The 144179-nt window shown below is 46.3% G+C and overlaps 1 protein-coding gene across 1 annotated transcript; it reads left to right on the top strand.

Annotated features, from left to right (window-relative positions):
- The first annotated feature begins 84031 nt into the window (after window positions 1-84031).
- Window positions 84032-136289, top strand: GUCY2F (guanylate cyclase 2F, retinal). Its single transcript, XM_062020335.1, has 18 exons — window positions 84032-84770; window positions 87495-87796; window positions 90719-91073; window positions 94536-94620; window positions 97860-97956; window positions 99062-99196; window positions 100823-100903; window positions 102389-102565; window positions 103449-103605; window positions 105363-105512; window positions 107910-108058; window positions 109681-109844; window positions 110125-110317; window positions 110436-110610; window positions 116658-116756; window positions 119188-119282; window positions 120369-120454; window positions 136151-136289. Exons 1-18 carry the CDS (start codon window positions 84032-84034, stop codon window positions 136287-136289), a joined length of 3378 nt encoding a protein of 1125 aa, XP_061876319.1.
- The last annotated feature ends 7890 nt before the right edge of the window (window positions 136290-144179 follow it).

Raw genomic sequence — 144179 nt, 5'->3', positions numbered from 1 at the left:
TAACACTAAGTTTGCCAGCACTGTGTTGAGACTTTAGAAAGACCAGAGCGAGACCTCTATGCTGTCCCTCAGCCCAACTTCTTTCCTGTCCTGCTGTCTCCAGGAATGAGGGCTTGGTCTGCATTTATGGCCCATTTCTCCAGCTGAGCTCCTCATTATCACAGATTGATCTTCATTTTCCTTCTGACTCTGCGACCCTGAACAACATCACTCCAAATAGCCCTCAGAGACCCTTAACAGATCTTAAGACATATTCTGCCAGCTCAGTTCTTCCAGGGCCATGCTGAGTCTTCCTCTGACCTTCTCTTCTCAGAAGACATGAGCTCAGTTCCTTGTTTCTCAATATGTGATAACATCACGCCTGGTTTGACAACTAAAGAAAGATATCTGAGTCACTCTGAGTTTCTCTTGAATAAATCCTAATAGAGACACACCAGGCAAAAGGAGTTAAAGAGTGAATGAGGATGACATAATCTGGATTAGTTAGAAGAGCTAGTGGTGGAGTTTTGCTCCATGATGTCTGAGTCCCTCCCTGAGATCTCATTTCCCTTCCTCTTCTTATGCAATCCCAGGAAAGGCGGTTTCTCATGCACCAAACTGTCAGAAAAAGCCACAAAGCCAGATTATTTGCAATCCCCAACTCTGATCTTCACCACCACATACCCCCCTCCTGGTTACTCCTGCAGAGGAGGAAGCCTTCCCTTCCTGCTGTGCAAGGGGTTGCTCGTGAACTCTGTCCTTTGTGGCTGAGAGAGAGCAGATGTCTTAGGAAGTTGTCCAAACTTGATTGTGTTTGGTGATGTTTGTCAGGAGGAATCACCCACAGCAGCAGCCAGCACGATTGCTTGTGGAAAAGTTTAGCTGTTGCAAGAAGTTAGAAACAAGGGCTGCCCACAACAATATCAATCAACAACTACCAGTTCCCACTGGGAAAATGTGAAAGATCTACCTGTTCACTCTGGGAATGCTTCTCATGCTTGTGGGAGTCCTCTAGTAAGTCAGAACTAGAAGTAGAGATATTGTTGTACTCCAGTAACAAGCAAGACTTAAAAAAACCCTCACTTGCATCTATTCCCATGTCATGGTTTAACCCCAGAGAGCAACTAAGCACCACACAGCTGCTTATTCCCCCCTTCCCTTCCCAGTAAGTAAAGCCTGTGAGTTGAGACAGAAACAGTCCAATCAGTAAAATGAAAGAGAATAAGAACATAATTAAACATAAAGAAGAAAAATTACTGGAATAATAGTGATGAAAAGGAATATAACAAAAAAGAGAGACAAGGGAAACCCAAGGGAAAAAAACTCAATGCAATTGCTCACCACCCATGACATCCATGGTATGGAATAGCCCCTGGGCTAGTTGGGGTCAGCTCTCCTCGCTATGCTCCCAGGTCCTTGTGCATCTCCTTGTCAGCAGTCTGAGAAACTGAAAGAAAACTTTCACTTAGTGCTAGCAGCAGCTAAAACATCAGTGTGTTATCATTGTCCTCACACTAAATCCAAAACATAGTGCTGTCCCAGCAGCTAAGAGGGAAAAACTAACTCCATCCCAGGCAAAATTAGGATACTATGGCATTCAGGGGAGCTTGGCAATCTTGGACACACATTGCATTCCACTGTACATGGCCTTGGTCAACAACACAGGTTGTTCTGTAGGTTCATCCTCACCCTTTGTCACTGGACTTATGGATGTCACTGTCTCACGGATGGAAGCCCACTCATCAGTGGCTGGCTGCAACCAACTCACTTGGTCTGTGATGAACAATGGACTTGTATGGAAAATTCTGTCACCTCTTTGCTCACTGTGTTGATGACACCATTCTTGAATGAAGACCAGTAAGAAAAGACCAGAGTAGAATCATAGAATGGTGGGGGTTGGAAGGGACCTTTAGAGATCATCCAGTCTAACCCCCCCCCTGCAGAAAGAAGCAGGGTCACCTAGTATTTTGTAAAGGAGACAGAATCCAACTCCTGGTGGAAGCCCCATGGTTGTTGATAAGGGTTAAAGTTCCTCTTGCTGGTTCTTCCTGCCTAACCACATGAATTTTACCCTCCTTAGTGCCTGGTGACCCAGCTTGAGAACAAGAGTCCGAGCTGAGCCTCTTCCTCTCTGTCTCTGCTGTCCTCCCACCCCAGTTGCTTCGTAGCCTGGTGGATTTGATTCTGTTTTGGCTAGTGAGATCTATGGATTTTGGCTCCCTGGGGCTGATCAAGTCTTTTTTTCTGCATGTTGCCCAAATTTCAGCAGCAGGAAGAGAGGACAGGTCCCTCCTCTTGCTATTCAGTAGCCTGACCCACCGAATCATAGAATCATAGAATCACAGAATGGTGGGGGTTGGAAGGGACCTTTAGAGATCATCCAGTCCAACCCCCCTGCAGAAGCAGGTCCCACCCAGATCAGGTCACAATGTCCTGTGGAATCTCTTTGGTCCCATCCACTGAGGGACAAAAGAAGCGTCTCGTTCAGCTCCACTGAATCACCCTGAGATTTCTTCTCTCCAAGGACCACGGAAGAGAGCAGGGTACTTATGATAGTTTTATCTCCACACTGGGGCCAAGCCTCTACTTTTCATGTGTTTTGGAGCCTAAACAGCCTGCCCAAAGGAAGTGTGGGCTTTTCTCCCTCTGGCTGTACTAGCTGCTCTTGGCAAGTGGGTGGTTGTTTCTCAGCGAGCTGCTCTCTGGACTGTTTCTTTCCTTTCTATATACATTGAATCTCTCTCATTGCAGATATTGATTTCCCTCTGACATCAGTCAATACTTAGCTTTTGAGTTAATAAATATTTAGATTTGCTTGGATGAAATCAATGTGTCCTAAGCTCTTTCTGCTGTAACTCATGGTTAAGCCCCGGGGCCAATGGGTGGGAAAACCCTGTCATGTTTGCAAGACCCACTTCTTCCATGGTATTTGTAGATGGAGTTCATTCTGTTCACAAAAGGTCACATCCTCAGCCGTGTTGAACACTACCTGCACTCATCATGGTTCATAGGATCATACAAGGAAGGAAGCAAAGCACAGGGATTGATGTGGGGTTTTCTCCTTCTCTGTTTTGTTTGAACAGCTCCACGTTGGCATCAGCAGATCAATCTGTTGGCATCTTTCTAACACCATGTTGGTGACTCCACTCAGTTCCATGTCTTTGGATCCTCAGATCCTCAGAGGTTTCTTCATCTCTGTTGCCTATATAAAGTGGATGGGAGCAGTTTGGAAGTCAAAGCCAGCCTGTGTGTCCCAGCTTTAGCCATCAACCTAGACTTGAAAGCATCTGTGTGACTCATTCAGGGAACCAGCACCCTACTTGGATGCTGCAAGCTGCTTTGGTCATCGCATCCCACAAAAGGACATTGAAGCATGGATTGAGGCCCTTTATCCAGGGACTTAAAAATCCTGTCTGAGGACAACAAGACCTGTTTTCCTGTCTGGAAAACAGGACCAATTTATACTGAACCAAGGAGGAATAAACTAAGAGCTGTGTACTGTGAATGTAGAACAGAGAGAACTCTCAACACTGAAACTCAATGAACAATTTTGGCTGAAAGGGACCTCTGGAGCTCTTTGGTCCAAAACTCCAAAGTGATGTCCAACTGTCATCCCAGAAAGCTCTTAAACACTCACTTAACACTTTGCATTTGCCTCATTGACTTCACATCTGCAGAGGACTGTGAGTGTCACTAAACAGCTGTGGCCTTTGTTAAACCTGTTGCTGACTCAACCCCTGCAGCAACATGTGTTGTGGGGGGAAAAAAAAGGAAACAATGGATGATTTTAATGTATTTTTAATGTGCTGTTGTGGAGAAAGCTGTTGACACCCTTTTGTTGCTCCCTAAGCAATGAAACCTGGTTTCCTTACCCCCTGCACCCTGCATTACTCCCAGGTCTTCCCCTTCTATCATTTTGGTCAGGAAAGGGCAATCTACAATATTGCTGGTAGGGCCCTGAGGCACCAGCTGGTGCACCAGTAGGCATTTGCTGACTGATCAGTTGGTTGCTGCCTTGCAGGATGAGTAAGGAATTGCCTTTCCCTCTGTGTGCCCATTAACAGAGATTAATTTGCATTTAATTCTCTTTTAATTTGCCATTAATTCTCCTCTCCCTGGTTGCTCATATTAATGAGACTTGTAGGAACTTTGCCACAGAGTGGCAAAGACCCTTTTCTGAATGGGGAGTGGTACTGGATTAAAGGTGTCGATGCTTAATGGCCAGACAAAAGTCCTCACAGGCTTCACTTTGTTCAGGATCCAAGCTAGGAGACCAAAACTCCAGTCCCAAGAAATGGCAGCATTTTTCCCCCATTCTTCTGCTTTTCTCAGCCCAAGATAAAATGGTTATGAAAGATTTTCTTTCCCTCTTTTAATTTGAAAGATGAAATTCACCTGTGCACTGAAGCCTTGGAAACAAGTCTTTTAGCCCAAAGCACAAATCGTATCTCGATGAAGTTGGCCTTTGAGCAGCCAGATTTCAAAAGAAAACATTGACTTGGGGTGCTTTGGCTTGTCACTGGAGAAGATTAAGCACCATATAGAGGGAAATAATGACCACAGGAGGCCAAATAGAGGGAAAATCTTTCATCTGGTGGAATTGACTGCTGAGAGAAGCAAGGGATGCCCTTGCTGCTGATACTCTTAAAGTTAGATTAGGACAAGAATGAGAACACCTACTGGCTAATATCTAGATCCCAATTCTTGTAATCTTAACGAAAATACTTTGACTGCAGAGGGTACAGCACAGTCTTCCCCCTTATCTGGCTGCTAATCACTCTCTCCTTCCTCTGAAGCTACCTATAATGTCCATTGCTATGGTAACCGAGCATGGTATGTATCACAGGCTAGATGACACGTGCATCTTTTCCTGCTTTCATAGCTCCTCTGTTTAGGCTTCAGTCTTCCCTCATTGCTGAGTTCCCCAAAGGATGTTCCACGCTGGCTTCACAGGTTTGCACCTCCTTGCTGGCAGCTCACCCGCTGAACCACGAAGCCTGGTGGGTTGTCACTCAAACCAGCTTTGCACAGGCTGTAGATTTGTGATGCCTTCCTCTGAGGCTTAATTATGGGTGTTTTTAAGTGAGTGGCAAGAAAATATTTTGGAAGAAATAGCATCCATTGAGCTTAAAGTGTAATTAGCCAACAGCTAAACATGCCATAAGAAACAGGAGTCACTGCATCCTTCCTTGGCTTTATCAGGCAGGTCAGTCATTAAAGTTTAACAAATGAAGCCAATATTTTATCTCAGCAAGTTTGCACCAGCGAACATTGATCCGTTGGCTGTTTGTTCATGCACTAAAATACATACCCATCAATACCCAGAAGCCTTGTGACCACGAGGAAGGGGTCACGATGAAACGAGCAGGCAGCTGTCATCCCTGCTGAGAAGATATACATCATCTTACAAAGAGTTAGCTCTGCAGAGAAAGCTCAGGGTTTAATGGTAAAGGCAGAAGGTGGTCGTCTGTATCACAGAGAGGTGTGTGGGGTGGTGTTTCTCACACAGCCTGTCTCCACCCTTAGTGCCCTCAGCAACATGTAGACTCTACTGCAAGAGATAAGAGCACCAAGAGCCTTTGCTGAGATGATAGCTGGATTAATAAGAGGTAGTACCTTCTGCAAAGAGCTTACATCACAGCTGGGACAGGCACACACAGCTTTAGATGGAAAGAAGACACAGAGAGGGGCTTGTTGAAGCCTTTGATGTCAATCTGACTTCACATCAACCTTGGCCAGAGTGACCTGAAGAAATGCAGCAATAAGATGCTGGTTCCATAATGCTGAGCAGCAAGCAAAGACCCTCACGTTTCCCTCTCTGAGCACTGAGCTTGCTGTGTTGCCTTCCTTTCATTCATCCCCCTCATGAAGTCAAGCTGAAGATTGAATGGATGAGCTTTGCTTGGCCTTGTCTTGCCAAACAGAAGCTGAATGAAGATGCAGTTGTTTCAGTTAATGCGTGGGGATGCAACTATAGGGGATGGAAAAGAGCTAGCTGAAAGCTGTCCCTGGAACACCAACAACTGGATATGATGGGGAAGGAATGTATTATAGCTGGAAATGTGATGTTTTCTGTCTTGAGTTGTGAGGCAGAGATGTAACAGCCCAGGAGATTTTGCTAATTCTTTGAGGCATATCATATTTAATATGTGTGAGCAAAAGCATTTCTGTTTAGTGGGTTTCATCTCCCTCCTTTACCTCCTTTTATTCCACTCTCCTGCCTTCAGCAAAGCTGAAGGGTGAGGGGAGGGGTTGGACTTGATGATCTTAAAGGTCTTTTGTAACTGAACTGATTCTATGATTCTATACAAAGATTTTCTTCTTGCTCTGACTGTAACCTCCTCCCACTGAATGTTTTGGTGAGGCTGCTGGACTCTATTGTCCAAATTGTTTCTTGTATTAGACACTATTATGGATGAATGAGTGAAGAACTGAGACCTAGGCTTCCCAGGGGAAGCTTGCTTTTTCCAAGCCAAAGGAAATGTAATTACCCTCGAGGACCCTGTTGGTCAACAGCACATGGAGGTGAGAAAGTAGAGAGAAGTGATACATGAACCTCATTTCATTAGAAAACCTGGCTAAGCACACAGACCTTTTAGGAGCAAAGAAAACCTCTGATTTATGAGGTGAAGAGACTTTCAGTAGAAGGGACTTTCATAGAACCATAGAATGGTGGGGGTTGGAAGGGACCTTTAGAGATCATCCAGTGCAACCCCTCTGCAGAAGCAGGTCAACCTAGATCAGGTCACACAGGAACGTGTCCATGTGGTTATGAATTCCCTGTTCTTTTGCTGTTTTGAAGAGTGTGATCAGGTTGAAAGGCCTCAGACAAATGCTGTCCATGAGCAGCTTCCTCATGGCCAATTTCCTCATCATTTCCTGATTGTGAGTTGCAATTTTCTTATGTTAAATGGAGATAGCCTGTGCTATCACAGGAGGCAGCTCCCAAGTCTAGTGTCAAAGGGTTCTATCTCACTCTTCATCCTGTCGTAAGTCAGTCATATCTGGGACAGTCTGGGCTTTCTTCCCACCCTTGTGTCACTTCCTGGTGTCAGGAATAAGAAAAAACCTCTGTGAAAGTTTGTGTTAACAAAGGGTTTTTATGATATGTCAAGACCATCATCATCAGTCCTGATGTCTGACAACTTTGTATATGATGACAGAATCACAGCATGGTGGGGGTTGGAAGGGTCGTGCAGGGCTGCTCCAGCCCAAGCCCCTGCTATAGCAGGTTCCCCTCACTTAGTGGACACAGGAACATGTTCAGGTGGGTTTGGAAACCTCCTGAGAAGGAGCCTCCACACCCTCCCTGGGCAGCCTGGGCCAGGGCTCCCTCACCTCAGCACCAAAGGAGTTTCTTCCCCCGTTCCAGTGGAACTTCTGTGTTCCAGCTTGTGCCTGTTACCCCCGGTCCTGGTACTGGCCACCACAGAAAAAAGACTGGCCCCATCCACTCATACCTACACTTTAGAGATTTCTCAGCATTGATAATGTCTTCTCAGCCTTCTCAAGGCTGAACAGCCCCAGGGGCCACAGCCTTTCCTCCTCACACAGATGCTCCAGTCCTCTCAGCACCTTGGCAGCACTTCCCTGTCTCTCTGGAACTGGGGAGCCCAGAACTGAACACAGGACTCTTGATGTGACCTCCCCAGCTGGGGCAGAGCACAGGGGCAGCAGAACCTCCCTGGCCCTGCTGCCCACACTCTCTTCATGCCCCCAGGCTGCCATTGGCTTCTTGCCCACCAGCCCACGCTGCTGTTCATGGGCAGTTGCTGCCCCCAGCACTGCCAGGTCCCTGTCCCAGAGCTGCTCTCCAGCAGCTCACCCCCAGCCTGTGCTGCTGCAGGGGCTGGTTCCTCCCCAGCTGCAGGACTCTGCCCTTGCCCTTGGGGAATCTCAGCAGGTTCCTCTCTGCCCACCTCTCAGCCTGCCCACCTCTCACTCGATGGCACCACAGATGGCACAGCAATCAGCCAGTGCTCCCAGTTTGGTGCCATCAGGGAACTTGCTGAGGGTCCCTCTGTGCCCTCACCCAGGTGGTTGATGAAGATGTTGAACAAGACTGGCCCCAGAACCCATCCCTGTGGAACTCCACTGGCCACAGGCCTCCAAATAGACTTGGCCACTGTTGTGATATGATCAGGTCAATTAATAGTCACGGGGTTCGTCTCTGTTGGAGCTGTTACTCCACTGTATGGGAAGATGATGAAACGTTAACTGTTAGTCTGTGCAGCCTTCTGACTTGTTGCCACTGTTTAACTTCCTCCCTGCTCTCACTGCTGCACAGAGCAATTGTAGTTACAGTTCTTTTAGCTGGAACATCTCTGATTTTGCCACTTTCTATAGCATTTCTCTCAAAAAAGGAGGAAATCCTCATAAGCACTTTTAGCTGCCATCCTCACTCTTTCTCTGCTCAGCCAGGGCACAGACATTGGATCTAACTCACTCCCACACTTTAGCATTTTTAACCCATTGTTTCCCATACCATTTATTCATTTATTACTTGCACTGTGATTTCCCCCACTGCCCTGTGCTGTCTGTCTCTATAGTGTTACTGGAGGCAGTAACATGTACATTATTTTTGACCAATCATTTGATACCCCCTTTTTTCCTTAGGCACGAGGTGATCTCTAACAGATCAGCCACAGAAGGGACTGTTGCTGCCCTATAGTTTTGTTTCATCATCTGACATTGGCTCAGAGTCCACAGTCTTGCAAGCCAGGCTCTTGATCTTAGTCTGGTGATTGTAGGCAGTTGATGAGAGTGTTCAGCCAAATACTCTTTCCACGACTTCACTTTCTCATCCACTTTTGCCTTCAGGCCATCAGGGCTCCTCTGGGTGCTCCAGCACTTGCACATTGTCATTCCCATGGAGCAACAATCTTTTTTTCCATCACTATTTCACACCTTGTTGTCCTGGTGCTTCTCTCTACCCTGAAAGGTTTACTTGCCTTTGGAAATCTTTCCTCTGCTTTGTTTTGTGCTTTTATTTCCACTCTCCCATAATCCTTGGCTCTGTTTGCATTTTCTCCTCTAATGCTCTTGTTTTGATGTTTGTCCAGCTCCTCCTTGTTTGCTTAGGCCTCCCAATAAGTTCCCTACTGTGTTCTCTATTGCTTCCTTAAATATTTCCCATCTGGTCTCTACTGAGATTCCTTTATCACTCCAGATTTAATGGCCTGTAACGCTCTCCAGGCATTACCTTCTCTGTCTCTCTGAAAGACTTGCCTTTTAAACTTTGCAGGATGGAATTTATCTCCAGTGTCACCCATCCTTCCCTTGGGCTTCAGTGTGATCCTCATCTTCCCACTAAGTAATTCATGATCGCTGCTGCCCTTCAGCATCCCTCTAGACTTTCACAGCCAGCAGTGACTCTGTTGTGCCTTTTTGCAGATCATCATGTGGTCCATCTGGTTTTGTGTCTGACCAGCTGGTGACCCCTTGTAAATCCAGAGGGAGCCAAATGCCACCGGTGATCAGACCAGACACCTCACAGCAAATACTTATCAACTCCTCCCAGTCCCCCATGGCCCAGCATATTGTTTTGCTTGTCATTTCTGCTTCCATCCTCTATATCCTCAGCTTCCACCTCCAGCCTCATAAGCTGGGGCCTCGTTTCAGGCACTGTACCAATAACTTTTCTCTTTTCCCTTCTCTGTTTTGGTGCAATAGCTGCAAATCACAGCTAGGCAGAGATTACTGCAGCCTGTAGTAAATATTGCTGTGGTGATGCTCTCGGGCAGTAGTTTCCTGTTGTTCACATAAGTCCTTATTCCTTTTGCACACAGAAGCACTATTACTCATCTGGGGGATAAAAAAGGAACAAATTATAACATCCAAATCACCTGTGCCTCCAGGGTGTCTCCAGTTTGGCAGCTCTGGGGGTTGGACTAGATGATCTCTAAAGGTCCCTTCCAACTCCTACCATTCTATGATTGTATGATTCTATGATGTGAGCTGTGGATGTGTTGCTCAGCTGTGTTGCTCACTGATCTGGGGTGACAGGGAGATCCAGGAGTCCATCTCAGAAGCTGTGTGGTGTGTGCAGCCATTCCTCAACCTCCATGACCCATTCCTTGTGTTTGGGTCACCAGTCAGATTGAACTGTAAAACTCTTCCTGTCTGGTTGATGTGAAATCCTCTCCATCCTTTGCAGGACTCCATGGCATTAGTATCACAGAATCACAGAATGGCAGGGGTTGGAAGGGACCTTTAGAGATCATCTGGTCCAATCCCCCTGCAGAAGCAGCTCCCACCTAGATCAGATCACACAGGAATGTGTCCAGGGGGGTCTTGAAGCCCTCCAAGGAAGGAGCCTCCACACCCTCCCTGGGCAGCCTGGGCCAGGGCTCCCTCACTCAAACACTGAAACAGTTTTTCCTTATGTTTAAATGGAACTGTTTGTGTTCCAGCTTCATCCCATTGCCCTTTGTCCTGTTACTGGATACAACAGAAAAAAAAGGGGATGCCTCAACCTCCTGACACCCACCATTTAGATATTTGTATATATTAAAGAGTATCAGTGTCATCTTCATACCTTGCCTTCCACAACTGAAGTTTGGGCTTAAAACCTGAGGTTTTCTCTGCCTGTGTAGACTCCCCAGACAAGGTGAAGTGAATGTCTTCAAGTAGAAGATGCATCTTTTCTTTTTTCTTACCTTAGACAAATCCATGGCATTTTATTCAGTGATATTTGATGTGACATTTCTGGGTCATTCCTATCCATCACCTAAGTATGGAGCTGCCAAACACCTGTGTCCTGTCATAGAAGCAATCTATCTGCCTTTAATTTTGGGACTACATGGTAAGATGTTTATTAAAATATTCTGAAGACTAAACCTGAGTGAACAGAGGAGACACAAAAGGATTCAGGTTGAAATTAAGGTACCTACATTTAGCTATCTGCATCAAGTGTCTGAGTGTGAGACACGAAACCAAGGACCCACAGAAGTGAAAGGAAATGCAGTTGCTGCCTAAATGCAACCATCTGGTGCTATGTGAGATGCTGGCTGGGCTTTCCTGCTGGCCTACAGCTGTCAGTCCCTAAGGGCACAGGAGAGAACAGGTCTTGTGTCACATCATCCGGCACCACGTTGACGTGTCAGACACACGACGCCACTTCAAAAGGCAGTTGGTGTTTTCATTTGCATGTGCTGAGCCTCTGTTCAACACCATCAGTCTAATCCAGATTCAGCTAAACAAACACAGGAGTTGGGTTTCAGAAGCAACTGAATCCCTTTGCAGCCCCATCAGTTGTGCAGAGGGGTCTCAGATACCCACACAGACATTTATGTGTGCAACAAGGAAATCGATTCCCCCAAGGAGTGATGCCATCAGCTTAAATTTACCCCCTTCTGTCACCACTTCAAAGCATCCAGAGTTTGGTTTAGCAGTGGACACTCAATGCTGGTTTTTAGCAGTTCATTGTTCCCATCCCAGATAATTCTCTCCCAGAAAGAGCCAAGCTCAGATCACCCTTGTGCTGCTCTCAGTTATGTCACTTAAACCACTGCAAAGAAAATAACATGAGATATGGCTAGAGGGGTGATCTTTGAGATCTTTTAATAAGTCCAGGGCAATTCCCAGGGAGTTTCACTGGGAATTTCCTGCTTGCCACAACCAGTATCCCACAGGTATTCCTTGTGATCACAGAAAGTAGGGCTGAGAATGGAGACAGTAATGATCCCTAATGGCATTTCTGAACAACTGGAGCACGCCTGAAAACACTGAATGGAAGGAAGAACTGAAATGGGATGAGCAGGGCAGCTTGGCCCATGTTGCATCACGTTCAGTGCAGACAAAGAAACATGCAACTGGCATTTCTCAGGAGAACTACATCTGAGGTGAGTGGTGCAAATGTGTATCAGCTGTGATCTTCCTGTGATCACAAGGTTTGCTCCCTTCTGTGAGCCATTAATGCTGCTGTGTATATTGATTGCATATCACCTTCCCTGCCTTAACAGCTAAAATACACAGCACAGCCAGGCCTAACCAGGCTGGAATAGGACAATGAAGGACAAAACCATCTGTAACTGATATTTTTTCTTACCCAGCCATAGCCAAGGTCACAACCATGACTCAGAGATCCCAGGGCTGGAAGGAACCAGCATGATCACTTAAGCTGACCCGCTGCATCATTAAAGCAACAAGGTTTTACTCATTATGAAGACCACTGATACGGGCCTGGCTATGGCAGAGCACATCTCCTCAGTAGACCTCCACTCCTGACCCACAGCCTCTTACAGGAATGGTCAATCCCTAAATAGAAACACACAGTTATGACAGAAACTGTGAGACAGTTCTGAAAAATACAGAGCTCAGAGTTTGCATTTAGGAACATCAATGGGGTTTATCAAACTCTCCAAGCTACTCTGCAGGACACAATGATCAGTGAAGCCATGGTCAGACCAGAGAGCTACCAACACACCATTTCCTCTCCTGGTGATTTTCTTGATTGTTCTTTTCTGCTTATGCCTTTAGAGGTGGCTTGAGCTCCTGAGTCTTGCACAGCCAAGATACAGATGCATTCATTGCCTTAGACTGCAAGATGGTACAGACCAGACCATGACTTGCTTAGACTTGCTGTTCCCCAGCCCAAGTCTTCCCTTTCTTTCAGGTAGATTCCCACCTTGCGACAGTGATTTAAGCAGAGACTTCTTTTCTCCTGATCTGCAGGTCACAGACCTTAAAACTGAACCATCCCAACAGATGTGGATAAGAGCTGAAGATGGTGATGGCATCTAGACCATCTCGTACTAAAAGCATTGGCCCACACACTTCAGTATCCAGAGGATGTCTAATGAAACCACATTACTGAGAGCCAGAGTTACTGAGAGCCAAAGTTCAGCATTACTTGGTGCTCTGCTGTGACATATGTGATGGTAAGTAGAGGGAGCTTCACGATTTCCACTAGAAGAGACTTCAGTGACACTTTCCACTTCCTTTTTCCATTGAAACACATAAAAAGTGTTAAAGAACACTCACAGGAGAGGTTTTTCAAGCTGCCTGTAAGCATCTGGATGCACATTTCCTATTAAGACAAACCTCCAAACACAAAGGCTGCTTGGAAAATCCCAGCTCTTTGCAAAGGTGCAGAGATGCAAGCAGTCTGAGCCACTTTTCCCTCTGGAATCTGAGCATTTAATTCTCCTATCTCAGTATCTAAGCCCCTAGAACTGGCCCACACTTTTATACATCAAACCACTGGGCTAACTCCTACTAGCTGTTACAGGACTCGAATCATCAAATAACTGTGAAGACATGGACCTGCTTCTACAGGGGATGGTTGGACTGGATAATCTCTAAAGGTCCCTTCCAACCTTTACCATTCTGTGATTCTGTGCTGTAACAGAGATGCTCTCCCTAAGCTGTTCCCACTATGTCTATGTGATGCCACTCCCAGAACAATATGGAGAGGATCTCCAGGTGGTACAAGATGAGAGGAGACTATGACATGAAAAGTCTGAGAGAGCAAGATCTTGCCTTTCCATGTGACCTACTGCAGTCAGAATTGTTAATCTGCACAAATTGCAGCCCCTGCTCTAATCCTCTCCAGCCTTAGGGGTAGAGGTGGAGCGAGGAAGATGGATTACAGACTTAGAAACAGGATATCAGCTTTCTCTTAGTCACAGGGAAAGGCATTCAATATCACCCCTCTTGACTTCCCCTGAGGCTCAGAACTTCCCTTGCTTCCAGGGGAGCTTATTACCAGCACCTAGGATGCTGTTGAGCTTCCAAACAAGTAGATGTGTCAAGAGCATTTTGGAAACAGGCATAAAACCTCAGCAGCGACTGAACAAGCACTTCCTTTGTCTCTCAATCTCCCCCTAAATGCTTATACAATTGAAAATGAAATTGCACCTCTGGGCTGAGCTTGCAGCCGTGCTCCTCAGAGGCCCCTTCAATCCAATTGGCAAAGGATGGGGTCTGGCAAGGTTTAGTCAGCTCATGTTTGCAAAATGCTTTGGAAACGAAAACTGCTGCTCAGCACTGAGTCATGCAGCTGGGACTGTGGAAAAGTGGAGCCTGTGGGGCTTGGGGATACATCTGGATCCTTTGTGGAGAGCAACTGGGATCTGTGGGTTAGGTGTAGAGTTCACATGAGCCAAATAACTCCGGGTCAAGCACTGGAGACTTCAGCACTACAGAGTGCTCTGGGAAAAGTGGAGCCTCGGGTGATTGTGCAGGCAGAGTAGGGACTGACAGGGACTGGCAAGCCTTGCACTTTAGACATGTATTTTGATCCCCAGTCCAGTGGCAGATCACAGAATCATAGAATGGTAGGGTTGGAAGGGACCTTTAGAGATCATCCAGTCCAACCCCCCTGCAGAAGCAGCTCCCACCTAGATCAGGTCACACAGGAACGTGTCCAGGTGGGTCTTGAAGAGCTCCAAGGAAGGAGCCTCCACACCCTCCCTGGGCAGCCTGGGCCAGGGCTCCCTCACCCTCACAGATGTCTGGCTGTGCACCATGGAAGGAAGCACTGCAGCTCTGGATTACTGCTAGCCTTCCACTGAGAAAGGAATGAACCTGCTCAGCAAAACTGGGCATTTAGCCAAAGAGGAACAAGAACAAATCATCTGGGACAGCTCTTATTGTCAGTCCTGGGCACCTGTATCACCTGTCAGCCATAACTGGTGCCCTCCTTACCTTCTGTGCCCATTGCTATGTTGGTGCTGGCTCCCATCTGATAGGTGTGGAATTAGGACAGAAGTAACATTTTTAGACCCCCTTTTCTGCTGTCTCATTTCAAGGGGTGAGGAGCCATTCAGCCATTCCAGGACTCTCAGCAACCCATGGGTGCAACTCTCTTTGAGATCTTTTCCATTTCTTCCAAAGGACTTGACCCAAATATGCTCCAAACCACTGGATTTGAACCTGCCTTTTAGGGCACCTGGAGGTCTGTCACTGCTGCTTTTCTTCCAGTTATCTACTTATGTTTCTTTTCTTTCAGTTATCTTTTTGAGAGAGGGGGAGAAAGAAAGGCCAGCTGAGGGGAAGAAAAGTAGATGCTTGTGTTAAAAAAACAAACCCCTTGCTTTCTTTATTTGACTTTGATATTGTGAGCAGATCCAAGTGAATCTCCATCTGCAAAATCAATTTGGGTCATTCCTTCCCTCTGTCTGCAGGGTGAGGTCTGTGTTAGACAAATGATTATTCTTGGAATAATAAAAACTTGCAGCTGGAACCAAGGGTCTGGCTGATGCAGACAATGAAACCATGGGAAGGCATACAGATAGAAGAGATGGCTTTGGCTTGCCAGCCTCAGAAATCTCCCTGTTTGTGTGGCAACTCACTCTCATAGAATCATTTCAATTGGGAGAGACTTTTAAGTTCACAAACTCACAGAACCACAAGGGTTGGAAGGGATCTCCAAAGCTCATCCAGTGCAACCCCCCTGCCAGAGCAGCACCACCTAGAGCAGGGCACACAGGAACTCATCCAGCTGGGGTTGGGATGGCTCCAGAGAAGGAGACTCCACAGCCCATCTGGGCAGCCCCTGCCAGTGCTCCCTCACCTCAACAGGGAACAAATTCTGCCTTGTGTTGCTTTGGAACCTCCTCTGTTCCAGCTTGTCCCCGTTGTCCCTTGTCCTATCATTGGCCATCACTGAGCACAGCCTGGCTCCAGCCTCCTCACACCCACCCTTGTGGGTGATTTGTGAATATGACTGAGGTCACCCCTCAGGCTCCTTCAAGCTGCAGAGCCCAGCTCCCTCAGCCTTTCATCACAAGGCAGATGCTCCACTCCATCATCTCTGTGACCCTGCACTGAACTCTCTCCAGCAGCTCCCTGTCCTTCTGCAACTGAGGGGCCCAGAACTGGACACAATATCCAGATGTGGTCTCAGGAGGGCAGAGTAGAGGGGGAGCAGAACCTCTCTGCACCTACTGCCCACAGCCCTTCTGACCCACCCCAGGATGCCATTGGCCAGGAAGAAAATCCCACCCTGTATTACTCTGCACATATGGGGATCTCTTAAGTTTGGGGTGAATAATGCTGATAATAGTTAATATAATGTAACTAATAGTACAGCAGGTGCTGTCATAGCAGAACTGCATAAATATAACAAGCTGGGATGACTCCAGGATGCATTTAAGCCTTGAATTCCCTTAAATGTGGGCTTAAGTCCTTTCCCTGCTCAGCAAATCAGCACATGCAATGTGTGCAATCACTTGATCCTAAATTCTTTTTACTCCTAATTGTCTCCAGGGCTTTAGAAGCATTAACATGAGAAAACATGACACATACACACCTACATAAAGTACAACAAAGGGGCTACCAGCTAAAATAAACTAATAACCTGTGATCTCATGATGTGCTGTCATCTCAGCTCCCCTCTGAAGCTGATGGAGGTGAGAGCTCATGAATCACATGGCAGAAGGTCTCCTGCAGCTCTGGAGCATCAGGATGTGGCCAGAAGACACTGACTGGTGTCTAGAGAATGATGTAAGAGCCTCGAAGAATTAGGTATCTGATGTGTCTGATTGCACTTAGGCTTTGACCTTTGTCAAGAGAGCAGAGAAAGAGTCTTCTCTGACATATCATATTTAATAAATAATCTGAACTATAATAGTTACAAATATCTCACTGGTGGGTGTCAGGAGGTTGGGGCAGCACTTTTTTCCATGGTAGCTAGCAACAGGACAAGGGGTGATGGGATCAAGCTGGAACACAAAACTTCCCTTTAAACAGAAGGAAAAACTATTTGAGTGTTTGAGTGAGGGAGCCCTGGCCCAGGCTGCCCAGGGAGGGTGTGGAGGCTCCTTCCTTGGAGGGCTTCAAGACCCCCCTGGACACGTTCCTGTGTGACCTGATCTAGGTGGGAGCTGCTTCTGCAGGGGATTGGACTGGATGATCTCTAAAGGTCCCTTCCAACCCCCACCATTCTGTGATTCTATGACCTGTATATATCTATACATACAAATAAAATATGTCATGGTATGTGGAAAACAGCTGCTCTGGTTTGGCTCTCAGGTTGTCTGCTGCCCTAAACAGCTTGAGCTATTCTTTGGAAGCAAATCCCTTACAGAAAGCAAGTTGATGGAGATAGTTTGGGTAGCACAAGTCAGGTTTGTCCAGCATGCTGCACACAGAGGAAGGAATTTGGGTTTGCATCTCTAGCCCTTGGGGAATGTGCAGATGCCTGTCCTGGACCCCTATGAACCATGCTTTCCCTGCAGTAGTTTCCTTGCTATTTTCTCAGCCACACAGTGCACTGACTCAGGCTGCCCAGGGAGGGTGTGGAGGCTCCTTCCTTGGAGCTCTTCAAGACCCACCTGGACACGTTCCTGTGTGACCTGATCTAGGTGGGAGCTGCTTCTGCAGGGGGGTTGGACTGGATGAGCTCTAAAGGTCCCTTCCAACCCCCATCATTCTGTGATTCTGTGATAATGAGCCCAAAGATTAAGATGTTGATGAGAAGGTGACATGAATCCTCATCATGAAAATGTCTCCATCTCACCAGGAAAATGCTCCTTTTTTTTTTCCCCAGCTGCTCTTCACCATTTTCCACGTTGGCAGGGGCAAAGCTGTCCCTTCCCTCTTCTCCCTCTCCTTGCAGCCAGATGCCCTCAGAGGCTGCCTGATGGTGAAGTGCTTTGAGCTGCAGGGTTCCTCGCTGCTGTGCTGTGTGTCCAAGGCAGTCAGCCTGCTGCAGGGCTTGGCAGAGGAGGCAGATTCCTTGGCTTGGCCCTCGACCACAAGTTCATCTTTGCATACCAGGAGTAGTAAGACTGCTCCCGGCTTTTCACAGAGCCAGAGCTGCCACTGGGCACCAAATCAGGAATCAGGGAGAAACAGTCACATAAGACAAATGCAAACAAAGATGTTTTGGTTTCGAAACCACAAAATTCTGCAGTTTACAAAGAATTCCTTGCATGTCCCCTAACATTCACTGTCCTCTTCTCTTCTTGCCTCCTCTCTGGCTCATCACATGCCTGCCTGTCCTGCCAGCCTTCCCTCATCATGCCTCAGAGAAAAAAACAGGAGCAAAACATGTCCCCACCAAAGCCTTGGCACCCTGTAAACAAGCCAGATGTGTACATTGGCTTCTTTGAGGACATGCATGGAGAAAAGCCCAGATGGACAGGGGTTATGTGTTATTCAATCCAGACTTCTCCTGCCTTGGATCCAGAAATACCAGTGATGTAAAGCATCTCTGGAACCACTGTGTGCTAGGAGAGGGCTGAAAGAGATTTAGCTCTTCAACTCCCCTCCCTTCCTTCTCCATCCCAGGACTGGCACCATTGCCATCATTCTCCTCCACTTTCTCTGTCCTTTGCTCCAGATTTAGGAAGAGATGAGAAGATGTGAGACGGGAACAGCTGCAGTGCCAACAGGATGGCAGAAGAGAGGAGAGGGAGATTAGCTGGGATGGGAGAATATCTGCTAGGAGGTATCTCTGTTGGTTCCCATCCCTCTGTGCAGCTTTAACTGGTGACTAAGTGAGGACTAAGAAGAGCTGGAGGATGAGGTCTTTGCATGAAAAAAGCAAAGCAAGGTGCAGCCTGGAGTCTGTGGTTATGGAGCTGCAAAGCCTGCCTGTTCTCAAGTCCCAAGGACACAGTCCTTGAAGCCACAGATGAGAAGCATGCTCACTCTAGAACAATGTAGTTGAGAGTGGGTCAATGTTTGTGCTCCTGTTTAACACCAACAGAACCAGACTGGTCTGCTGAGGGAGATAGGTGCCTCCTCCAACCAAACCAGCCTCTTGGCATGAGCACCTCTGGAAAGTCTGGGGCTCTCCAAACCATAGCAGGCACCTTAGCAGGGATGCACAGGCTGCTCTGCAGTGGTAGAGGGACACTATTCCTTCAGCTTGGGTGGGGAACGTGGCTCTGAGTTGAAGAAGCAAAGACACATTCAACTTGGTGGTTTTGTCTCAAGCAGAGAGTGTTTCTCTCATGCCAATAGCCTTTCAGAGATGACTTTAGCAGAAGCCCCCTGGCCGTATCTTGACAGGAACTTCATCTCTGGGAAGGAATCTCTAGAGGAATGAAGGAGGTAGTGGGTAAATGGGAACCTGGGTATCTAATTGTGGTTTGAGGATCCTTGCACCTTCTTTTTGTGCTTCTCTGCATAAGACAAACCTCACTGTATGCAGACCTCACTGGATGCCCTGCAAAGCATGTCACAAAAAACCTGTCTGCCTCTTTCCTCGAATGACACCCATGGGAGGAGAGCTTTGGCTTCTATTTGGATCAGAGAGGAGCAGGACAAGTAAAGTCCAGGCTTAGAGTCAAGGTCAGAAAATACAGCTTTGTTTTTATAAGCCTGATAGTTTCTCTTTGTCCTCCCTGCTCCTTCCCACCCTTCCTAGGACAGTTCAATATTACTGTTAATTATTCATCACAGCCTGTATTTGCATAGGTAGCAGTTCACATCATGAACTCCCCTAACCTGCTGGATCTAACCTTCTTGGGTTATAAATTATCAAGAGCCAGGACAGGGCTGGTGAAGGGTGGCCACGATGAACCAGCACTTCTGGCTTCCCTTTGTAAGCAGTTTCAGGATGACTTTGCAGTGTTTCGCAACACCCATGATCTTTGCTTCTCATTGTTGCCTCTGTAGTGCCTGGCTGAGGCATCACCATGACCCAGGAGAGTACATAAGGGTTAGACTTAGATTGTGGCTGTTATGTAAGTGAAATCAAACACAGGTTTGTGAGGTAATGATTAAAGAACAACCTCAAGTCTCGTAAAGTCCTTTTCTTCCAAGGAGGATGATGGGTTGAGTGGTGAGATGGGGCACAGGGGAAATAGAGAAGCTACAGAAAGGAAGAGAGTGGGGAGGCCCTTTGGACCTTTCATATGTCCCTCTCTTGGGTACCCTGGGCAGAAGATGGAAGGGCCATGGGCAGGAGGGAAGCACAAGGGCTGATTAGCATGTAGACGAGATTCAGTGTGGGTTTGGATGGGCTGTGAGCTGAGCTCCAATTATCCTGGCACTTTTCACAGGTCTGTTCAACCTGATGTAACTCCCTAGGAGTCACATACCCTGAACTTTTTCAACTGTTTGAAGAGAAGCCAAAGTCACTGGTTTGAAGATAAGTACATCAGCAGAAACTGAATGAATCCAGCCCCTGAAACAGCAGGGACTAAAGCACTTGAGAGGGAAACATCTGCTTTACAGGAAGAAGGTCAAGAGTGGGCTACTATCCAGGAAAAGAATTTGGGATCATGGTAAAAATATCTCTGAAATGTCTGAACAAACCATCGTTAGGAGCAGAAGAGACAGCAGCGATTGGATTGCATTCCTAGGGCAACACTGAACATTAAATGCCTGGTGCAAGCTGCTCTGGACAGCTCTGATAAGATCCTGCTTGGAGAAGCCATTCTACATCCCAGGAACTTCGGTGTTACTGCACCATAGGTGATGTCTGGAGTCCTCCATCTTTTTCTGAGCTTCAGGCTGAGGATAAAGGGGTGTCAGGACCATGAGAGAGAGCATCCTCTGGAGTTAGACACAGTCAGCAGCCTGTTGCTGCTCTAACCAGCACTGCCAGGGGTGGGGGAGATGAGCCTCCTGCAAACTAAACAGCAGGTTGCCCAAATACAGCTCCAGTCCACAGAGTGGATATTACCCATGGGCAAATCTTCACATGCTACTGCACAAAAAGCTTAGCAGAGCAGTGTTTCAGTCTGGTTCCTTAGCTGACTCTCCTTCAAAGAAATCAATGCAAAAGCATGCCACAACATGTCAGTGGAGAAACTTCTCTGATGAGTAGGTCTCCCTGGTTCACACCAGAGCAGAGTGGGGCAGGTATGATCTCTGTCTTTCTGCTAGAGCTGGAAGCCAAGGAAGGTCCTGCAGGTGGGAAGTCCCTGCTGAGACAAGGAGCCAAACTGTACTTGATAGGTGTCACTTGGGTGACTTCAGGACATATAGGGTGCTTCTCAGAGGATTTTTACCTGTCTTCTCTGTATGGTTCCTGTAGAAGAACCTGATGGAGAGCAGGAGCAGGTAGAAGCAAGGTCTCTGCTGACCACCAGAGACTGGCATGGGCAATGGTAGCTCTGTTACTCCTCAATCTGCATGCAAAGTCCAACCTGTCCAGCAACATTTTCCTTTACTCTCTGTGACTTTCCTTCACTCTCTGTGACTGACCTGCTGTGCAAAGCAGGCTGGGGTAGCTGAGGGGCAGGAGGAAGAGCCAAGGCACAGCACAGTGCTGCAACAGGGAGGGGAGAGGGGAGGAGAAGGGAGGAGAGGAGGCTCCTTGGGGAGGCATGGTCCTCTGCCTCTCTAGGGGAAAACCCCATGGGCCAGCTGAGCTGAAACCTCCCCAGACACCACTCCAGCCACATCTTCTGAGCTTCAGCTCCTCTGCTCACTGACTTAAACAGAGAAGGACAAAGGCAAGAGTGGTATTAGGCTGACTGCCTGCCTCCTGGCCTGCTCAGCATCCTTTGTTGTGTTTGCTCAGGTGTGGCTTTTTCCACTTTGGAGGAGTTTCCCTAAAAACAACAGTGTCCCCTCCCTGAAAAGGGTTGCACCTATTTAAAGAGGCAGGTAAATAAACACAGGTGGTTTCCTAGATATAGTGTGTAAATACCCCACTATAAAAACCTTTGGACAATGCAACAGTTTGATTAAGTGGCCTAATTTCCAGTGCAAAGCACCTGAGAACATGTTGCATTAAAGACAAAGCCCGGGAGATAAAACCTAGGGCTGAGACTGAGCATTGTTCTGCTCCCATCCTTTCTGTCCTATACCTTTGTGGTCTCCCATCTTTCATAGCCCCTAACACAGCCAGTTCTTTGAGGTGGGACAACCTCTGACTGTGTTAAATCAGGGATGCTCCACTAATAGAGCAGCAGGAGTCTCTGCTGACCTCCTGAGACTCAGGGACACTTGAGAGAGAGCTCAGCCCTAGGGTTTGGTTACCCTGTGTGGTACCAAAATGAATTACAGAATCACACTATCTTAAGGGCTGGAAGGGACTTTGAAAGCTCATCCAGTGCAACCCCCCTGCCAGAGCAGCACCACCTAGAGTAAGGCACACAGGAACCCATCCAGCTGGGTTTGGAATGTCTCCAGAAAAGAAGATTCAACAACCCATCTGGGCAGCCCCTTCCAGTGCTCCACAGTTCTCCCAGAGCATCACTCTGTGCCTCTATGATGTTCTAGTTGCATCCCAAAGCGACTCACTTGCATCTTTCTCCAGGCTGCCTTTTTCTGCCTGACTTCAGCTATGGAACAAGGTCATGTTTAAAGTTTTCTGCTGAGGTGAAGCCTTGTCTGTCAATTGGGATCCTTCTCCCATATCCTCACTCTATTTACAGGAGGAGTGTGTTGTCATAGCTGAGAAAAGCATATTTTGGAGAGCACTTTAGACTTAATGGTTCAGGGTTGGGAATCAGTATCAGTGATACTTCTCCAGCAGACAGTTTTCCTCATGCAGTGGAGTTGTCCCCCATTCCATGAGTTACTGGAAAAGGTGAGCATGGAGATATTAAAGGCAGCCCTGCCCTGCCAGGAAATCCCTCTAATAGAATGTTCCTATGGATATTTTCAGTTTGACATAGAAAAACATCTATTACACAGGCAAAGCACTGCTCAAACAGATGGGGGGAGCTGTAGGCTGGGGGGAGTGGACAGTGCTGGTGGTGTTGTCACAGGCAGATAGGCTCTGTGGTGACTGGGAATATGATTTTAAGGTCTCTATCCCTTATATGTTAGTGCTTACATCACTGCAGGGAAAAGCACTCAGATATCCATGATGTGGATTAGCCCTGCTTTCTCCTTTTGGGACGTGCTGGAGCAGTCCAGATTTGCAAGAGCTCAGCTGTCAGCTCTGTGACCTCTTCTGAAAACTTGTCCTTTGCTCTAGGAGCTCTCCTGGCTCCAGACTGCAAACACTCCTCATGCCAGGGAACACAGAAAAAAGAAAAAACCAAGAAACTAACAACTGCAGAAGCACCCAAGCCCCATATGGAAGCAAAAGAGGCTTAAAGAAACCTGAATAAGAGTTGTCAGCTCCAAATGTGGCTATTTAGGGTCTTTTTTTTGCTTCTACTTTCAGTTCCTAATTGGCTGAAATCTTTGCAGGCTCTTCTGGCACAGAGGTTTGATGCTTTGCTCCCTGCTCTGGTGCTGGCAGTCCCTGCCTCAGCAAACCTTTTGTTGTCTAGAGAACTTTGTAGAGAAAGTTTCCTCCAAGTGCTCCTCTGGGCAGGCTGCCAGCAAAGCCAGCCCCTCTGGGCTCATCAGAAGGGACCTTGTACTACATTTTCCACTATACTTATCTAATCTTGGCTTGCTTCCATCTAGTGTTTGTGCAGTAATTACCTCACTAAGCAAAACAGTTCCAGTGCCTAATTGTCTTCACTCTCAGGAAATTGTTCCTAATAGCCAGCTAAATTTAATCTCCCCTTCCTTGCTCTGTCCTGGGCAGCCCTTCTCCCTCCTCTCAGGGTCTTAAAGGTGAGGAGATTGCATGGTGGAGTGGAGGCTCCTTCCTTGGAGCTCTTCAAGAGCCACCTGGACACGTTCCTGTGTGACCTGATCTAGGTGGGACCTGCTTCTGCAGGGGGGTTGGACTCGATGATCCCTAAGGGTCTCTTCCAACCCCTTCCATTCTATGATTCTGTGATTATTTGCTCTTATTTCTCTAGGTCATACATGGGAAAATGACTTTCTAGGACTCATGTGAGTCACAGTCATCACCCTTAACTCCTTTTCCTTGGGCTTGTTTGGACTCCTTTCTACAATCTTGCAGAGCCTGTCCAAAACTGAGGCATGCTCAGCTCACAAGTGCATTTGACTCACGAGTCAGGATACCACAAAACAGCTTTTTCCCCCCAAAAAACAGGAATGTAAAAAGAAGACTGGGGTTTTTATTCAAAAATTCACCTAGATCTTGAGCCTCAAGAGTTTCCTTTAAGCATTGTGGCTTTGAATGTTTGATATATCCTTCACCTTCTAAATGAAACTCTGCAGATGAACAAGAAGATGGATCTTTAAAAGTCACATAGCAATGGGTCATAATACAAACTGGGAGGGTCTTCCTCCTTCCCTCTGGTCTCCCACCAGCTTGAATTTACAAACATTTTTGGTGGGGTATCTTGTCTCAAAGAGTCTGTAGACATCAGGGATGTTTCCATGTAGCTTCTCAACTTGAAGGCTTTCCCACAAGCCTGGAGAGCAGCAGTAGAGAAAATCCAAGATGACTAAGTGCATATTTTGGGCTGTAGAAGATGCAAGGATCAGATGGGGCTCTCCTATGGCGTGTGCTGTGAAGGGATTTAGAAGGTGTTTGCCAGGAGAGGTTAACTGGGACATCAGGATGAACTCATATCTGACAGCCATTGAATGAGGAGAGAATGGTGCATGGGGCTTGATGAAGAACTGCCACAGCAGGAGCTCTGCTCCCAGCCCCTGCTCCCTGAGAGAGATGAGTTTTCCCTGTCCTTCCACTAAGGAGGACAGCAAAAAATGCAATGGGTTTTCACACTGTCTAATAGAATCTTTCCCTCACTCAGTCCCTTCCAGCCTCTGCACCCTAATCCTCAGCCATGACCAGTCCTGGGTACACTGTGACTGTACAGGGACCACATAGGTTGCTCACAAAGTCTGCCCTTGAGCTTTGCTTCTCAACACCATGTCCTTTAGGAATACTTCCTTGAATTATGTCTCCATCTTCTACTCAACACAGCAGAAGAGTCAGGCTGTAGGGGCCAAGCATCTCAGTGGGCTTGGGACAGGCTGAGACACCAGTCTGTGTTGCCTGTCCATCCTGCCTGATCCAGTGTGTCCTCCCAATTGTTTCCTTTGCCACGACTCCGAAATGCAGAGCCCACTTACCTGCATTTAGCTGCCTCACCTTCACTCCATTGATTTCTCCACCAGCTCCTTTCCAAGAGGTTTCTAATTACTATTTTCCAGCTGACAGCCATATGTGACTGGCCCAGCAGAGTCTCATGGTAGGAGTGGGTGGGAGCACAATGGGTTGTGTTTGAGCTTGGATGATTACACCATCCTGGTAGAACCAGTTTCCCCAGTGAGTGGCATGCTGCTGGGCTTTTAACACCTCTATGTTAACCCATCCTCATGTCTCTCACATCTGTGCTATCCCCAAGTCCTGTTGGGAAAGGAGTTTGTCTTCTCCCTGAGAAAGCTTGTAGCTGATGGGACAGCTGGGATCTTCCAGTGCACCTCCTCCTTCTGCCTGAGCCATCACAAGTCCTGTGTCTGCTTTAGCACAGGGAGTACTTAACCCTGACCCTTATCACCAAGGGCTGTTGCAGACACAGCTGATGTGTCCCAAGCCCTGAGCTAAGGGATGTTTGCTCCCACCTTGCTTTACAGATTGCCCATAAGTCTCCAAGCATTTGCCTCATGGATCTCACCTGTGTTTGTGCAGGACAACACCAACAGTTTGTGCTGAGACTCATGCCCTGCTACAACAAACACACTCCATGTCAATAAAGAAGAACATTAAGGCCATGAGAGGGGTTTTGGGTGAACAGGGAGAGTGTCCATGTTAACTCCCCTGACCCATAATGAGCTTTTGGTCTGGATTGCTGATGGCAAGCCCATTTGCCCTTGCAAGAGCAAACAACATGCATGTCATATTAAAAGCAGGGGAGGCAGGAAACACAGAGCCCCATGGTGCCCTCCTTGAACAAAGCCATTTTTCAGAGGCAGGGCCTGGCTTTAAAACAGAGCCATGGCTTGTGGAAAGACTGACTCAGTGTGTTCTGGGAGCTGCAGGGTCCCAGGGAGGAAGCAAACCCTGATAGGATGGTTTTGGTTTGTATGGTAGGGACCTCTGGTTAGGTTTTTTTGTAGCAGAACTATTCACAAAAAATAATCCCCATGACTTTTCCCTGAGGGGCACAGACGTAGCGATCAACATTTTGGCCCCTTTCAAACCCCTTTGATGTCAGAGGCTAAAGTTTTGCAGTTGTTTTTTCCTAGAGCCCTCTGTAACTGCTGACATATGCTGCACATGTGGTTTCAATGTGATTAGACTTCTGATCCGGTGGGGTGGGGTTTTTTCCCTTTTGACTTGACAAAGCACCTACTCTCCATGGGGAAGGGGCTTTTAACAAGATTCCCAGAACAAAACCCACTTCTGCAGAATCATTAAACAAATAATAGTCTCTGGGTTTGATTTTTTCTCACCCCCTCCCTTTGAAATATGTGGGAATTTGCCCAAAGCAAGATAGCTTGAGGCAGGACCATGTTTTACTTCCCCAAATGCCCTCAGGAAAAAATTACTCAAGGGTAATTGCACATCTTTGCAGATGCACTGGGAATACACAGATCATTTGGTCTAGTTAGACAGCACTGGATAAAGCTGTGTTGTTACTTGTGGCATGGAGAATGTCTGCAGGCCCCAGTGGTAAATGAGATAACCCTGGGTGAGGTGCTGCTTGTGGCAGGGGGTGAGAATTCAGCCACAACTCCCAAAGAAGACAAGTGGTCTGCTGCAGTCAGGAAGGTCGCTGCAGACAGCACACATCCTCTCTGGGCTTTCTCCTTAAATACTGTTAATGGGGTTAAGGTTGTGTCTTGAGCATCTTTAAGGTACCAACAGCAGGTTGTGACTTTCAGATCTTGAACACCACTGGAGATCTGAATCACAGAATAGTGGGGGTTGGAAGGGAGCTTTAGAGATCATCTAGTCCAATACCCCTGCAGAAGCAGGTCCCACCTAGATCAGGTCACACAGGAACGTGTCCAGGCGGGTTTGGGAGACCTCCAGGGAAGGAGCCTCCACACCCTCCCTGGGCAGCCTGGGCCAGGGCTCCCTCACCACACACTGAAACAGTTTTTTCTGAACAAATCAATAGCCAGACACAAAGGTGCTCCTTGCTCTTTTGGCTCTTCTGAAGATCTCCATGTCAGAGTAAAGTTTGGCTCCATGTAGGTTGACAAAGCTGTTGCTGTGTGAGAGCAGATCATCCCTCAGTCTCACCCTGTGCCCTGGATAACACATATGCCCTGATGACTTCAGGAAAAGCAGGGGAGGTGCAGGGCTTTGATAATAGAATTACAGAATCTGTTTGGTTGGAAAGGACCTTTAAGGTCATCGAGTCCAAGCCCTCCCCTCACCCTGCCAAGCCCATCACTAACCCCTGGCCCTCAGCACCTCAGCTCCACAGCTTTGGGATCCCTCCAGGGCTGGGCACTCCCCCAGCTCCCTGGGCAGCCTGGCACAGGGGCTGACACCCCTCTCAGGGAAAAAGTTCTTCCTCAGCTCCAATCTCAACCTCCCCTGGGGCAACTTAAGCCCATTTACTCTTCTCCTATTACTTGTTACTTGGGAGAAGAGACCAACCCCCACCTCACTGCAGCCTCCTTCCAATCCATGGTGTAATGCCAGAATAGCCCACCCAGTGTGCAGATCTTGCAGCACAGGGGCAGCTACTTGTAGTCAAATCCTACTGACACCCATAGTGCTTGTGAAGTTTTCCCATCTCAGTTTGTTCCTACACACCTCTGGTCTCTCTTTGTCCTATTCTTGTAGTTCTGACATTTGTTTTATTCCCCTTAGAAATGCCTACCCCTGCTTTGAACCCCGCTGGGCTTCCCCATGAAGTACTTACTCCTGACTGATTCATAGAATCATGGGATGGTTTCAGCTGGAAGAGACCTTTAAGCTCATGGAGTGCAGCCTTTGTCCCAGCCCTATCAACCACCAGCCCATTTCCCTAAGTGCAAACTCATCAGGCAACCTTGTTCCAGGCTCATCAGTCATGAGGTAGAATGAGAGGAGCTGGGGTGGAAATGCTTCCTACCCTTTCCAATGTAACCCCAATGCAGCTAAAAATCCCAAAGGAGCCCTTCTCAGGAGTCTTGTTTGATTGCCTCTGCTGCATTTAAGCACCCAAATTTTTTGCTGGTGGTGAACTTTGCATTTACCCACATGAATGAAAACGGTTGTGAACTTTCCTGACCCATTACACAGAGATTATCAAGTTCATGAGCTCCAGGATTAACCCCAAGCTTCGAAGTTTCCAGACTGAAGTCAGCTGATAACAGCAGAATGCCAAATCACTGCTGCACTCAGTCTGCCAAGATAAAAAGTTTACTATGGGTGAGTTTGTAAACGCTAGCAAAACCCTTACATAACAGGAAAAGTAAAGGCCATGCAAGTACCTGGATAATTGTGAGAGAGGGAGGGAAAAAAGGAGGTGTGGAAATGTACAGAACATTTTGCCCAGTTTATAAAACTGTATGATAAGAAAGCACTGGCGTCACACCCTTGGCTCTTGGGGGAACAGGTGTCTATGAAGGAAATAAGTGAGCAAGATTTATTCGTGACATTGCCACTAAAAACACGTTTTGTCCATTTACCTCATTTCCAGCAACACCAGCTGCTCTCCACCAGTCCAACACACATTGTTAAACTGGGACTCAAGAATGTTCTCTGTACATATCATTTTCTTTCACAGAATCTCAAGGGCTGGAAGGGACCTGCAAAGCTCATCCAGTGCAACCCCCCTGCCAGAGCAGCACCACCTAGAGCAGGGCACACAGGGACTCATCCAGCTGGGGTTGGGATGGCTCCAGAGAAGGAGACTCCACAGCCCATCTGGGCAGCCCCTGCCAGTGCTCCCTCACCTCAACAGGGAACAAATTCTGCCTTGTGTCTCTTTAGAACCTCTTCTGTTCCAGCTTGTCCCCGTTGCCCCTTGTCCTATCATTGGCCATCACTGAGCACAGCCTGGCTCCAGCCTCCTCACACCCACCCTTGATGTATCTGTAACCATGACTGAGGTCACTCCTCAGTCTCCTCCAAGCTGCAGAGCCCCAGCTCCCTCAGCCTTTCATCACAAGGGAGATGCTCCACTCCAGCATCTCTGTGTCCCTGCACTGAACTGTTTCCAGCAGCTCCCTGTCCTTCTGGAACTGAGGGGCCCAGAACTGGACACAATATTCCAGATGTGGTCTCAGGAGGGCAGAGTAGAGGGGGAGCAGAACCTCTCTGCACCTCCTGTCCACAGCCCTTCTGACCCACCCCAGGATGCCATTGGCCTTCTTGGCCATGAGGGCACGTTGCTGGCTCATGCTCATCCTGCTGCCCACCAGCAGTTTCAGATCCCTTTCCCCTCTACTACTCTCTAACAGTTCATTCCCCAGCCTATATTGGTATATTTTCTTTCCCTGGACATAAGGACCCTTCCATTAGCATCACCTGCACCCTACAGTTACAAGGTGGTCTAATTGGTACAAGCCTAATCAAATGCAAGATGTTTATTCTCAGAGTTTTCTGCACTTCACTTTAGCCCTGGAAAACTTGGTGTATCCAACATGGTATCAGGTGATAAGATACTGCTTCTAATGCACACCTGTTTTGGCTCAGTTCTTCTGGAGTTCCATGCCCTTTTCTTTGCCTTGAACTCTGTTCAGACAAACTGGGTTAACTTCTGTCTATCTTCAGCTCTTATGACCTCAAATGGCAAGATGCCAAGTAGGATTTAGATGAAAATTTCTCAGTGTGTCCTGCTCTGGGTGAAAAGAGCAAAGACAGAGGCTTTCAAACATGAACTATGGGGCAGTGGGGCTTACTGGGAGAAGGGATACAGAGCTTGATGAAGGGTTTGCGTGGCTCTAGGAGACATCTGATCACATCTTGCCTTGGTAACCTTTGAGGACACTAAAAGCTGGTTGGGTGTTAGTCACACAGGGCAACACCTCCCTCCTCACTTGAGAAGCAGTAAAGAATCAGGGTTTGTTTGATAATAAAAGGAGCTGTCTCTGAACTAACAGCAAAAGTCAGTCCTATCAGCTGCTTGGCATGCACAGCAGCAGTTTCTCTTTGCTGGAAAGCACCCATTGCTTTCCACTCCCTGCAAGTTAATAAATTGCCAGGCCAATGACACACATCTGAGTATCAAATGATCACATTGCAAAGGTTAAGGTGACAAGATAGCCCTTGTGAATGCAGCATTTTACTCAAGGCTGCAGAGCTCCATGTGATCACAGCATGCTGGCTGTCTCCTTCTAGACAGTTCTGATGATTAAGTGGTGGGACGAGGACTTTTTCCTTTGCAAAGTTCAAGCTGGGAGGTTCTGTTTGTTTAACCAGCAACTGCTGTGTCAGGAGAGTTCACCAAAAGCCTATCATCAGAGTTCAAACTATGTTCCTCTCCTTTGGAAACTGCAGGGAAAAATTCAGACCAAGCTTCAATTTGAAGATGAATAGCACTTTTGTGATTAGAGATGCCAATGCAGAGCTCTTCATCCCCCAGCAATGAACTTGTGAACCTGCAGGAGGGTCTTTTAGTGTAAAATGCTTCTATTTTATGTAGGAAAATGAAGCACATCAGAGGGATCATATTGCAAAATAATCCTGTCCTCTTTTAAAGATCCTTCAGCCAAGATGCACCGAAATGAGATCTAAAAGAAACATCAGAGGATGTCCACACAAGTCCTGATCCTGCAGAAGCCCACCTCTAAGGACTTGGCAGACCGAGGAGCACAAAAGGGATCTACACTCAGTTGTGTACAATGCAGATGTGTAGTACAGGATCCAAAATTCCTTTGAGGAAGTGAAGTGCTGTCATCTCATGCCCTTTCTGTAGCCAGCTGCAGCAATCAGTGCCTGTACAGGCATGCTGCCTTGCCATGTAGGGTTGACTCTGGATGACACCCATCCCCTTCCTTCCTGATGTCTTCAGGACATGCCTACCTCCCAGTGACTGTCTCTGTGAAAGGGAGACACTCAACTTGAGGGTCCCACCTTTAATAGGAACACAGAATCATTTAGGCTGGAAGAGTTCAGCACAGGACCACAAAGATGATGGAGTGGAGCATCTCCCTTGTGATGAAAGGCTGAGGGAGCTGGGGCTCTGCAGCTTGGAGGAGGCTGAGGGGTGACCTCATTAATGTTCACAACTCACCCACAAGGGTGGGTGTGAGGAGGATGGAGCCAGACTGTGCTCAGTGATGGCCAATGATAGGACAAGGGGCAATGGGGACAAGCTGCAATAGAAGAGGTTCCAGAGAAACACAAGGAAGAATTTGTTCCCTGTTGAGGTGAGGGAGCACTGGCAGGGGCTGCCCAGATGGGCTGTGGAGTCTCCTTCTCTGGAGCCATCCCAACCCCAGCTGGATGAGTCCCTGTGTGCCCTGCTCTAGGTGGTGCTGCTCTGGCAGAGGGATTGCACTGGATGAGCTTTGCAGGTCCCTTCCAACCCTTGAGATTGTGTGATTCTGTGAGCAGTCTCTTGTTTTCCCTTTACTTAAGCATCGGTCATACAACAGTCGTGCTGTCTGGGGCACTCTGTGAAACTGAGAGATCCCAACCTGATTTATTACCTTGGATTTGCTCATTAAAGACCTGTAATTTCCAGGAATCCTCATGCAAGCAAAGAACAGCTTTGATAGGCTCCCAGAGGATAAATCATTATTTTCACAGCCCATGTGGCATCTCCCTTAAAATTTGCTCACAACACCTTGCAGCCCAGCAGCCAAGGTTAGAGCTGATACCTTATTTCAGCCTCAACAGCTAATTACACGCTGCAAATGCAGCTAACACCCGTGGTATAACATTGCTTTAATGAAATCTCCCCAGTGGGGACTCAGAGGGGGAAAAAAAAGGAATAAAAAGGGACAGATACACACTATCTGTCCTCACAAAGCTGTTAATTTTACACTGATGACTGCAGAGCCCTGAGGTGTCAGAGTGCTCCTTGCCTACTGCTGACAGAGACTTTATTCATGGTGTTATAACTGTGGCCTATCTTGTAGCATTCAAGGTCTCTTGGTCTTCCTACATAGAAATGCCCTTGAGGGGAGACTTTACTTTCCCATGTTTTTGGCAGGTCAGGGGCTGAGGTCTTGAAAACTGAGATGCACGTCATCGAGCCCAGGGAGGTCGAAGGATTCGTTATGTGAGAAAGCTCTGGCCAGAGGAGGATTTCCAAAATCAACCCCTAACTGACTGTGAGTTGTGCTGGCCCAGGGTACCCATGTCCCTGGGATGTGATAGATCCACTTACAAATAACACCAAGCTGGGTGGGAGTGTGGATGTGCCTGAGGGCAGGAAGGGGCTGCAGAGGGCCCTGGGCAGGCTGGAGCCATGGGCCCAGGGCAATGGGATGAGGCTGAACAAGGGCAAGGGCCAAATCCTGCCCTTGGGCCACCCCAAGGCCAGGCAGCTCCAGGCTGGGGCAGAGGGGCTGGGAAGCTGCTGCAGGGAAAGGGCCTGGGGGGGTTGGTGGCAGGGGCTGAACAGGAGGCAGCAGCGTGCCCAGGGGGGCAAGAAGGCCAAGGGCAGCCTGGCTGGGCTCAGCAGTGGGGTGGCAGCAGCCCCAGGGCAGTGCCCGGCCCCTGTGCTGGGCCCTGGGGAGGCCGCAGCTCCAGGGCTGTGTCAGTGCTGGGCCCCTCACTCACTGCCACAGGGACACTGAGGGGCTGCAGCGTGGCCAGAGCCGGGCACAGAGCTGGGGAAGGGGCTGAAGCACAAGGGGCTGGGGAGGGGCTGAGGGAATGGGGGTGTTGAGCCTGGAGCAGAGGAGCCTGAGGGGAGATGTGATCACTCTCTACAACTGTCTGAAGGGGAGCTGTAGTCAAGTGGGTTTGGTCTGTTCTCTCCAGTAATGAATGACAGGACGCGAGGAAATGGGCTCAAGTTGCAGCAGGAGAGGTTTAGATTAGACATTAGGAAGAACTTTTTCACTGAGAGGGTTATTAAACATTCAAACAGGCTGCCCAGGGAGGTGGTGGAGTCCCCATCCCTGGAGCTGTTCAAAGGACACACAGAGGAGGTGCTGAGGGACATGGGTTAGTTCAGTGACAGGCTTGGTGATGTGAGGTGAGTAGTTGGACTGGATGATTTTATGTGTCTTTTCCAACTAAACTGATCCTATGATTTGATGATTCTAAATGCAGTGGGAAGAACTTGGAGCTGTATTAGCTTTTAATCCTGATGAACATGGTCAGATGAAATTTGTGTTCAAGGATCCAGAATGTAACTTGACCTTCCCTTCTCTCTCTCAAATAAAAGCCAATCTGCATCCTGTGCTGTCTGTGAGAAGGAACTGGTGGTCTTTCCTCTTTTCTCCTCATGGCTACCTTCATTTGTGGCCATCTACATTCATTCCCATCTTCTGTCAGTTCAAGTGAGCAAGATCAGACATTTCCTTGGTTCTTTACTGTGAAACACCAGGGAAATGAAAGTAAACGAGACCCTGGATTCCTTTATGTTTCCCTCAGAGGAATTCCTTTAGGAATGATAGGTCCTGCACTTCTGAACTGAGCCCAGTAGATTGTGATTGGCCTAAGCAGAGAAAACAAAGACTTCCAGTTTCCAAAAGAAAAAGGTCCTATGTTCTAGCAGTTAGTCACTTTTCTGTTGTTTCTGTTTCAGACCAATGTACCCTTTCCTATTAGATCAGCAAACCTTTCTTGTGCAATCAAATGTCCTTCTGAAAGGATATGTCCTTGTAGCCAAGTGCACATGGAGATGCTGGATGGGCCATACACCACTTTGCTTCACAGCTAAATGCAGTTGGTTCACCAGAGTGGATTTCAACTCGAGTCTCACACCTTTAGTCTCCCAGCAAAATGCCATTGCTCTTCCAGCTTCAGTCTCCAAGGGACCTTTGTTAACTGCTAAACCTCTGTTCAAATCATTAGCTGGAAAGCTGGCCTCAAGCCCACAAACGTGTGAGCCTCCCTGTCAGTGGCTGCTAGCCCCTGAGCAAGAGATTTAATAATACTGTACTAAAAACAAGGAAAGAAGAACGTGACTGTGAGAACACTGTGGGAATGGTGGGAGCTCAGGAAGTACCATGTTCCTGCAGAGAGGAGCCTGCACTCATGAGGAAAACTGAGCACAACAAAGCATGGCCCAGCTCCAGAGAGGTGTTGAAAAAGCTTTTTTTTCAGGCTAAAAACCCTCTCATTTTATTCTCTTATTTAGAAACAGGGATCTTATAATTGCACAGCCTCTTCGTGCCTTTAAACAGAGAGTCCTTTGACATATGCCTGCTGGCAGTGAGCACTTTCCTTCTATATGAATGACTCTCATTTCCCTTCCTTTTCCTCAGCCTCACTTGTACCATCACATCATGCACAATATTTAACCCAGCCAACCTCCTCATGATACATCTATTTGCCATATTTGGAAAACATTTCCCATTTATCCTGAGGGGCCAGAGTTCCTGACTTTATCTTTATATCCAGCCTGGGGAAGGGGAAAGGGGGGATGCAAGAAAGAGTTCCTCCAGATGAGCAATGTTGGCACAACTGTCCCTGTGTGACATGGGGTAAAACACTATGGTCAGGGAAATGTCAGTCTGATTCAGCCTGAATGACTGTGGGATGGGAAATGTCCTAATTTGCTTGGTGCAGCACAGCCTTTTTGGGCCAGTGCCCTGGATGCTTATTATTGCAATATCCTTCCAAATCAAGCCCAGATATCAACAGGAGCCCATCTTCCTGTTTACTGTGTGGTTAAACAAGGCCAGGGAGCAATAGGCAAATATCTAGGGCATTTTGAAGCATTTAAGGAATGTCACAAATGCCAACTGTACTGGTGAAAGGCTCCCTTGCCTGTCATTCAGCATAGTTGTCCAAAGATGCTGCTATAGGAGTATATATCTTAGGAGTCTGGGCTCTCCAGGCTCCATTACTGACTCCTGCTGTCATCCTGAACAAGCCACGTACCAGCTGCTTTTTGGGTTGACTTCCCCAGCTGCAAAGAGGTGCTCACTCATGTGTTCACCTTCAGTGCCAACCAAGCAAACCTATGATTGGTGAGTTTTGTTTCTTAAGACCACCAAATTGAAGGGCTGCTCCATCTAACAGTCTCTGTCTATTCAGAAGATGGGCTTTGCTTTGTTTAGTCTGCAGATGTTTTTCATTGTGTTTGGGTTTCTGATTTCAATACTCATCCTAAGGTTCAGAAAATGCCTTGTTCTGGCAGTTAGGTCATGAGCATCTCTGATCTCAGGTCTTGGGAGGAAAGGCAGAATCACAGAAGAGAGTTCTTTATCAGGTGTATTTCATTTGAAGTCACTCAAGTATGACAAGAGCTTTTTTTCTGACTGGGGGCTACACTTGATCTTCCTCCTGCTCTGACTGTAAAACTATTTTCCCTGGAAATCTGGGATGTGTTGAGGGGGGCAAACCAAGCTTGACACTGGTTCCTTGTGAGGCAGAAAGCGATCTGGTTTACACACAATGATGTTTGCAGATATATTGTGCATGTATATCATTATGTTGATTTGGAAGTGCTTTGAAAGGATGAGGGCCCAAGTCTACCTTGGTGATTTTGTTGTAAACCTGGATTAATTTCATGGAAGCACTAGAATTAATTCTGATCAAGGTTGCTGTAGGGGACCAGTGTCTAAATGGTTTTCTACAGTAAATACTCCAGAGGCCCATTTCTGTGGGTTGCACAGAGGGATCCACCTTACAAACCACCTTCTCATGCCATCAATTTACAACTGTCCTGATTTTTCCCACGCTGGTGTCCTGTCAGTGGGAGATGTGGCTGCTGGCCTTCAGGGATGTCATCTGAGGAATCACAAATCATTGAATGGTAGGGGTTGAAAGAGACTTCTAGAGATCATCTAGTCCAATCCCCTGCTAAAACAGGTTCACCTCGAACTTATCAGAAACCTGAACTTATCAGACATTGATTTACCAAAAAAATCCAGTGTCACTTTTTCTTTAGAGGGGTGGAGTCCCTACAGTCTTTCATCAGCAGTTCTGGGATATTGTCAAACCATACCTCTCCTCTTCTCTTTTCCTCTCTTGTCTCCATCATCTCTGAGGGTGTCTCAGTCTTCTTACAGTCTTCTTCATCTGTGATGTGGTACTGGCACAAGCATCCAAGTCTGCAGTTCTCCCAGGGCATGTGGTTTTATCATAGCAATCTCTTCTCCCTTGGTTTCTCATCCATGTAGAGACAAAGGGGAGCTTGAGATGGTGATGTTGTCCCAGAGTCATCCTAACTGAAGACCAGACTTATTGTTCCAGTGGGAACATCTTTTGTTTAGTCTTCTTTGTCTTCTTTTCGTTTCACTGGTGTTAACTGCTGATACTGATTGAGGAGCCACTAGTCCAGAGGTAACTCTCCTGACCTCATTCCCTTGGCTGAACTGTGGCTTCAAAGGCACTCATTGTGGAGCCAAAACTGGCTTCAGCAGCTCTTATCCTGCCACTGGTGGCTATTCCCTTTCATGGGCTGCCCTACCTTCTCCTACAGCTTTAAACCCCTCTCCTTTTTTGGCAAGATTATTCTTGTTTAGACCAATTCACAGGTTTAGCATATGACCTCCTCATACTGGTGCATGGGAATGACTTGAACTGGTAGCAAGCAGTCAGCTGGGGAAAGTACATTGAGGTGGGAAAGAGGTGAAGAGAGAGTAGTTACATCTGGTTTGCCAACAAAACATGGCTGATGTTTTACCAGCATCTGGGGGAACACGACTGCTGATGAAAGAAGTCCTTCTCCCCCCTTGGAAGCAAGGGAGATGAGAAATAAGTGAGAGGGAAAGGCAGCAACCTCTTTTCAACAGTAATAAATTACAGAACCACACAGAATCACAGAATTGTTGGAAGGGACCTTGAAAGATCATCTAGTCCAACACCCCTGCCAGAGCAGGACCTCCTAGGTTACAGCCTCCTAGAGTAGGTCACAAACTGCAATATTGGCTTACTGAACAAGGTCAGCCACAGTCCAAAGGTGTTTGCAAAGCTGGCTTTGGGAACAGATGGAGTCCTGAGTAGTCATGGGCAGTGGTAACACTCTCAAGTCCTTGTCAGCCTTTCCTGAGACACCACCTCTTTGTATTCCCCCCCCACCCCCACCCCCAGCCAGGCTGCAGACCAAAAGGACCTGTAGAAGCTTGTGCTGGAAGAGTCCCTTGAGTTTTTATTTGTAGGGATGCATCATTTATCTCCTTCAGCTTTTAATTTTATGCTTCTCTTGCTGATGTTGAAAGCAATCCAGAGTGGAGGTGTCTTGGACATTTTGCATACCTTTCCTTCAGTTCATTTGATTAATCATTTGATTAATCCTGCTTGTGTTTGTTTTATTCAGTTGGTGATGGAGTGGAGGATCATGCATGTCTGAAAGGCTCTGTAATTGCATTGCCTGTCTTCTGATAGTGCAATTCATCAGGCATATTAAACACCACTGCTTTCCAATTATTGCCTCCCCTCTAGATATATGGCCCTGAAGCTTAGACCTTAATCTTTATGGACTTATTCCTATTAATAACAGTTACAGGTGACTTCTTCCATAACCTCTAGGCAAGGAGTGGCCTTTTGTGATGAGTTACTTGGGATAGCTTCATTTGATTTGAAGACCTTGGTTGTTTACATGGTTTAATTGATAGAAGTTCTTTGTCTGGAGCTTGAAGCCTTGTCTTTGATTTATTTCCCGAGAGTGACAATCTGTTTGTAGGTGCTGTGGATGGACAGTGGTTTGTGAGATTTCTGTTATTGCTTTGCTTCCTAATAGTCTGCAAAAAGGCTGTTAAAAGTGTTTAAGTTGCTTATCAGGAGGAGTCTTGAATAATATACAGCTTGACTAATGTATGACCTACATCAATAGCAATGCACGTGTGGATTATAAACCTGTCAAAAGGCACTTTGGCTTTTAGTTATGTTCTTTGGCAGGAAATAAATGCCATTCCTCTATGAGCTCTAATATCTTAAGCATACCCATGCCTCATCTGAAAGGAATAATGAAGATTTATCGCCCAGTATTTGGCCATTGTGATACCTGAAGGAATCTCCTGTTGCTGTGCCTGTGTTAAGTGGGAGAAGAGGTTCCTGAGACAAACTGCCTACAGAGTAAGGAGTTCACTGGGAATTCAGCATTGTGAAGCTGAAATTTTGCCAAATACCATTTAATGAGAGAGACTTTGGTGTCTATGACACCTTGAGGTCTGCCAGAGTGTTGTCCCAAAGCATGACAGCTCCTAACATTGCTACAAAAGACCCAGAATCCACTCTTTACTATGGTGATAAGTCTTTTGCAGTGCTGCAATGCATGGTTGGGAACTGCCTGTGGGAGCCTTTGTGTGAAGACATTGTTTTTTCCTCTGGCTTAAGTGTTATAAAGTCAGGACTGGACTTACTGGATGCTGGACTCAACTGAAGTACCATAATGTGTTTTCATAAGCAGGAGAGTTTTCAGTGCAGGGGATCTGCAAAGCACTGAGCAACTGAGTCCTGGTACATGCAAGTTGAAAGGACTGTAAATAGCTCATTGCACTAGTTATGCATTAATTGATTTACACTGAGCTCAAGGAGACCATTTGGCTGTAACTAGAAAGTGAAGCCTAGTCTGCCACTTGTTTTGGTTGAGGACCTCCACAGGCCTCCAGCAGCCCATGGCTGATCACAGATCGTGTACTAAAAGCCTGACCTCAAGAGCAGAAATGTGGTTTGAAGCTTTTACAGGGGGACATGGGCATGGATAGACCCATATTACAGCTGTCACCAGGGTACAGAAGCTTTTCCCCTCTTTGCTATCCATTTTGTTGCCAACAGTTCTTCTTTCCCTAATTTAATTAGCTAGTAAGACACCATTTACATTCATTAAACAAATCAACATTCTAGTTCATTGTGAAGCTAATGATCCAGTCTCTAATCCACACAGTTACAAGGAATTTGATAAACAAAGGTAGCTGCTGCCAGCCAGCACCTGCCCTGGTGAAACCTGGCATTGTCAGCTCTGTCCATTCAACACTGGCAAGGTGCAGAGCCCAGTGGCCCCTGTCCTGGCCCTTTCATAACCTCACACTGCAGGGTTCAAAGGAAGATGTGTGTGGTCCTCATTCCCTCCCTCTTCCAAGGGCATGGTGAGTCCTTGCTCTGTGTGGTCCATGCCTGCTTATCCACAGAGGGTAGGTGTTGTACAGGGGGCTCTACCTGGGGAAGCTTATTATTTACCTCAATATTAAGTATTTGGGTTTTGCAGCTTAGGAGGCTGTTGGTTTGATCTGCAGTACTGTAAAGATGGGAGGTCTCAGAGAGTTTCCAGGAAATGAGAAAGATCCCCAGTTCAGGATTAGCCATACAAGAGGATGAAATGAATAGGAAGTGGGCAACTAAACAGCTTCATGGTGGAGGACCCCGGGTGGAGGTCCAGGAGGGAGAAAAAGGATGCAGCTGTCTTTGCTGCACAGGGTAGAGCATGTGGTGGGCTCTGGCTCTTCATAAAGAGAAGCATGAGGGGCCTGGGAACACAGAGCTGGCTTGAAAGTGGTGGTGAACTTGTGTTGAACGTGGTGTTGAACTTTAAAGGTCACACTGGATGGGGACTCTCTTAAGGAGTGTAAATGTAATGCAAGTAGTTCCTCTTGAGGAGCTATGAAGGTCTGACCCTAGTCTCATCTCTTTTACACCAGAAATGTTGCTGTCACTGTAGTGACTCCAAGCTCAGGCCAGAAGAGTCCAAGCTAAGAGAGGTTTCTGCCTCCATCCCCTCGAGGGCTGGCATCCAGAGATGGATGAGCCTAAATAAGTCACTTCCTGCTCAAATTGTTGTCAGGCCCTGGAGAGTCACTCTTTGAAGTCTGAAATTCCAGCTTCATCCATTTGACAAGAAGACTCCCCTGGGAGTGCCAAGATGTCAGGATGGAATTTGGCTTGCCTGCTGCTGCTGGGATATTCTGCTGCCAGCTCTGTAGGCCTTGGCTGCATTGACCCCCTGCAGCCCTCTTAACCCATGTCTTTAAATTCTGTCAAGGGGAGGCATCACTTTGCAGACCAGTCTGGGGCTTTCAAACCCAGCCACATTTCCCAGCAGCTTCTTCTGATGGATTTGTGTCAAACACTTTTGAGAGGCTTTGGCCCTCAGGACTCAAGTTTATAGACTATAGGTTGGACTAGATGATTTCTAAAGGTCCCTTCCAACCCCTACCATTCTATGATTGTGATTCTATGATTCTATGATTATCCTGCCTGTCTTGGATTTCTAACTGAGCTATCTGAGGTAGGACTCTTTCCTGATTGATATAACTGCTTCAGCCTTCAGAGAAGGACTGAACTGACTATAACCTCAGGCCTTTGCTGTAGTTTGGTCACTCTACAAAGGCAAATAATTTCTTAATGAATGCCAAATGATGAACTACACAACAGAAAGCTGACAAAACCAGAAGTTGAACTGCAGCCTTGTTCCAACTATAAAAATCTATTATCTTTTCCACATTTCTAAAGAAATACCCCTGCTGTTTCCTGAAAGTCTTTCCCTTTTTGGCCCATCAGTCAAGAAAAAAAGCCTGTCTACACTTGTGCATAGGGAAATTGAAAAGGAGGATTAGATTGAGTAATGTAATAGCTTCCTAAGTGCTCACAGAAAACAAAGATCTGGGGAAACACACTGGAACAGAAAAGAACTTTGTGTTTGGAAACCACTAGTTGAAGTGTCCAAGACTGTTTTTCTACTGAGCAGAAAGAGAAAAGTACTCGTGCAGGTTGATTCAAGCTACTCTAATGTGTGTGTCCCAAGTGGATTGGCTGAATTACCCTCTGGAAATCTCTTTCCTCTGTCTATAGAAAGAATCACAGAATCAGTATGGTTGGAATAGACTTTTAAGATCATTGAGTCCAACCAGTTACTTCACACTGTGAAACCCAACACTAAAATAAACCATATGTGACCTGATCTAGGTTGACCTGCTTCTGCAGGGGGGTTGGACTAGGTCTAAAAGTCTCTTCCAACCCCTACCATTCTATGATTCTATGATATCCCTCAGCACCTCATCTATATGTCTTTTGAACCTCTCCAGGGATGGGGACTTCACCACCTCTCTGGGCAGCCCATACTTCAACTAAATGTTGATCTAATTAAACGTGTAGATTTAGGTGATATGAATCATACCCCAGCATCCATTCAAATAACCCACAGAGACTGCAGAAATCAAGGAGAAACCTCCATGTGCATTAGCCAAGCAACTATCTTTGAGTCCTGCAGGTACAGAAAACCTTCCCTGGGAACCTGTCTACTTAGTTTGTGTGCTCAGGTCATGAGCACAGTCACCTAAGCTACAGCCAGTGGAGAGAATAAGCAAGAGACCTCTTCAGAAGGCAATTCAGAGCAGGAGCATGAGCTGGCTTGGCAATAGTTGTACTGAATAGGGGTGTCATGATAGGCATTAATCTTAGCTTGTTAGGATGGGAGCAGTGTCTTCCCTCATGTCCACCCACCACCACGAATGTCAGGGCTGCTGCCAAAACCAACCAGGAATCTTGAGCAGGCAGCAACATCCCCTAAGCAAAGGTGTAATCACCTTTCAGTGATAAAGCCCAGTGCTTGTACTTGTTTCACAGCTTCAGCTTCAAAATCAGTTTATCTTAAAAACAGGAGGCGAAGGAAAATGATGGTGCCAAGACAGACTAAAAACAATGAAGGCATTTTTGAGTTACAAGATGTTAAAGCTGCTGCCATGAAACTTGATGTGTTTCTTCCCAGTATTGCCTTTGTTCTGTCTCCCCATGAGATTGCCTCACAGCAAAGCCTGCTCTTTGGGGTTTAATGGGAACAATGTGTTTCTTCTCCTGAGGTGGTAGGGAAAGACACGAAGTTATTCATACTTATCTGGATAAGTATGTTTTGTGAAGGACCTCCCAGTAAGTGCATGGATACTGCTGTTGCTTAGTGTAACAGGCTGGACTTGGAAGCAAAATGGTTTGGGTTTGAGAAAAGGGTGGTGTTGAAAGGTGGAGTAAAGTCTCAAGATCTAATTAGGGCTGTTGATAAGCTGATGTAAAGGCTGGAGGATGTTTCTCTCCTTCTAACACAGTCACAGGCTCTGTACTGGCACCCTTCACTGTGCCTAAATATGTAAGATAGCTTGGGGCACCCACTAGATAACCAGCTTATCTGGGTGGCCTTCTAGTAAGGTGGAAAGGAGTTACCAGCAGCTCAAGGGAGGGGTTTGTCCCCCTCTGCTCTGCTCTGCTCTGCTCTGCTGAGCCTTCCCTGCAGTGCTGCCTCCAGCTCTGGGCACCAACAGCACAAGGACACGGAGCTGCTGGAGTGAGTCCAGAGGAGCCACAGAGATGATGCCGAGGCTGGAGCCCCTCTGCTCTGGAGACAGGCTGAGAGAGCTGGGGGTGTTCAGCGTGGAGAAGAGAAGGCTCTGGGGAGACCTTAGAGCAGCCTCCAGCCCCTAAAGGGCCCCCAAGAAACATGGGCAGGGACTTTGTGCAAGGGCCTGGAGGGACAGGACAAGGGCTGCTGGCTCCAGAGTGCCAGAGGGGAGATTGAGGTGAGCTGTGAGGAAGAAGCTGTTCCCTGGGAGGCTGCTGAGGCCCTGGCACAGGCTGCCCAGAGAGGCTGTGGCTGCCCCATCTCTGGTAGTGCCCAAGCTGGGAGCACCCTGGGCTGGTGGAAGTTGTCTCTGCCCATGGCCAGGGTTTGGATGAGATGATCTTTAAGGTCTCTTCCAACCCAAACCATCCTATAGCTCTATGATTGTGTATTTTCCTTCCTTCTGTATTTAAGTGTATTAATTAGGGAGGTGTTAAGCACAAAACACAGTCTCATGGTAAGATATAAGAAGGCACAGACATGGTTCCTGCAATAGGTGCACAGCAGTTTCTCCCTTGCCATGCAAAGCCTCTCTCTCCTTTGAGTCCTTTGCAACTTCAGGGCTTGAGTTTGAAGTTAAGGACTAACATTCTCCTACAATTCATTATTGGGCTCAGTAACGGGACTTTGGGGACTTCCTAAGATGTGACTGTAAGATCTGCATCACATGGCAGGCTCTGGGACTGTCAGACACCCCCAGCTCACTCTCAGTGGTGAGATGTATCCACAGCTGTTGCACACACATCCCACCCAGCTTCTTTGGAGTCCAACCCTGCACAAAACATGCCCTCATGTACTCAAGCTCAGTCCTTGTTTCCAAAGTTAATTAGGTTTCCTCCCTTACAGAGAATTCCTGCCCTGATGACATTCATCATCTGTGTGTCATTCTCACTGTGAGAAGATGTATGGCACTGTGTACTCTGTGCAGAGCCAGGAATGTCCCAGTGGCCTTTTCTGAAAGTCATTTTGAGTAATCATCCCTGGAGGGTCCCTTAAGCACGTTCAGCTCTACATCAAGCAGCATCCTCTTAACCTCATCAACATTCTGCAAAGCCACGCTCCCTCCCCCTTCCAGCTCTTTCTGTTCTTCACCAAAAGTCAGATAGAAAGTCCTTCCTCTCCTCAAATAGCTCCACCACTTCCTTGTTCATCTTAACACCTGAATCAGAACTGCCTGTGTACCTGCTGTGCACTGTTACTTTTCACTCTGTCCCATCCCCTGACCCTTTGGTGCTCTTCAAAGAAGCTCGTGGTAGGAGGGTGAGAGCCTTCCCAAATTGTTTGAATAGCCCAGGCTACTTCTGCACTGACTTTAGGAGCTTGGAAACATTTCCAGAGGCTTTACAGTACCCACCTTACTATTTCCAAATACATTAGTGCAAAATGTTCCTTAGATCTTGGGCTTGGAAGTACACAGATGGGGCTTAAAGGTGCACAGGTCTCGAGCTGAGATCCACATCTCCAAGCACTCTGGTCCTTCCTCTTCTTGTGCTGGGTCCTTAAGATGGGGAAGGACTCTGCATGGATACCACAAGATGCTCCAAGTATGTCTGAGTGCTGGGGAGGTTACAGGATCTGGGATTTACTACCTTTTTCTCATGGTACAGCTGCACTAGAAGCCTCTAATTGAGTCTTTAGCATCAAGGTATGTTGTCTTGGATGGTTTTTCTGCTCTCCCTCCCTCTGCTGCCTTTGTTCCTGCCATCAGCCTGCTGCATACCATCCCTTCTCCCCTCCCAGCACAGCTGCTGTGCTGAGAGCTGGTTTGGGGAACAGATCCAACTTACCAACAGAGCCAAAATGTGGTTTTTTGGGGGTCATCTTTTGCTTAGGATGAAACTCATTTCATCCCACCCTACTCAGCCACAGCTTTGCAGCACTACACCATGTTATGACAGAAACAAACAGTGGCGAGGGGGTAAGGGACAAGGATTGGGAGGCAATTGTTTAAGATGATGTTGCTGTAGAAGAAAATCTATCAAGAAATCACAGCCTGAGGTGTAAGGCCTTCCAGGGAAAAAAACCAGAGGGGTAGTGTCATGTTCCTTTAAATCCCCCAAGGAATTTGACTTACTGGACAGAGATCCTTTCTGCAAGAAAGAACCTCAAACAAACAGCCCTTTATAAATCAGTAAATGCTTATTATCTCCTTCACCCTCTGCTCCTTTCTGTGCCTCTTCCTTTCAAAGTTAGAGTTGTGAGGATATACAGAATAATGCAATAAACAAATAAGTGCCCTGGAGCTCCAGTCTGATTGCAAATGTTTTATACCTGCTTGGCTTTGGGGAGACACAGTAAGCTGTGCAACAGAATGAAAGTCTGGCAGCATTCGTGGCTCCAGACCCCTGCTGAGAGCTGTTCAAATACATCTTTACAGAAAATCATGGCAAAGGCTTGAAAACAGCAAACCTTTCCCCCACCTCCACTCCCTGTTCCTCAGTTGAGCACGTCCCAGTGATGTTTCCTCAGGTGTTAGGAGGGGTGCTTTGAAAACCTGCCAGAATAACATTGTTCTTGATGTTAGAGCCACCAACTCCACCACCTGAAATAAACCCTTTTCACACAGGAAAAAAATGGGCCTTGCACCCTACAGCATGTGGGGAAGAAAGGCACAGAGCTGGTGTCTGTAGCTGGGAGTCTGCTATTCACATTAGATTCTGAGGCAGCTGAAAAATTTAGCACTAAGACTTGTTGGAATAGTCTCCCGTTGGCATGGTCCTCCCCAGGCTATTGGCATGGTCCTCCCCAGGCTATTTCTTCTGCCACTAAAAGCAGCTTGGATTCCTGAGGCATGTGGGTTAGGACCTCATGCTTGACTCTTTCTGGAGGTATTTAGTAGATGTGCTGACGTGGCGCTGAGGGACGTGGTTTAGTGGTGGATGTGCTAGTGTGAAGTTAATGGTTGGACTCCATGATCTTAAGTGTCTTTTCCAACCTAAATTATTCTCTGATTTGGTCATTAGTGAAGAGAAATAGGTATTTGCAGAAACTGGTTTGGCCCTGCTAAGATCCAGGTCGCTTTGCTGGAGTGTCTCTGAGTTGCCTCAGGATGTAGCTTGAGCTTGAGCAATTCAGTTCCCAACTAGGCACTTTGTTTGGATGGGCTCTCCAGACTCTGTGGTGCTACCTGTTTGAAGGCTGAGGCAGAGAAAGCATGGGTATTTCCAGTGATCACCAGGGACTGTGTGTGTCTGTCACTTCCACCTTCATTCTTAATCTCCTGCACCTGATTTCCCTGCAGTCCTTCATCTCCAGTTCCTTACCACATCCTGCAACATCTCCTGTCTCCTGTTGTGTGCTGAAATGGGAAGCTCCTGGGGATATTGGACCATCCAATTGATGTGGTTACAGTGCCACTGGTGTTTGAGCCAGAAAGCCTCATGCTTGTTCTGGTGACAACCATAGCTGCAGCTTTAGACCATAGTACAAACTCTTTGCCTGCAGGCAGGAGCTGGGCTTTCAAGTGCTGCTTGTGAAACAGCAACCAGAGAATATATTAGACATTGCAAGTCTGTGGAAAATCTGTCCAAGTGTAGCACAAAGAAAATAGCTGAGTGTCAAAAATGCAGCCTTCCTAAACGGGAAAAAAAGTACCAACAGCATGGAGATGTGTCCAAGCAGCAAGCAAGGCGGCAAGGCTCCCATTGCCATGAAGCTGTGGGCTGTGGTGAGGCTGTGAGCATGGTGCTAGGATGAGGAGATGCTGAAAGGACAAAGCCTTTTCTGTCCCTGCTCACTAACAGAAATGTGGCAAGCGAACATCTCCGGTTTCAGGGAAGGCTTAATCTAGTATCAGTCTAATTGCCTCACCCTGTGGCTTGCTGAACCAGTCTGATCTTGTTCCTTGTGGTTAATATTTCGCTGCTAAGACTTTTTGCCTTTAATTCTTCTTTTGACATCTCTTTTTGTCCTGGCTTAGGCTAAGGGGTTTAGTCTCTGAAACACACGACTTGGGTATCTCCAAAGCATCCTGAGATCTAAACCAGCAATGTTTCAGTGCATTAATTTTTATGTACCTCTTTGGTCTTCTTAATACTTTGAGGGGTATAAGCAGGATTTCTATTCTGTCCTTCTGCAGTCCTTAACCAGAGAAGTCTTAGTTCATGGCTGGGATTCCTCTGTGGTTCCCAGCTTGCCAGTGTGTTCCCTTTGTTTTTATCCAGCGTAGTTCAGCTGCAGACCTTTCATAGAGTGGGCAGGAGCTCACTCAACCTCCCTTACTTTAGAAAACACTTGCTAAATAAATGCAAATGTGTGCTGCTGCTCCACTGAGAATCCCTGCAAATCCTTCACCTCTAAGTTTCCCCAGCACAGAAACAGATCCAGAGAGTTAGTTTTGGTGCAACACAGCATCCCTGGGAACAGACCATGCTGTCAGTGTGCCATCAAAACCTCTCTCAGTGACATCTTCCGAGCATCTGCTGCACTGAGCACAAAACCCTCCCTGTGGGACAGACTGTGCGGGCTGAGAACTTCCTTCTCCCTCTTCCCCAAACCCTTCCACTTAATTAGTGTCATTTTGTTCACATGAGGCTGGAAAGAATTAAAATGTCAGCCAGGCACAATTGCCTCCATTGAGATGAAAAGCTGCTGGAAGAAACAATACTAACAAGCATGGCAGAGAGTAAAAGAGAAAGCCTGGTGATGTTTAGCTGGTAATAATTAGCCCCAGAAATGGAAGAGGCAAGATCCAGTGTGGCTCCCGTTCAGTTCAGGGGAGGTCCAGTTAGGACCAGGTCAATGAGCTCTGCTTAATTGCTTCTAATTGGTTACAGGACAGAGTCTGGTCTCCAGGATGTGCCCATCATGCAAAAGCATGTGGCAAACCAGTTGCAGAGATGAAGGGCAGGCAGAGACACTCCTAAGACTTGGCTGCTGTGGGAGGTGACCTGCTGGATGGGGTTATTTGTGACTCACAGTTGTGGGGGTGTAAAATTTAAGAGATCTTTTGGATATTCATATGTTATCCAAAATAGAGTGACTGAAAGAGCAGCAGGACCAGGAGAGTGATTTTCTCTCCGTGCTGGGCTGCAGCTTGAGGGTTGTGTTCAGTGTTGGGCCCCTCACTCACTGCCAGAGGGACACTAAAGGGCTGGAGTGTGGCCAGAGCTGGGCAGGGAAGCTGGGGAAGGGGCTGGAGCACAAGGGTGATGGGGAGGGGCTGAGGGCCCTGGGGATATTTAGTCTGGAAAAGAGAAGGCTGAGAGGAGACATGTTCGTTCTCCACAACTCTCTGAGAAGAGTTTGCAGTGAGATGGGGATTGGTTTCTTCTCCCAGGTGATAGGACAAGACAAAAATGGCCTGAAGTTGCAACAAGAGGGGTTTAGATTGGAGATGAGGAAGAACTTTTTCCCTGAGAGGGGTGTCAGCCCCTGTGCCAGGCTGCCCAGGGAGGTGGTGGAGTGCCCAGCCCTGGAGGGATCCCAAAGCCATGGAGCTGAGGTGCTGAGGGCCAGGGTTTAGTGATGGGTTTGACAGAGCTAGGTGAGGGGCTGGACTTGATGATCTTAAAGGTCTTCTCCAACCAGACCAATTCTCTGATTCTAAGGAAAAGTTTTCAACTATTTAAGACAAATGACCACATAAGTGAGGATTCATCTCACCACAGCTACTGATAAAGAATAACAGATTCAAGGAAATCACTGAAGCTCCACGTGCCTTTACTCAGAGAAGAGATCAGGGATGGAACTTTTGGAACAAGAACATGCAACAGCCCTGCCAATATTTCAGCCTACTGCTTAGCTTTGGAGAAACACAGAAAGTAGGACTAGAAAGGTCCTCAAGGACTGTAACCTCCTGTCCCTATGTCCTCAACCAGATGTTCTTATTAGGGGTGGTTTTCTACAGGCAATGTGGAAGATGATCTGGGTCCACCATTCTATCTTCCTTCCTTCTCTTCTTCCCAAATCCTCACAATCCAGATAGCTTTGTGCACATTGCACATCCAGACTCTGCAGTGGGAGCTGTAGCCAACTGCATTCTTCTTATCTTCACAGCACACATCTTATGAAGCAAGCTCCTCAGATGAGAGCCTGGGGTCAGGGCAGCATCCATACTGTGTGACTGGCTTTGTTTATACTGAGGTTGCATTGGGAATTATGGGAATAGAGAGTACTGGCAGGGCAGTGACATCCAAATCACACTGCAAGTACTTGCAAGCTGGGAATTGACTGTCTCTGGTCTACCCAGCTCTTAAAATCTGTGATGATGTCATGTTTTGTTCCAGATCTTTCTTGTTTATGTGCTCTGTTGCTGCAATGTGATGCTGGTAACTCACTTTGCATCCATCAGGTCAAATGTTTGATGTGCCTGGGAACTCCTCTGTTTTTGTCAAGCAGTGGACCTAATGGAAGGTATGTTCCTAGAAATCTTGCTTGAGCTCGGTCTTGAAGCCCTCCAGGCAATATTTATCCCATATCAACACTACATATTGCTTCTGGAAGGTGCAAGATGGGAACTGGGCAGGACATGTTAAACACCAGATAATGGGGGTGACAGGACACTGTGGAAGTTGTTTTTAAGGTGAGAGTGATGGCAGAGAAAGAAAAACAGCTTCAAGGCAAATGCAAACTGGTTGTACCTGATGGAAATCACAGGGTCATAAGAATATGTTTAAATGTTCCCCTGGCCTGAGGTCAAGGAGTTGCTCCAGAGCAATAGCCAAGGCAGAGCACTGATCTGCCTTGGTGTGTGTTTTCAAGAGGAAGGCAAGGGAAGAGAATGGGCACTCAAACAAAGCCAATTCTTACAGTCCAATAGTCCAGTCAGACCATTGTTCAAGTTAGTCCCATCTTCTCAGATAGCAACTGCATATCAGGAATCATAGAATCATAGAATGTGAGGGTTTGGAAGGGACCTTTAGAGATCATCTAGTCCAACCCCCCTGCAGAAGCAGGTCCCACCTAGATCAGGTTGCAAAAGAAGACGAGACTCTTCCCAGGAAGATGAGACTCTTCCCAGGATACAGCTGGTGAGCTCTGCAGCACCCTCAGCCCCGTGAAAAATGGATTTCTCACCCTCCCATGTAAACTTCTTACTCTCCTTGAAGCATAGCATTAGATTACCTGAATACTGTTATCTTACTCCTTCTTTTGGTTAACCCCTTTCCTTAAGCTGAGACTTCTCCAGCAAGCCATTGAAGTGAAAATCCTTCTTTGATGGCCCCTGTTGTAGTGACTTGCACAAGTCTCCCCTTGCTGCAGTAACACCACTTTTTCTGATGAAGCATCTGGAGAACCTCTCTACCAGGTCTAGGACCCTAATTAAAGATGTTGGGCTTGCCAACTGCCAACTGCTATCAGAGCTTGATTATCAGCCTCTGAGGTTCAGTGGTGGCATTACAAGTGGCTTTGTGAAAACCAATTCCGTATTGCAGGCATTTAGGTGGCTGATTTTTAGTCTGGTTCTCATTTGTACCTTTGAAAAACTCACTTCCTCAGTCCTTTCTCTGTGGGTAGATGTTCTACATCCAGAGGTGGTATGTCCCCACGTGCCTCGAGTTCAGTCAATGGTAACTGTGCCCTGCCAACCTTACAGGGCAACCTGCTAACTGTATTGACACCTCTTAATGTGGATTTTCATAGAATCATAGAATTGTGAGGGTTGGAAGTGACTTCTAAAGCTCCTCCAGCCCAACCCCCTGCCAAAACAGGGCTCCCTCAACCAGGGGACACAGGAACCTATCCAGATGGGGTTGGAAACCTCCCGAGAAGGAGCCTCCACACCCTCCCTGAGCAGCCTGGGCCAGGGCTCCCTCACCTCAGCACCAAAGCACTTGCTCCTCCTGTGCCAGGGGCACTTGCTGTGTTCCAGCTTCTGCCCATTACCCCTTGTCCTGCCACTGGCCACCATGGGAAAAAAGTGTCACCCCATCCTCCTGACATCCATCCTTTAAGTGTTGATAAGCTCCCCCCTCAGCCTTCTCTTCTCCAAACTGAACATCCCCAGGTCTCACAGCCTTTCCTCATCAGAGAGATGTTCCAGTCCCCTCATCATCTTAGTAGCCCTCCACTGGACTCTCTCTAAAAGTTCCCTGATGCTGTTGAGCTGGAGAGCCCAGAACTGGACAAAAACACTGGACAAAAGTTTTGTCCTGGTTTTAGACACTGATTAAAACAGTTTGTGTCTTGGTCCAGTGATTTACTCCAGGACTCTTAACACATCCAGGCAGCTTCAGGGAAGGGCCTCCAAATGGAGCTGATGCCAACTCAAGCCCAGCACAAGAAACAGAGATAATACTTGTGCCTGGCTTTTGCTTCCCCCCAAATAAATGACATTACATCCTCTTGCAGCTCAAGCCCTGGGATGCCAGGAAGACTCTGTGACTTCAAGATGTGCCTTGGCTCTGCAGCTGTCCTCCTTCAGAGGACTGCTTCCCCTCCTTCTTCTTCTTGGTACTGCTGTTTGCTTCCAGCCTTTGTGAGTCCCCACAGGGGCCTCGGGAGGAGGAATTACCCCTCTGTTTGCACTGCTCTGCATCCCAGCCTCCCATCAGGAGGCTAGGCAAGGAGGGCTTTGCCATCAAGGCAGTTTCTTTCCCTGGCTCTGCCAAATTGCCCCAGGGTGCCTCATTAAGCCCACTTCTCTCACTGCAATGTGGCTTGTTTCTTTTTTAATGCATGGGCTGACAGGCCTGGAAATATCAAACTTGGCAGCTCCGTGCCCTGCTCAGATCTGAAGCGCTGTGCTAATTAGCTGGATTTCAAATCAGAAGGGCAACTGACTGCCTTCTCTGACAGCCCTGTTTCATCAGGACCTCCCAGGAAGACTGTTTGAAAGTTTTTCTCCTTCTCAGGCTTGAAGTCACAGGAAGCTTCTCTTTTTAAGAGATCGGGGAGGGAGTGATCAAGCATTAAACTTGTTTTCTTTTTCGCCTTGTCCAATGCACTTCATATTTCCTTTGAGGCAAGTAAAGATCATTCCACATCCATCAGCCACCTCTGTTTCAAGAGTACAGAAGAGAGACGTGTTTGCTCTCCTGGGAATCTCCCTACACCATCATCTTCTCTACCACAAAACTCACCATCTGCATCAGAGCTGTGCTGGAGGAAGGCTGTGATTTCGTTATTTGCATATCGTAGGATCATAGAATCACAGAATGGTAGGGGTTAAAAGGGACCTTTAGAGATCATCTCGTCCAACTCCTCTGCAGAAGCAGGTCAACCTAGATCAGGTCACACAGACAGTTCTCTGCCTGTGGTTCTGCCTCCTCTCAGTCACCTGCAAGTCTGCAGGTTTTAGGGCTGGAAGAAGGGATTCTGAGCATCCCACTGGATTTTCCAAGTTATATCTGATGTTCCTCATCTGGAGTCTTACACTTCCACTACAGCCAAAGTCAAGAGATGAATTCACAGCTTTTGGCTTCTTATGTGTTGGCCAGCTCAAGATCAGTGATGACTTTTTGCTGCTCAGCTTTATACAGTTGGAAGAGACACGATCTCTAAAGGTCCCTTCCAACCCTGTGATTCCATGATTCTGTGTTTCAGAGGCAGATGTTTAATGCCTTCTGCAGACCAAGCACTCACAGGATCAAAATCTCTACCACTCCATAACCTCCTCTGATGTGCTAAGAAATTCAAACAAAAGCTTCTTGTGTGAATTTGAGCCCACCTGAGCTCTTATTCCCACCCTGACCCTTTCAAACCACTCTTCTGCCTTCATCTCTGGACCTTTAATCACCTCTGTGGTGGATGCTGAGTTCCTACAAAATACGTTGCTATGGGCAATTGGCAGTCTTGGGAGCTGCTGCAATAAATTCCCACCTGAGTCCTCTGGCACTAGTTCAGCCAGGCATTTTCTTCTTTATTTTCTCCATCCACACCTCCAATTAAAAGTAATATGTCATTAAATTGCCTTTCTATTTGTGTTGGTGGGCATGTCAAATGCTTTCACAGCACCAGCTCTTATAAAACCTGAGACAGAGTCCCACACAAACTGGCTGCCCTCTGTCACTTCATTACAAAGTCCCTCATTGTACCTCAAGCCCTAATAAAGGAAACCTAATGAGGCACTGGAGGGGCCCCCAGGAACACAGGATCTGAGACCTGAGGAGAGGGAAGTGGCAGGGGGTGCTTTCAAAACTCTGCAGCATTAGGTAGCAGGAGTTCTTTAACTGAGTGGAGCTGGTAATCTGCTCCAGGAAAAGCCAGCTGAGCTAGCTCAGGAGAAGGATTTCCAATACAACCTCATGCTGGGGTCCTGATGTCTCCATTGCTGCAGTGATGCATCTCTCCATTGTGTGTCTGCAGAACAGGGGATGCAGCTCTACAGGAGCTGTGGGAGAGGATTTTCATCTGAAAGCTTTGACATGTCCTACACATGCTGCCTTATTAATCTCTTACAGTCTTCCTGTGGAAGAGGGATGGATGATTCATTCCTCGTTTAACAGAAAGGAAATCAGAGCATGAAGAGATGAAAGGATATCAGAAAGAAAACTTCTAAACTGCTCTCCTGAGTTAGACCCTTAATTAGTGACTCTGGATGTATCTCTGTGGTGTGAGACAGGGATGAATTCACTCTGCTCATGCTGAGCTCTCTGGACACAAAAAGGACCAGATCAGAGGCAGAACTGGGACTGAATCATGCCCCTGATTGCATTGCTGGAACGTGTCCAGAGAAGGGCACTGGAGCTGGGGAAGGGGCTGGAGCACAAGTCTGATGAGAAGATGCTGAGGGATCTGGGGATGTTCAGCCTGGAGAAATGGAGGCTGAGGGGAGACATGATTATTCTACAACTACCTGACAAGAGATTGTAGTGAGGTGGGGATTGGTCTTTTCTCCCAAGTAATGAATGACAGGACAAGAAGAAATGGCCTGACGTTGCCCTAGGGAAGGTTGAGATTGGAGCTGAGGCAGAACTGTTTCCCTGAGAGGGGTGTCAGCCCCTGTGCCAGGCTGCCCAGGGAGCTGGGGGAGTGCCCAGCCCTGGAGGGATCCCAAAGCCGTGGAGCTGAGGTGCTGAGTGCCAGGGGTCAATGATGGGCTTCGCAGTGCTAGGTGAGGGACTGGACTTGATGAGCTTAGAGATCTTTACAACCAAAGCAATTCTATGCCACCTGTGTTGTTCCTGAGTGTGTCATTACAGGCTCTGGAATGTCCTACTTCACTGTAGTATAGCAGCAGATCTGAGATGGCAAAACCCTACTAGAGGGTTAGTAACAGCAATGCAATCTGCTTGGGCAGTGGGATGCAGTATGCTGCAATCATCACATGTGGTGAAACCTATATTATGTAATGAAAACAACCACTTTGTCTTGCATGTATGGGGCCAGAGGGGCTCATTTATACCGTCAAGGAGAGGACCATAGAGTCATAGAATCACAGAATGGTAGGGGTTGGAAGGGACTTTTAGAGATCATCCAGTCCAACCCCTCTGCAGAAGCAGGTTCACCTAGATGGTCTTATATTGTGAGATGTGATTGTTCATGATCCTCATTTCCTCTCCAAGCTGAGCACATGGTAATTTGCACCCTGGAAAAGGGCTGATGTGAATAGCTCCCCACATCTACTCATTTCTAGGAAGTAATGATTAAACCTAAGACATTCCCTTACCAGAAGTGAAGGAAACCTCTGGTCCCACCAAATGGTGGATGTAAGAGAAACAGTGAAATGCTGGTAGGACAACCTGGACTTGCCTTCACCTGCTTTCCATTGCCAGTGTAACAGGAACCAGCTGTTTGCACCCTCAGGTATGCATTTGCCCTTGTGTCTGGAGAACCAGGTTTCTGCTTGATGTGCATCTGAACTGATGTGCAGCAGAACAGGCACATATCTGCTCTCATGGACCTTATGCAGAAAAAGATGCTCAAAGCCAGTGTCCTCCCCAGACTTCTAGCAGCCAGGAGTTTCCCATTCCATCCTTAAAAGCTATCCCCATAGGGAAGCTGGGCCAAGGCGTGGTTTGCCATATAAAGTTACACAGCATGATGCTATCTAGTGTATCTGCCAGAAGGCAGGGATTTCAGGACTTCTTGCACCATCTCTGCTTTATAAATTACCAGAGGACTATATTTGCTTAGCTATCATCTAAAAAATATGTGGTGGCCTCACCCTAGCAGGGAGACTTGCATTGCTCCACTGGAAGGTGAGCTCCCAGCTCTGCACCGAGTTTGGAGGAAGCAGACTGTTGAATCAGCCCTGTGGGGATGCAGCCAAATCTCATCAAGCAGCTAATCCCATGGAATTGATGGAAATTGTTCTACTCCAAATCCTGCTTCCAGCAACAGCCAGGACTGGTTGTATCAGAGGAAGGTGCGTCAGCCAATGCTCAGAGCACTTGGTGCATGGGGAGTTGAGCACATCATCGTGCTGGGCAGCACTGCACGTAGCAACATTTGCTTTGGGACCAATCAGTGCCCAGAAAAATTGGATCCCCCTTCCTTCAGCATGCAGAACTGAAGATGTTTTTAACAGCTGTGGTGTTTTCCAGCTCTTAAAGCCAGTATCCATCCTGTCTTTCAGCTTCTGTATCACTCAAGGACATGGTTACAGCAGCTAACAGAGTTATCTTTTTGTTTCAAATGTATTCATTTAATAGATGACCAAGATACTGGAAGATGCTCATAGGGGAAAGTAGTCAGGTCCTACAACTCAGAGTCCTCTCTTGTCCCTGTTTTATAGTAGCAGAAGAAGCTTCTGATCTGCTTAACCAGCCCAGTTTTAATTCAAGAATGCAAATGGAGTCAGATCTCTTGTAAACAGATTGATTCTCACCAGCAGAGGAGGTTTTTGGTTAAAGAGGAAGTTTTGGTTAAATGTTACCTGGTTTTGGTTAAATGTAATCTGTCAGTTAGAACCATATGAAAGCTGCTGGAGGACTGGACATTCCTCATCCAAACAAGCACCATAATTCAGTATATGTATTTGAAACCAGGAGGCAAGTTCTGCACTGTGCTGTTCAGAGTTCTTCATCTGAGTCCATTCCAGGTGCCCTGAAGAGCAGGGGTGTGCTTCACATAAGTGATGCTCATTGCCTGCCTGGGCAAAAACTTGGAATGAGTTTGTAACCAGCCACTCTTAGCAAAACAAAGCCTGGAACCAAGTAATTCAGATGCTGTAACCTGAGGGTTTTGGTTTTGGTACAGCTGGATTCCAGGACCAAAGCTATGATGAGAGGCCAGTCCCAGCCTCAGGGTACTCAGTCATTGGCAGTCTGGGCTCAAAAGCCTGGAGACCACAGCCCATCACTTGGTCTGATTCAGAAACTACCTTCCGAAGTCATGGCTATATAAAGATCACGTCTATTTAAAACACCACACACATGAAAGGGCGATAGAATAGCAGGGGCTGTGAGGCATGGGGGCTGAGCTCAAATTCTTCCTTGTCTGAATACATGGCAACTTGGATGCTTTCCACAGACAGCTCACAGCTGCTGTTCCTGGGCTGTCAGTGACAGGGAAAGCAACATGTCCCACCCATGGTGACAGGCTCCCTGCTATTACAGCCCAGCCCTTCCGTTTATCTCCAGGCCTTTATTGTACTATTTATAGCTGGCACCTCATTCTAACCCTGCAGACCCACTCACACATGAGAGGCTTCACCCTGTCCAGAGTCCCTGGGGAGCCAGGGCTGTTTGAAGTGGGATATCTGTGAGGACAGAACAACAGAAAGCCCAATACAAAGGAGAGATGGAGGGGACAGGCAGGGAACAAGATAACTTAGGACCATCACTTACCTTCCTGAGAGTATCTCTACCTACATAGCTACTGTCATTCCTACCTGACCATGGTAACAGGGGAGGAACTGATCCCAGGATAACCCTCAAGCTTTTTTCTTTTTTGCAATGTTCTTCTAGCTCCTGGATTTTTCTTTCAGGTTAAACTTATTTTCTTTACAATCCTGCAGCTCCTGCAGACATTGGCTGTTGCAGCCCCATGGCATAGAATCATAGAATTGTTTTGGTTGGAAAAGATCTGTTAGATCATCAAGTCCAACTCCTCACCTCACACTGCCAAGCCCATCGCTACCCCACGGCCCTCAGCACCTCAGCTCCACAGCTTTGGGATCCCTCCAGGGCTGGGCACTCCCCCAGCTCCCTGGGCAGCCTGGCACAGGGGCTGACACCCCTCTCAGGGAAACAGTTCTGCCTCAGCTCGAATATAAACCTCCCCTGGGACAACTTGAGCCCATTTCTTCTTGTCTTGTCACTTGTTACTTGAGAGAAGAGATTGACCCCCAGCTCCCTGCAGCCTCCTGTGAGGGAGTGTCAGAGAGCTCTGCTGTGTCCCCTCAGGCTCCTCTTCTCCAGGCTCAACACCCCCATTCCCTCAGCCCCTCCCCAGCCCCTTGTGCTCCAGCCCCTTCCCCAGCTCTGTGCCCGGCTCTGGCCACGCTGCAGCCCCTCAGTGTCCCTGTGGCAGTGAGTGAGGGGCCCAGCACTGACACAGCCCTGGAGCTGCGGCCTCCCCAGGGCCCAGCACAGGGGCCGGGCACTGCCCTGGGGCTGCTGCCACCCCACTGCTGAGCCCAGCCAGGCTGCCCTTGGCCTTCTTGCCCCCCTGGGCACGCTGCTGCCTCCTGTTCAGCCCCTGCCACCAATCCCCCCAGGCCCTTTCCCTGCAGCAGCTTCCCGGCCCCTCTGCCCCAGCCTGGAGCTGCCTGGCCTTGGGGTGGCCCAAGGGCAGGATTTGGCCCTTGCCCTTGTTTGGCCTCATCCCATTGCCCTGTGCCCATGGCTCCAGCCTGCCCAGGGCCCTCTGTAGCCCCTTCCTGCCCTCAGGCACATCCACACTCCCACCCAGCTTGGTGTCATCTGCAAACTGCCTGAGGTGCCCTCAGTCCCCTCACCCAGATCCCTGATATAGCCTGAGCCACGGGGAACGCACTGCTGACTGGCCTCCAACCTCTTTTGGCCACAGGTGTAGAAAACAGAGTAACTTTCTTATTCCAAGTACAGCTGATCTTTGTACAAGCTCTGGGCTTCCCCGTGGGACTTGCTGTCCCGAGCATGCTGCCTGCCCTGAGCAGCTGCAACCCATGGACTGTGCACCAAGCCGAGACCTGGCGACTGGCATCCAACACTCTGTGCAAACACTGGCTGCTGGCCAAGCTTCTCCCTGCCCCTTATAGCACAGCAGCTGTGAAATGCATTACTCACAGATGTCTATAATTAGGGTCCAGCACTGCCTTCTGATGGCATCTGAACCAAAAAGGCCAATGGAAATTGAACATGCTCGCTTGAGGCAGTAAATAAAAGATTTACACTCTGCAAGATCTGTGCGACTCAGTTTGAATGATTTAGCCTCATCCTAATTGTGGGAACCAATGGAAGGAACCCTGAGCTATTGTTTCCAGCAAGACATTGCCATATGGCCAGGAGGCTTGATGTCCTGCAGTTGTATAGGATCCTAAATGACAGAAGCAGGTCTTTGTAACCAGCTTTTGGGATGATTATTTGTGCCTTCCTGCCTGCCATGGAAAACGAATTTGCATTTTGACTAACACCAGCTGTTTGCTACTGTTGGTGAGCTACAGTCATCTGTAAGTTCTGTTGACAACATCACATTTTATATATTGCACATTTTCCAGCATGAGCTGGCACCAAGAGCTTTTCCAGACACCACGCTATCAGAAATCTGCTAGAGAAAGAGACAACACCCCAAAACATGGATAATTCAGTTTCATAGAATCATAGAATGGTAGGGGTTGGAAGGAACCTTTATGGATCATCCAGTCCAACTCCCCTGCAGAAGCAGCTCCCACTTAAATCAGGTCACACGGGAACGTGTCCAGGGGAGTCTTGGAGACGTCCAAGGAAGGAGCCTCCACACCCTCCCTGGGCAGCCTGGGCCAGGGCTCCCTCACTCCAACACTGAAGGAGTTCCCATTACCCCTTGTCCTCTTGCTAGATAACATAGAAAAAAAGGGATGTGGCAGAGTAGAGGGGCAGCAGAACTTCAGATGAGGCCTCACTAGATGTGGCAGAGTAGAGGGGCAGCAGAACCTCCCTTAACCTGCTGCCCACACTCTTCTTGCTGCCCCCAGGCTGCCATTGGCTTCTTGCCCACGAGGGCACATTGCTGGCCCATGTTTAGCTTATTATCAATCAGGACTCCCAGGTCTCTCTCTGCAGAGCTGCTCTCCAGCAGGTCAATCACCAGCCTGTGCTGGTGCATGGAGTTGTTCCTCCCCAGCTGCAGGACTCTGCCCTTGTCCTTGTTGAACCTCATCAGGTTCCTCTCTGCCCAACTCTCAGCCTGCCCACAGCTCACTCACTGGCAGCTCAGCCTCTGGGCAATCAGCCAGTGCTCCCAGTTTGGTGCCAGCAGGGAACTTGCTGAGGGTCCCTCTGTGCCCTCATCCAGATGGTTGATGAAGATGTTGAACAAGATTGGCCCCAGAACCCATCCCTGTGCAACTCCACTGGCCACAGGCCTCCAACTCCACTCTGTGCCATTGATCCCCACCCTCTGGGCTCTGTCATTCAACCAGCTCTCCATCCCCCTCACTGTCCACTCATCCCAGCCACACTGCCTGAGCTTCCTGATGAGGATGTTGTGGGAGACAGTGTCCAAAGCCTTGCTGAAGTCAAGGTAGATGACATCTGCTGCTGTCCCCTCATCCAGCCAGCCAGTTATGCATTTATAGAAGGCATCAGGTTGGTCAAGCAGGATTTCCCCTTGGTGAAGCCATGTTGACTCCCCCTTATAACCATATTTTCCTTCATGTGTGTAATGATGACATTCAGGATGAGTTGTTCCATCACCTTTCCAGGGATGGAGGTGAGGCTGCCCAGCCTGTAGTTTCCCAGGTTGTCCTTCCTGCCCTTTTTGCAGACTGACGTGACATTGGCCTTAATACAACTTAATCAAAATTGTTTCTTCAGGAAGCTCTGTGCTGTCTTTGGGAAAGGAGGCTGAGCTTGTGAAGGCATTGTTTGTCCATGGTGTTGGGATGTCTTCTGATGGCTTCTGCCCCGAAATTCCAAGATCTTCTGCATGTGCTTTAAGCACACAAACAGCCCTAGCACAAGGTCTTTCTTTGACTAAGATAACAGACACTTGATGGAGATAGACATTAGTGCAAAAGACTATATTTGAAGTTTGTTGGTCTTTTTCTTTAGATGGAGATCTGTATATTTTTAAGAGGCTATGAAGGAGGAGCAGAGGGTCAACATGCATCAGAAGGAAAGTTGAGGAAGAAGAGGCAGAAAAGTGACAACACAGCAAAAGAGATGTTTAAAATAAGCTTTCACCAAGATCACAAAGCAAGAACCAGCAGGAGTCAAACCACAGATTTGATCTTTGTATTCCTTGCTCAGGTCATCTGTATGCTGTTCTCTCCTTCTTTACTGTCATTTTCTATTTATTGCTACAATTTTACAGGAGCAAAGAATAAAAGTGTGTTGTGGGGTGGTGGTTTTTTTCCCATTTTATTTTGCAAATGGGCTGTGTTAACTTTGTACTTGAGATAGTTCCCATTTGTGGCTCTGCTATTTCCAGAGATAGGATATCCATCATTCCTGGAGATACATGCAAGCTGACATTTTTCTGTGAGACCGAAATCTAATTAGATTTGCACACACCAAGCGCAAAGTTGTCAACCACGAAAACAAAAAGACATCAGAGGAGCGGGGAAGAACATCTGGGAGACACACCAATCCATCTAGGGACCAGCAGATACAAAACCTGAATAATAGATGGGTTACCACAGTGCTACCAGGGCCAATGTCCTGTCTGATTAAATTTACTTCATCAAACATCATCAAGGACAAAATATCCCCTTTGCCCACAGTTGGATGTGTGATGAGTAAGAAAAGAAATATCTGGCTGATTCCCCAGAGCCTGAGCTGCCGTTCAGCGGGATCTTGACTGGCTGGAGAGCTGGGCACAGAGGAACCTCATGAGGTTCAACAAGGACAAGGGCAGAGTCCTGCAGCTGGGAAGGAACAACCCCCTGCACCAGCACAGGCTGGGGGTGAGCTGCTGGAGAGCAGCTCTGCAGAGAGAGACCTGGGAGTCCTGATTGATAATAAGCTGAACATGAGCCAGCAATGTGCCCTCGTGGGCAAGAAGCCAATGGCAGCCTGGGGGCAGCAAGAAGAGTGTGGGCAGCAGCTCAAGGGAGGTTCTGCTCCCTCTCTACTCTGCCCTGGTGAGGCCTCATCTGGAGTCCTGTGTCCAGTTCTGGGCTCCTCAGCTCCAGAGGGACAGGGAAGTGCTGGAGAGAGGCCAGTGCAGGGCCACCAAGATGCTCAGGGGACTGGAACATCTTTCATAGGAGGAAAGGCTGCGGGACCTGGGGCTGTTTAGTCTGGAGAAGAGGAGACTGAGGGGGGATCTTTTTAATATTTACAAAGATCTAAAGGGTGGGTGTCAGGAGGCTGGGACATCCCTCTTTTCTACAGTAGCTAGCAACAGGACAAGGGGTGATGGGATGAAGCTGGAACACAAAAAGTTCCACTTAAACATAAGGAGAAACTGTTTCAGTGTTGGAGTGAGGGAGCCCTGGCCCAGGCTGCCCAGGGAGGGTGTGGAGGCTCCTTCCTTGGAGCTCTTCAAGACCCCCCTGGACACGTTCCTGTGTGACCTGATCTAGGTGACCCTGCTTCTGCAAGGGGTTTGGACTGGATGATATTCAAAAGTCCCTTCCAACCCCTACCATTCTATGATTCTATGATTCTAAGACTTTAGCACATTGCTGGGTTTTGCAGCAAGTGGTCACAGAGCACTCTGGGCATCCAACTGACTTGCAAATACTCCAATTTTGGTGATGTTTGTTTGTTAGATATTGCCTCAAACTGGAAGGTTTGCAGGCAAGCTCTCCTTTCCAGTCTGCTCTGCTGCCTTGCCAGTGGACTGAGGGCAGGACAAGTGCTGGGAGTGCTTAAGGCTCCCTGCTGTTGTTTTGCAGTCTTGAAGCCACGTATTCATGTTGATGTTTTTGTGGGTGGTGTTTGTATAGACACTAAATTTGATCTCCTTGGAAGCCTCAGGCTGACTGAAATTCCAGCATGGATTCACTTGTGACCATCGATATCACACCCATTGCATGGTCCCAGCCTCAACTGGGGCAGGCTTGGTTTGAGGGAAGGAGCTCATAGACACAGCTGCTGTCAGTGCAAACCATGGGAGGAGAAACCAGCCTCCAACCAATTCAGAGTACAGGGAGATAAAATGAGTCATGAAAAACCATCAGCAATTGATTGAGGACTTTGCTAGCACATTTTAACTTCCCTGGAGAACCAAAGAGAGGAATCTGTCTCTTTGTCTCTGCCTGGGACCTGGTGACTGACTGAGACTACGTCCATGTTCAGCACGTCTTGGACAAGACAAAGTGTCAGGTAAACTGGAAGTATTGGGTGAGAAAAATGATTCCATTTATCTCATCAGTTCAGTTAATGGCTTTTGTTTAAAGGGTTCATGGAGGATCATTACTCTCCATTAAGCTGCCACATGTAGACACAGACAAGGTAAACCGGTTTCCTTAAAGCACTGTACTAAAACCTTCTACCTGGAGACAAATCCTTGAGCCCAGTTGTCAGAGGAACCTGCCAGGCACGTGGATGAGAGGCTGGGAAAGTCCCAGGAGCCTACTCTAATGAACTCTGGTTGTGGTGGGCCTGCAGGATGTCTGCAGGGTACACAGATTGAAGGTGACTGTTCAGAAACAGATCTCTCACTTTAATCCAGGACTTTCTTCTGATCCATATCGTGGGTGTTTAAACAGCCTCAGAAAATTAGAAGCTTTACTGCTCAGAGTCCCTGTCACCTTTTAAAGCAATGATATCCCAGTGAAATGGACAAGCAATTTGGATTCAGAAGTCCAGGCTCCACAGTCTCCTTCACGTGTGAAGTACAGTGCACCTCTGCTCCCCTGCTTTGAATTGTTGGGGATGATCTGGGGCTAGTTACACTGTGAGTCAGCCTGATAGAGAAAAAGGGTCACAGCTTCTACTTTTGTACCTAGTCCCTTGGTTTCATTCCTGCTGTTCCCTCACTGTAGCCCAGGGCTAGTACAGGCTGTGTGGCAGAGGACTGAGGCACCACACGTCAGCATCTCCCTAGAAAGGATCCCCTAAGAGATTGAGTTGCTTTGCCCTGTCCTACTTAGTAAAACTGCATCAAGCACTTTTTAACAACCCCTCCTTTTCCAGTGTGTGCTCATGCCTCCTGGGTGGAACTTGCCACTGCTGAGTTATCCTGGAGCAGAAAAATGTCAAAGAGCTCCAGAAGGCCTTGTGAGGGTGTCTTAGAAGGGTTATGTCAACACAGTAAATAATGGATGCCTTGTGTGAGCTGGCAAAGCCAGGGCCAGAGATTCACCGGGCTTAAAGAAGGAGGATTCAGGCTGTCATTGCAGATGCAAGCACTAGAATGGCCCACTTCAGATGTCTCACAACCCTTTGGGGCCCTACAGCTATTTGCAGGGGTTTGACAAAGAGCTCTTGGACATTCCCAAGAAATGAGAGATGCTGTGTGGACACAAAGAAAGGGCTGTCTGAGGAACTGAACTGGCTGTGGGGTCACAGAGCAGGCAAAAGCCATGACAAGGAGGTGTTCTGTGCAGGATGGGTGCTCAGAGAGGGCTTAAAGGATTGCTGTTAGAAAGTTGCTCCCTATGGACACCCTTCTGTCCCTCAGTCTCCATTTCTTCTGTCTGTGACCTGATGTGTGAGGTGAGGAGAGCAGCAACTCGTTACTCTCAAGAGAAACAGATGCAATAGGAAGGTCAGCCTTCAGAGGTTCACATACACCCCATGAATGGCTCATTGAGAGTAAAACTCACCACCATCCCTGAAGGCTGGAGTTTGTCTTTATGCCATGTACTGGGACCAACAGACAAGAAATTACTTCTGTCTTGCAGGTAACCATCAGCTTTGTCTTTAAAAGCCAAAGCAAAGTCTCAAAGAGTGTTACTTTACAGGAGCAATAAGCTACTTGCTTATTGTTGGCCAGGGCAGCTCCAAGGTAATGTCCTCCCTCCTTCTAGTGTTCATCTCCTGCCTTTTGCCTAAGCTGTCAGTTGTCTACTTTGTGGCACATTTCTCTCAGGATGGCAGGGTTTTGTCACAGTAACCACAACGCTGATAAGGAGCAAGGAGGGAAAGGTCCTCCAAGCACCTCCAACTCCAGCTCTGTCTCCTTTGCAATGCCTTACACATGAAAAAAAACCCTAAAAATAGGCCAAGATGAGGAAGTGTGGCTGCAAACTGATGAAATCTTGGCGTGAGTTCTGCTTTAATATACCATTTTCCCAGGGAAGACAAGATCTCATAGTATTTCTGTACTTCTTTCCCACACCCATATTCATCACAGTCAGTGATGGCACACTTTAACAGGAGCTTTAACATGGGCTGTGGAGTTTCCTTCTCTGGAGACATCCCAACCCCAGCTGGATGAGTCCCTGTGTGCCCTACTCTAGGTGGTGCTGCTCTGGCAGGGGGGTTGCACTGGATGAGCTTTCAGGATTCCTTCCAACCCCTGAAATTCTGTGTGATTCTGTGTGCTCTGAGCACTGAAGTTACCAAATCCTGCCTTCCTATGGGTCTGTGTCTTGTGTTTGATTCTCTAATCTAGTCTAGTAAGCTTTGAGGCTTTGCTACAGACTTTCCCTCTGGGCAACCAGTAAAAGTTTTCACCATTCACTATAAGAAGGAAATCTTCAGCTGTAGAAAGCTCTGAGCTCTCCACCTTTCAGAGAAAAGTGATCCAAATATGACAGGATGTTCAAAAATACCTGAAGGGGGGAAAAAACCAATTGAAGAGGACTGCATGGTTAGGGAGGCAAAGACACTTACAGGAAGGCAATCACAAAGGTAGCATGATTGCACGGTGCTCATTTCCCTAGGAAACTAGGGCAAGCAACGTTTTCATTGCTTTTGATTATGTCCTGCTGTGCCTTGCCATCTTCAGTCTGCAAACATCAAAAAGCCACTGCTGTAGTAACCACATACAACATCTGATGCTGAACAGGAGGAGGCAAAATCCCCAGTAACAGGGGACCTATTTCTATCTAAACTTCCCAGGCAATAATGCAAGAAAATTGTTCTATAAAATGCAGAAGATAATGAGAAGCTGAGAAAACATTTTCCCAAAATTCACTTCCAATTCCCTCCAACAATTGCTGTCAAACCCTGAAACGTTCTCATTTCTGTCAAAAACAAAATAGGCATCAAAGAAGGTCTGTATTACAGCTTGAATGAATCTAAAGATGCTTATATTGAGTCCTCTGCCTGAGTGGAGGGGAGCAAAAGGATCATGACCTAAAAAACATAAGACTGGGCAGATGATGTAACCAACAGGTGGTGACATTTCGTAGCATTGTCTCTAGACAGGCCCACATCAGTCCCAGGAATCACTCTGTAACCTGGGCAAGAAGGCCAATGGCATCCTGGGGGCATCGAGTGTGGGCAGCAGGTAGAGGGAGGTTCTGCCCTCTCTACTCTGCCCTGGTGAGGCCTCATCTGGAGTCCTGTGTCCAGTTCTGGGCTCCTCAGCTCAAGAGGGACAGGGAAGTGCTGGAGAGAGGCCAGTGCAGGGCCACCAAGATGATCAGGGCACTGCAGCATCTTCCTTCTGAGGAAAGGCTGCGGGACCTGGGGCTGTTTAGTCTGGAGAAGAGGAGACTGAGGGGGGAGCTCATTAACACAAGTATTTAAAAGATGATTATCAAGAGGATGGGGCAACATTAGGTACCTTTAGAGATCATCCAGTCCAACCCCACTGCAGAAGGAGGTCTCACCTAGATCAGGTCACACAGGAACGTGTCCAGGAGAGTTTTGAAGACCTCCAAGAAAGGAGCCTCCACACCCTCCCTGGGCAGCCTGGGCCAGGGCTCCTTCACCTCACACTGAAACAGTTTTTCCTTATGTTTAAATGAAACTTTCTGTGTTCCAGCTTCATCCCATCATCCCTTGTCCTGTTGCTACATACTATAGAAAAAAGTGCTGCCCCAACCTCCTGACACCCACCATTGAGATATTTGTAACTATTAATGAGATCCCCCCTCAGTCTCCTCTTCTCCAGACTAAACAGCCCCAGGTCCCGCAGCCTTTCCTCCTATGAAAGATGTTCCAGTCCCCTGATCATCTTGGTGGCCCTGCACTGGCCTCTCTCCAGCACTTCCCTGTCCCTCTGGAGCTGAGGAGCCCAGAACTGGACACAGGACTCCAGATGAAGCCTCACCAGGGCAGAGCAGAGAGGGAGCAGAACCTCCCTTGACCTGCTGCCCACACTCTTCTTGCTGCCCCCAGGCTGCCATTGGCTTCTTGCCCACGAGGGCACGTTGCTGGCGCATGTTCAGTTTATTATCAACCAGAACTCCCAGATCCCTGTCCCAGAGCTGCTCTCCAGTGGGTCACTCCCAGCCTGTCCTGCTGCTTGAGATTGTTGCTCCACGGCTGCAGGACTATGAACATTTTTTCCTGGGTCCATGTCCTTCCTCTGATGTGTCAAGTCAAGAACCTGAAGGAAAAGGTGCAATGGACAAAGATCAAGTGAACCTCTCCTAAGAGATCTTCTCAACTTTTAGTAGCAAGTGATTCAAAGACCTCCTGTGCTAGGGATTGAATAGGAGCTGTGATTTCTGAGGAGGTACCATGGACATAGCTTTTTTAGATGCTGTCTAGAAGCAAATTTCCTTGCACCAAGTGAAAAGGAACCTAATTTTAAACCTGACACCAGGTTCCTTTCCCACCAGTGAATGATCCTCCCCATCTCTGCACTCCTCATATTTGTACAGATTCTGGTCTAAAAAGCATCTCAGGTAGATAAATTCACCCACAGGTTACCTAACTGGGATTTTGGTAGCTCTCTGACCCTCCAAATTGTTGTTATTCTTTTCATTTTGAGTTTGGTGTCAAATCAGCTTCATCCTACTTGGCAAAAGCTTCTGCTGTGCTTGGTTTCCAAGGAAATATTTGGGTCAAACATAGCAACCAGAAGCTGCTTTTATTGTTGTTTAGCAAATAGCTCAAACCTTTGCTCTCTATCCAAGCATCCCCCTGACTTTGAAGAGCTTGGAAATCTGACCCCACACTGAATCTCTGGAAACAATCCCTCTCTTTATAATGTGCCAAGCCACAAAGGCAAATCCAATCATGCTGAATCTTCAGATTACTCAATACTTGATGTGAGCACCAATTGCTGCTGTGTGTTTCCTTCTCTGTTGTTACTGCTGTTATGCTGTATCTCCTTCTCCCTGTATCCTTAGGAAAATGCATCAGATCAAAACTGATGATACTTGGTGTTATTGCAGAACTGTATCCATTAAGTACCTTAAGGTTTGTTAGAAGGATCTGGAAAGTTATCCACCAAAGGTGCCAACAAAGACCTCTGATATTTCATCCTTTTCCTTTCAGACAAACCTGTTATTCTTGACCTCATTAATGTTTACATATACGTAAAGGGTGTGTGTCAGGAGGATGGAGCCAGGTTGTGCTCAGTGATGGCCAATGATAGGACAAGGGGCAATGAGTCTGAGCTGGAACAGAAGAGGTTCCAAAGAAATACAAGGAAGAATTTGTTCCCTGTTGAGGTGAGGGAGCACTGGCAGGGGCTGCCCAGATGGGCTGTGGAGTCTCCTTCTCTGGAGCCATCCCAACCCCAGCTGGATGAGTCCCTGTGTGCCCTGCTCTAGGTGGTGCTGCTCTGGCAGGGGGATTGCACTGGATGAGCTTTCCAGGTCCCTTCCAGCCCTTGAGATTCTGTGATTCTGTGATTCTTTTGGGTAAACAGCTCCCAAACACCTCTGCTTCTTCTCTAGTCAAAATATCATAAAATGAGGTAAACATACCCTATTCATATTCCAAATTTTACTTGCTACCTTGGGGTATGTTTTGTTTTGTTTGATTTGGTTTGGTTTGTTGCGTTTTTTCCCCTCCAGAACTGCACAATACAAAATATTAATGATCCTCTGCTTGTATTATAGACATATGTGGAAATCTATGTTGCTTGAGTTAAGTTTAGGCATTCACTTCCTAACAAATTGCTGCAGAAGTTTACACTGCCCATGAAACAACTCTGAGCATGAGGCAATGATATGCAAGATATCCAAGAGCAGACACTTACCCTTTGGTGTTTAGAGATGTGACCCACTTGAACCAACATTAAATGGAAATCCAACCAGTGCTACAGGCAAGAGGGCAGGTTGAAAACACAATCAGGGCCTGGTTCCCACATATGAGCATGTCCCTGATTCTTTCTGCCTTCTTGCTATATGACTTCCTAGTTTTTGAGGCTTTGAGGAGAAAGGTTTTGTGTTTTCTATAAGCTTCTGGGAAGCTATGCCAGCTTCTTGGTGGTTTTCCATGAATCTCTCTGGACCATGTGGCTTCATTTGCTCTGCTAAGGTGTATTCTGTAGTTCTAAAGCCAAATAATCCTGTTCAGACTGTGTCCATAGAGCTTGTTTCTCTCACCCTAGAACTGAATGGTCTCCTCCATGCTGCACAGCAGGAATAGCCTTTGGCTTATGCTCCTCTCCAGACTTCTCAGGCATTGCCTCATCTGTTGGGGAGGTTTAGATTGGACATTAGGAAGAATTTTTTCACTCAGAGGGTTATTAAACATTGAAACAAACTGCCCAGGGAGGTGAGGGAGTCCCCATCCCTGGAGATATTCAAAAGACAAGTAGATGAAGTTCTGAGAGACATGGTTTAGTTCAGTGCTGGGCTTGGCAGTGTGAGTCGAGTGGTTGGACTCAATGATCTTGAAGCTCTTTTCCAACTGTAATGATTCTAGGATTTGATGATTCACTGGCATAAGAAAACACGTCACCAACTATTTTTAACACTGAGATAGACTGGGCAACTGCAGAACAGTGCTGAAGACCATGCCCTGACATGAGTTATTCTGCTGGGATAGATGCAGGACACACTTGCTGTAGTTGTTTGAGCTGGATGAACTGGGGATGTTATGCAGGGGTCCTTCCAGTCCTCTGATTTTACCTAAATTTGTAGATATGGATGTACAATTGACTCTTAAAAAGTACAGTATCAGATTTTTATATCCATTGTTTTGGAGCAAATCTGTAAAACCTGCCCTGACCAGGTAGCTGAGGGCACACTTTGACACCAGAGGAGTTCAAACAACTAAGGCTGAGATACACAAAGCAGTTTATTGCTCTACAGGTGAATTCAGAGATAGCATTTGCCCCCACCATGGGAAGGTGAGAGCAAACATAGAGCAGCAGAATACACTGGTTTCAATTCGTGACTGCTGGAATGGACCTTGCTATTCAGGACAGATGCTTCTGGCATCACTACTTTGAGGAGAGCACCTTACCTGCAGCACTGCAACCCTACAGGGGTGACCCGAAACAATTCCATGTCACTGGCAAGGAGTTTCCTTTGACAAAGGCCCTAAAAGATGCCACAGCTTAGAAGAGAGATGATCAACAGAGGATGACTTATCTTTTGGCACCAATGTGTTGTGACATTGGTTCAAGCTAACTCAGGGTGCTAAGTTGATCATAGAATCATAGAATCATAGAATGATAGGGTTGGAAGGCATCTTGTCGAACTCCTCTGCAGAAGCAGGTTCACCTAGATCATATCACACTGGAACAAGTCCAGGCAGGTCTTGAAGAGCTCCAAGGAAGGAGCCTCCACACCCTCCCTGGGCAGCCTGGGCCAGGGCTCCCTCACTCCAACACTGAAATAGCTTTTTCTTATGTTTATGTGGAACTTTTTGTGTTCCAGCTTCATCCCATCACCCCTTGTCCTGTTGCTAGATACAAGAGAAAAAAGAGATGTCCCATCATCATGACCTATTGTTGAAGCCAGCTTCTCAAAACATAGCCACCAGTTATCTGTGGCAACAAACTGTCAGGGGAAACAAGATGACAATGGAAGAACAGCCACCTCTCCCCCTTTTTCCAGCTCTCTCCCATATTTCTTCCCATATTTCTTACACCCAGAGTGTGCTGTGTTCTAGCTCTTAATCAAATCTCAATTTTGCTACGAAGCTTGAGACTCAGTTTGTCTTTGATGCTTTCCAAAAGACCCAAAGACCTCAGCCTGGTGTGTTTGGCTTCATGCATCACATTCATGCAGCACAGAAGTGTAAGCCAGCATTGCTGAGCTCCAGACTGCGCAGTTTGGGAAGATGCTTCACTTCGTTCATTGTACAGCCTGTCCTCTCTCTCCTCCTCCCTCTGTGTTAAACTAGCAGTGTGACTAAACTAAGTGAGTCTAAACACACAGCTTTCTGGTACTGGGATGGTGCAACCCAAAATCTGGCCAGGAATACGCTTTATCCTCCTTCGTTGCTACGCCTCGTCTTCGCTTAGTCACTGCATGGTGTCAGGGGTTCGTGTCCCTGGAACGTGTCTTCTGCCCTAGAACAAGGCTTCCTTGTGAGGACAGGGATGCTGTGAACACACATGCCTGCCCAGCTGCAGGGTTCAGCTCCAGGGGTGAGGGCTGGACAAATTCTGTGCAGAACAGATGCTTTGATGTGGTCCTCTCTCCCACTGCTAAAGTGAACTCGCTGCAAAGCACCAGCCTTTCTGTATTTCTTGCTGGGAGCTCTTTTAGCATCAGCACAGATGTCCACTCAGGGGAGTTATTTACTTTTGCTCTATTTGTCTGTTTTTCTGCCAGACAATGAAATAATAGGGGTTAGCACTCCCATCCTTGACTGGATGTTTATAACAAGCCAGTTCCAGCTACACAAACTCTGGAGGAGAAGTGTATATTTTACAAGACCTCAGGAATAAAGAATGTTGATAAAGACACATAAAACCCTTGTGGGAGACCATTCCCTGTGGCCCTGAAGAGGTGGCTGCCTTTTGCATTCTGTCCCTGGAGGAACACATGATGGGAACACCAGTGAATAAAGACCCACATGTAAACAGTGAGCAGAAGGCACAAACACATTTCCATCATCATTTTCAACTTGACTCACTATCTGAATGTGTTTGAGTTGAGGAGGTATTGCCTGCATGTTACAGAGGGGCAAATGAGGCATGGCAAGGAGGTGTTTTAATCCTCACCTTTCAGTACCTCATTGAAGTGGTGGGTTCATTTGACACATGGCAGTGAGGGAGTCAGACACCAGCACCCCAACACTGACATGTCCCAGTGTCTCCCTGCTCAGTTGGAGGGGGAATTGCAGATGGAAGGTGCTTTACCAGTTAAAGGGAGTCCAAGTACACTGCTGAGAGACAGCAAAGCTTGCCCAGAGGATACTAGGAGGCCCCTGGAAGATCACTAGTTTGAATGCTGTTGCAAAGCAATCCCTCTTATTGCACCCTTTATTGCTCAGATACATTAGATACATGTGTGCTTGGACCAGGAGGCACTGTGTCAGGGGGATTCAGTTGTGGTGACATCCATCCTATTACCTTCCATCCACTCAAGCTGGGATGTGGTTTGAGCTTTCTTTTGAATTCCTTGTTTCTGGGCAGCTCTCCTATCTCAGCCCCTTGCTGTAGAGCAGTATGTGAACATAGATTACCATGCACACATAGAGCCCTCGGCTTTGAAAGGACAAGATAATGCACTGTAAGAGCAGGAAATCAAACTATATCCCTCGGTGTCCAATCCCAAAACTCATCAATTAGCATTTTTCTCCCTTTTTCCAACCCCTCCCCGTCCCTCCCAACAGTGGTTTTGGTAAAATCTCAGGAAGGTCTTCCTGAAACACAGTCTGGTTTCTCTCAGCTGTAATTTGCAGAAAGAACTTTCCATGAATCCCTCTGGTACTGGGAATTTTGTATTTATTTTGGGTTATGAGGACTGCAGCTGATCACTCTGCCTGGCATTTATGTTTGCTCCACAACTTGAGCAGAGGTACCACTCAGACATTAGTTTGCAGGCACACAGGGCACCTCAAGGCTCCTGAGAGATTTGGACATCTTAGGTATGGACTTGGATCTTGCCTCATAACAAATGGGAAGAGGGGAAGGAGCACTTCTGGGTTCAGATCAGTCACCCATGCAGAGATACCTTGTACAGTCTGAGATGTACTGGGGTATCTGAGACATTTCCATGGTGTTGATGGCACCAAACTGGGAGCACTGGCTGATTCCCCAGAGCCTGAGCTGCCAGTGAGTGAGCTGTGGGCAGGTTGAGAGTTGGGCAGAGAAGAACCTGCTGAGATTCAACAAGAGCAAGAACAGAGTCCTGCAGCTGGGAAGGAACCAGCCCCTGCAGCAGCACAGGCTGGGGGTGAGCTGCTGGAGAGCAGCTCTGGGACAGGGACCTGGCAGTGCTGGGGGGCAGCAACTGCCCATGAGCAGCAGCGTGGGCTGGTGGGCAAGAAGCCAATGGCAGCCTGGGGGCATGAAGAGAGTGTGAGTAGCAGGGCCAGGGAGGTTCTGCTGCCCCTCTACTCTGCCCTGGTGAGGCTTCATCTGGAGTCTTGTGTCCAGTTCTGGGCTCCTCAGCTCAGGAGAGACAAGGAAGTGCTGGAGAGAGGCCAGAGGAGGGCTACCAAGATGCTGAGATGCTGTCTCCTCATCCAGGTGGTTGATGAAGATATTGAACAAGACTGACCCCAGAACTGACCCCTGTGGAACTCCACTGGCCACAGGCCTCCAAATAGACTCAGCACCTTTGATCACCACTCTCTGGATCTGTCAGTTCTCAATTCACCTTATTGTCCACTCAGCCAACCCAAAGGACAACCTTTCTTTCCCTTTCCCAATGCAGAAGGATGGTGGATCAAACACAGATTCTACTGCTATCCAAGACAGAGCAACATGTGAGAGAGACAGCACACCAAGCAGGCAACATCCACTTCCCAGCCATGAGGTCCAGGCATCACTTTAATCATGGCTCAGGGCATCCAGTTCTCTGGAGGAATGAGCTGGGTGTTTTTTCAGGCACCACGCTCCATTAAGTGTTTTTATAGCATTATTTTGCAGCTGCAGGGTGTGGTGAGTGGGGAGCTGCAGCTCTGACTTGCTCATTAGCACAAAGACTCTTACACACAGGACTCAATGAGACCCAGGGATCGTCTGAGCAGGGAAAAGCTCGGAGTAACATAAAATCAGAGGTGGTTGTAAGTCTGTTTTGATGTGAGCATGTGGGGAGTCCTCTGAACTGCCTGTCAACCTCAGACATTCACCAACAGGAAACTTAATTAAAATGAAGCACTGATTGGGGCTCACCACACTTCTCCACTGCTTAATTGGAGAAACAGGCTGTGCTCAGAGGCTTAGTGGAACAACCAAAGCTCTTTTGTACAGGAGGTCTCCAAATATGAAAAGAAAGGCTGGGTGCAGTGAGATATGTTTTAGCAGACTAGAAATCCTGCTGGTGACAGATGATGAACTGGGAAATCACACTTGTGTTCCATTATACGTGTGGCTTGGAGAATAAGAACCCCATTCCTTGTCATGCTCTCCTGTTTTGCTTGCAAGGGTTTGTGTCCAAAACACCAGGCCTCTGACTGACCAGTTGCTGATGTACCAGGTCTGAGTCCCAGAGAGATGACTTTGTTGGGATTTGGGTGTGAGAGGGGATTAGAAGGAAGCTCAGGGACCAAGCTACCACCTGAACTGCTTTCCAGCCCAACCAATGGAAAACTCTGCAGTTTACCAGCAAAGGAGCACTCTTCTCTCCTGGGCTACATGAGACATGAGCAGAGTATGTGTCAGCTATGTTGTCTCAGAGGTGATTAATAAAGAAAACAGTCTATGGAAGGAAGACATGACATAAGCCAGCACAGCAGTAAAGTGCAACCAGATGTGAGGTTCTTTTGATCTTCTCCTTGGAGAACCAAGGAAGAGGGAAGACAAATCAGTCCCCCAGTGTCAGAGCCACTTTTGGCACCCTCTGTGCTGCTTGAGACTAGCTGAGATGAAAGGGAAGGACTGATGTGTCTGACTGGGGGCTGTGAACTGCAGGAGCAAAGCGTGAACATGCTGGGTTGGCTCTAACTTCCCCCATGTCAGACCTTTGGCAAAGCAGTCAGCACCTGAGGATGGCAGGACCAGGACATTTAGGGTGGGTGTTCTTCTGCCCATGGTGGTGAGAAGGTGGTGAACACAAGGAGTAAGAAAAAGCACAGATGATGGATGGGAAGAACCTGTTAATTGGTACATGATGGTTTGCTCAAAGCTGACTCATATCTCCACTGTTGAAGTCTTGCAGCTACATTCCTTATCGCTGCTGTGTGGGTGAAGTGATTTGCTTATGGTCTTACAAAAAGGACTGTGACAAAGCAGGAAACCCAGAAACCAGTTCTCCCACCTCCTGGAATACCTTCCACCTCTTTGGACCTGCCTTGGCATACAGTGATGAAAATGCAAGTTCCTCTGCTGATTTGACACCCACACATCCATCTCTGTTGCTTGTCATGACACAGGAGCTTTCAGAAGCTGGAATAACCACCAGAAAACCCTGGGAAGACAGCTGGAGCCTTTTCCAGCCCAGCCTCAATACATGGAGCTGAGCTAATGTGTGAAATGTTGATTCTGACAGTTAAGCATATCCTTATTCTCTCAGCACAGGAAAACTGTTTGGCCTTTCTACTCCAAAGATAATGTTCGGAGGTAGGGATAGGACCAGAACCAGAGCTTGATACTGCTGAGAGTGAACATCTTCACTCCATCAGCTGAATACCTGGCAACATATTTACACTATTCCTTCAGATCCTCCCTCCCAGTCAGGCAGATGTGAAAACTTTTCCACATACTCATTTAAACTGTCTAATTCTCAGGGAAAAAAAAGCAGCTTAAATTGCTCAATATGGAGTAAAACCTGGCCTGCACATCTGTCCATGGTCTTGGGTAAGAAGCAGAAGTGACAGCTCTTTGCTGCACCTGCTGCAATATCTGCTTGGCATTTCAGTCACTCACAGTGATGTTGATCCAGATGCAGGCTTGGAAGTGTTTTATCCTCTTTAAAACACAGGAAAAGGTAATTCAGGCTCCTGTGTCTTGTTGTATAAGACTAAATGATGTGCTTTAGGGACAGATGCAGAAGATAAATTGACAGAAGAAAGGAGGCAGTGACTGTGACTGTTTTTCACAGCAGGGAGCTGTCAGGGCTGGTAGGTGAAGGCAAACTGCCCTCCCTACTGAAGCCATCTGAGAAGGAGGCAGCCCTAGAACCTGAGGAAGTGGCTTCTCACCAAACCTCTCTATTTTGCCTGTCTTTGAGCTCTGCAAGCCTCACAGACATCATTTTGAAAGGTCAAATGAGAACTGACCTGGCCACAGATGGAGGTTGGGCTCAGGTCAGATGTGAGACTTCTTGGTCTCTGATGGGGAGCAAAGGCCAATGAAGCTGCAACCATGGAAAGTCAGGAACAGCCCATCAGAGACAAGGACAGTTTAGGAAGGGGCATTCCTGACCAATCTCAGACAAATCTCCCTGCTGCTCTCTCTGTACAGATCTCTGCAGATACAGGGCAAGCCAAGTGCTTCCCAGGGCAGTAGATTTGTTGCTTCCCCAGACCTGGGTATTGCTCTTGCTTTTTCTCCTGTGTCTCTGAGCATTCAAGATTTTGATCCTGGCTTCCAGATCTTTCAGCAATGACCTGTGCCTTGTGCCTGCTACTCATCCACAGCAGCACTGGGGGTAACAGAGCAGCACACAGCCAGCCTGAGAGTCTTAGCATTATCAGCTTATGAGATGTAGGTCTTCAGGGAATTTGAATCAGCAGAGGCACTTTCACACCCAAAGAGGCAAAGATATTATCAGTTCCTTTAACTGGGTACCAGAAGAGCTGAGCTGCAGCTCTTGGAAGCCTTCCCCTGTTCATCCCAGGCTCGTACACCTCAGCAATGCCACACAGATCCCCAGCAGCTAACTCTCTGGCTCTTCAGCCATGAGTGCATTGGGGGTTCATTTTCTCTTAAGGATTTCCTTTTTCCATGAGGAATGTTCTGTTTATTTCTCTGAGCAGTGGATGTCATCTGCCTTCACTTCAGCAAGGCTTTTGATACTGTCCCACAACAGATACTGTTTTGATACTGTCCCACAAATCTCAGGCAGTGTGTCTGGATGAGTGGAGGTGAGGTGGATGGAGAGCTGCTGAAGGACAGAGCCCAGAGGGTGGGATCAATGGCACAGAGTGGAGTTGGAGGGCTGAGGCCAGTGGAGTTCCACAGGGATGGGTTCTGAGGCCAGTCTTGTTCAACATCTTCATCAAGCACCTGGGTGAGGGCACAGAGAGACTCTCAGCAAGTTCCCTGCTGGCACCAAACTGGGAGCACTGGCTGATTGCCCAGAGCCTGAGCTGCCATTCAGCGGGATCTTGACCGGCTGGAGAGCTGGGCAGAGAGGAAAGTGCTGAGGTTCAACAAGGGCAAGGGCAGAGTCCTGCAGCTGGGAAGGAACAACCCCCTGCACCAGCACAGGCTGGGGGTCAAACAGCTGGAGAGCAGCTCTGCAGAGAGAGACCTGGGAGTGCTGGTTGATAATAAGCTAAATATGAGCCAGCAATGTGCCCTAATGGCCAAGAAGCCAATGGCAGCCTGGGAGCAACAAGAAGAGTGTGGGCAGCAGGTCAAGGCAGGTTCTGCTCCCCCTCTACTCTGCCCTGGTGAGGCCTCATCTGGAGTCCTGTGTCCAGTTCTGGGCTCCACAGCTCAAGAGAGACAGGGAAGTGCTGGAGAGAGGCCAGTGAAGGGCTAATAAGATGCTGAGGGGATGGAACTTGTGAGGAGGAAAGGCTGCAGGCTCTGGGGCTGTTCAGCCTGGAGAAGAGGAGACTGAGGAGGGATTAACACTTTGTCAAGGGGATGGGGCAGCGCTTTTCTCTGTAGTATCTCGTGACAGGACAAGGGCTAATGTACATAAGCTCTAACACAAAAAGTTCCACTTAAACATAAGGAAAAACATTTTACTATTCAGTTGAGGGAGCCCTGGACCAGGCTGCCCTGGGAGGGTGTGGAGGCTCCTTCTTGGGAGGTTTCCAACCCCACCTGGACACGTTCCTGTGCCCCCTGATCGAGGGGAACCTGCTTCAGCAGGATGTTGGGCTGGAGGAGCTCTAGAGGTCCCTTCCAGCCCCCACCATTTGGAGATTTTGGGATTCTGTGAAATATATATATATACATAGATATAACTGAGGCAGGAGAGAGGAAATCATCTCAGTTCTGCCCACTAAGAATTTCCATACCCTCAGGAAAGTTCTGACCTAACTTGTGTTCCATAAGAACAAATTGGTTGATAAATTGACTTTTTTTTCCTGTAACTCTGCATTATGCATGAAGTGATGTTAGAAAATGAGGATGTAAGAAATTACTGCTTGTGCTGCTGGTAAATTAATTAAATGTGACAGGAGAGCTCTCCTGTAGTAGTAGGGTGTTGAAGAGGGCAGATGTTATCAGACATGTCATGGATACTCAGCTCAGAGCCTGGGGTGGTTTCTTCCTCTTGGACTCAGCTCAGAGCCTGGGGTGGTTTACTCCTGTATGACCTTTTGTGTAACATCTGACAGGTCATACAGAGACCTTGTCTTAAAAATCATGGTCTAAGTCATCCATGGTGGAAGTCAACAGTTCTAGCAGTGGTAATGTACCTCTTGGAACTTGCTCTTCATCCCACTCATGAATCTTTGGGTCCAGGACACACATCTCCTGTGCAGCCTAGGCTAGATAGCTGAACTTTGGTTTCCAAACTTTCAAATTATGTTTATGACACTGTTCTGTGACCAAATATTGTCCAGATGTTTGTGTAGCCTGATAGTAGGGGACAAAGATTCGTATTGTAAGAGGAAAGTTGAGAGGTGGAGGCAGATATAACACCAGCACTGTAAGACCTGTGCTGTAGTTCAGTGTCCAAGTTAATATCTCTCCAGCAAACATTTGAAAACTCAGCTGTTGAGATAAGGTTGTAAAACTGGCTGTTTTCTTCCAGCTGCCAAAGATGCCAGAGGCTAGGAGAGACCTATTGGGACATATGACATCCTGGGATGATTTCCTGCATGGGTTTTATAAAGCCTTGGTGTCAAGGAAATGCAGCTCAGTGTCATGTTCAAGCTTTATTTTAAGGAGCAGTGCCTTTTATCAGATCTGGCAGGGGCTGATGAATGCTTCAGTGAGGTTATGGTGTTGCTGGAAGGTTTGCAACACAGCGTAGGATAAGTCATCATGCAGAATGTCAGCCAGCCATTCATGAGTCCATTGACGCATTTGGAAGTCTTGTTACCGTTCACCATGAACAAAGTTGGACAAAACCCATCCTTCTTTGTCTGCCAGAAGCTTCAGTGTGATTTGGTTTGGGTTTTTTTTCCCTTTCCCCCCTTTTTATTACTTCTCTTTTTTGGTCACACTGCGATGAAGTGATTTATATGATAAATATCCAAGGCATTGCAGTCTTCCTCAAGTCTGCAAATGCTGGGTGGCTTTTTCAGTTCCCTTTGCCTCAGGTTTTCTGTTAAGGCTGTCAATGAAATCATCATTATCACTGAGATGAAGGGGTTGCTTTCCAGCTCTCCCTGTTCAGGCCGGGTTTGCAATACATATATCAAACACTCATCTCTTTTCAGCTTCCCTGCCCATGAGACAGACCTGCTTGATATCTTTATCCCCAGAGGAGACACCTGGCAATTTCTAAGGTCTCAAGACATAGATTCAGATATGTCTGCTTTTGTTGAACCTGATGGATTTCAAGGAAAACATTTTAGACAGTCTGGGCAAGTGCCTTCTCAGTATAACACCACGAGACTCTACATCTCCTCCAGTATCTGGCTTTAACTTGCTTATTAAAAGCCCAGCTAAGCCTCATGTAAAGAAAATGATGACCAGTAGCCATTTGCTAGGTTGAATCATAGCTGGATTCTAACAGGTTTGGAAATGTCCTAAAGGACTGTTTCTCTGTGTATCGTTACTTAATGATCTTCTGGAGATGAAGCTGTCAAACCAAGCACCCAGGTTTTGATGCCTAAACAAATACACGTATAAATACCTCATCCAGGGTTATGAGACTCCTTCTTGCCAGCTTGAATATTGACTGTCCAAATTACCTGCATCATCATATATTCCACTTATGTCACTGCCAGAGACTTCAGCTCTCACAGGTTACAACACCAACTTCCAAGAATATCAAAATGACTCTCAGCAGTTGGGAAACAAAGTGGACTCACTTGAACTTGGCTCCACAGGACTCATCAAGGCTGATATGTATCTGTTTGAATGTGCAGATGCTCTGATACAAACCAGATAAGCTGGAGAAAAAGGGATTCCATGTGCTGGACTGCGACTTGGAAACAGGATAACATGGCATAACAGAGCATGCTCTCTCCCAAAAACACAGCACCACCAAAACCATGGGATGTCAAAGCATTTCTGTGCTGCGTGGTAAAGGAATTGATATCAGATTAAGTTGAATGAGTGTCTTCAAAAAGGGCAGGAAAGAGGACCCAGGAGACTACAGGCCGGTCAGCCTCTCCTCTATCCCTGGAAAGGTGATGAACAACTCATCCAGAATGTTATCACTGAACATATGAAGGATAAGATGGTTATCAGGGGGAGTCAAAATGGCTTCACCAAGGGGAAATCCTGTTTGACCAAACTGATGCCTTCTATAAGTGCATAACTAGCTGGCTGGATGAGGGGAGAGCAGTGGATGTCATCTACCTTGACTTCAGCAAGGCTTTGGACACTGTCTCCCACAACATCCTCATCAGAAAGCTCAGGCAGTGTGGCTGGATGAGTGGCCAGTGAGGGAGATGGAGAGCTGCTGAGTGACAGAGCCCAGAGGCTGGGATCAATGGCACAGAGTGGAGTTGGAGGCCTGTGGCCAGTGGAGTTGCACAGGGATGGGTTCTGGGGCCAGTCTGGTTCAACATCTTCATCAAGCACCTGGGTGAGGGCACAGAGGGACCCTCAGCAAGTTCCCTGCTGGCACCAAACTGGGAGCACTGGCTGATTGCCCAGAGCCTGAGCTGCCAGTGAGGGAGCTGTGGGCAGGCTGAGAGTTGGGCAGAGAGGAAGGTGCTGAGGTTCCCCAAGGGCAAGGGCAGAGTCCTGCAGCTGGGGAGGAACCAGCCCTGCAGCAGCACAGGCTGGGGGTGAGCTGCTGGAGAGCAGCTCTGGGACAGGGACCTGGCACTGCGGGGGGGCAGCAACTGCCCATGAACAGCAGCATGCTTTCATGGGTGAGAAGGCCAATGGCAGCCTGGGGGCATGAAGAGAGTGTGGGCAGCAGGTCAAGGGAGATTCTGCTCACTCTCTGATCTACCACATCTGAAGAGGCCTCATCTGAATTCCTGTATTCTGGGCTCCCCACTTCCAGAGGGACAGAGAACTGCTGGAGAGAGAGTCCAGCACAGGGCTACCAAGATGTTCAGGGGACTGGAGCATCTTCCTTACGAGGAAAGGCTGCGGGCCCTGGGGCTGTTTAGTCTGGAGAAGACTGAGAAGGGATCTTATTAATATTTACATAAGGAAAAACTCTTTCAGCGTGAGGTGAGAGAGCCCTGGCCCAGGCTGCCCAGGGAGGGTGTGGAGGCTCCTTCCTTGGAGCTCTTCAAGACCCTCCTGGACACGTTCCTGTGTGACCTGATCTAGGTGGAGCTTTTTTTTTGCTGGGGTGTTGGACTGGATGATCTCTAAAGGTCCCTTCCAACCCCTGCCATTCTATTACTCTGTGATTCTGTGAGTGTACTCAAAGTCATGGAAAGGACAAAGTGGAGAGGAATTTGTAAATAATTAAAGGATGGAGGTTAAGCAATAAAAGGCTGGAGAGGTAATGAATCTTGACAGTCTGAATTCACATAATTTCTGTGATCAAATCACAAGTCTGACACGTAAAGTCAAGTATGGTGTTGTCTTCTTAAGTTATCCTCCTGAAAGTTGATATCCAAGGAGAAAATTAGTGGCACATAGTCAGTGTGTCCATGTTGCAAGGAAATCAAAAAGAATTACATGATGTTTGGAGAGAAAATAGTAGATGAGGATGCCTCCTTTGCAGTGTCTTCTAGTAGAGCCTCTGGGATCTCATTTTTTTCCAGTGCTGTTCAATAACTGTCTCACATCTGGATGAAACAGAAATCGTGATTCATAGAACTTGCTGATTGGTCTGGACTTCTCCATTTAATGAACGTGTTTGAAAAGTATCTGCTAAACCAAAACCAGATGGGTTTGTAAACATCTGGGAACAAAGAATTCCTTCCACATTTCCAAGGCAGAGGTTTGCATTAAACAAAGCAGAGTTGGGCTTGAAAACAGCTATGTTGCAACTGTGGCAACCCGAGCTATAGAATGAAAGTGGAGAGAATCAAAGAGGTGATGAAAGAATGCCACAAACTCCACTTTGAGCCTGAAAGAGTGAAGCTCATTAATGGATATTGTTTATAATTCAGCAAATTGAAGGAAAATTAAGACTGAGAGACAGAAGGGCATTGCAAGGATGCAATCCTGAAAGCATGCTCCGTGGCAAAAGCCTTAAGGAGCTGCTTATTTATTTTGCTCAGAGGATAAGCAGAATGTGAACTAATTATGGTGTGCAAATGTCTACAGGGAGGTGATATTTATTGTGCTTCCTGCTTTTTTGTTTCTCAGGGAAAGGCAGAGGGAGAACCAGTTGCAGGAAGCTGAAGCCAGACACACTAGAAGTTAAGTGGGTATGTTTAATGTTGAGGGTAATTAACAGTTGGAATAATAGACGTGGGAACCTGGTAGATCCTCCAAGGCTGGAGCTTTTAATTAAGGCTCAGAGGGTGTGAAGAAAGGCTGATGTTAGCATTGCCATGCTGTTCTTCCTTGATTTTCTCTATAATCAGTGGAGATATGAGACCTTTTTTCAGGGACAAGAGGAGCCAAGCCTTTTCTCTGTCTCTCTCTACTATCTTCAGAGAGCTTCCACAGACATCAGCTTTATTCAGTGGTACTCTCTGGTACAATTAATTCAACAAACTGAGCTTGAAGAGCTCAGAGCAGCAGCTGCTCTTGGGAGGCTGCTTGGCCAGGCTGATGGGAGAGGTCAGACCAAGAGGCTAGAGCACCCTCTTCTGCTCTAAAAATGTAAAGCAAAGCGGTACAGCCGAGGTTTAACCTTCCCGTGGGAAAGATGAAGCCCGTGTGAACGTGCACATCACTCACTCCACTGAGTACAGAAAAGTGTGGGGAAATGGATCTGACGGTGTGTAAACAGCTCGGCATTACAAAGAAGTCTTTGCTGTGTGATGTGGTCGTTGCAGCAGTGACGAGCTTAAGAGGTGAGAAGAAAGCAAAGTTTGGAGGCACACACCGGGTTTTAAACTTCAATATTAATTCCAGACAGATGAATTACTTTAATAACATCTCTTTTTTTTTTTTTACCTGTGCCTCAGCTTCTTGTTTTAACTTGCTTATTTATTACTAAAGCAAAGCAGGCAGTACCAGGACCTGAGCTTGTTTTGCAATGGAAGGAGTGTTATCCCCAGTCCTGGGTACCTTAAGCAGAGGTGGCAGAGTTATTTCAGATAACCAGCTGTTCTTATGCAAAGCAGATTCTGACACTGTTATTACTGGAGGACAGGAGAGTCTTTTCTTTCACTGGAAAACAAGAAGCAGAAGAAAAGGGAGAAAGGGATAAAGGTTTCAATGCACTTGAAAGGTCAGAGTAATTCTGTTAGCAGTAATTTCATTAACAAACAGACTTCCAAGTCGATTATTTTTTATCTTTCATTATTGAGCTCCTAACCCCCATTTTTTTTTTCAACACAAGAGAGTTTAATGCTATAAATGTCCCCTAGAAAAAGTGAGTTTTGCAGCTACTCCAGGAGACTTTGAGCCAGCTGACCCTGAGTGGAATTAAACCATGCAGCGGTGTTGTCGATACCAGGAGAGGTGAGACAGCAGTGAGCACATGATGTATGGATAGAGATGTGAGTGTATTTGATATGGGTAAATCAAACTTTCAGCTTCAGTTCAAAAAGAAATCAGTCTCTCACCTGCAAAAACTTCATTTAACTTCATGCTTTGATCAAAACCTGGTGTCAAAATCTAATGCACTAGAAGCATAGAAAGCAGCCCTCTGAGCTTAGGCTTGATGTTAGCATGTCTTTTAGTCACTTTCCAAAGATGAAGCTATTTGGTAATTCCTGGTAACCATCTTGAGCTAAACCAGTAGTCAACGAAGCACATTTCCAGGAACCTTCCCAAACCTGGGCCATGTAAGGAAATGAACGAATGTGGAGGGAATTAATGAAAAGAGTGGAGAGAATCGCTCTCCCTACTGTGTCTGGAAGAGTTTGTGGCTTCCCTCAATCATTAGTCAGGAAGAACTACTCCTGAACACACACAAAGGAGATTCATATAATTTATATGATGAAGCTAATGCTGTTCAAAGGTTGAATTACAAATGGTTCCCTCTAAACCACAAGCTCTGGTCCTATGACCTCAGCCAAAGGTCACAGGACCCTCCCAAGGGTCTTCCTAGCTAGGACTGACGTGGGGACATTTGAGGTCTTTCCAGGATGACAGTTTTATTGTCAGATTCACTGGGGAAGGAAGGTGTCTGGGAGCACAGGGAGGGTTATTGGAGGGCCCATCTGTAGGGAGATATCTAGAGGAACTAGGGAAATAACCAAGAAGGCTTTGATGCAAGTATAAAAATCTCTGTGTGTGTCACGATGGATACAAGAAAGAAAGAGGGAAAAGGGAACATAACAGAGCAGCAGGATGGTAAAGTCTGAAAACAATTGCTCTGCTTACCCCAAACCTAAAATAGCTCTTGTCTCTGCTGCTTACAGGGCAGAAAAGGAGCTATCATTGCTGCAGTGCAGAGAGATTTAAGGAGCTGTTCTGCAGGGGCAGCTCCTGGGAGTTAAATCCCACTAATCCAAGGGCAGAGCTTTAAGATGCTGTCTCTACAATTGCAAAGTTAGATATGAGAACATCCCTGCACTGAGGCAGTTCAGAGTGAGGCAGCCTTGAAGCTCTGCAAAATCTTGCTCAAAGAGCTAAGGGCTTGAGAAGAGGTACCTCAAGTCGTGAAACCTTGGAGGAGAAGGATGGGCCTCACCAAAAGGGACATAGGAAGCCTTTGATACAGCGTGAAGGATCCAGAGCATTCACCCAGATAGAGTGGCCCATGAAAGCAAGAAGTTGAAGGAGTTGAGCACCCAAATGCACTTCCAGGGGAGGCTGGCCATGCATTGCTTGTCCTTGAGATGTGACCCATATCCAAGGATAGCCACTGCCACCAGTGAGAAGCTGCTCTGCTGGTGAGTGACTCCTTCTGGAGGTCTCTCTCCATCAGGACAGAGGACCTGTGGAGGCATTTACAGCACACTCTGCATTGCAGTGCTCTGCATTCCATGTCTGAGGATCCAGGATAAAAATACTTCTGCAGTAATGAACAGGTAAGCTGGTGTAAGGGACCTGCTATTCTTAGAGCACAAACCTGCTTGGGTCAGCAAGTTTTCCCAGCCATGGGATGGTGGGGAGCCTTTCTATGCCTGGCTGTAAAGGTTGAGGTTGTTATCCCCCAAAAAACCCTACAGCTCCCAGTCTTTAATCAAGAATATTTTAAGCCAAGGATGAACACAAAGTTTTTACCCTGGGAGTTATTTAATAGTTCTTTATCTACATTCAAATCACAATGCTCCTTTTTCCTCATTTTGTGATTACCTGTTTATCCACTTCTCATTTTGCCAGGTTTAACAGACACTGCCATCAGCTGTCCTTGGAAAACCTTTTGAGAAAGTTTTAAGATCATACACACACGTGATTTTTCTCCAAGTATATGTATAAATGGACCTGTGTTTGTGTATTTTTATGTTTGTATGGGCTCTGATGCATCTGCAAAACTCTCTGAGGGTTTTGGATTGGCAAAAGTTGCTGGCTCAGTTCATTTCACCTTCTTATCTTCTTAAATGTGTGTTGAACTGTGTGATTTGGGAATTATCCTTCCAAAGAACCAAAACCACAGAGTATCCATAGATTGTGTTCACTGCTGCAAACAAAGCAGACTCACTCTTTGCTGCCTGGTTTCAGAATGCATTGCAAAGCATTTGCAAATGTCTGTGGCAGTGTGCAGTTAAGGGTTATGGCATGTCTGACTGTGTCTATGTGCACTGAACATAGACATGAACACTGAATATATTTACAGCATGAAAAACGTAATCTACTTTTCTTCCAGCAGCTGGTAATGCACTGCCTGGCTTCCTGAAGAACTCAGCACAGATCTCCTCACCTGCAAAACAATGGCATTTCTACCACTGTGTCCTAACACCTTGTGCTGGGTGCAGTCAAGGCACGTAGAAGTGCATCAGTTCAACACTGGTTGGTCATTCAAGACATTTTTCCAGGCTCTCTGGTGGCTGTTGTTGGGAACAACCTTGTTTTGCTCTCCAGCACACTGTTCAGTTTTTAAAATTGGACTGCTTGGACCCTGGAACTGTGACCCCTGCTTTTCCAAAGCTTTTCCTCATGTGGCTGCCAGCTTAGCAGTGGGACGAATAAGCAGTGATCCTTCACTGAATCTTGGCCAAAGGCTTGACTATGTGGTCCTGCAAGAAGAATGTCAGACATCAAGAGCTCTGGTTCGATTCATTGGCTTTGAAAAGCTTTCCTCAGCTTTCATAGGCCCTCTGAACCCTGGCTTCTGTGAGGTGGCTACGCTTTTAGGGGAAAACTGGAACAAAGCCATCTTCTCATGGATGTGTGTCAATTATAAGCTGGATTCCACCATCCACCACCCTACATTTGCAAGGACCCTGCCCTCTCCAACACAAGTTTTGTTTACAGTAATGAAATATTTCAGCTGGGCTCACGTTGGCATCATTGCTTCCAGTGAGGATATTTGGATGGACACAGCCAACAAGTTAGCAAGTGCACTCAGGAGCCAGGGGCTTCCTGTAGGCATTGTTACCTCCACACATAAAGGAGAGAAGGGCATTGAAGATGCCTGGAATGAGGTTAAGAAAGTTGATGGCATTAGAAGTAAGTGCTTTGAGATATGTTCTTTTCTAATTCTTGTTATTGATTTTATTTTCTCCAAGGTAGGATTGCATTGTCATGCAGTAGGTGTAGCTTAGGGAATGACATTTTCAGAGAATACTGGGCATTTTGTGTGTAATGGAGGTAGAGCAAAACAGGCTGCTAGAACATGAAGAAAGATCTGGTCCAGCTTATATGAAAAAAGTATACTTAGTGGATTGATGCCCATGATTGACCCTGTCAAGTGTAAGGGGATGTTTATAGGAAGGTTTTGTATTTATGGTGTTTTGGATTATGGGTTCACAGAATCATAGAATGGCAGGGGTTGGAAGGGACCTCTAAAGATCATCCAGTCCAACTCCCTTGCTCAAACAGGTCCCATCTAGATCAGGTCACATAGGAATGTATCCAGGTGGGTTTTGAAGACCTCCTGAGAAGGAGCCTCCACACCCTCCCTGGGCAGCTTGGGCCAGGGCTTCCTCACCTCACAGTAAATTAGTTCATCCTTAAGTGCAACCTTTTGTGGTCCAGCTTCATCCCGTCACCCCTTGTCCTGTTACTGTAAGGGCTGCCCCATCCCCTTCACAAACACCTTTTAAATACTTGTAAATATTAATGAGATCCCTCCTCAGTCTCATCTTCTCCAGGCTGAACAGTCTCAGATCCTCCAGCCTTTCCTCACAACACAGATGCTCAGGTCCCTTGGTGGCCCTGTGCGTCAAATACTTGTTATCCTTTCATGCTGTGCTTTCATCTTATCCTTTGATGGTGGCCCTGCACCATCAAATATTTCATACTTTCATGCTGTGACCTTGCTACCTGTGTTCAGTGAAGGTATGAGAAGTAAAATCCAGTGTTATGCACCATATATTAAAGCAGTGGAGGCGCCCTTCTTGGTGTTCACTACATAGTAGAGAGTGAGGTAGAGCTGATGGGCCCTTCTCAGAACCAATGTAGAGGACCAGTCATTTTCAAATATTGTTCATACTACCAGATTCAGCTCTCACAGAATCATAGAATTTACAACAGTAAAAAGTGCTGCCCCAACCTCCTGACACCCACTATTTAGATATTTTTAAATATTAATGAAGTCCTCCTTCAGTCTCCTCTTCTCCAGATTAAACAGCCCCAGGTCCCGCAGCCTTTCCTCAGAAGGAAGATGCTCCAGTCCCCTGATCATCTTGGTGGCCCTGCACTGGCCTCTCTCCAGAGGTTCTCTGTCCCTCTTGAGCTGAGGAGCCCAGAACTGGACACAGGACTCCAGATGAGGCCTCACCAGATGTGGCAGAGTAGAGGGGGAGAAGAACCTCCCTTGACCTGCTGCCCACACTCTTCTTGATGCCCCCCAGGATGCCATTGGTTTCTTGGCCACGAGGGCACGGTGCTGGCTCATGTTCAGTTTCTTGTCAACCAGCAGTGCCAGGTCCCCATCCCAGAGCTGCTCTCCAGCAGCTCACCCCCAGCCTCTGCTGCTGCAGGGCCTCGTTCCTCCCCAGCTGCAGGACTCTGCCCTTGTCCTTGTTGAACCTCATGAGGTTCCTCTCTGCCCAACTCTCAGCCTCCCCACTTCTCACTCACTGGCAGCTCAGGCTCTGGGCAATCAGACAGTCCTCCCAGTTTGGTGCCAGCAGGGAAATTGCAGAGGGTCACTCTGTGCCCTCATCCAGGTGGTTGATGAAGATGTTGAACAAGATTGGCCCCAGAACCCATCCCTGTGGAACTCCACTGGCCACAGACCTCCAACTCCATTCTGTGCCATTGATCCCCACCCTCTGGGCTCTGTCATTCAGCCAGCTCTCCATCCACCTCACCTCCACTCATCCAGCCACACTGCCTGAGCTTTCTGATGAGGATGTTGTGGGAGACAGTGTCAAAAGCCTTACTGAAGTCAAGGTAGTCTCTGTTTAGTACCAAATGAATCAGTACCTAGAAGTACCCAGTTCTTTCCTGTAATCCAACAACCTGAAAAGGCTTTTGTTCAGTTTCTTCCTTGTCAAGGAGACTTTTTCTCCTAAGAAGAAAACACAGCTACTCTAGAGATCCAGCTCCCTTCTGATTTAGAAGGAGGCAGGTCTCCTTTGCAACTTTCCTTCCCATCATTTCCAGACTTTGCTCCTCTCACTGAGCTGTGAAGTGCTGTCTTGGATGAAAGACAAAGAGTGTTTCCTTTCATGAAGGGCCAGTAAGCAGTCTGGAAAGCCTGTTAAAGCAATACAGTGTATTTCAGATCTCTCCAACAGATATTGCAGGCAATGGCATTTTGCAGGCAAAGACACAGACTCTGGGACCAGATATTGAAACACAACACAGTGCCCAACCTAAAATCTATATATAAGGTGACCAGGTGAATAGGTGGAGGTTGGGCACTGCTAATATCTGTGTGGGTTCTGTCAGCTCAGGGCACTTAAAGCTCATGTTTCTCTGTGAATGGCAACAATGACTGTGAGTAATCATCATTTTTGTCAAAGTTTCTCTCCACTTCTCCTTCTGCATGGCTCCAGGAATGGGTAATGCTCACAGCCTCCTTTGCTAGATATTGCAGACTTCCTAGAGGCTGAAGAAAATCAGTGGAGCTCCCAACTTCCTCGGCACATAACATTGGTGGGAGACCATTAGAGCCTGACTTGCCACAGTGTTTCAGTCAGTTCTTTTATTGGGGGAGCAAGTTCTTTTGTGTTGAAAACCCCAGATGGATTAACCCTACTGTCTGCCATTCTTGTGTTTCAGTTATACTCCTGTGCATGCATTCTGTGCTCGTTGGAGGGAAGGAACAGGCCACCTTACTCACAAAAGCTCTGGAAATGGGACTAGCAGATGGAAGATACGTCTTTGTTCCATATGACACTTTACTGTACAGTCTTCCTTACCAGAACAACTCATTCCATGTCTTTGATAACGACAGCAAGCTGCAGGAAGCGTATGATGCTGTGCTGACTGTCACACTGGAGTCTGGAGAAAGGACTTTCTATGATGCATTCAGGGAAGCCAAGGAAAGTGGTGAAATAAGCAGGAATTTGGAAGCCACACAGGTAAATGTTCCTTCTCTTGGCCTCTTCAGGGACCTGGCAATGGGAGACATGGGTCAAGCAATAGTTACAATCTACAGGGGAGATTCAACCCAGACTAGTTTGAGAAATATGGTGTGAGTTGGATGTGGTCTGCACTCAGTTGGAAACAATTTTTCTCCTGGGTGTCTGAAGACATCCATGTCTAACTCAGTTGGTTCATCTGTGAGACCATGCTGGGAATTGAAGAGAAAGGGTTTATCACAGAATCACAGAATGATAGGGGTTGTGACTTCTAAAGGTCACCTAGTCCAAACCCCATTTTTTTGTCCATTATCCCTGTCACTGGACACTACAGCAAAAAGTGTTGCCACATCCTCCTGACGTGGACCTTTTAAATACTTGTATTAATGAGGTCCCTCTTTAGTCTCCTCTTCTCCAGACTAAACAGCCCCAGTTCCTGCAGCCTTTCCTCATAAGGAAGACGTTCCATCTCCTGATCACCTTGGGAGGCCTGCACTGGCCTCTCTCCACCAGTTCCCTGACCCTCTTGAGCTGAGGAGCCCAGAACTGGACACAGGACTCCAGATGGGGCCTCACCAGATGTGGCAGAGTAGACGGGGAGGAGAATTGCCATCAACCTTCTTGATGCATCCCAGGATGCCATTGACCTTCTTGGCCATGAGGGCATGTTGCTGCTTCACATTTAATTTGCTGCCCACCAGCACTCCCAGATGTCTCTCTGCAGAGCTGCTCTCCAGCAGGTCAATCCCCAGCCTGTGCTGGTGCAGGGGGTTGTTCCTCCTCAGATGCAGGACTCTGCTCTTGCTCTTGTTGAATCTCAGCAGGTTCCTCTGTGCCCAACTCTCAGCCTGCCCACAGCTCACTCACTGGCAGCTCAGGCTCTGGGGAATCAGCCAGTCCTCCCAGTTTGGTGCCATCAGGGAACTTGCTGGGATCACTCTGTCCCCTCATCCAGGTGGTTGATGAAGATATTGAATCAGACTGGCCCCAAAATCGATCCCTGTGGAACCCCACTAGCCACAGGCTTTCAACATGTCTCAGCTCTTTTGATCACTACCTTCTATCTCTGAGGTCTCAGATCTGGTTTGATCTGTGCTAACTACAGTAGGCCCAAGCTGAAGAGATACTTTCTAAGGTGAATGAAATCCATGGAGTTTGTAAAGCATCAAAATAAGATGTGCACATGCCTGAGAATTTGGGGAGAAAGGAAATACTGAATGCTTCTAGAGAGAAATGCTTAGGATTATTGCTGCCTCACTTGTCTTAGCACTAGAATCAAAGGTATTCTTTGTCAGCACAATTATCTAATGGCACCAGTAGTGTATTAAAAAAAACAGATCAGTGGCCACTTTGTAGATGTTACAAAAAGAACTGGGGAATCTGTCATAGTGGTGAAGAGATACAATATTCAGCTGAGCTAACCTTCAAATCTCATTATGGTCTTTCAAAAAAAATTACAAGCAGTTTTAAGGCATGATTTATCAAACCTGCATGTATGCCTAGCTCAGGAGTAGATAAATCATCCCTGAAAGCATTAATTTCTTCCCTTCAGTATAATGAGAAGCCAGGTTAACTGCATTGAGTATGGAGTTTCTCATTGTAGGTATCTACATCTGATCAATGAATCTCAGTACAGATGTCAAAGTCTATGGCTCTCAAAGGCACTCTTCATTTTATCATGAGAGTATGGCAATAATCTCTCTTCCCTTTCTAACTCTGAATGACCATGTGATTGCAAAAGTCACCATGTGTGTTTTTAGTGGAGAGGGAAGTTGTAGGTTCCTAAATCAAGTTTGATGTGTAAGGCAGCAATGTAAGGAGAAATGACACTGTTACCCCAGAGAATGAGTTTGCTGTGGCTGTGCTTTGTGATTTTTACACCTTAGGAATGAACAATGTTCTGACAGAGGGGACCAACCCTTGGGCATGACACTATTCCTACCTAGGTAGAGAGGGAAGCCTCTAACTTTGATCTTTTATTTGTGGAAGGTGTTTTAGTGCAGCGCTTTGAGGTAAGTTGTGATAAAATGCCAGCTGAATACCAGGCTCAGAGTCTTGGCTCTTCCCATGATAAAGCAGTTGTCCATGGTTTTAAAAATATTCTGAAATTGCATTTTGGGAAGAAACAGTAAGAAAAAAAACAGATCTTCAAAGTCACACGTATTTTGGGTTGACCTGAAACTCTCCAGACTTATTACTCTGTGAGCCTTAAGGCTCAGATATGTCAGTTCTCAAATTCATAGCTTAGCTGGTGGGACATTTTGCCATTAGACTCAAACCAGTGGTATCCTGGGATGCATCAAGAAGAGTGTGGCCAGCAGGTCGAGGGAGGTTCTTTTCCCCCTCTACTCTGCCCTGGTGAGGCCTCATCTGGAGTCCTGTGTCCAGTTCTGGGCTCCTCAGATCAAGAGGGACAGGGAACTGATGGAGAGAGTCCAGAGTAGGGCCATCAAGATAGAACATCTTTCATACGAGAAAAGACTGCAGGAACTGGGGCTGTTTAATCTGGAGAAGAGGAGACTGAGGGGGGATCTTATTAATATTTATAAATATCTCACTAGTGGGTGTCAGGAGGTTGGGACATCCCTCTTTTCTATAGTAGCTAGTAACAGGACAAGGGGTGATGGGATGAAGCTGGAACACAAAAAGTTCCACTTAAACATAGAAAAAACTGTTTCAGTGTTTCAGTGAGGGAGCCCTGGCCCAGGCTGCCCAGAGGGGTTGTGGAGTCTCCTTCCTTGAAGCTCTTCAAGACCCACCTGGACACGTTCCTGTGTGACCTGTTCTAGCTGAACCTGCTTCTGCAGGGAGGTTGGACTGGATGATCTCTGAAGGTCCCTTCCAACCCTACCATTCTATGATTCTATGAAACCAGAGATTAGTGGCTATGAAACCTGACTTCAATTTCTCCTATATTTTTAGGTTTCTCCACTCTTTGGAACAATCTATGATGCTGTTTACTTCATGGCAATGGCTATAGACAGTGCTCAGAGGAAAGGAGCCAGAGTTTCAGGAGCTAACATAGCTGAGCACACAAAAAACTTGAGTTTCACTGGATTTAGTCACCAGATAGAGACAGACCACTGTGGGAAGGGGCTGAGCAACTATGTGATACTGGACACAGATGGTCGTGGGAACCAACTCTTCCCAACTCACTTGCTGGACATGTCTTCAAACTCGGTGAAGTCCCTAGGCCGAGCCATCCACTTCCCTGGGGCTGGTCCACCCAAGCCAGACTCCAGCTGTTGGTTTGATCCAGACGTTCTCTGCACTGGAGGTAAGAAAGACAAAAAACCAGGAACAATAAACATAGCATTCATGTTTCTTATTTTTTTAACATCTTTTCTGTCAGTCTGGGTGATTTCTCTTTGAAATTGAACTCCCTAAAGAGAAAAATGTAAACCCAAGAAATTAACATAACGATGACCAATTATCATGCTGCTTGTAATGGGAGTCCTGTGAAGACATCCCAGTGTTGATCCACAAGAAAAGGATCTGTGGATATTAATTGATAGCCAGCTGAACAGGAGGCAGCAGCGTACCCAGGGGGGCAAGAAGGCCAAGGGCAGCCTGGCTGGGCTCAGCAGTGGGGTGGCAGCAGCCCCAGGGCAGTGCCCGGCCCCTGTGCTGGGCCCTGGGGAGGCCGCAGCTCCAGGGCTGTGTCAGTGCTGGGCCCCTCACTCACTGCCACAGGGACACTGAGGGGCTGCAGCGTGGCCAGAGCCGGGCACAGAGCTGGGGAAGGGGCTGGAGCACAAGGGGCTGGGGAGGGGCTGAGGGAATGGGGGTGTTGAGCCTGGAGGAGGCTGAGTTGAGACCTTCTCGTTCTTGGCAACTCCCTAACAGGAGGCTGTGGCTGGCGGGGGTGTGTGTGTTGGTCTCTGTTCCCAACTCACAACTGACAGGACAAGAGCAAATGGCCTGACGTTGTGCCAGAGCAGGTTTAGATTGGAGCTGAGGAAGAACTTTTTCCCTGAGAGGGGTGTCAGCCCCTGTGCCAGGCTGCCCAGGGAGCTGGGGGAGGCCCCAGCTCTGGAGGGATCCCAAAGCCATGGAGCTGAGGTGCTGAGGGCCAGGGGTTAGCGATGGGCTTGGCAGTGACTATGATTCTATGAATAAGGTGGTTACTACTTTTGCGTACTCTAAAGATTTTTCCAGGTCTAACAGTCAACACCTGCCTGTTTTGATAGCATTCAATGTATGTTAGAGGCTCCACCCAGCCCTGTGTCTCTGTCTTTCCATGGTCAGAGCACTAAGAGGTTTTACGTTGCAGGCAGCCTTAGGGAGCTGCACAACACCAGATACTCTCACCATCTCTCCTGGCTAACCCCATCTTCTTTACTCAGCTCTGTGGCTTTATGGATCATCAGAGCTCATCTCATCAAGAAAAGATGACAATCATTACTTAAAATAGTTTGAGTTACAGAAGGCAGCAGTGGAGGAGGGGAACTGAAGACTTAGGGGCAGAGATATCTGTGGTGCTTCCTGGGTTTGCAAGATTGGGCACTGGTTTTACTTATTGTTTTTAGTTTCAGACAACTGTGGTGCAGTTTTAAAGCCAAAATCTCAGGGCAGAATACTTAGCCTACACTTGAAATATTGACTTGTAATACTAAGTAGTTACTCTTACTGCTCCAGGGTATGACTTAAACAGACAAAATTAACAGTATCTACAGAATATTTCATTGAACAACTGAGAAAAATATTCCCCTTGGCCCAGCCATAGCTATTTTAAATCAGTGTCACTCCATGGACACTGGAGATATACTGATCTTAGAGCATCTGACAAGCTATAGAAGAGACAAATATAATGCTGTCATGTGTCTAATTTTGCACTGTCACTAGGAATGACGTAGCTATTCAACATCCCATTGCAGTCTATGGAAAAATCCCACTGATTTTCAGAGGTTAGATTTTATGTTCACACCCTTGCAAAAGCATAAAGGTCTAGGCATTTGTCAGTGAAGCAGTATTACTGACATTTCACAGGCTGACTTTTATGACTAGAATTAAAGCCAGGTCTGTGCCTGGCTTTTGTAGGGGGTTAGGTTTGGAGGACGGTTGGCTGTGAAGCTGCCAGGCTGCTGATCTGACTCCAGATCCATCAGGAATGGGATGAGCAGGTGCTACCAGTACAGACACACTACACACAGCAGACACAGACAATCACTGACAGAACAATATACAGAGAACATTGTGTTTACTGACACCACAACCCACAACCACCATTGCTGAGACACAGCACAAATGGCCTCATCCCGTTCTTATGCACCACTTAATCAAACTCCAAGCTTGCTACCAAATCTCACAATCCCAGTTCATGCACACATACAAACGTATCCTCTGCTATATGGTCCAAACCTCTAATTCACTTATAGCCAGCTCTCAAAACCTTTGTTCTCTGCAGGAGCTGGTCTCCAGATTGGTGGTCTCTCACGTGTTTCAGGCTCCAAGATTTCTTACCTGTTGGTTAGGTGGATGTGAAGGAAGGAGACTCCACACCCTCCCTGGGCAGCCTGTTCCACTGCTCCATCTTCCTCACAGTGAAATAGTTTTTTCATAAATGGAACTTTTTGTGTTCCAGCTTCATCCTATTACCCCTTGTCTTGTTGCTAGATACAATAGAAAAAAGGGATGCCCCAGCCTCCTGACACCCACCATTTAGATATTTGTAAATATATATTCCCCCTCAATCTCCTCTTTTCTAGACTAAACAGCCCCAGGTCCCACAGCCTTTCCTTATATGAAAGATTTTCCAGGCCCCTGATCATCTTGGTGGCCCTGCACTGGCCTCTCTCCAGCAGTTCTCTGTCCTTCTTGAGTTGAGAAGCCCAGAACTGGACACAGGACTCCAGATGAGACCTCACCAGATGTGGCAGAGGGGGAGAAGAACCTCCCTCGACCTGCTGCCCACACTCTTCTTGCTGCCCCCAGGCTGCCATTGGCTTCTTGTCTACGAGGGCACATTGCTGGCTCATATTTAGCTTATTATCAATCAGCACTCCCTGGTCTCTCTCTGCAGAGCTGCTCTTAAGCAGTTTGACCCCCAGCCTGTACTAGTGCCTGGGGTTGTTCCTTCCCAGCTGCAGGATTCTGCCCTTGTCCTTGTTGAACTTCATGAGGTTCCTCTGTGCCCAACTCTCCAGCCAGTCGAGATCCCGCTGAATGGCAGCTCAGCCTCTGGGGAATCAACCAGTTCTCCCAGTTTGGTGCCATCAGTGAACTTGCTGAGGGTACACTCTCTCCCTTCTTCTTTTGATCTTTTCAGCATATAGAAATCCTAGATATAAAAGTCCTAGATGGGCTGGTGACTCACCCTGGCCATCAGTTTGATACCATATGATCAAGATAAGTCAGTGTTTCAGTTCCTGGAGAGAAGAGGATCAAATGTTCATAAGTTAGGAACTTTGCAGATGCTCTCTCTCTTAGTACTTTCCTGTGAGTCCAGTCTTTCCTTACTTGAAGAAAAGGTATCTTTCCACCTATTCAGGGCTCTAGGCCTGGTATAGATTAAAAGGGCATGGGAATAAATAATTAAAGTAGTTGCAGTGTCATGTGAATAAAGTCAGTAAGTAGTTGTGTACTCACAAATACACATTGCATTAAAAATGTCTTCTAGCATTCTCCTGGCTGAATGTTTGCCTTGGTAGTCTAAGGATCTGTGGTTGACAGTTTTAATATTATTGTCTAAATCCAAAGGATTTTTTAATCCACTGATTTGTTTCCCCTCTTTGCACAGGGATTGAGCCTATGGTCATAATTCTGGGAGTAATGCTGATATTTGCCCTGCTGTTTTCTGCTGTGGGCCTGGCTTCTCTCATCAGGTGAGAATTGCAGTGTACATTTGATTTGGTGCCACTTTTAGCTCCTGTGAGTGACTTGCACTTTATCCAGGTTTAGACCACATGGACACACAGCAGGTTTGAGTGTGTCCTTTGCTCTCCAGCCACATATCTCTTCCCTTTACCAAGTGATAGTGGCTTGAACACTGTGAGCATTGGTTCTGCTGTCTCAGGAGCAGCCATTTTACTCTTATCCAGCCCAAGTTTTGAAGAACATTTGCAGCCTGTTGCTGGAAGGGTTAGGTAGAATCATAGAATCATAGAGTGGTAGGGGTTGGAAGGGACCTTTAGAGATCATCCAGTTCAACCTCCCTGCAGAAGCAGGTCCACCTAGATCAGGTTGCACAGGAATGTGTCCAGGCAGGTCTTGAAGACCTCCAAGGAAGGAGACTCCTTCCTTGGAGACAGGTGATGCCTCTGAAGCATTAGAAAGGTGATTATCCCTTTGGAAGTACCAAGTGTGTAGTACAAACCAATGGCAGGAATCTGCTTTGAGAACCTCAAGGTGGGGACTGAGTGGGCTGCCATGTTAAATGTCTTTTTTCTTCATCTAGCTCATTCTTTCTTAGACTTCTATTCCTAATATAAACATATTTCCTATGAAGCACCTTTTTACTTTCTCCACATCCTAAAGAGAAAGAGAGAGAGAGAAATCTATGGAGAGGGTCAGGAGCAATTAATTAGGGTACCTTTTGATTACCAATCTGATTCACTCTTTGTTTTGAACTGGAGTGCAGCTCCCTGCTCATTCACATTGTATTTTTATAAGTCTGAGTGTGGGTTCTTTGCAGCAAATTAAGTAATCTGCTGGGGTAGTGACAGTTTCCAATGACTGCATAGGTGACACATGCATCCCAACTCTATATCCAAAGTGGACTGTTGTGCATGGACTGGGTGGGCAATGGAAATGGTTGTTCTTTGGCAAGAACACTGTGGCCACAGTCTAAAGCAGTTTGCTCCAAACTGTCCCCAGGAATAATCTGTCTCTCATTCTTGGTGTCTACATGGTGTGACTGAAATTAGAAGCATATTTACTCAGCAGTGATGAGTTCAGCAGAACAAGGTTTCTGGACTGTCCCATCCAACTCTGCCTCTGAAATCATCCCAAAACATGTTTTCTCTCCACTCTTGAATCATCCCACCAAATCCAAATGATAAAAGGCCACCCAGAAAGTAACACTCCAAACCATTCCCCTGCTTATAACACACAGCTGCTTCTGATACCTTATAGTTGCAGGCACTGAGGAGGTTGACTCCATCCACCTGCACTTTAAAGCCCTGCTCTATTCCTTGGCCACCAGCCTCTATGATTCCATAAATAAAAGACAGTCTTTCTGCCTACTCTACTTGTAAGATGTTCCACAAGTATCAGGCGGTGCTTGGGAAGGCTCAGAGTGACTGGCCATCTGCAAGAGAAAAAAAGTCTACCATGACTCAGACAGTGATTTATTCTAGGTAAGGGCATGTCTAGAGCTAAATTTAAACCACAGAATGATCTGAGTTCAAACATCTTAGCTCTGCCAGAGTTCTAGTGCACAACCTTAATGATGTCTCACTCCACTCTCTGTGCTGTGCTTTCAGCAAAGGGGTCCTTTCCTCCATATTTAGGGGAGAGGATGTGACTGACTAAGCAAGGTTTTCAGGTGGACAGGTGAAAGGTTCATAAATGCTGATATTTTTTGCAGGAAGTTTTTGCTTCTGCAGGGGAGTTGGATGAGATGATCTCTAAAGGTCCCTTCCAACCCCTACCATTCTATGATTCTAAGTTGAGTTGAGTGGCTTGAAACAAAGTGGTTACAAAAAGATTACTAAAAATCATCCCAGATGATGCCTGTGGTTGTGTGTCCAAGGCTCTCTCAACTCCAAAAAGCTGTCTGTGCTCTTCTAAAATGCCCAGATGCAGTGGGAAAAGTGAATTATGGTGATGTGTGGATATTCTGTGAAATGGATTATTTCTTCAGTACAGTTAGAAGAGTCATTCTATTGCCCACCTCATCTTAGGTGTGTGCAAATCAGACATCTGCTATGATGTAAACAAAGTTTCTTAAACAACAACAACAAAGTGACATTGAGGGTAACAGGGAACCTTCCCTTCCCTTCCCTTCCCTTCCCTTCCCTTCCCTTCCCTTCCCTTCCCAAAACAGCCATGTGATGGGTATTATTGGAAGATGTTTCTCAGATGAAACACTAACAGTGAAACTCTGGAGAGTATCATATTGACAGCTGAACCACCCCATGAACATGTAGTCCTTGGTGGTGCATTTTTGTTGTGATCTCTTCTGCCTTTCAAATTCAAGAGAAGCTGGGCAAATAGCAAGATGCAGTCAAGCAACAGACAGTATCTTTGCTGGTCTGACAACTATACTGAATTTTCTCTCTTGCCTCTGGCAAAATCTGGTAGTACTGAGAGTTATCCCTTAGAAAATGGACAGCAGCATCCCGTGGAGATGCCAGAAGCACATTGGTCCTGTGTTACATAGTTCTTGATAGATATTCTATCTGGCTCAGGTCCTGGAAGAAGTAGATCTGAATCAACAGAGTCTTCTTGATCTCGTTATTCCTGGTCAAGAGCAACAGCACTGGTTCTGCAATGCTACTTCCAAGACCACCATGCTGCATTGCTTTACACCACACACCCCAAACTGCTCATCCCCTGTGGCTTTTCCCTCTGGATGAACTCATGGTCATTACAAGGAGGTATCTCACTGTGTGCTTCAGGCTGCACCGTGCTGCAATATAGAAGTTTGGCCAGCACATTTTCACGGTGACTTGTGTCCAGGCAGCTTTATTAACAACCTGTGGTTCAGTTTCAGTGGCTATGAAAGGCTGGTGTGCCTGAGAGCTGTTTGCTCACCTGCCAGATTGGCTGGTCTATCATTCCTTCCTAATGCAGAATAAGGATAAGAAAAATAAACCCAAGCAAAACAAAGTATGCATTACTTACACATCCAATTTATATTTGTAACCAGACTGGCTCAGGATGCCTCTTGGTGATAGCTTTTCTTATCTGTCAATTGGATAACCCTTGCTGTTTGACTTGGGGTTTCTATCCAAGTCAGGACATCATGGTTTGTCTCCTGCTTTCACCCATGTCCACCCCTGCTGCCACAACACATGCTACAACTTTCCTGATACCACAGGGAAGCCAAATGTGGGGGACTCAGAGGTGGTATAAACTGGTTACCTGCCTAAAAATAGCTGTGGCTCTCCAAATCTCCCAGGCATAACATCTTGAACAGCCAGCTACTCAGGGGACCTAACAAGATAATACTGACCTTGGATGACCTCATCTTCATCAACCCAGAGCTACAGAAAAAGGTAAGTCCTTCCACTCATGAAAGTAATTTGGTAGGACTCTCAAAGACAGGTTTGCTGTAGGGTATTTTTATACCCATCAGAATCTGAGAAGGTCATTTAGTACTCCATGCTGCATTTTCCTCTGCATATCAGAAAATTTCCCATATGCTGAATAGTTTTGAGCCCAAGTGTAGCATCAGAGCTGTTGTGATGATGTAAAATAGTACCCTTGGTTGTGTTTATTCTAACAGCCAGGGTTTCTTTGTTCTTGAGGTTGGATGGCAAAGCATAGTTCATGTCCATATCACTAAAACATTTTACCCTGTAAATCAAAGTGTTTGTATCCAAATTACCTATTGAGAACCATTCCTGGCCCGTGCTGGCTCCTGCCCAGAGCTGAGGATCTCCTGGGGGAGAGTTATTTGGCACAGGGCACAGCCATGCTCAGGACTGTACCCACAATATAGACTGCTGTGGAGTAATCCCTTTGCCTAGGCCACTGGCACAGATACAGACTTCTTGTTATGTCAGAGGAGACACTTCAAAGAGTCACAGAATGCTGGGGGTGGGCAGGGCCCTGCAGAGCTCATTCAGCCCAAACCCCTGCTAAAGCAGGTTCCCCTCAATCAGGGGTCACAGGAATGTGTCCAGGTGGGTTTGGAAACCTCCAGAGAGGCCTTTCCTCACCAGAGAGATGTTCCAGTCACTTCAGCATCATGGTAGCCCTCCATGGAACTCTCTCTACATGATCTTTATTACTCTTGAGCTGAGGACCCCAGAACTGGACACAACACTCCAGATGAGGCCTCACCAAGGCAGAGCAGACGGGGAGCAGACCCTCCCTCCACGTGCTGCCCAATTCTTCTTCATACACCTCACTTCCCTGTGCCTTGTTCAGAGATGTGGCTTCTCCACTGAGACACAGCACTTCCATCACCTACAGTGCTTCAAGGTATTAAACAGGGTGAACCTTGTGAACCTTTTAGAGGCACTCAGAGAGGTGAGAGAGGTTTGGTGGGTTTAGGACGTTGTTAGCATGGGTGAAATGTATGGTCTGAGGCAGAGCTAAATTGGAGGATTCCACCCAAAGGTGGTAACTGTCTTACCTGCTTTCCTTGCCTTCCAGAGGCTGACCTTGGACAGTCTGACTGATGCAAACAGTGTAGCAGCCGACGGCAGAAGCCTGAAATCCACAACCCGCTCCTTTTCCTTGAAGAGTGCAGCTGCCACCCACGAAACCTCCAACGTGGCTCTGTATGAGGTAGGTTACAGCCTCATGCAGCTTCTCACTGCTTCTGTTCACTGTGAGGAAAGTCTTGGTCTGCAGTAGTGTAGGTCCCAGGATTGGAATCCTGCTGACAGACCATAGGGGTGAAAATAAGTTACACTCAAGCTTGGATTTACCAGTGTTTAGGGTAACTGTACCCTAACTCTCACCTGAGCTCATGGGGTCCTGTGGGGTGGTGGTGTTCCACATCCATATGTATCATTGCCAGGTTTGATCTCTGTTAGATGTGTAACCACCTGACGGCAGCATGAAGAATCCTTCTTACAAGACAGCCTTTCACAGAATCATTTGGTTGGAAAAGATCAAGTCCAACCCCTCACCTCACCCTGCCAAGCCCATCCCTAACCCATGGCCCTCAGCACCTCAGTTCCATGGCTTTGCAATATCTGCAGGACTGGGGACTCCCCTACCTCCCTGGGCAGCCTGGCACAGGGGCTGACAATGCTCTCAGGGGAAAAGTTCTTCCCCAGCTCTAATCTCAACCTCCCCTAGGGCAACTTGAGGTCATTTTCTCTTTTTCCTTGTTACTTGAGAGAAGAGACCAGTCTACACTTCGCTACAATGACCTGTCAGGGAGCTGTAGAGAGTGCTCACGTCTTCCTTCAGCCTTTTTTTCTCCAGGATAAACAACCCCAGTTCTCTCAGCTGCTTCTCATAAAACTTCTTCTCTAGATCCTTCCCCAGCTTTGTTTCCAATCTCTGGCCACGCTGCAGCCCCTCAGTGTCCCTGTGGCAGTGAGTGAGGGGCCCAGCACTGACACAGCCCTGGAGCTGCGGCCTCCCCAGGGCCCAGCACAGGGGCCGGGCACTGCCCTGGGGCTGCTGCCACCTCACTGCTGAGCCCAGCCAGGCTGCCCTTGGCCTTCTTGCCCCCCTGGGCACGCTGCTGCCTCCTGTTCAGCCCCTGCCACCAACCCCCCCAGGCCCTTTCCCTGCAGCAGCTTCCCAGCCCCTCTGCCCCAGCCTGGAGCTGCCTGGCCTTGGGGTGGCCCAGGGGCAGGATTTGGCCCTTGCCCTTGTTCAGCCTCATCCCATTGCCCAGGGCCCATTGCTCCAGCCTGATGGTGTTGACATTTGTAAGAAGATCTTTTCTTACAAGACAGACTCCAAATACACAATAAAGACTATCACATTCTCCTTTGTGCCAATAGGATTGTATGGAGTTTAAGCAGAAACAATGGCCAAGAAATCTCATCCCATCCATCAGTTCTTTTGTAAACACACAGCTTTTTAACAAAAGACAAGACTATTTTTTTTTCATTCCTACAAAGGAGCAAAATAAAATGGATCATTAATTCTAGAGAAAATCTCTGGACAGAGTCAATTTCCTTTTAAATCAATTTATTATTGCTTGTGAAATACTAATAGACAGTCGAGGTATAAAGTTCTGATCCAGGTGAAGGTCTTACACCTTACCCCATTTAATGAGAGTTTGCTGTGGATGTTCTTATTCAGGTGCAGTAAGAAAGAATCTATTGCCACAAATATTGAAAATCCCAACGACTTTCAAAGTGAAGGGCCTGGAATTCAGACATAGATCTCATGTTAGCTGTTGTTCAGAGATGTGCTCTGTCATTCACTCAGTTGTATTGTGGACAGGGAGACTGGGTCTGGCTGAAAAAAATTGAGATGGGAGCAGTTCACAACCTGCGGCAAAGCTCCACCAACGTCTTGAGGAAGGTAGGAACAGGGAACGGTGGGGCACATGGAGGGAAGGTTGTCTGGGAGACTTTTGTGACTGCAGAGTGTTTTTAGTCTACTTCTTTCCTGTTTAGCCATTGAATCACTCACCATGGCTGTTAATGAGTCTTGCTCAGTGGAATCTAGTGCAATGGACCATGCACGGTGGCATCTTACCAATGACCTGTGTGTCAGAGTCAGCAGCTTGCAAAATCATAGAATCACAGAATGTCAGGGGTTGGAAAGGGCCTTCAGAGATCATCCAGTCCAACCCCCCTGCAGAAGCAGGTTCACCTAGATCAGGTCACACAGGAATGTGTCCAGACAGGTTTTGGAGACCTCCAAGCAAGGAGCCTCCACACCCTCCCTGAGCAGCCTGGGCCAGGGCTCCCTCACCTCACAGTGAGAGAGTTTTTCCTTATGTTCAAATGGTGCTCTTTGTGTTCCAGCTTCATCCCAATACCCCTTGTCCTGTCACTGGATACAATAAAAAAAAGAGATGCCCCAACCTCCTGACATCCACCATTTATACACTTGTAACTATTAATGAGATCTCCCCTCAGTCTCCTCTTCTCCAGACTAAACAACCCCAGTTCCAGCAGCCTTTCCTCAGAAGGAAGATGCTCCAGTCCCCTGATCATCTTGATGGCCTTGCACTGGCCTCTCCAGCAGTTCCCTGTCCCTCTTGAGCTGGGGACATCCTAAACCTGACACTTCAAAGCCAGTGCCACTCTGAATGTACAATGAGTCCTCTAAGTGACCTTGTTTGCAAAGACAAAATGGTTTGGAGGAAATCATCCCTGCCAGTGTCAGGAGAGGGTGATGCACTCACAGCTGTTTTGATAAGTTATTTACTGACAACATGGCACAGACATAGCTGAGCATTTCTCTGGGATTTGCTTTGTGTCTCCAGCTAAGATGCCTGTTGGAAGTTTGCTTCTAGTCTTTAATTTTCTGATTACTACTAAACGACAAGGAAACAAATTTATTTACCATATTCAAGGCCAATAATTGTTGGCAGCTACTTGCCAGCATAGGAGTGGCATTTTTACACATAACAAATTTGCCAGGTTATGTCTCCAAAGGCATCATTGATGGATGACTTTGAATCCTTCAGGCATGGTATTGCTTTCCAGATCGGAACAGAGCTGCTGGAATACTCCACATGCTGACATCAATTTAGCCCACAGAAGTTGTTCTGTTTTAGTGTAAGATCCAATTAATTTTGTCTAAAGTAAAACAAATTCATGTTCAGCTGGCTTTTGCTATCTTGCTTTCTTTGCCTTAATGGATAGACTAAGAAAAGCAAAGCTTAATAAGAATGTAGGATAGCTGGAAATAAGCAGCAAAGAAGTAGTTTTCTTCCCCATCCTCGTGTGAGAGACTGAGAGTACAAGAATGATGAGGACATCTCGTGATATAAAGAAGCTACTGAGCAGATGTCTGGCTGACTTGGTCTTGCTGTGATCCCCTGTCTTGTTTCAGATGAAGGATCTGCGTCATGAAAATGTGAACCTGTTCCTGGGGTTTTTCTCTGACGGTGGCATCTTTGCCATAGTGACAGAGTACTGCTCCCGAGGAAGCCTGGAGGACTTGCTGAGAAACGAAGAAATGAAACTGGATTGGATGTTCAAGTCCTCTCTCATGATGGATCTAATTAAAGTAAATCCACTGCTCCTGCTGAGGCATGACCTGCATGTGACATTTATATTGACACCACTGTGTCATCCATTACTGTGGGATGGTTTGAGGAATGGGAGGAAAACCAGTGTGAATGTAATTATATTGGTATATGGGGTCTTTAACAGAGACCTCTTACTCTTGTTTTATTACCACCTGAGATAAGTACTATTTAGGGTAATTGGACTGTATCCACTCAGCAGGATTAGAGGTTAAAACTACAAATTAGCCTAGAACTGATCACCTAGAACAATGAATTTAGCCATCAATTCAAAGGCTTTTTTAGCCATTTCTGTCATAAATCAGAAATGCATCCAGTATAGAACGAAACTGTAGCCAATACCTGTCAGAATGGCTACGTGGATGGTCACTTTAGAAGAGTGTTCATACACTTCCAATCATGTCCCCATGTGTTTTCATAGTGAACTACCAACCTGGGACAAGTGACCTACAGATGGTAGACTCCCAGAACCATTCTTATAGCTCATAATACACCTTCTGATCCTCCTTGAGAGACATGAGTAAGGGCATCCAGCTCTTAATGGCTTCCTTTGGTCTAATCATTGGGTACCACTTGTGCCCACCTTCTTAACCATGTCTAAAAGCACAACTTCTGAGTGCAATAAGACCTAAGGCTACAGAGGGAGACATCTGACTGTTCTTTCCAGTATCACTTTACAATGTAGCTAACAGAATTCTTAACCTTAATCCATTTCTAAACTGTTCTCATAATTGCTTGGATTGGTCAGGGCTGCATGTGAAACAGTCAATGCTATCCAAGGGGACAATTTGGCTTGGTGTCTCTGAATGCTGATGGATAACATAATTCTTAAGGAAGAGCCTCAATCTTGTCTGTGTTTCATAGGGAATTAGGTATTTACACCACAGAGATTTTGCCCACGGACGTCTCAAGTCTCGTAACTGTGTTGTGGACGGCCGGTTTGTGCTGAAGATCACTGATTATGGTTATAATGAGCTCTTAGAAGCACAGAAATGCCCCTACATTCAACTACCCCCAGAAGGTAGGTGCCATAAGGAGATATTTGTCCATTGATTTAACAGACTCTTGTTCTAATGCAAGTGCAGGCCAGTGACCACATAAAGATTTATGTGCACAATTTCATGACATCTAGTTACCCATAAATGGTGCCTTGTTACAAGAAAGGATAAGCAAAGGGTTTTTTCAGACTTCTTGAAGGTGAAGTGAGTAGCAGAACGTCATAGAATCACAGAATCATAGAATGGTAGGGACTGGAAGGGACCTTTAGAGATCATCCAGCCCAACCCCACTGCCGAAGCAGCTCCCACCTAGATCAGGTCACACAGGAATGTGTCCAGGTGGGTCTTGAAGAGCTCCAAGGAAGGAGCCTCCACACCCTCCCTGGGCAGCCTGGGCCAGGGCTCCCTCATCCTCACCGTAAAACAGTTTTTTCTTATGTTTAAATGGAACTTTTTGTGTTCCAGCTTCATCCCATCACCCCTTGTCCTGCAATGATGGAACTTCATCATGTCGTAGTTGGAGAAGGATTTAAATGCCCCAGAACTTCTGTGATTGGTGGAATTGGCTTCACATCCATAGCCCCAACCCCATATTTGAAATATTGTGTTAACTCAAATGCAAAGAGATGTACTTTGTAGAACTAAGCCATCTGAAACACAAGATGATACAGGTTTCTTTTAAATAGGTCCTCAACATGCCAATGACCAAAGACTACCACATGGCATTCCCACTGATCAGGGACAGCATCTCACGGGACTAGGTTTGGACACTGATAGGTTTCTTTTTCCTGTCCATTGCCTTGGAGTTCCCCTAGTATCCCAGTTTATTTTCTGAAGCCTGGCTTCAGAGTTTTGATCCCTCTGCCACAAGATTTGTTTCCTACATATTTCCAGTGTCCCAGATAGGGCAGTTACCAGAAAGAAAAAACTATTTCACTGTGAGGTGAGGGAGCAGTGGAACAGGCTGCCCAGGGAGGGTGTGGAGGCTCCTTCCTTGGAGGTCTTCAAAAACATGTTCCTCTGCGACCTGATCTAGGTGAACCTGCTTCTACAGGGGAGTTGGACTAGATGATCTCTAAAGGTCCCTTCCAACCCCTCCTATTCGATGATTCTCTGATTCTATGATCTTCTCCCTCCTTACAAAAGTTATGTATATTGCAGTAGCTGAAATGTTCCTTATTCCCACTACTCCTAACACTCCATAACCAGAGTTACAATATCCCCATTTGAATTGATTTGTCTTTTGATAGGGCTGGGTAATGTTTAATGACTATTTCTTTCCCCACTCAAACTACTGGATTATACAGACTGATTCTATTTCAAACTGCCACAATCTGCTTTTACAGAAACTACTTTCATCTAAAGACAACTAGAAAATATTTTTAATTAACTGCTGCTTTGTAAAGAAAGCAACAAGGATAGCAAATAGCAAGAAACCTGGGCTTCAGTGCCAACATTTTTTCTGAGTGGTATTTTCAATTGAAAAAAAGCTGTTAAAGATTTTAGCAACAGTGGGAACATTTCTTATGTAGATGTTCCAGGCTGGTGTTTTAGCATGCAAAGTGTTGGCACAGCAAAATGTTTCTAAAAAACGGAGAGACATTTGGAAATCTCTTTTTTTTTTTGGTCAGGATGGAAGTTTGATTTAATTCTTCACACAAGAAACAAAAGACTTGATCCAGTGAATAAAGAAGCATGCTCCAACACTTCCTTAAATGACTGAGGGGTTCCTTTGTCTGAGCTCACATGTAAGAAACACGATGCTCTTGATTTATTTTAGAATTACTCTGGACAGCTCCTGAGTTGCTGAGAGACCCAGATATGTGCAGGAAAGGCACATTCAAAGGGGACATTTACAGCTTTGCAATCATCCTACAAGAAGTGGTTGTTCGTGGTCCACCATACTGCATGTCAGAGCTCTCAGCTGAAGGTAGGCCAGTATTTTGGTGCATTTTTAAGGCTTTAACAAAAGTGCTTGGAAAAAAACATCTGGCCAAGCCCCTGAGGTAAAATTTCAGTATGAAAATAATGTCCCAATCTCATGACCTTTCCCAGTCACAAGAAGCTGCTTTCAAAAAAACCCATCCAAAATAAATATCAAAATGTGTCGTTTTGATCTCAGCTGGGGAATGTGATTCACCACTGTTAGCAATAAAGCTGGGGCTCTGGGTACCCCTCAGATGCTTCAGAGCTGGCCAGAAGTCAGGCCTCTGTAGCACCTTCAGTTCCTTTAACTGTTCATCATGGTGTGGAGTGAAACCTGATGGCAGAATTGCCCATCGCCTGAAAACTCCTTCACTTCCCACTCGTCAGCCCTTTTTTGTTATGTCTTGTGGGCTGTTTTTGAACTGGATCCCTTGGAAGCATCCTGCTTTGTCCATCTGCCTATTTTTCCATAATTACTTCCCCAATTAAGAGGTTCTCTCTTCAGCAGAGGTCAAAGTGATACCCCATGACACCACAGGCATGTATGAAGTGACTTGTATCTGAAACAGCAAACAGATGAGCTCCATAGGAAGAGGAGACTGAGGGGGGATCTCATTAATAGTTACAAATATCTAAATGGTGGGTGTCAGGAGGTTGGGGCAGCACTTTGTTCTATGGTATGTAGCAACAGGACGAGGGGTGATGGGATGAAGCTGGAACACAAAATTTCCATTTAAACATAAGGAAAAACTCTTTCAGTGTGAGGTGAGGGAGCCCTGGCCCAGGCTGCCCAGGGAGGGTGTGGAGGCTCCTTCCCTGGAGGTCTTCAGGACTCCCCTGAACATGTTCTTATGGGACCTGCTTTAGCAGGGGGGTTGGACTAGATGATCTCTAAAGGTCCCTTCCAACCCTACAATTCTGTGATACTATGATTCTATGATTAACTACTCATGGTGCAACTCTGGTTAGCTCCAACATGCATAATTAGAGCAAACACACTGCAGTCAGGGTCAAATCACAAGCATTTGAACAGGGATGGGGAGAGAACAGTCAAAAAAGAGCTGATTTTAATAAAAGTCCATTCTCAACAGATTTGTAGCTGGACAGTCACCAAGTGGGGTATGGCCAGTCAGTATCTGTTCAGCACCTGGAATAATGGGGCCTCAACCTTTCTGCTCCCCAAGCAGCTGCAACAACGCAATGACAATGATGATGATGATGACAACGATGTAACCTACTCTATAATTCAGAGCTGGATCTGTGATGTAGCTTATAATTTAATTAGCAGGTGTTCCCCTCATCTAGAAAATGTTGCATGTAGTGCACTCCAGTTTCCTGACCCGCTAAAATGATTAATTTCTACTCACTGTGTCCTAATCCTCGAGGAGCTTTCACTCATGGAATGAATTTAAAACTGTCTGGGGAAAGCATTTCCCCTTGGCTGCCCCTGGAAATATTTGGGCCAGGTGCTTTTAGTTTATTTGGTGGAGACTGGTGGGATGAGCCAAAGAGCTTTAAACTGTCAATGCTGAAAAGCTTTTGGGTACTCACAGTAACAGCTGTGGAAATGCAGGGCTCCTGCCAGAAAGAGAGTGGTTTTCACTCCATTTGACTGCTCTGAACTACAGAAAATGAAATCTTCAAATGCAATCACTTTGGGATCTTTGTTTAAGCAGAAGATACAGTTCTGCCTTACAAAAACCACATTTCCTCCAGAATATTATTACTAAGAAATACCTAAATAGAAGTCAGAGTGGATGGTTTGGTTCAAACATCACATTCCCCTGTCCATGCTTTAGTGTTAAACAAAACCTGCAGCTCCACTCCTTTGCTGTAGGTGGTGGTCTGAAAGCCCAAGCCCAGTTCCTTATTAGTCTTGTTTCACTTCTGGATAGGGAGTCACCTCACAGACATTATTTTGAACCCAAATTCTCCCCTTAAAATACTTCCCACTGTCTCAGTTCCCATCAACCTCCCACGTACTGGTTCCCAGTTAACAATGAAGCATCAGAGGCTGCTGTCCTTCCTGTCTGGGCTCAGCCATAACCCCCTGCTCTCCTAGAGGTCTGCAGATCCTAATGGAGATAGTCTAAGGCAATTTCATTAAATCCAAGCCTGCAGGCTCACACATCCATCTGTCACACAACCTTCTCCCATTCAGACACTTTATTGCTCATAACCTGATTCTCCAGGGACAAGAAGGCAGATCAATCTCTTGTTTGTCAAATCCTCCAAGAGACTCCTGGCAGAGGAAAGCAAAAACCCCCAGTTTCATTTGACACAGCCACTGGGTGATGAAGAATAACAGTGATAACTGAAGGAGCAATCAAGGTCCATGTCCTTTACCCCCACAAAGACCCTCTGTCTCACAACATGCCTCCCACTCTTCTCTTTGTCACAGAAATTATAAAGAAAGTGAAGAAGCCCCCTCCCCTGTGCCGCCCAAACGTAGCCCCTGAGTTGGCTCCCCTGCAGTGCATCCAGGTAATGAAGCAATGCTGGGGTGAAGCCCCAGAACGACGTCCAACCTTTGAGGAGGTATTTCATAAGGTCAGTGAATAAAGCAGCAGGTGCAATCCTTTGTTTTCAGGTGGCAGGAAAGTGTGGGCTTTTTTCTTTGAGTGAGCCCTTAAATAATGATTGAAGTAGTCCTGGAGCTCTAATCTTGCTTTTGCTATTTGGTTGTTTTATGGTTTGTGGGGTCTGGTTTATACCTTGTCCTGAACTTGGGCTGCCATGGTACCAGCACATGGGGTGTGAAGCAGGCTGGACATGGGCTTGGTGCATAAAGACATGGGCTCATTCAGCCTGGAGAAAAGGAGGCTGAGGTGAGACATGATGACTCTTTCCAACTCTCTGAAAGGAGATTGTAGTGAGGTGGGAGTCAGTCTCTTCTCCCAAGTAACAAGTGATAAAACAAGAGGAAATGGCTTCAAGTTGTCCCACAGGAGGTTTAGATCGGGGATGAGGAGGAACTTTTTTCCTCAGAAGGTTGTTAGCCCCTTTCCCAGGCTGCCCAGGGAGGTGGGGGAGTCCCCATCCCTGGAGACACATAAATGAGATGCTGAGGGACATGGGTTAGTGGTGGGCTTGGCAGTGTGAGGGGAGGGGTTGGACTCGATCTTAGAGGTCTTTTCCAACCAACATGATTCTTTTCTGTGTGTCTTCACATTTGCAGTATGCCTGCATGGATGGTATCATGGAGATCAAAGATCTGTACATTATGATAGCACTGTCAGATCTATATGGTTTATGACCTTCCAAAGTGTTTAGAAGATGATAAATTTAACAGGAAAGTTCAGCAAGAGCTGTTAGCCACAAATATACAATGTCTGGCATAGGAGGTCTCTGAACTGCAGATTGGTGGAAGCTGGGAGCATATCCCAGGAAAATACAACCATATCTGATATGTATTTGAACAGCTTTCCCAGAAGGCTTCTACTGGCCAGTCTCATGGACAGATTTAGGCAAAACAAACCTCTTGTCTGATTCAGCAGTACTACTCCTATGTTCTTATAAGGTCAAAGTAGGTAAACCAATACCCATTATTTTTACCTTTCACTTCTATGAAACTGAATAATTTGACACTCATGTGACTGCATCATTGAGTTTAAGGCAGCTTCTGAAGCCAAAGATTGTCCAAATGGTCCAGAGGCTCAGTTTTAGGTCAAGAGGAGAAAACCTAACTCAGTGAGGAGCTGGGGATGGGAGGTGGCAGTACACACATACAGGCCAGTGTGCAAAGATGAATTTAAGACCATAAGCAGGTTATAAGTCTTACTAATGCCCTGGAATCTGCATCTCTGCATGCAAAGGGCTGCAAGTCACCCTAAAGTTCAGTCATGGGATAAATGAGGGTGCAAATTTGCAGCATGATGGGACTCCATAACAACTCACATCCGTGTTGATGTCTCATGGAAGGTGGTGGGTGTTTCACTTAATCCTCACTGAATGTTCACAGAGGTCCAACATGCTTCTGTGTAGCTTCCATAGTTGTTGATGCCAGTTCACCCTCTGGTTTGCATCTTTATTGTTGAACTCTTGCCACTGTTTGGGACAGTTTTTAGCACCATCCCTTTATAATAAGTGTTTGCTTTTTGTTCCTTTCCGAACTCAGAATGCTACAATGGTGTAATGAGATGGAGAACTAACTCTCCAGTTTGATTTTCCAGTTCAAAACCATCAACAAAGGGAAAAAGACCAATATCATTGACTCAATGCTCAGGATGCTTGAGCAGTATTCCAGCAACCTGGAAGATTTAATCAGGGAGAGGACCGAAGAGCTAGAGATTGAAAAACAGAAGACAGAGAAGCTACTGTCACAAATGCTCCCCCCGTAAGTAGTGGATATTTAAATGGTTTTTAAAATCCCACCATAGCTATACTGGACAAAAGAATTCCCCAGAAGCGAGCAAGATTGCAGAGCTGACCTCCAATTTTGGCAATCACCTTCCAAACAAAGTGAGAAACTTTAATCAATTCCTGCTAGAGCCACGTAGAACCTTCTATTTAGGGGAAGATCTTTCAAGCACAGTAGGACAAGAGTGCCTCAGCACTTGGGCATGTACTACAAAAGGGTTTGTGCCCTGTTATCTTTGCTTGTGTTGTTGTTTCAGATCAGTGGCAGAAGCCCTCAAGACTGGTGGCACTGTGGAGCCAGAGTATTTTGACCAGGTGACCATCTACTTCAGCGACATCGTGGGCTTCACAACCATTTCAGCCCTCAGTGAACCCATTGAGGTAGTGGACCTTCTGAATGACCTTTACACCCTGTTTGATGCTGTTCTTGGAAACCACGATGTATACAAGGTGAGCAGCAGCTGGGCCTGGGGATCAAGCTGTCTTGGTCAAAAACCTCTTGTGGTTCTATTCCACATCTCTGTTACATGTTCTTCAAGGTGATTTTTAATGTAATGATATTTGCTAGGTGGAGACAATTGGTGATGCCTACATGGTTGCCTCAGGGCTCCCAAAGAGGAATGGAAACAAGCACGCAGCTGAGATAGCCAACATGTCCCTGGACATCCTCAGCTCAGTGGGAACCTTCAAAATGAGGCACATGCCAGACATCCCCCTCAGGATACGGATCGGGCTGCACACAGGTAGGCAGCTGCTGAACATCAAAGAACTCCTTTACAGTTGTGTTTCCAGCTTTGAATGCTTTCTCCCTGCCTGCCCCAAAACAAGCAGCCTTAAAAGAAGGTTCAAAACCTTCCATAGCTACAAGGGCATTAAAACGGAAACACAGACCCCAAGGAGGAAAATAGCTCGATATCATTTGGGGAGAAATGATATATTCTATTGCAGTCAGGAGCTACATCAGACACATTAGTCACGTTAGTTGTCATGAGGGTGACACAGGATCTTCACCAGGGTGCTACAGAGACCTTCTCTGATGTCTTTGTAACTCTGTTCTGAAATGAAAAAGCACAGAAAAACAGGCATATAGAGTGAAAGAATGAAAAGGCTGGGGAGATTTCGTACAGGTAGGACATAACTGGAAGAATATGTGATACAGCTACTAAGAAAAAGTGATGTTATAAAGAAAGGAAAGTATCTCTAATGCAGGAATCATAATCCATTCAAGTAACAGAAAAGAGGTTTGTTTAAAAGGAAAAGAGATGGTTCCTTTTTTTATATTAAACTCCAAAAACAAAGCAAAAAGCCCTGGTAGGGCTGCACTCATGGGAGAGTATGACTGAGGTTTTTAAGTGGAGGAAAAGACATTTGCTGTTATCAGAGAATCAATATTTTTAGAAGAGATATAAACCTTCAGAATTTTATACCAGTCATCCATAATAATTTTTTCCCAGTTGTTCACCCCCAGGCTTCTTGCAGCTTCCTCTAAAGTACCAGGTGCTGCCCACTACGTGAAAACAAACAATGAATAAGACTGTCCAGGAGTCTCACCCAGTATTACAGGGATTTTTATCCTTCTGCCTCTTGGGTAATGCTCACATTTTTGCAGCTTTGTCATGCAAGTGTTTTGCAGAAGTCAGTAACCTGGTCCCTGTTGCACACATTGGGAAACAAGAGCAGAGAATTGGAACCATTTCACTCGGAATATCCAAAGAACTCTGAAAAATCATCTCCCTACTGTTTTATTTGGTGTTTGAGGGTCCTATCCAGCCCTTCACAAAAGTCTGAAGTGTTAAGGAATTATTGCAGGAGCACTGTGGGTTTTATACTCTGGCAGAAATTAGCTGAGACTATGACCTTAGCTTGTCTTGCCCCGAGCAAGAAGCTCTGGAGCATCAGCAGATTTTCAACATGGCAAGAGAGGAATTTGGTGTGCAACATCTGCTGCTGCCTGTTGACAGCAGTTCTGTGATGCCTCTTCCATGTACTCAGGTAAAAATCTATCCCAGATGACGTGTGCAGGGGCAGTTATTCTCATGAACTCTGGGTATCTGGAAAGTGGAGTTGTTAGGAACTCTGGTGTAGGGTGTGAGGGGAAGAGGGAGAGGAATTGGTATCTTTTTTGTAAAGAAGCAGAGAGAAGAACTTGTTTTGCACAGATCTGGCAATGTCATACTGTCATGGGAACAGGGAGAAATGAATGCTCCAAAGCAAACCAGCTCTCTGAGCCACCAGGCTGACAGCACAGTTTGATTAACCCTAGACATTGTTTCTCTTGAGGAAAAAGGCATGAAGAGGGAATCACCAGCATCATGAAAGCATTGAGGAAGCTCCTGGGAGAGAGGAGGGGTTGGCTAACACTTTCACTGTCCTGGAAAGGATTGGTGTGACCACTAGTTTTGCAGGCCAACTGCTCTCTGGAAACTGGTGCCAAGAAGAGTTCATGATGCCCTCTCTGAAAAAGCATGGGCTGCCTAAGTCACTCCAACCCCAACAGAGAGCTGCACCTCTGGGAACATCTTTTGGCCCATGGTCTGCTTTTGACAGTGCATGGGTCAGGCAAAGAGGATGAGACCAGTGTTTGGTCTGCAGTTCATCTCCTGCTTTAAATGAACTCTGGAGTCTTCTCTCTCCTCTCTTGACTGCGTGTCCATAAAAACTCATCTGACTCAACTGTTTCCACACCATCCATGTCTGGGCTGGGGCCGAGCAGTTGTGGTGAGAAGACAAGTCTTGCAACAAGGGCTGAAGAGGATCTCTTTATCACTCAGGCTCTCTGGCAGACAGCCCTGTGCTTTGATTGAGCTTGTTAACCTCTGTGGTTACTGGTGGTTGCTGCAGAGTCTGAGCCAGCATGGCTTATTCAGTGACCCTGCAAGCCCTGGCAAAGAACCATTTAAAAACAAACCAGTAAACCTGTATAACTAAACAACTAGGCCATAACATTCTCATCACAATGGTTTCCTCTGAAGCATGTTACTGTGGGAGATCTATCACTGGAAGTTTTTGTTAGCCCTTTGCTGAGGCTGTCTAGACAAAGAGGGAACACACACAGGCAGCAAAGACAGAGAATGAATTAACTCTTGGATGCTTTCACTATATCCTTTAGGCATGCTGACACTGTAGGGCTGGATTTGAACTAATAACTCTCTGCAACAGGAGGACAGGCTTAAAAGCAATACCCTAGAAAGATAGTAGCTTACCTTAAAGATCTCACCTATCCTAGGTTGTGAGCTTTGCAGAAGTGGTTGGATGACTGCACTAAGTAGGAAACCTGAATTTGGGCACCCAGGTGGAAGTGTTTCCAGGAGTCACAGGGAGCTTACATTCATTTCATGGATGGTGGAGATCTGATGGACATATACGTGGATCCTGGAGAGCTGCTCAGGTGCAGGAGTGGAAAGGCTCTCACAGTTCAGCTGACCATCTTGATGTGGCCTCTACTGACTGCAGCAGGAGCTCAGCTGCCTATATTTGTGCTTCTTAAAATGGAATCAAACCCTCCTCAATGAGGCCTCATTTTTTGACAAGAACCACTTTTGTTCTGTCCTTGCAGCACCTATTACAGAAGGAGCTCTGACCCCTTACTGAGATTTCTGAGTGCTGCTGCCGTGTCATCACCACAAGATGAAGAGGTGATGCTATGTGAGGTAGTGTTTTCTCAGGGAACTCTTCCATTGAGGCATGAATTAAAGTCTCCAACAAGACCCTTCTTTACCTATATGTTACATTAGTGTGCACACATTAAGGACCAGTTAGGTAAGCATTAGATTCTTAACCCAGTAAAATCAACAGTGCCTTTAACTGTTGTGCTATAAAAATGCCTATAGACTAGACCCTGAAAAAAACTTCCTCTAGTGGATATAGCTCCTCTCCTTGAACTGATTTAGTGAATACTGACAAAGATGGGAATTAAATTAGAAGAGATTCTGGACATCCAAGTTTGCACAGCACATTGGCAGTAGGAAAACACCATTAGATCAGGCTTTCCTGATCTCCAGCAGTCCCTGTGTCCTGTGTTTGATCCAGACATGTTGAAGTCCTTGTAACAATTTTGGTGTGAACCATATTTCCTCTCTTTTTTTTTGTTTAAGTCCTTATGCAAGCAGTGCCTCCTTGAGAAGGAGTTGAAGTGTGTTTTACCTCTCAGTTTGCAACCTCTGTAAATCATATTAAAATCCCGTTACTTTGACTCTGCAGCACAACTTTTCTGAGGGCAGCAAGAACAGTTCTTGCAAAGTTCCCCATAGCTTTCAGATATAGTTTCATTGTATTTGAGGTATACCTGAAAACTATATGAACAATCATTTCTTGTAACTAAGAAGGTTAAAATCACAGCAAAATTACATTATCCTAAAACAGGTAACTGACCACTCTAGATTAGGGTGTTATTAATATTATTGCTGTTGTCAAAAAATACTTTTAATTTGCAACACTTTATGTCATGAAAAACTTTATAGAATCATAGAATCATAGAATCATAGAATGGTGGGGTTGGAAGGGACCTTTAGAGCTCATCCAGTCCAACCCCCTGCAGAAGCAGCTCCCACCTAGATCAGGTCACACAGGAACGTGTCCAGGTGGGTCTTGAAGAGCTCCAAGGAAGGAGCCTCCACAACCCCTCTGGGCAGCCTGGGCCAGGGCTCCCTCACTCCAACACTGACACAGTTTGTTCTTATGTTTAAATGGAACCTTTTGTGTTCCAACTTCATCCCATCACCCCTTGTCCTGTTGCTACATATCATAGAAAAAAGTGCTGCCCCAACCTCCTGACACCCACCGTTTATATAGTTAGAAATACTAATGAGATCCTCCCTCAGTCTCCTCTTCTCCAGACTAAACAGCCCCAGGTCCCGCAGCCTTTTCTCATATGAAAGATGTTCCAGTCTCCTGATCATCTTGGTGGCCCTGCACTGGCCTCTCTCCAGCAGTTCTCTGTCCCTCTTGAGCTGAGGAGCCCAGAACTGGACACAGGACTCCAGATGAGGCCTCAGCAGGGCAGAGCAGAGAGAGGGCAGAACCTCCCTTGACCTGCTGGCCACACTCTTCTTGATGCATCCCAGGATGCCATTGGCCTACTCTATAGCATCATTTCACATAGTGTTGATATGAACATTCTGTAGCCTTGCATGGGAAAAGATTTCATAGAATTTCATAGAATCACAGAATGGTGGGGTTGGGAGGGACCTTTAGAGCTCATCCAGTCCAACCCCCCTGCAGAAGCAGCTCCCACCTTGATCAGGTCACACAGGAATGTGTCCAGGTGGGTCTTGAAGAGCTCCAAGGAAGGAGCCTCCACACCCTCCCTGGGCAGCCTGGGCCAGGGCTCCCTCACCTGAACAGTGATTATAATTCCCAGATATCAGTTTTGCTAAACCTTAACCCAGAATGATCATGGGATTGAAAAGGCAGGCAGAGCTTTAAAAGACATTTGACATAAATGCATTCAGTGGAAAACACAGAGAGGCCTGTGTTTCTCTGCAGGAAGCCTCACACCTCCTCACGTTGCTGAGAGAACTATTTTTCTCTTAACTTTCTTTATGGGGTTTTTTTTTTTGCATCTATTTCGCAAGCCTCATGTTTTAAATTGTGGGTGATGAAATCTAGCATCTCATACTTCAGAGCACAGTCCAAACATGATCTCAGCCAAGCGCCCCAGCTGACAGTTGTCTGTGCTGTTTGGCTGTCATACATTTTATATCTCTGTGTGTGCATGTTCATGTGAATCCTGTACACATACCTCTCTCTGAGAACTTGGCACCGGTTCTTTGGGAGCTACTTTGGAAGGGAGTGGATCTCATTGAAAAAAAAATGAGAAAAAGGGAAAAGAAACAGTTTTGGGCTAGACAGGGGAGTTAACAACGTGTTCCTTTCCAAGGAGAGGACACTGGGTGGTCCAGAGTGCTGCCAGTATCTCTGGGCTTCCAAGGCCCATTTTCATCCCTGTTCCACTGAGACTCAGGGAATATCACAGGGTCTGAACTTTAATTTTCTCAGGTTGGAAAGGTGGCCTTGAAAATATGAAACTGGGAGAGTTGTTGAGCTTCCACGAACTCTGAACACGTTTCTCACAGATGATGGTGAACTTTTGGGCTTCCCAGCTCAAGAGGGACAGAGAACTTCTGGAGAGAGTCCAGCACATGGCCATCAAGATGATCAGGGAACTGGAACATCTTTCACACATGGAAAGGCTGCAGGAGCTGGGGCTGTTTAGTCTGGAGAAGAGGAGACTGAGGGGGGAGCTCATTAGTATTTATAACTATATAAACGGTGGGTGTCAGGAGGTTGGGGCAGCACTTTTTTCCATTGTATGTAGCAACAGGACAAGGGGTGATGGGATGAAGCTGGAACACAAAAAGTTCCATTGAAACATAAGAACAAACTGTTTCAGTGTTGGAGTGAGGGAGCCCTGGCCCAGGCTGCCCAGGGAGGGTGTGGAGGCTCCTTCCTTGGAGCTCTTCAAGACCCACCTGGACACGTTCCTGTGTGACCTGATCTAGGTGGACCTACTTTGGCAGAGGGGTCGGACTGGATGATCTCTAAAGGTCCCTTCTAACCCCTACCATTCTGTGATTCTATGATTCTATGCACTGAATCCTACTACACAAGACCTTCCCCAAGAGTAAAACATCAATGTGCTTAATTTTTGATGTCTTGTAGCAAGCACCAAGGCCAACAGGATCTTTAGAAAGCCCTTCTTCTGTGTTCTCCAGTGTTTTCTTTCTATTTGTTGGTGAACCCCTTGGTTTGTGCAGTAACATCTGGGTTATACAGGTGGCATGTCTTTCAGGGCCCTGTGTGGCGGGTGTGGTGGGACTTACCATGCCACGGTACTGCCTCTTCGGAGACACAGTGAACACGGCATCACGGATGGAGTCCACGGGCCTGCGTGAGTATTTGGAATGGTCCTGGGGTGGGTGGTTGAACACATTTCTCAAGAGAGACAAAAAAAAATATGTATCTTTAGTTATAAGCATTGCAGCTGAATCATCTCTGGAGAAGGGGGTGAAGTCAAATGACAAAATTCATAGCAGCCTGAAGGAGAGGGCATCAGCTTTGCTGTTGCAGATCAGCCTTTAAGACCGTGCCTTCCAGCTACAGTCCTCTGATTTGGATCCCATCAACCAACATGAATTGCCCTATATTTATCCTACATAGGTTAGATCTTGTTTTTCAGTCAGTGCTGAGAATCTTTAACTCAGAGCTCTTCTTGCACAGAAAAATAAAGCACTTATCTGTCATGGCCAGTACAAGGCAAGGCTTGAAGCACAAGTGGGCACTGCTTCCCTCATGCTGAAGAGAGGGTAAACCAGATCCCATGCCACAATGTCCTGCAACATGAAGAAAGTAATTTGTGAGGTCTTCATTTGTCAGCAGTGCAATTCCGAGAACATGTGTTGGCAGGTCCTAACAGATTCCTAAAGCTTCCCTTCCTCTTCAGGTTTTTGTGATGCCTTTCTGGATGGATTGATGTTCATGCTATTTTACCCTCAAGGGCTTGCCTTTGTTTTCCTGAGGCATTCCATTACAAAAACACCGGGACAATATGTGCACAGGGACAATATGTCCTATGTAGACAGGGACAATAGCTGTAGCAGATAAGACAGTACCATCTCTCTGCTGTTTTTTCTTGCTCTCTGGCTGGAGATTTCCAGCCTTGTAAAAGGAGCTAATGGGGAAGAAATGTACACCTGCTTCCCAGCCATATGTGTGCACAGAACTGCTGTTTGTTGCTGTCCTTGGCTGTGATATGGATATGCAAACCATAGTGCTTGAACAGCAGATAACAGAGTGGACAGCAAGGGTCAGCAGTGCTGGAGTCTTGGATATGTTGCTTTAGGTGTTCAGGATATCAGCACAAGTTGGTTTCCAAAAGCAGTGATTCATACAACTTAATTTTTGATCTCTGATCTCCCTTTTGATATTTTCAACAGCCAAAAAAAATTACCTATTATTTACCTGGTTCAATGTTATTCTTAGCTATTCAATATTATATTTAATATTAATATCTTGATACTCAATGTTATCTTGACATCTTATTTTGCCATTTCATATTAAAATCTTGAGGTCTTGCCAGGCTAGAAATCTGTTGCAGTATACATGCCACACTGGAACTTTTTCATACAATCCTCACATTTCTAGTTCCAGTGACTTTGATTAGACTAATTAAGACTAGCAATTAGGCTGATCATTAATTAAGGAAAATTGCCTTTCTTGTGATTATGGCTGGTTTATTTTAGGAGGCACACATTGCATTTGGAAAGCAGTAAAAAGGAGGAAATGCTTTGATAGTAGATTTTGAACGTCAAGAGAGGTATTTGAAGAATCTCAAGGCTTAGAGTCTTGGAAGCACAAAGTCCCCCTGGCCTAGAAACAGAAGGAGCAATGCAGATACAGAAGCATCATTATACATTAGTAGGAATATATAGAGATACTCAGTAATAGGAAGATTGTAGGTTAGTTTCTCAGGAAACGTAGCTCAAAGCTGTGTGGTCTTCCTCTGCATATTTAAACTGATGTTCTTCTTTCTGATTATTCAGCAAACAAAATGTAATTAGTTCATCTCCCATCCTTCATGGAGGAAAGGAATGGGATTGATGCATTTGAAGTAAAAACTCAAGAAAAACAATCATCAAAAACAGCTGTTTAAGAGGAAAATGTTTGAGACATCTTCCCTGGCTTGGCTCACACCAGCAGAACCACAATGAATTCCAGTGAGTTCCAGCAATGACTGTGACACAACCTGGGAGAGGTGGGGATCTAATAAAGATCTCCACTTTTGCCCATTTGGTTCATAGGTTGTTAATAGCAGCTCTGGATGGAAATCATTACTAAAAACCTAGAGGGATTTAGATGCATTTTTGTTATGTGCCTCTCCAAACTCTGTCTTTATGCTTTTCATCTCACCTTCCAAATGACTTTGGGTGTCTGGAACAGAACAGCTGGTTATTTTTCTTTTCTCTCTTGCTCCCTTGTTATTCTGTGGCAGGAGATAAAAATGACATTTTGAATTCCAGCTGACAATGTGGCTGAAACATCACTTACCATCTTTATCAAGAGGTAGACTTTTGCACTTTGCATGTTTAGTATCCTGATCCAGGAAGTCCTCCGTGTAGTTTCCTCTCACCTTGTGCTTGTTACAGCCCTACCTGGAAGGATTCATCCATCAGCATCAAACTCTATGTAGAGAAGCATCACACAGCTACACCAGCTACATACCTGCATGCTTTGGAGCATTTTTCCATGCCAGGGTGAAGCAGTGGGGAACTCACAGTGTGTGTGGAGTATAGTGATTCAGCTGGTTTTCTTTCCATTCCCAGCTTACAGAATCCATGTCAGCCAAAGTACCGTGGATACACTTCAGAGTCTAAATGAAGGCTATGAAATCATACCTAGAGGAAAAACAGAACTGAAGGTAAGAAGGGCAAGGCTGTATGAAATGCTTCACTGGGGAATCTTGTTGCTTAGGGAATGTTCCTATTAAGCTCTGGTTTGGCTTTCATCCACCACTGTTCTGCTTGGTCCTTCCCAAATTGACTCCATCAGTTGTTTCAGTACCTGAGGTAATTACTGAAGGACCACAGGATCAAGCAATCAGCTGTATATGGTGGATCCAAGTACTTATTTAATCCACCCATGACAGAAGCTGCTGTTTTCCAAACAAGAAAACATTGCATAATTTAAAACATCACTGTTCTCCTTACACAGTCAACAGACAGAAGTAGGAGCTTTGCTTGCCTTAAGCATCTACACTAAGGGATCTACAGTAAGAGATTTCCTGCCTGGACACGTTCCTGTGTGACCTGATCTAGGTGGGACCTGCTTCTGCAGGGGGGTTGGACTAGATGATCTCTAAAGGTCCCTTCCAACCCCTACCATTCTATGATTCTATGACCTGAGCATGGCCCAAGATCCCTCAACAATCTTTCCTGAAGAGTGGAATCATCTCACCCAAGTTCATATATCTGCAAGTGGAGGTCTGAGGCAGTTATTCCAGGTTTAGTCAATGGATTAGAAAGCTTTACATAGTTAGTAAAGATAAATTGGCACTTTAGGAAATTATTAACCTGACTTCCTTTCAGTGTCCAGTTCATGTGAAGGTGAATGTCACTCTAGAAATATCTGTTTAGCTCCACTTCTCCAGTCAAGTGTAACTGACTCTGATATAGATGCCCATATTTCATCAGATGCATCTCACCTTAAAAGCTAAATCATCAGTGGTGGAAGAAGTCATTATCCTGATACTCAGTCCAGCAACAGTTGAAAAACCTCTCAATGGATGAGTTAGTGCTGCCACAGCAGATGATTAGTAGTTTCTCATTTCTGTTAAGCTGTGTAGTTTCAATGACCCAGATCGATGAGGGTCATTGGTAGATGAGAATTTTAACTAAGCCTCCTCTTTTAATATAGTGACATTCACCATATTAAAAGAGGAGACCTTGTTAAAGGCAAAGTTTGGTCCGAAAGCTGCTCTTTATCTGGCTTTTTGTTTGTATTTTAGGGCAAAGGAGTTGAAGACACTTATTGGCTAGTTGGGAAAAAGGGCTTTCTGAAGCCCTTACCTAAACCTCCTGAAATAATGCCAGGGTAAGTGTGACTTCAGCACTGTTCAGTGCATTTATTAAAAGGTCTTTGCTGTAATTCACAGAAGGAGTAGCTGTCTTTTCATGGTATCTGTTTGCAAGGTCTACATTGTTTTCCTTAGGTGACTTACTGAGGCTTAGAAGTGATGCAGTTTCTTCAGCTCCTCTCTTTAATCACACTTCCCAAGAACTGCCATTGAATCTTGCTGCTTACTGTCTGTAGCCCCTGGGAAATGAGCACCAGGGAGTTTCTTCCTTTATCTTCCTCCTACTGTGTGTGCCTGTGGGAGACACTCAGGGACACTTCCAGGTCTCTGGTGTCACCAGTGTGTGGATGACACTCAGATTTTTCTCTCCTTCCATCAACCTCCTGCAGAAAGCAGCCTCATTTGCCTCATAAACATATTTCCTCCCTGTAGCACTGTTCATTTAAACAGAACAAAGAGGAGACTTTGTGTTGTGAAAACGTGACCTCCTCAGGTAATCAGTGTTGCCTCCATGGAAGGGACACTGAGCATCTGAAATCCATTAAGCCAATTTGCAGGTTTACAATGCCTGCCTTTGCAAACTGGAGTACTCCTTGCTCAGCTGTCACATGCCTGAAAAGGGTGTTGTGGTCAGGACATAAAAACCAGGAGTGGGACTTGTTTGACAAGAACAGTGTAGTCGCTCACATTGAAGCCAGCCAACCTTGACTCCCTTTGTAACCCACAAAGACAAATACATGCTCAGGGGTCTGAACTGACTAGCCTGCTTAGACATCTGGATTAGAAGATGAATTGCCCTTCCAAGATGGCTGTTTTTTTGACTGTGAACAGGTTCTACAGTGACTAACTCAGAGATAGATGTCTGGCAGCAAACGGAATCTGGTTTTATTTTGTTTCTGGCTTCCCCTGAGTGATCTCGTTCTAAGTTTTGCCTCATTTCCTCTTAGTAAAACGAAGACAGCCTTTAACCCCCTTTGCAGATAATGGTTCACTAATTGGGCAGTTGCATAGGAGGCAGTTCATTTGCTCAGAGCCCTCCCAGAGCTTTCTTGGAGTAACATGGAATTTAACAGTATTTTGGGCCATCATTTTTCAGTTATTTGGGTATCAGTCAGAATGGAAGACAAAGTTGTTGGCAGATAATTTTGAGGCACAATATTTCTTAGTCCTGGAAGCATTTTGTTGTTAATTCTTTATGGAAATGAGCTATTGACTGAAGTGTGTTGATACCAATGATGTATTAGCCATAGGAAATAAGAAACTTGGAGGAGTTTTGCCAGATTAGTGAGATATGTTGGCTTACCATGCAACCAAGGAAGCACCAAGACATCTACCTTGAGAGCAGGTTCTTCTCATCCTGGTTTTGCCATCTAAAAATGATGTGTTAGGCCTCTGTTTACTGTTGAGGTTCTTTTCATGACACTCAAGGAGCTTGTTCACTGATCAAGTATTCCAAAGTCAGACTTAAGCAGGCCCAAGCTGTTTCTAGACGTGGATTGTAAATGGCTGAAAATAAATCAGGGCCAGGGAAACAATAAGAAGAGGCAGAAAACTTTCCCATGTACTCAGGATCAGGGAATCTTGAGCATCCTTGTGTAACCTCAGAAGAATCCACCAGTAGCACTGCAGAGAGGGAGGTGATATGCTCTTGTCCCAAGGCCCTGACCTTCCCTGTTCTTTCTGTCCCCATAGACCATCATACAGCAGTTGAATGAATGTGAAGGGAATCAGGGGAAAAAGCAAAGCAACACAAAACTGAATCTCTCCCAGTGAAGGGTCAAACCAAAAACTATATCCCATGGAAGTCAAATGTCAAATGGCAGAAAGAAGTGACTGGATGTTCAAGCAAAGCAAATATTTGGAGAACTGCCTCATGCATAAGCTGTGCTATTATCAGTCAGTCATCAGATACTCTGTCCTGTTTTATTCCCAGTCTTATCTTGATGATTCAGTTTTGTGCCAGTTTCTGAGAGGCCGAAAATTGTTTCTCTTAGCCAATATGATGGTTTCAAGTCACTGCTTTATATACTCCTGTAGAAGTTTCCTCATCTGTAGCCTTTTGAGCTGGAGAAGGAAGTACTGAATAAATTCTTCTTCTAATTATCTTTTTATCCCATCCTGAAGGAACTCACCTTCCATTTGTGACCTGATCTAGGTGAACCTGCTTCTGCAGGGGGGTTGGACTGGATGAGCTCTAAAGGTCCCTTCCAACCCCTACCATTCTGTGATTCTATGATTTAGACCTTTCATGAGGTCCATGAGCATTTACTTTTACCCCATGCTTTATTCTGTGACTTGTACTTTTACCTCATGCTTTATTTTGTGACTAAACATCTACAACTGGGAAGTTGTGGTGGTCTTGCTGAGTGCTGGCACTTATTGATAGAAGATTCATAGATGATGCTTGGTCTCATGTCCATACTATGGAAACACAAAACTGTGTGCCATGGTTTTAAGGGTCACACTGCAGGGTTGCAAGTTCTGTTTGAAGAACATGCTCCTAAATAACCCTGAGGAAAAGTATTTCATCTTCATAAAAATCTCTGGATCTGTGTCTGACCCTGTGAGCTGTCTCCTGGAACTCGTATGGACCAGGACAACCTGAGCTTAGTTTCATTCATGGTCTGCTAATGTTCCTCACTGCATGACAAGACATAACCCTTGAGATATGGAGCGTTTCAGTCTTTCACTACAGTGGTTTATGGAAAAGATGGCAGATAACCTTAAAGAGTGCTAACTTCTTGTTATTTCCCATGGCATAAAACCCAGTCAAATCTGTAAGCACAGTCCTTGGCAGGAGGGTTTCTTGACACGTGAATGCAGTTTCCTTGCTTTGGTAGGCAATCAAGTAGCTCATAGAGCTGTTCATAGATGTCTAGGGACAAATCAAGCTTCATTATCCTATTGTGCTGACAGTATTCTTGGCACTATAGACCTGGAGAATAGTCACAGACCTTCCAAAGGTGAGTTTATATGCAGGTTAGAAGCCAGCTTCAGCAAACTTAAAAATATGGAAGAATAATTATGTCATTGAGTTAATACTAATGGTCCAGTAAAAGCCTGGGATAACCACTCCATCAGATACTGCTGAAATTGCTGGGAAAGTACACCTTATTGTCTAACAATAAAACTCAAACCACTACCAAATGACTAAGAAAGGAACAATTATTGCATCCACATAACTTGAATTTAATTGATATTCATGAACATCTCTATTTAATCCCAATTACAGACTTACTACAAGCATTAGTTGGAACACTCTCATTGATTTCCAATGGCTGCACGAGTATTTTCACACCTTTACAGCTGTGTAGGGAGTTCAGATAAATGCACCTTACTCTTAAAACCCTGGTGCTGTGGGTGACATGGCTCACACAGCAGACTAAATATTTTCATTAAGAAGTAGTTCAATTAAAAGATCTAATAGGCTTCTTACCACTCCTGCTTTCTTCAAACCATGTATAAAATCATATTAACTAAAAGGCTATTCTTAAAATCACCCTTATGTCAAGCTGCTCAGGGCTTGTGTGTTTGTTTTCATAAGTAAAAAACCTACTGGAAATCAAGGAAGGAACCTTTCAAAGTGGTGGTTTTTATATGGGATAAGGTGGAGGTTCAGGATGTGTTTCCCAAGACACAAGGAAAGTGCAAGTTTAATATCCATCTCAAGAGACTCCTCAGTCATTTCCTTGCTCCAAATCAAATTTCAACACCTTCTCTGGCAGATCTTTGCTTTGTGATAAATATGATTTCTCCTTCCTTGCAGCTTGTTAGGATTTATGTTGCTGTAGCTCAGGATCTTGTGGGTTGGGGTTCACAGAATCACAGAATCTGAAGGGACCTTGAAAGCTCATCCAGTGCAACCCCCCTGCCAGAGCAGCACCACCTAGAGTAGGGCACACAGGAACTCATCCAGCTGGGTTTGGGATGGCTCCAGAGAAGGAGCCTCCACAGCCCATCTGGGCAGCCCCTGCCAGTGCTCTCTCACCTCAATAGGGAACAAATTCTTCCTTGTGTTGCTTTGGAACCTCTTCTGTTCCAGCTTGTACCCATTGCCCCTTGTCCTGTCATTGGCCATCCCTGAGCACAGCCTGGCTCCAGCCTCCTCACACCCACCCTTGATGGGTTTGTAACATGAATGAGCTCACTCCTCAGGCTCCTCTTCTCCAAGCTCAAGAGCCCCAGCTCCCTCAGCCTTTCATCACAAGGGAGATGCTCCACTCCATCATCTCTGTGTCCCTGCACTGAACTCTCTCCAGCAGCTCCCTGTCCTTCTGGAACTGAGGGGCCCAGAACTGGACACGATATTCCAGATGTGGTCTCAGGAGGGCAGAGTAGAGGGGGAGCAGAACCTCTCTGCACCTACTCACCACAGCCCTTCTGACCCACCCCAGGCTGCCATTGGCCTTGGTCACGAGGGCACGTTGCTGGCTCATCTCATCCTGCTGCCCACCAGCACCCCCAGCTCCCTTTCCCCTGTGTTACTCTCTAAGAGTTCATCCCCCAGCCTGTACTGGTACATGGGGTTGTTCTTTCCCAGGTGCAACACTCTACACTTGCCCTTGTTGGATTTCATTAGATTTCTCTCTGCCCAACCCTCCAGCCTGTCCAGCTCTGGTTGGATGGCAGCACAGCCTTCTGGGGTGTCAGCCACTGCCCCAGTTTAGTATCCCCAGTAAACCTGCTGACAGTGCCCCTGCTCTCTCAGCAAAGTCATTAATGAATAGATTGAACAGTACTGGTCCCAGCACTGACTCCTGAGGGATTCCACTAGATACAGGCCTCCAACTGGACCCTATCCCATTGTTCACCACTCTCTGCCTTCTTCCCTTCAACCAGTTCACAGTCCACCTCACTACCTCATCATCCAGCCCACACTTTCTGTTTCGCTGCCAGGATGCTGTGGGACACAGTGCCAAATGCTTTACTGAAACCAAGATAAACCACATCCACTGATCTACCACCATCTGTCTACCTGGTTATATCTTCATAATGTAGTTCCATCATGCAATAACCACAGAAAGCAGAGAGAAAAGGCTTTCCACAAAAGCCTGATACTGCCAGAGGAAATAAGAGCAGATTGGTATGGATGTAGAGGAGGTGTAACAAAATGATGAGACAGCAAAGCCAAGCATGCTGAGCAGTCAGAGACAGACTCTTTTGAGATTTCACAGTCAAATAGGTTTAAAGGAAGGCTGTGAGGTTCCTTTGAGGGTACACCAGGAGACTAGTTTTGAGACTGAAGAGCAGCCATGGAAAACACACTAAGTTACTCGTTGATAAATGTGGGAAGCTGGTATCCTTCAGTGCTCTGGGATGGGCAGCACCTTGTCAGCACTGGTGGAGCTAATGAATTACCAATAGTTAATGAAATCCAGGGGGAAAAAACCCCTCAAAACCCAACTCAAAAGCCAGGACCATATTCATTTGCAGTTCCAAGGAGATGAGTGACATACCCAGTCTTCTGCCGTTATAACTTTCACCATTCCGTCTCAGAGATCCTTTGCTCTGGTACTGGATACAGGCATTTAAAGCAGCCCTATATCCCAGGAGAGCTTTTTAATCTAGAGCTTTCCTTTTCTAACACTGTTTTAAATTAGTTCTGGAAAGTTAACTGGAGAAAGAAAAAGAAAGAAGAAAACAAAGAATATTGTTCAGTGAACAAAGATCCAGGTTGTGGTTCTTCTCAAGGGTTTTTAACCATGAACCCAGTGTCCAGGTAAAAAACAATTGAGAGGTTTGGATTTTTATCATCAAACCCAGGGCTCTTCACTTGTATGAAATCATGCTGTAGGTCTGAAGTCCAGAAGGGCTGATGGATCATCCAGCCCACCACCAGCCATAACGATAGGTACAACCTGCCATGTGAAGTCACTGAGAACTGAAGATGGAGCCAAGGAGAGGAGAATGGGTTTGGGCTTTCCCGTGCTCACATACATGAGGATCAGCACTGGAGAAAGCACTGAGATCCTTGATTGAAGGTGAAATGGGTGAGAAGCAATGAAAGATGCTCAAAGAATCTTCTTTCTGAGGAAAGGCTGCGGGACCTGGGGCTGTTTAGTCTGGAGGAGACTGAGGGGGGATCTCAGTAATAGTTACAAATATCTCAATGGTGGCTAACAACAGGACAAGGGGTGATGGGATGAAGCTGGAACACAAAAAGTTCCATTTTAACACAAGAACAAACTGTTTCAGTGTTTCAGTGAGGGAGCCCTGGCCCAGGCTGCCCAGGGAGGGTGTGGAGGCTCCTTCCTTGCAGGTCTTCAAGACCCACCTGGACACGTTCCTGTGTGACCTGATCTAGGTGACCCTGCTTCTGCAGGGGGATTGGACTGGATGATCTCTAAAGGTCCCTTCCAACCCCTACCATTCTGTGAATCTATGAATTTATCTCCCAATGCTGGAGGAGAAACATCTTCTCACAAGTCAGGAAGAAAACATCCCTTAAGACAGTATTGCTTTTTCTTCCACCTAATACAAGGCTCTCATTGCTTTGTCTATGTTGACACACCCTGGCAGGATGGGAGATGATCAGCAGAGAGTCTGCTGTTGCTGCTGATATGTCTTCTTGCGGGGGGGAATAAGCAAAAGGATTTCCATCCAGACTCCTATTTGAAGTTTTTTCACCCAATGCACTTTCAAATCAGAAAGAAAAGAGCTGGTAGAACAAACAGCAGTGCAAAACTTTTTGTTGTCCTTACATAGCTGGAATTATACAACAGCATCACAATGTTTCATAATTAAACTTTATATAACAAGAGTTATTTGGGGAAATCAAAGCATGGTCTGGCTCATAGGCTTGGTCACCCAATGTCAGGACAGATGTTTTCAGCTTCACAGCCAATGTTTTCTTTTAAAACTCTTTCTGAACTCCTACCACAACAGCAAAATGAAGAGAAGAGGATATTCTGGTCTTGGCTGTGGCATAATACAGGTGAAAAAGAAGATTTTTTTTGCTCTGAAATCTGGTTGAGGGGAGAAAGGGAATGAAAGTCAGTGACTCATCTCCCTTTGAACAAGGCTGGCTGGCTTGGAATGTGGTTGCTCCAGCTGATATATTTAAACAAGTTCTTTTTTCTTGAGCAAGATGAGATTTCTAAGAGAATTGGCTGGAATACTAGATTAGAGAATCACTGTTGCTAGCCAGAAACCCCAAAGGCAGTGTTCAGAAAGGAAGATAGTGTTCAGAATATCAGGTATTGACATTGTTTTGCTGGCAGGTGTGTTTCAATGTGTTACCCTTTCTCCTATGTGTGTTTCTATAGATATGGGGGAAGCTAGTCCTGGACTGTGCTCAGGATCTGTCTGGCTTTGTGGATCATACTCTAGTTTGCAGGTACAGCCTCAGGCAAGGCTGAGGTGTGCCCAGGTGTGCCTGAATGTGCACTGTAGTTTCTCCTGTCTCACTCAGTCTGGGAGGTGAAGTAGGAGGTGAAAGTCCTTTTGATGGATGTTTTTGCAGACAGAGAGCACCAATCAGCACCTTGACAGCAGGAAAGGCTGTCTAGAGTATCATGGAATCATAGAATTGGTTTGGTTGGAAAAGTCCTTTAAGGTCATTCACCTCACCCTGCCAAACCCGTCACTACCCCATGGCCCTCAGCACCTCAGCTACAAGACTGTTCAATATCTCCAGGGCAGCCTGGCACAGGGGCTGACAACCCTCTCAGGGAAAACATTCTGCCTCAACTCCAATATAAACCTCTCCTGGAGTAACTTGAGGCTGTTTCATTTTGTCCTGTCACTTGTTACTTGTGAAAAGAGACCGACCCCCAGCTCATTGCAGGCTGTGTGAGGGAGTGTCAGAGAGTGCTGCTGTGTCCCCTCAGGCTTCTCCAGGCTCAGCACCCCCATTCCCTCAGCCCCTCCCCAGCCCCTTGTGCTCCAGCCCCTTCCCCAGCTCTGTGCCCGGCTCTGGCCACGCTGCAGCCCCTCAGTGTCCCTGTGGCAGTGAGTGAGGGGCCCAGCACTGACACAGCCCTGGAGCTGCGGCCTCCCCAGTTGCCTGTTTACCTATTTGAGGGTGTTTCTCCCTAGATCTTCCCACACTTTCCTTGTAAAGAAAAGCAGAGGGAATCCCAGTGACAAGTGATCTGAGCTGTCTGAACAGGAGCCAGCTTGAGTCTAGGAACATCTTTATGGTATTGCAGCTGCTGTGTGGGCTGGCCAATTGAGATCTCTATCTGATCAGGGCACACTTGTTCCCCCTCATGCCATCCAAGCATGGCTTCTCTTTACAGCCCAAAAGCTCTTTATGAATAACAGTGCTCAGGTACCAAGGAGCCTCCTCTGCTCTTCAGCCAACTGCTTCTACAAAGCTACCAGCCATTTAAAGTAAGAAAAACTGGAGTGCAATGAAACATGGGTTAAAATAAAATAAACCACCTTAGAAACAAGTAACTCCAGAGAAAATGAAGACTGGTTTAAAGATGAAGGTGTGTGGGAAGCAGTCAATTAAAGGGCTGTTTGGAGCAGGGCCACAGAGCTGAGACATAATGGGCTTCCCAGCATACCTGCAGCTTGTGATAGGGTATGCATTGCTCCAGCATACAGGTTTATGCCAAGAAGGGATAAGAGAAAGGAGGTCAGAGAAGACTCTGTCTGCATCCATATGATCCAGGTCTCAAGACAATTTGAGTTGCAGTTGTTTTCACAGAAGGGTTCAGGGTGGCCCAGTCACAAAGATGCCCTGTGTATGTGTCTGAGCTTTTTCCCCTGTAACTGGGTACTAGAAGTTGTTCTGGCTGACTCAGCTTCAAGGGCTTCTGTTTTCAATGCTCAGAACAAAGTAAAAATCAATGTAACATACCATGTGGAGAAAAGAGAAGGCAAATTCCTTAATTGCCCAGGGAACTGGGGTGCAGGACCTTATAGATTTTCTCCTGCTGGGTTTGGAAACAAGTGGTGGGAAGAGAGGACCTTGGAAAAATAACAGCTGCCTTCAGACCAAGGGCTTTTGTGAGAGGTTGGGATGGAGGGTACAGAATCAGCTCTCTCCAGTTGCTCAGACATCAGTGAGCTCAGGGGATATGTCAGTGCTGTTTTCACTGGGTCAGTGCTGTTTTCACTGGGTCTTTCTTCTTGTTGTTGTGCTGTGGATGAAGGTCAAACCATCATCAAACAGTTATTTGATAGTTGTGTAAGTAGCCTTTGGAGGTGGAGCTCAGGCAACCTGGTATTGTGTTTGATCCTCAAGCACCTTGGTAAGGTCTTCATCTCATGTGGGTCACAACTTGCTGAACTGTTGTGCAGACACAGGCAGCAACCTCCTCCACTCCTCCCTGGAGATGGATTTCTGCTGATTAGACTTAAAGACCATCTCATGCTTACCCATGTGTGGCTGAACTTTGTACTGCTTGCATAGAGGGGATGGAGACAAGTTATTCCTCTTCCCCCTCCAGCTGTTAGGATTTAATCTATGCCTCTAGTACAGACATCTCCATCTAAGCTGGTCATCTTACACATCTTTTAGTCTCAATGCAGAGAAATAGGCACTTCTAGGTGCAGCTCTTCTGCCTCACAGAAGACATCTGCTTTGGAATAAACCCTCACTGTGGTCCAGCAGTGTCTGCTTCCCTTCACTGGCTCAGAAGAGGGCCCAAGAGATTTGGCTCAGATGGAGATGTGTCTGTTGCAGATAGCTAACTTTCATGGAGATTAATCCCACCTGAGTGTTTTGTCCCCAGAGGAAGCCATCCCTCATTCAGCCCATCAGGATTATATCTTCCCAGCTTCCCTATCCTTGGGACCCAGCCCTAAAGGCTTCAGTGCTCATGGTGGGGGTTTATAAACAGGGATCAATTTAGTCTATAAAAATGAAGATATTCCCAGAGCTCAGCATTTAGGAAAGGAATGGAAGGACAGCTTGTTAGACCTTTCCATTTGTAGGACAGAATTGGCAAAGAGTTGAAACCTGACTCTGATCTCTCTTGGGAAAGGCTGTTAAATTTGTGCTAAGCTTTTAGGAAAAATACCTTTCTCCAGGGACAGTTAAACAGGATTTCCATTTGGAAGTGTGCCCACAGCTTGGAGAGCTGAGAGCTTCTGAAAGCAACATCCCTGGAACACCAAAAAGCACGGAGGCAGGAGCTGAACTAACTGAAAGTAAGATCTTCACAGCAGTTTCGTTCTGCTCTTCCCTGTGATGAGCAAGGCGGAGGATTAGAGGAACAGTGGGATAATCCTCAGAGGGTTCATCTTGTCTCATAGATTCTGGATACAGTCATGGTAGATATATAGTTTGTGCTTCTCAATCAACAATGTCATTCACCTCATCCTGGGAGAAGTGTGCCAAGAGCCTTCTGGTTGTGCCTGGCTACACAGGTGACAAAAGATGCCTGTCTCAGAGCATGCACTTAACTTTGAGACACTTAAATTAGCTGACCTCACCCGTTTGCAACAGGTAGAGCTGAAGTGATACAAGAAGGGAATAAACAAAACCTGAACCAGATCCAGTAGTTGTTTCCTTTTTTACACCAGAAGACACTTTCCTTTCACTTGGTCTCCGTGACTGTCACCTGTTCTTTGTTGCAGATGAAACTTGAACTGGTTCTTTCTCTAATGGCCTACCTGTTCACTCCAGGTTTAGAGCCCATGGGTTACCCACGGAAGAAATTGCAGAGTTCAAAAGGAGGAAAGCTGAAAAACTCCTTGGCAAAAGGGCCTAGATCTGAGGTAGTAGCTGTAGGACAGTCCCAACGTAGCTCTGCTATCTAGTGTCTGCTTGTGTGTCATTTGTCTGCACTTTGCTCATTTTATAATGGCATGCCGTCTTTTTTTTCTCTCTTTTTGTCAAAAATGTGTCTTATTCTTTGAAAGTGTCTCATTCAAAAGACTGCTGCTGCTGCTCAGAACAGCAGCAAAACTGTCTAAAGATAGTAGTAGCCTTGCTGGGTGATCTCATAGCAGATTTGTGACCTGTTATCACATTCATTCCTTCAAGACATACAGCACGACTGTGTTTACCTGCAGTGTATTATCAGTCCACTGGATATTGATGTGCACTGTGCCAGGAAGAGCCTAGTCCATGGCAAACACAGAGATAAGGCTGCAGGTCAAGCCTGGGAGAATCCAAATTGCCTATTTTTTGCTCTCTTTTAATGTCTATCTCCTGCCTAGTGTAATTCTGTATCTCATGGCCTGAGAAAGGACGCAGCTCTGTTTTTCATCACTATGGCACCTAATGGTATGAGAAAGAAATGTGGATATAGGATGATTTGGTTGGAATTTAGAAGTGATGTGGGGTATAACAGCATGGCTTGAGGGGCCTGATCAAATAGATGCTACCAAAACAAGGCTGGCATATAAGGATCCACACCCACTCATGCACATGAAGGGTCTGATGGCCCGTGAAAACACTGTCTGGTTGGGTTTTTTTGATAATATCACTGAAAACAGCAATCATTCTTTTGCTTACTGTCTCTGAACTATGTTTTACTTGATTTCCACTTGGAAAAAAAGCAGAGGTGGATGAAAGCCACCGTCCAACCTGACCCTGAGTGTCTCCAGAGACGAGGCATCTACTACCACCCTGGTAAACCTGTGCCAGTGCCTAGACACAGGCTGGTTACAAACCCATTAAGAGTCACCACACCAAGCTGATGGATTACTCTAAATACTAAAGCTTCATCTAATTTTCTTAACAAGGATGAAACCCAGCAGAGAAATTTGGCTGTGTTTCTCTTTCCCAACCACAAACGTTGAAGATTCAGGGAGTGTTACTAGGCTCTTATCTCCCTGAAGAGATTGTAAAGTTGTCTGAGGCTCTCTCTGTTCTAGGAGCTGACAGAAATTCTTCATTTAAACAAATGAAGGATTTAAATATGGGACACACTGTGCAGAGGCCTGTATAAGCACTACCATATGTGAACACTGGCTGCTAAATATAAGCTCCAAGGCAGAGAAGACCACCCTACTGATCTACACCAATGAGCACAAACTACTCTTCCAAGGCCAGAGACAAAGAGAATCTCTCACTTGGGCTAGCTTGACCAAAACTGCTCATATACACACACAAAAACACTTAGTACATACACCACCCACAGACATAGGCTTCTGCACTGAAGCAAGGCTGATCAGCAGTGCAGTATGGAGAACAGCAGGTCCTTATTAGTCCCTTTGGATCAACTCATGGGAAACAGCAAAAAAGAATCAATAAGGCATTTATACCTGGAGTTTCTCAACAGCCATAGTTCAATCCTTCCTGTGTGCATTAAGCTTTCAATGGGGTCCATTATGTCCTCAACACCCACTTATTCCCACGTGCCTGCTTGGTGGTTTAGTGACTTTTCCAGCTTATATACGTTAGACATTCATGATGAAAGGGAATATGCCATCAATAACCTTGTTATTCCTTGATAGTAATAAAGGAACACTACACAAGGATCTCAGATGCAGTGGTCTCTACTCCAGTCACCCAGTTTACAGTCCCATTACTCTCAACAGGACTTGCTGTGGTGAGACAGGAATGCCCAGTATTTTTATAATTTGGCATATTCTTTTGGCCTGGAGTTTAGGGGAAGGACAAGACACTGCTCTTCATGGTCAGGGAGTGACTCCTTTAACCTCAGAAGAGGCTTCTTGTCCTTGGTGGACACCTGTTTGCAAAGACAGACAAGTTTTCTGGCTGGATCTTGGCAAAAAAAGTGCAGCATGAGGAACACCAAAGTCCACCTTCAGTTATAGGAAGATAAAGCTTTTGGCTATTCCACTAGTGTTCCTTATACTTTGCCCTGCAGTAGGATCTTTCACTCATGCAAGTGTGATTCAGCCCACACCACCAGAGACACTTGGGCAAGACTGGCAGATGAAACAGCAGCTGAAGGCCACGTAGGATAAACCATGGCATCTCAAATACTGCTAGACAGTATCCTCAGACAGCTGAATCACCTCTAGCATCTTATATGGTGTGCTTCTGATATGAAGAAAAGGATTTCTCTCTTTCCTTCAAAGCCCAGCAGAGAGGTCAATGACTCCCTGGGATCCCTAGATTGATCTCACCTTGATGATGAGATAGACCCTATGCAAATCAATCAGAGATCGTTGTGGAGTTGAAAGGGGTGAATTTTCACCCCAGTGTGATTGGTGGCTGCTGTATTTATGGAAGGATCCATGCTATATAAATCTTAATGTCACCTACATTGGTCTTTGCTGAGCTTTAGATATATAAACATAGAAGTAGTGTGTTCTGCATGGACAAAAGACCAGCCTGGGATCAGCTAAAAGTACTGAGGCTCAATTCTGACCTCTCAACCCATGAACTCTGCTTAGTGAGAGGAGATCCCTCAAAGTTCTTTCTTGTTCAGGAAATTCAGTAAACACCCGAAATCATTGCATCTTACTGGCCAAGCCATAGACTGGCAAGGTCTGGTTCACCAGCAGTTAAGATCTGAAAGCTCTTTCAGGACAGAGTTTATGATAAAGATTCTCTCTGTCCTCAAAGGTGAAACCCACACCTACACAGAAACCTGTATAGTTACAGCTTACTCCTTCAACCACACTGCAGGGATAATTCCAGATGATTTTGCTTGCATGATCTCTCTGAAGGTTCTTCTCTTCCCCCTTCCTTCCACTCTGCATCAGCTACTTCTGGTATGCAGGGACATCTCTCAGCAACACACTGAGAGTCTTGTCTTCTTCATCCAACAGCAGAAAGGCTTATAAAAAATACATATCTGTTTCTTTTCCTTGTTTCCTTAGTGGTTGGAAAGCATTTTGGGTTGTATCTGAGAAGAGCATCAGCTCTTTCTCATAAAGTTCAATGAATGAAGTTTCAAGGTGAATCCTTCACTGCATCCTCAATAGCATTGGGTTGATATTAGGGTTGCACTGGATGATCTTTCGAGGTCCCTTCCAACCCTTGAGATTCTGTGATACATTTGGGTGATTTCTTAAGATTCAGCAACTTGCCTTTAGGTCCCTTTCCTCATTTTTTGCCCTTGGCTGTCCTTGGCTCCACTCGAGCTCCAACTGTGAGAGTGAAGGGAATGTGACGTGTGCTGGGTTTGGAAGTCTGACTCTTCACTTGTTGCATCCCAGTTTAGTAGCCAGTCCTCAGGCACAGGTAACCAGACCACCAGACATCACCCACAGAACCTTAGGTCAGATCATAAAATACAATTCCCTTTGAATGATAACAAAAAAAGCCTTAGATATGTAGTGCTATGGTACAGGGTGTGAGAGTGCTCAACCCTGCATGCCTGGTTCTGGTGCCAGTGCTATTTGCTGAATTTGTATTGTCTTATATATATTTTAAAGCATATTTATACACTTTGTAGATATCTAATAGATACTTTAAAGACAGTTCATCCTGTGCTGTCATTAAGGGCAGTTTCCTTAGTCTGCTTAAAAGTTCTATATTAATAACTGTTCATTGGTCTGAATGGTCCTTGGTCCTCACAATATTCATTCCCTTCCTTTCAAGACCTCATGGTTTATGTTCTTGGAATCATAGAATCACAGAATGGTTTGAGTTGGAAGGCACATTTCATGGTCATCTAATCAAAGCCCCTTGCAAACAACAAGGACACCTTCATTTAGATCAGGTTGCTCATAGCCACGTCCAACCTGACCTTGAATGTTTCCAGAGATGGGGCATCTACCATGTCCCTGGGCAACCTGTGCCAGTGTTTCATCATCCTCATCACAAAAGATTTCTTCCTTGTCTATGGTCTGAATTGTTTATTGCTTATTCATTGTGCACAACAATGGTATGTACAAGTTAAACACATATATGTACACACAACAATTTCTCAACTATTTCTTGTTAGCATCTCTAGAACCACAATGATGTCATTGCTATGGGCTAGCATTTACTTCTTTTTGTTTTACAACAGCTGGAATGATATTTTCCTCTACTATGCACAATAAATTTGATCTCATATGATGCTTTATGTAGGACAGGGCAGAGTGAAGACTCATCTAAAGCTCTGTCATTCACTCAGCTTCTGGCCTTGTACAAGTGCTGGATGATTGTTTTGTCCCTGAATCCCCTATTATGTTATAATAAATCTGTGCACACCAACAGATGGTAGAACCTGGACACTCAGAGCATCCTATCAAATGATCCTTTTCAGCTCCATCACATCAGTTTACTAGCCTGGATCTAGATGCAGTCTCTCAGTCAGCCCAGCTCTTAAGTCCTGGTACTCAGTAGAGCTCATTCTTTCAGGAATAGTGCCAAGCTAAGGCAGTAAAACCACACCAGGATCTGAAATGGATGTCAGGACTTTCTGGTTCTCTGTCCATCCTGTCTTGGGCTTGGTGAGGTCATGGGGCTGCCAGAGAAGTTGGAGTTTCAGATTTCTCATTGGTAGCAGTGAACAGCCTCAAACCCAGAGAAGCCCAGCTGGTTAACAGAGAATCTCTTTTATTACCAGCTAGGGGCTTGATAAGCCTTATGATGCACAGTTAGGAATGTTTTTCAAGAGCAGCTGAAGCCCTCTGGTTGTTTATATGTAAAGGCAATTTACCTTTGTAAAGTGGATATCCTTGGATGAAAACTCTGTGTATTCCACAGCTCCAGCAGTTGTATGGTCTACTGAGACCACCATGTCCCTGCAGTTCTCTTCCAGCATCCCTCCTTTACTGATGCTTATTGATGGCTTTGAGAACATCGAATGATTCTGCTTTGTCTGACACAAAATGATGCAAAATGAAAGGCTGTTCCTTAGTGAGCAAGGTTACTAACTCCTCCTCGCTTCTCTGTTTTACAGCCACAACTGGCCAGATGTGCTGACCTGGAAAATCAAATCTGTCCTGAGGAACACAAAAAGGAGACTGACAAAAGCAACCTTTAAAGAGCTGGAGATCATGAAGGAGGATGGAATCAGTATTGAAGAGGATGAAATCTGAGAAAAGCACAGGGAAGAACTAGTAAGACCAGGACAGACACTTTGAAGCCAACCCAGCACAAGAGCTCACACCTTCCATTGAATTCCCTTCCATCCAAAAGCTTCAACTACAATTGATGAAGCCTTTTAGCTCTTGTAGAGGATGACCCTGAGCAGGCAGATGAATCCTGACCACCACCTCTTGTGAAACTGGGCACCAGCTCAGAGCTATATGTGTGTGTTTTCAGCAGGGATCCATGGGGAAGGAGAGTGATGGTGGTGGTAGTGTGAGCCCTTCACCAGCATCTGTCACAAGGATAAGCCCAAAGAATATTTTAGCTAGCACACACGTGTCCAGCTGCATTTAGGATGGAATAATAATTCCAAGTGCTAAAATGATTTAAGCATTTTGCATTATACAGGGTTTTTTTCGTTGCTGGTGTAGGAAACTCTGGTTTCACAAAAATCAATGCAATCTAGAGGAAAATACAACAACAACAAAAACTACTTTTATATTCCTCCTCAAGGGGAAATTTTGAGTCAAAATGTTTTGTTCCTTTATGTCAATTCAACCTGAAATGGTTTCTTTAAAATTGACTTTTCAGCCATAAATGCCATTTTCATGCTATTTTCAAGCTGCAGTGACAGTTTGGAAATGAAACAGTTTGGTATGAATCAATATTTGTTTCCAAATGCCAAAATGTGATTCTGCTCAAAATGTCAAAATATGTCATCTTTGCAATTCCAGATCTAAACTGGAAGAACATTTTGTTTCTCTTTGTGAGCACACACATACAGCATATCTAAAGCATCTCATGTATTTCATCCCAAAGCAGGGTGCAAACGGAATGCCAAGGGGTTGGGAAACTGAGACACAGAGGGTGACATTCTGCAGCTTCTTTAGCTGAGTAATACTAAGACCTGATCTAGATGAACCTGTTTCTGCAGGGGGGTTGGACTGGATGATCAATAAAGGTCCCTTCCAACCCCTGCCATTCTATGATTCTATGATTCTTTCCTGCAAAAGAGAGGCTGAGGGAATGAAAAGTAGAATAATAGAATCACAGAATGGTAGGGTTTGGAAGGGACCTTTAGAGATCATTCAGTCCCAATCCCCTTTCAGAAGCAGCTCCCACCTAGATCAGGTCACACAGGAATGTGTCCAGGTGGGTCTTGAACACCTCCAAGGAAGGAGCCTCCACACCCTCCCTGGGCAGCCTGGGCCAGGGCTCCCTCACCTCAACAGAGGAAGAGTTTTTCCTTGTGTTTAAATGGACCTTTTGGTGTTCCAGCTTCATCCCATCACCCCTTGTCCTGAACAAGAAATAGAAGGAAGTGCTGCCCCAACCTCCTGACACCCACCATTGAGATATTTATAAATGTTAATGAGATCCCCCCTCAGTCTCCTCTTCTCCAGACTAAACAGCCCCAGGTCCCACAGCCTTTCCTCATATGAAAGATGCTCCAGTACATCACTTAAGCAGTGCAAAACCTAAAACACATCATACACTTTCCAGTCTCCAAGTGGACTCATATTCAATTGTCTTCGCTTCTTCCAGGTTTTTCACCTCAGTTCACCTCAGCCTCTAACAAGCTTCTGGGGATTCTTGTTCTCTCTTCTGCAAGGCTGAAGAGAGCAGCAGATATGGGGATTTAATCATTGTTACCAGCAGAATGTACTCATTGAACACACAGACACTTGGGTCAAGCAGATTTTTATCATTTAAATGATAAATAAGCGTCACCAACCACTCAGCAAACCTTCTTTGGTTATTCCAAATATCTTTATGAAACCAGGCAAGCTGCTCTCCTCAAAGCCAAGGAAGATGGTATTTGCACATCTATTTCACAGCAGCAAGTATAAAACACAGGTACTGTCAAAGTTAGAGCTGTTTGGGGTATTAACATCTGAAAAGTTGAATCAGAAGGGAAATCTGTTCACAGAATCATAGAATGGTAGGGTTGGAAGGGACCTTTAGACATCATCCAGTCCAACCCCTCTGCAGAAGCAGGTCCATTATTCTTTATGTTCTTTGATAAGGAGACATTACCCTGTAGCACCTGTTTTTATGAAAGAAGCTTTTGCCTATTTAATGATGAGAGTTGACATTCCAAGTGGGAGAAGCTGGTCCTTGAAAGACATCTGTCAGAAGGCTCATGTGACAATTAAGCTGTCAAACAGAGCTTAGGAAAGCTTTCACCTTCTACATTGTGCTCATCTTCTGTTCAAATCCATTCAGGAATAAAGTCCTATGGAAGAGATATGGCCCAGGCAAATGTGACACAATATACCTCAACAGACAGTTCCAGGGAAGGACATCATCTGGACTGATGTGTGCAAACTACAGTTGAAAATCAAATAGTTCTTCATAACTCGTGTGATCTCTGTTGTTTCCCCAGGTTACAGACATTGATTGGTGCTATTCTGTTATGCAGTGGTGTGAGTTTATCAACCTGACCTTATGTCTTGGCTCAAGATAGTTGCACAGAATGGCAAGCAAGAGGCACATCCTCTCTGTGAGGAACAGATGATCTCTCTTTCTCCTCTTGGTGTGGTATTTCCATGCAAGTGAGAGTTGCTTTGATGTGTTTGGAGAGGCCTATGTGTAGTCAAAGCTGGCCTTGAAATGAAGATAAATGCCCACAATGATGTTGAAAAGGAGAATGATCTGGATAAATATGGCCCTGTAAGCTGTAGTCTGAGACAGTCAACCAGACAGGTCTCCTAACAGTCAGAGAAGGGAAACAGGCACTTCCCAGGAGGTTTTTTCAGGTTCTTCTGTGTGTGCAGAGTATCTCAGCTCCCACTACAGTTAGTGGACATCAAGTCAAAAAGTCCAAAGAGCCTAATGACTCAGCTGAGCCTAAAATAGGTTCCTACATCTGGCTAACAGTCATCCCTAATCATCACTGACTACTGCCAAGGCATCCATTTAAGCACTGGGAGCCTGGTACATGCAGGAGTGCCCGTATGAAGACATCTGTGATACAGTTCAGGTGCTGAAACACAAGTGCTTAATGCCATTTAGGATGTCCTAGAGTACCTACAGCATGCAGACAGAGCTGATAAAGGAGATACAGGACCAGATTTGATTACAATGTCAGGTGGAGACCAGACAGCAGACCTTAAGATCTGAAATCATACTAGACAGGTATGTTTAAAGAGATATCTCCTTAAAGCTGTCTTAACTCAAAAGTGAATCCCATCCTGGACATCTGCATTCAGATGGATGAACCATGCCCTAAAAGTACTTGCCATTGACTCTAACAGGAGCTGCACTGATCGAGTCAGAGGGAGAAACCTATATCAAGAATGAATAAGGTTAAATTGGTTGAACCTCTCTCCCACATAATCAATGGTTCAGAGGAGGTGTTGAAATCCCTGACCTTCTCCATGGGTCTGGAAACTCTGCCACTTGGTTTGTCCAGATGTGCTAACCTTCTGAAACTCTTGTTCTTCCCAGCACATAGGGAAAATGTTTGTGAAAGAAGTTGAATACGAGCAGAAAACAGAAAAGCTGTGGAGTGACGTGCCCCCTGACAAGTCACTGGGGATTGACCAGGCTGGGGATTGACCTGTGAGGGTGATGGAGCAGTGGAACAGGCTGCTCAGATGGGTTGTGGAGGCTCCTTCCTTGGAGCTCTTCAAGACCCACCTGGACACGTTCCTGTGTGACCCGATCTAGGTGGGAGCTGCTTCTGCAGGGGGGTTGGACCAGATGATCTCTAAAGGTCCCTTCCAACCCCCACCATTCTATGATTTCACACTTACCAGCTAAGAAATAATCTTCCAAGTGTGTATTTTTGTTAGTCCAAGAGGAGATAATTTGAAGAAAACGTTGGGTAGTCCAAACCCGAATTTTCCATTTGAAGACAATTTGAACATGAGGATTTCAATCTGCCCTTCTGCACACAGTTTGTGGGTTCTTTCTTCAGCCTGTAGTCTTCTAAACCAAACAACATTCTTTGAATTCAGCTAAGAAAATAAGATAGTAAATCTGTGGGAAAAGGGTAGCAGAGAAGCAAAGTTCCAATCACTCATGGCTTTAGTCATCCCAGGGTAATTCTTAATTCTCTTTGAAGCCAGTGGTGTTTTTTTTCCTCTTCTCTTCAACAGGAAGAGGCCAAGGACTCATCTCTGAGTGTGATAACCTCTACTACCAGAAAGTCATAAAATACATTGATATTTTCCTGGCATTGTTCTATTTAGACAGGTTTAGGTTCACTCATGAGATTTCTTCCCATACTAACTGTGATTACTCTATCGGGCTCTCTTGTTGTTGTTGTCATTTTGCTCCTAAAACTAGAGTTTGGATGTTGTAATGAGGAAGGTGGGGGCTGGAAGCAGCAAAGGTACACTCTGTAGCTCTGCAGCAGACTTCTCAGGTAATTGTGGACAAGTGATTTGGTGCAGATAGTGAAGCACACACTCTAGAAACCGCTATCAACCAGACCCTACCATGAGATTGCCAGAGTTTTTACCACTAACTTTATTGGGTGGATTTTAATGTGACTGTGCAAACCTACTGAGAGCTGTGCAAGATGTATTTATGCACAATATACTCTGTCTGAATATAGCTCCTATCTCATACAGTATTTTTAAGAGCAAATTAAAATCAAATACCAATAAAGATCCTTGGAGACCCATCCCTCCACCTCCAAGCCTTGTTCTTGCTTGTATATTTACCTTCAGCTTACTCCTTACCTTACACTTCAGCTCTCTGTGCAGATAAGGCACGTGTGGAGACCCCTGTTCATACATCCATCACTCAACAATTTAGAAGCAGGTCTCAAAACATGCAAGCAGGACAATCAGGCAGAGGAGGTATGAGGTGATGCAGAATCCAAGGGAGGATTCCACCATGGATGGGCTTCCAAACAGCTGCAAGGACCTGTGCCTAGGAAAGTTTTCCATGACAGAGGATAATAAAGTGGTGAAGGAGCAATACCACTCACCACAGCACACTTCTCATTGAGAAATAGCAAGATGCTTCTATAGGGTTAGGGATTGCCTCAGAGTGAAGGCAGATGTAAGGCTGAAGGTAAGTCTTCTGCAGCATTACCCCTCTTTCCTACTGCTGTAACCACACATCCTTACACTCTCCTTCAGTCATGCCAGAGAGAATTAGTGTGACACCCATCACTGACCTCATCTGTGCAAAAATAATGTGGTTCAAATAACCATTTGAATAAAAAAGTAGATGGGAGAAGGAACAGGAACTATATCTTTTCACGCTCCACCTGAAGCCACGTGAAATGATGATGTGAGATAAAGCTCTTGAAAGCAAAACAGCCTGATGAAGAGCTATAGAGATGTTTGATCAGCTTGTGGGGACAGTGCTGTAGGATACAGAGACCTTGGTGTTAGCCCAAGTTGGTTTAGCACACAGAGTTTGACCAGACCTCTGAAAATACACTGAGAGCCATTGCATTCAGGATGATTTCTAGATCATGGGGCACTGTAACCGTTTGTGGCAGCCTCCTGCAGCTGATGAGTGAGCAGCAGCACACAGTGCTCCTGGGCCAGCAGCTGTTGGGCCAGGCAAGCAGGTGAAGCTTTTCAGTATTTATCTCACACCAGGGTACTCCCCTAATATTGCAGTGACCACAGGAGAGGACTCCCTGAGATGATGAAACCAGCTTCATCTCTACAGGTACCTGACAGGAGATTGTAGCAATGTGGGGTGAGTCCCTTCTTCCAAGTAATGGGTGGTAGGACAAGAGGAAATGGCTTCAAATTGCCCCAGGAGAGGTTTAAATTGGAGATATGGAAGAACTGTTTCCCTGAGAGGGTTGTCAGCCCTTGTGCCACGTTGCCCAGGGAGGTGAGAGAGTGCCCAGTTCTGGAGATATTGAAAAGCCATGGAGCTGAGGTGCTGAGGGCCGTGGGGTAGTGATGGGCTTGGCAGTGTCTCATTAATGGTTGCACTTGATGATCACAGAATCATAGAATCATAGAATGATAGGGTTGGAAGGGACCTTTAGACATCATCCAGTCCAACCTACCTGCAGAAGCAGGTTCACCTAGATCAGGTCACACAGGAACGTGTCCAGCTGGGTCTTGAAGAGCTCCAAGGAAGCAGCCTCCACACCCTCCCTGGGCGGCCTGGGCCAGGGCTCCCTCACTGAAACAGTTTGTTCTTATGTTTAAGTGGAACTTTTTGTGTTCAAGCTTCATCCCATTGTCCTGTTGCTAGCAACTATAGAAAAAAGGAATGTCCCAATCTCCTGACACCCACCCTTTAGATATTTATAAATGTTAAAGAGCTCCCCCCTCAGTCTCCTCTTCTCCAGACTAAACAGCCCCAGGTCCCGCAGCCTTTCCTCATAAGGAAGATGCTCCTGTCCCCTGATCAACTTGGTGGCCCTGCACTGGCCTCTCTCCAGCACTTCCCTGTCCCTCTGGAGCTGGGGAGCCCAGAACTGGACACAGGACTCCAGATGAGGCCTCACCAGGGCAGAGCAGAGGGGCAGCAGAACCTCCTTTGCCCTGCTGGCCACGCTCTTCTTGATGTCCCCAGGATGCCATTGGCCTTTTTGGCCACGAGGGCACATTGCTGGCTCATGGTTAGTTTATTATACCAGTTTATTGTTATTTAACAGGATTTTATTCAAAGGAATTAAATCCCCCTTTTGCCATTATCTCTTCTCAATTCTGTCTGTCCAAGAGCCAAATAGATGACACAGATTGCAGACACAGCTTAGGAAAAAAACCAACGGTACAACAGGCTCTGAAAATAAATCCATTCATCTTCACAAAGCTAGAAATGTCTGTAATGTGTTTCACTAACACATGCAAAGAAGCTCAGGGAAAGTTGATATGGGGCCAAGGACCAATGCTGAAATGTATCCACATTGGCCTGATGTCCAAATGAAAACCACAACACACGCATGAAATCCAAGTTGCTCTTGAACAGAAGGCATTTATTAGTGACAAAGCCTTTTTTTTGCTATTGTTGTTGTTAGAATTTGCCAAGTTGCAAATGTTCTGCAGCTCTAAAATGGCCTGGCTCTCTAACAGTCTGTTTGCCAGACACCTCGGCTGCCCTTCTGCTGGGATACCTCGCTCACCAAGCCCAGCCTCTTGCTGCAAAGCGACCCCGGAGGCTGATGTCTCAGATCCAACCTCCACATCCAATTTCCTTCTTTATTTATTTTCTCTTGCAAAAGCTGGAACTGAAACAGCATTTCAAAATACCAAAATCCTGCAGGAAACCAACTGACCTTTCTCCACGCTGGTCAGAGAACTGTGGGCAAGGAGAGAAGGGCAGCAAACAGGCTCTGCACGGCTGAAGACCTCGTGGAGGTCTTTGCTGAACAGGAGCAGTGCACTGTCTGTTGTGTAGCACAGAGTAACATCTCATGGCAGATGTACTGCCATTAACTGCTTTGATTTCTTCTGCTGTAGCACCAGCAGGCTTTAACCATGGATTGAGTCTGATGCTGTAGGAGCTGCTTACACTCCTCTGCATGCAAGTCCCTGCTCACATCACTGCTTTCAAGAACAAACCTGAAAACTGTTAATCTCAACACTTCTGACTTTAAAGGAAGTTCAGGCTTGGCTCTGAACACGAGTTTTGTGACTCAGGGCTGTTTGCAGTAGGAAAGCATCACAGGAGCAGAACATTCTCCTGCCAATCCTTGTTTTGAGCCGTCTGTGAAATCTTGGCACCGTGTCCCAAAAACACTGTGTGGAAATAAAGCTTTTGTTTAACCTACTTGTGTGGGCTCCCTGCAGAGGAGATTGTCTGCCTGGCCAAATCTGTAACTTTAGCTCTCCAAGCACCATCATCACATAGAAAGCACCAGAGACAATAAGCACAGGTTGGTATCTAAAAAAAGGTGCCAAAGTTTATTCATGGAGAGATGTCATTGAGGTTGCTGTGCTTGACTGAACCTGCCAGGACTGCAA

The sequence above is a fragment of the Colius striatus genome, chromosome 1 (genome assembly GCF_028858725.1).
Source record: "Colius striatus isolate bColStr4 chromosome 1, bColStr4.1.hap1, whole genome shotgun sequence".
Lineage (NCBI taxonomy): Eukaryota > Metazoa > Chordata > Aves > Coliiformes > Coliidae > Colius > Colius striatus.
This window is presented reverse-complemented; position numbering and strand designations above follow the sequence as displayed.

Bases quoted from the DNA above. Each gene is read 5' to 3' on its own strand.
- GUCY2F (XM_062020335.1), top strand. From the start codon at position 84,032: ATGGCATTTCTACCACTGTGTCCTAACACCTTGTGCTGGGTGCAGTCA. The intron at 105,513-107,909 runs GTAGGCCAGTAT...TCTTTGTCACAG, and splicing joins GTCAGAGCTCTCAGCTGAAG to AAATTATAAAGAAAGTGAAG. The intron at 120,455-136,150 runs GTAAGTGTGACT...TCTGTTTTACAG, and splicing joins CCTCCTGAAATAATGCCAGG to CCACAACTGGCCAGATGTGC.